This window comes from Cyprinodon tularosa, unplaced genomic scaffold (assembly GCF_016077235.1).
Source record: "Cyprinodon tularosa strain WSP-4 unplaced genomic scaffold, ASM1607723v1 ctg342, whole genome shotgun sequence".
NCBI lineage: Eukaryota > Metazoa > Chordata > Actinopteri > Cyprinodontiformes > Cyprinodontidae > Cyprinodon > Cyprinodon tularosa.
Window position 1 is genome coordinate 954084 of NW_024039055.1, and position 122591 is coordinate 1076674.

Sequence of the window (122591 nt, forward strand, 5' to 3'; positions counted from 1 at the left end):
GTATTTACTGTGCTTTTGAGTTATTACGATTCAGGGGCCTGAAACCTTAATAGTAAGTCACTGATTTACGCATAAAACCTTTTTAATGAGATGAAACCACACAGTCCACTCCCTGTCTTTCTTCTCGGGCCAGTGGCATCAGAATAATCAACAGAGCGTGTGGGTGTTGTGGGGTTGGTACTGTGGTGAGAGCGTCGGGTGTGGCTGTATGTGTGAGGACGAGGCACCTGGGCGGGGTACACTCATTCGTTCTAGACAAGTGCAAAAGCAGGAAGGAAGAGTTTTGTAATGAGAACAAAAAGAAAAGGATGGTCTAATAAAAGAAAATTGGAAAAGGAAAGGTCTGTTTAAAAATATGAGCCAATATACTTAAGAATGGGGCTAGATTTATGAGATGGGCAGAGAAGATTTCTACCATTATTTGTAGGTCTGAAGTTTCTTTAGGAAGGAAATCAAAATCCCTGACTTGGATGCAGAGCCAGGAATAGTACAAATATTTGTGGATTCATATGCTGGTAAAAATACAAAAGGCAAAATTGGTAAATATTACAGAAACTTAGCATCTATTAATAAGAACTCAAGTGATTATATATCAGACCACCACAGGAGAAGGAAGAAAATGTAATAACTTTACCTGAGGCCTGGATGCTAATCAGGAGGGACACTCTACCACAAATTCCTTAACTTGGCGCGATTTCTGCTGGAAGAATCTAATCAGATATTTTATTACGTTCGAAGCAGAGATGGAAGCTGGGTAGTTCATAATTCTTTTTACTGGAGGAAATGCGGTGTGGTCTCTGTGGGATGCTTTCATATCTTTTTGGACAGTTGAAGACCTTCTGGAAGGATGTTAATCGAGTAATCTATGAAATTCTGGGTATAACTTAAGTCTTTTCATTTCCTGCTATTTACCTCGGAATACTTCCTGAGGGACTCAGTAGCAGAGACGCAAACTTGTTGAAGATATTTATGAATGCAAGCAAGAAAGCGATTACTAAATGTTGGCTCCAACCTAGACCCCCCCCCACTCTGATGAAGCTTCTAGTAAACATTATAAACCTGAGCCACAATATGGAAATGTTGACATTAAAAATACGGCTTAGAGAACGACAAAGGAAAAGAACCTCTTGAGAAATGGGATCATTTTATTTCCAAAATTGTTTACATTTTGTGACTCCATACAGTAAAATGTCTATAAAACTGTAATGCTTATCAGTCTAACTGCCTGCTACCTGAAATGAATAAAAATAAAGTATAAATATATCTATATATATATATATATAGATATATATATTATTTATTTATATATTTTTTTCTCATATAGGCTATACCCACCCCGCGCGCACCCCCCCCCCCCCCCCCCCCCCCCCCCGGGTTTTAACCCTTTTGTGTTGACAGTTTATCAGTCATCAGAAAATTGCTTCTAAAACTAAGAGGGGATTTGTTTGTTTTTTTCCCATGATCCGAATGCACTATTGAGGACATGCGGCTCTAATCAGAGGATTTAACTTTTACTAATTCTGCTGTCATCCGAAGGAAGGGGAAAAATTGTCATGCAGCTTTTGATCAACCTAAGGCACTGAAAAACAGTGGGAGAAGTCATCATTTAAAACCAAAATGAATTTAATATATCTCAAGAACTACAGAGTTTATTTTAATTGTTTAGGTATCAAAATAAAGGCAAGACCCCAGAGAATATGTTACAGGTCTAAAAACCATCTTGGGGTGAGTGCTGAGGACCCAAATTTGGGTCCTCATGTTATGAAAAGGTTAACAAAAAACAACAATTTCACTAATTATTGTCCAGAAATAAACTGAGCCATGCTGGACAAATATAACTCGCGTGTATTTACAAATGTCTATAAATACAAACGTCTTTCTTTAGCTGAGGCCAACACACAGAGGGCTGTTTTGTGAGGCAGTAACCAGTTCAAACACACTGCAGGCCGCTGCTCTAATAGCATGTGGTCAGTGGAGTCAAGCACAATACACACACTCTGACAGAGGCAATGATCTGAAGGGAATAAAGTAATGAGAAACACAGAATAACGAATCATCAAATGATGGAGTTCTAACTGATTTTGAAGTTAATTTACTAACGGTAAAATCACAATTTTTTTGTTGTTTTGTTTTGCTTTTTTACTCACAGACCAGACAATGAAAAACAATAAAAAAGACCAAAAACCAAAAAGAGTTCAAAGACAAATTTCCCATATAATTTGACGAGGCTTTTAATGGATATCATGTGAATTTGTTCCATTGTACTTTTTTAGAGAGTACATTTTGTGGAGTTCTGATAACTTAGTTTACCTCAGGCCAAGTGAAACTCAGCAAACACATTATGCATGAAAAGCAACAAAATCACCACATTGACAACGTAATCATCTTATTACATTTGATAAATAATTAATACTCAAGATTAGGTATTGTTTAGAGATTAAGATTATATCAAGGGATCTGGTCAAGAAGGCAAAATGAATGCATCACAAGTAATTAAAGCTACAGTGTGTAATTTTCAGCGACATCTAACGTCCAGACTGCAGACCGCAGCAACATGAACATCTCCCCCCCACCGCTTCTCCCCCCCAACAGTACGGCGAGCGTTACGGGACAAAATGTCTTCCACGACGTCCGCATCACCTACCTTCTCAAGTGATGAGGTTTGTTTACTTAGATAATTTTACAGATAGTATTTCATTAGTCTGTGTGTTCAGTAACGTCTCAGTTCATCTCTCTCAACTTGCCGTAGTTACTTTCGAGCGTAATGGGCGATCTCGCAATCGCTAGTTTGTTGGCTCTGCGCTGCCGTAGCGAAAAGATGTCTGCCTCCATGGCTGCGAGACCCGCTCCTATGTAATTATAAATAACGAATTCTAAGGCAACGCAAATATTAAGGTTAAGAGGCTGAGCTCGTAGATGATGATAAATAACATAGTTATGTACAGTATAATATATTACATTTCTGACTGTATATCCCTGTAATTATTACACACTGTAGCTTTAAGAAGAGCGAGGGTGTTTTTTTTTTTCCAGAACAGGGTGGCATTTGAAAGCGGGGTCCATTAAAAGCACATTTTAAACGTAGAGAGCCTTTGCATCTGTTTTTTTTGTTGCTATCTTGTATTTGCAACTGGTAGGTGGCAGTCGTTCTCCTGTAGTGAGTGCTCACATATATATATTTTTAGTTTAATGTAATTTACTGCAAAATGTTTAATAGTTTTAATAACCTATAATGATTTTTTTTTGTATGTCACCAAATCAGAAGAACTTTTATAACAAACGTCTTGTAGAAACACAATCTTTTCCCAGCTATTGAATGTTTCTAGTTTCAGACATTGGATGCTCGCCTTACCTTTTCCTTTTAAATACTTAAATACACTATATTGCCAAAAGTATTTGCTCACCCATCCAAATTATTGGAATCAGGTGTTCCAATCACTTCCATGGCCACAGGTGTATAAATTCAAGCACCTAGGCATGCAGACTGTTTTTACAAACATTTGTGAAAGAATGGGTCGCTCTCAGGAGCTCAGTGAATTCCAGCGTGGAACTGTGATAGGATGCCACCTGTGCAACAAATCCAGTCGTGAAATTTCCTCGCTCCTAAATATTCCACAGTCAACTGTCAGCTGTATTATAAGAAAATGGAAGTGTTTGGGAACGACAGCAACTCAGCCACGAAGTGGTAGGCCACGTAAACTGACGGAGCGGGGTCAGCGGATGCTGACGCGCATAGTGCGAAGAGGTCGCCAACTTTCTGCAGAGTCAATCACTACAGACCTCCAAACTTCATGTGGCCTTCAGATTAGCTCAAGAACAGTGCGCAGAGAGCTTCATGGAATGGGTTTCCATGGTCGAGCAGCTGCATCCAAGCCATACATCACCAAGTGCAATGCAAAGCGTCGGATGCGGTGGTGTAAAGCACGCCGCCACTGGACTCTAGAGCAGTGGAGACGCGTTCTCTGGAGTGACGAATCGCGCTTCTCCATCTGGCAATCTGATGGACGGGTCTGGGTTTGGCGGTTGCCAGGAGAACGGTACTTGTCTGACTGCATTGTGCCAAGTGTAAAGTTTGGTGGAGGGGGGATTATGGTGTGAGGTTGTTTTTCAGGAGCTGGGCTTGGCCCCTTAGTTCCAGTGAAAGGAACTCTGAATGCTTCAGCATACCAAGACATTTTGGACAATTCCATGCTCCCAACTTTGTGGGAACAGTTTGGAGCTGGCCCCTTCCTCTTCCAACATGACTGTGCACCAGTGCACAAAGCAAGGTCCATAAAGACATGGATGACAGAGTCTGGTGTGGATGAACTTGACTGGCCTGCACAGAGTCCTGACCTCAACCCGATAGAACACCTTTGGGATGAATTAGAGCGGAGACTGAGAGCCAGGCCTTCTCGTCCAACATCAGTGTGCGACCTCACAAATGCGCTTCTGGAAGAATGGTCAAAAATTCCCATAAACACACTCCTAAACCTTGTGGACAGCCTTCCCAGAAGAGTTGAAGCTGTTCTAGCTGCAAAGGGTGGACCGACGTCATATTGAACCCTATGGATTAGGAACGGGATGTCACTTAAGCTCATATGTGAGTCAAGGCAGGTGAGCAAATACTTTTGGCAATATAGTGTATGTTGATGCTTTTTATTACTTAGCCCAATTTTTATTATTGTTGTTGATTTTTTTTTCACACAACAGAGGTTTAGCTATGGGCAAACAGTTTTGCTTCGTGAAAGTTGTCATCACGCATTTGTGGGTTTTCTTCACAATGCTTAGACTTTCTCTTTATGCTGTGGATTCCTAAATAGCAGGTGGATGTATGCATGTGTGCGTCCATCCTCCCATCCATCTATTCATCTGTCCATGCATCCATACCCGCTTAATCCTTTCAGGATTGTGAAGGGGCCCAGTGAGATCTCAGGTAGCAAACAGATCAAGAACGGGTACATCCTGGATGTTGTCAGTCCGGAGCAGCTACACTTAAAGACAATCAACCAAGTGCACACATCATGTTTTAAAGGAAAATTAAAGAGACTGAAAAACCTGAAACATATGTTTTTAACCAGAGTACCTATAGGGAACCCTGACATGAACAGCTACAACCTGCAAAACTTATACAGAAAGACCCAAGCCGAGATTTAACCCCAGAGCAACTAACAACTATGCTTTCCCTGTTTCACCTAGCTTGGGTTATCTAAATGTAGAAATCCTCTATTTTTTAGCTATTTTCTGGGAGCTTAATATATTTAACCATCAAAAAGTTTGTAAAGAATAATTACAGTACAGGTTCTAAGCATTTTTAAAAATCTAAAAATGAAATAAAATCAAACGTTTCCCTGCGCTTCATGTCAACATCAGCTTGTGCCTTTGATACGAGCAGTATGCAGAAACTTTTCCTTTCCTTGTTGCTTCTTTTTCTAACTATTCCCCACCTCTTTTATCTTTATTCCCTCCATCTTTTTTTCCCTATCCCTTTTCCTTGCTCTCTTGCCTACTGCGCCATCTTCCCGCTGCCCCCACCACCACCACCCCCGTCCAGCCCAAGCACCACCCTCGTCTGACCGTGAATGAATGCTATCTGACTAGTGGAACATATGCTGCTGGTTGCTCAATACCCTCCCTCTGAGAGGGGGCATATCTACGCATGTGTGTGTGTGTGTGGGAGACTGTCTGTTTGTGTGTAAATTCAAGTCAGTGTGTGTTGGTGTGTGTTCATTGAAACATACGCCTCCTGTTGCACATCGGCCATCTGTTCCTTGAATGGACTGATGGAGTGCTGCTGTAACCATGACTATAGGCCATTCAGTCAAACAGCCCATCAAACTACCCCTGCCTCCCCCTCCTCTCCCTCTGTTTCCCTCTGTGTTTGTATGTGTTTATGTTTTGGAATTGGCTGGCAGAGTGGAGGAATTCCCACATGTTGATGAAAGGATGCTGACCTTCCAAGATGACCTGCTCCTACTTTATCCCATTCTCCTTTGGTCTCCACATTCACAGAGATTTGTTTTTACTGTAGCTGAGGAAGCTGTGTCTAAAGCCCGGCTGGAGCACTTATAAACCAGGAGCAAAGGAAAGCACAAAGGATTCAGAGCGCAATACTGAAAAACAAGAGCTGAAGAGGAAGAAAACGTCACACTTCCTATACAGATAAACGAAAGTTATACCTTTACCTATACTGACTTACAATCATTACTTTAAATCGGTGAGAAACAAAGCCTGTAAGTATTTTTTTATTTGTGTGTTTGTGTGTCGGGGGGGGAGTGGGCATTGAAAACTCTGGGTCAACTCCTTCCTTTTGAACAAGTGAATTGACAATTTATCTTCCCATTTCAACAGTTTGGTACAAATGTACTTAAACCATTGAGTATTTGTGGTGAATCTGTTGCTGCTGCTGGGTCTGCAATGAGCTCTTTTATAATTGTATGTAAATGTATTTCATTACGTTGTTTTGTGTGAGCAAGCCAAAGGCAAATTTGTGCCATTGTTGTGTATGGTAGACAATAAAGTTTTTCCTTCCTATTCTATTCTAGTATGTGTGTTAAATTAAATCATTTAACAATATAAGTTACACTATTTTTGGGGTAAATGGCTCTAATATACTCTGTTCTAATGTGTAACTTAGTTTTACATTTTATTTCCATCGATTTTAATTGTGATTGTTGCAGGTGTTTAATAAAATTTGACATATTTTGACTCCTGGTCAGATGAAAATGATTATAAGTACTATCTCTGTGTTAAATTATATTTTGATTTAAAATTCATTGAAATCATTATTTGGAGACATACTTTTTTCACACAACCAAGCATTTTGTTTTCTGATCAAAAGTCTAAACAGATTCTTTATAAGATTGAAGTCTGGAGTCGGGCTGGGCTGCTTCAGAACTCTATTATCATTTCCAATCAATGGTACCAAGTTGGTAAAGTTAAAAACTGAAAACCTAAATTTGACAGATCTATGCATAGATTAAAGCTTAACTGTAGTAACTGAACAGAAACTTTACACCAGCATTCGTGCAAAACAACACAGAACACTCCGAGCTAATAGGAGAACCGTGTTAACTGTATCACTGCTGTAGAAGAGGACAACCTTAAAGAGAAAAATAGACACTAAATCTCTTATTATTATTAGTCTACTTTACATGTACAAACTGGCACTGTATTTACTTTATTATTGAACAGATCTCATATCTGGAGAACCAGTTAGAAAACCAGTGGGATTGCCTTATTAATGTGGTTAGTTTTTAGCTATTTCCTGCAGCAAAACAAGAAAGTTGCATGTCATAAAAACAAACACTTCAGACCTGACTTTGACTCAAACCCTTTAAAAGGATGGCTTTATGGTCAAAACAAAAACAGGGAACCGGTTCATCCTTGCTCCTCTTGATGTTTTCTGCATTGGCCATGTTGGCTTTTGAGGAACTGCCTGGTAATTAACCTCATATAAATTTTCCTGTATAAAACTGGATTTTTTTGACTTCAGGGGCCGCCATGATGTTTTTCTAAATTTGAAATTCCCAGCTCTACTAATACTACAACTAAGTTTCTAACCTAATAGGTTTTTCAAGAACAGCCTATTGTATATAAAGCTTATTTGTGGATTTGAATATCGATATTGTATATGTTTATTTTACCTAGAAAAGCATCTGCTATTTTATTGCAGATTTTACAAATCGACTCCCCTTCCAAAGAGGCTGAGCCGCTCGTCAGGTTTAATTTGCATGTTTCTAAGCCAAAACAAGGCTTTTCTATGGTCCACTCTATAAAGCCTTGAACTCAACGCTATTTCTGACATTTTGAAAAAGCTTCCTGGATGGGAAGCAAATGTTTTCAAACTTGGAAACAAAGTCCAGTGGATTTTTTTTTTATTACTTTTTTGGAATAAGAAAATACATATTTTTAAACTGCCATGAGCTATAAGTTCATTATTCCATTGATTGTTTTTATAATTCTTTTACTGATTTTATTCACTTCAAAAATCAACCGATTTATCGGATCGGTTGCTGCTGGTGAATGTGGAACCAGAGGGGCAGTGACGGAAGACTGTATCATCGCCCGGTGAAAAGCAGCCTTTGGTCAGGCTGTCTTCTCCGTAAGAGCATCTCAGCAATGGAACACAGTGCCAGAAACCATCAGAGACTCTTTGTCATTCTTTTCATTCAAAAAGAATGCAAAAAAATTGCTTGTAGAAGGCCAAATTTGTGGGCACTAAGGTTTTCTGTGTGTATTTAAATAATTTGTAATTATTTTACATGAATTGTATTTCTTAACCAGAATGTTTTTTTATGTAATTGGTATTGTAATTTTATCTTGTGATTTTATACTTGTGTTTATTTTTAAGGTTGCCTTTTTTATACCTGAACTACCGATGAAAATTAGCACTCCTTAGCTAACTCGGGTATATTTACATTGTTTTAATGTTGATTAATGTACACTGTCTCCTTTCAAATAAACAATAAAAAAAGAACATCTAAGATAGTGAAGATAATAAACACTGATCCATGTATAAAAAGTATTTCGTTTTTTTCAGTAGAACACCAGCTTTGTATTTCCCCTCAGCCCACCCTCACCCCTCCTGATAAGTGGCCTTCCCGCGTGCCTGAACTCACTCACTCACACACACACACACCAAACACACACACAGCAGTGGTGCAACAGTGAAAATGAATATTGAGTTTCAACTGTCTCTAACCACTGGTCTATTCATCTGCACCCTCATCAGCCCATTCAGCAGCCCCACCCTCATGCACACGCTCTGCCCCACCCAATGCAGTGGTCTGCTGGCCATATGTCAGCCCCATCTCCTCCGGGACATCTCTCCTGGGACCCCCACTTCTTTTGTATTTTGCGTGTGTGTCTCATGGCGTTTGCCATCTCATCTCACTATCTTCTATCTAAATGCCCCTTATTCAGTCAGAGATGAATAAAGTACGTTGGTTCAGCTGACCACATAAACAGAGTCTAAGTTCAATATTCATAAAATTTCTGGTTTGGTGGTAAAGGGGGAAAAAAACATGTGTTTTGATGGAAACTGAATGAAAACAGTGACAGGCCCCATGGTTTGCTGCAGGGCAATACTGACTTTGATATTTGGAGACCTAACTATAAAATCTACATTTGCATTTTAGTGAACTTGCTCTGTGTGTTTAGAAACATTAATGGCATTTTCCCATATGGTTTCTACTAACACTGCCTTGTATCCTACAATTATCAGTTTATCTATTCCCTAACATGACTTTTTTATTATTATTCCATTATTCTCTTTGATTCCCCGCCACTCCAGGTTATGCACATTAAAGTGGTCATATAATAATAATTATATAGGGTATTTGGTGCTGGCCCTTAAGGTCTCTGAAAAGGGTCTGTAACATTGGTTGGGCTGAAAATGGCATATTTGCTGTTCTCTGAGCCCTAATGCAAGCCTGGGTGAAAGCCCTAGAATGAAACGACAGGTTTTCTTCCTTTTATGGTATGCTCATGAATATTTATATGAGCTGTGTGCTGATTGGTTGGTTTACAACAAGCGAAGCTGCTAAGAAAAGACGCATCATAGTAACAAGCACTCACTCACTGAAATATCAAATTGTAGATATGGTAGGGTGACCAGACGTCCCCTATTTCCCGGACATGTCCGACTTTTCAAAGCTAAAAAAATGTCTGGAGGGAAATTTAAAAAATGGCCAAGATTTTGGTCGACTACAGTGCAGCAGAACCAGCTCAGGGGCTGGTCCTGGAACACAGGTGGATGGGGGCAGGAAGCCAGGGGATGGAGCGACCGAACCCGACCTGGCGATGGTAGCCTGGACACCGGCGGTCCCATGCTTCCCCTCGCCTGCCTTATCGGCCCCCAGACCCCCTCCTCCGGCTGACGACGGGCCGGTCCAGTCAGTGGCTCAGCAGTCAACACTTCATACATAACTATAAAGATGGTGTCAGCCAGCTAAAGAAATCCACGTAATTCAACTTCTAATTGTTTAGTTGTTTTTCTAAGATAAAAAATAGGTTGTTTTCCACCAATTGGCAAAAATCCTTTCTCAGTCATGCAGGCCAATGGTAAATCTTCAAAAAGATTTGAAAGCTTAAGTGCAAGTCTAATCTGAAAACTGTTTAAACAAGGAGATAAAAGTATTGTGATCATTTGCTTTCCAAGCAACAGCTGTGTAATGTTCTTGGTGCAAAAAAGTGCCTGAAAAGTTTCTCTAAGGTTAGTCAACATAATGAGAGTGTGGGATAACATTAAGGGGAAGAGGTTAACTCTGTGCTGCAGAGAGAATTTGAAAACATCATCAGAAGAAGCTCACTGACATGCACAGATAGCATAATGAGGATTTAGTGCTTTTAACACTTTTACTTGTTTCAAACAGCAGTTTTAGTTGTAACTGGACTGCTGTACAGCAGTGCTCTGGGTCAGACCCCCTCAACTTAGATAGTGAAGTTTTTAAAAAGGGCAGCTAACATGGAAAATCAATACGCGTCAAGTGCTTTATGTTGACAAAAAAATTATATCTCAAATTAAGCTAAGACATATTTCACAACTTACAAAATGTTGCTTTAAGGAATTCTGCATTTGTTTGCTCTTTGTTTGTTCTCTTCCTGATCCTCTTCCTTTTTAACTTCTTATCCAATCTAACCATAGTTATCCTACTTCTTTTATCCTTTCTTTTCCTGTTTCCAGCATGCTTTGGTTTTAATCTTTGAGTTGCCCTTCCTTGAAGCACTTTGTTTGTTTAGGTTTGGTTTCATTAAAGTGGTCTTTTTTCTTTTGCAGCCCTCCTCCTTCCAGCTGTCTGAGCTTAAGGCCTCTTCTAAAGCACAAGGATGACAAACACACAACATTAATAAACCATGTAGCATAATGTTTAATGCATTAAATCATAACCATGGGACAATGTGGTTCAGGAGTTTTTGTGTGGTCAGACTTTCAAAGTAAATGTTCTTGAGTGAGTTGATGTTAAATCATGAAGGGAATTTAGTGTAGCAATGTGTTTCTGTATAGTAGAAAACATTCAGGGGATCCCTCTAACACAACAGTGTGGTATTTATTTGCATGTCTTTGTTGTTTGGCATGCCAAGAATCATTTCAAGTTGCATTGTTTTTTTGTTTGTTTGTACACAAACCATAATCTATGTTTAATGCCAATCATGAATGATCTGTTACATGTAACTGGTTTGATTTACTGTATCCACAACTCAACTGGTTGTCTTAGTTTCCTACATCTTCCTCAGTTGCCAGGGTAACGTTAAGCGTAACACAAAATATAAGAAAACATGTGTTTGATCCATCAATTATTTTTTTATTACATTAGCTCTTGGTAATACATCTTTTTATGGCCCAAAAGGCAACTTATTTCCCCTCAAATGCTGCCATACTTTTAAGGAAAGATCATGGATGGGCTGCTCCAATGAAAACTTTCCAAATTTTCTTCAGCACTACCAGTTTTTGGTAGATGCAGTGTAATGGTGTTTCCCTCGCTGAGAAACAAGGCTTGCCATGGCTACCTTAATACAAAGATATATTAAGACATTGTTCTGAAATCAGTGAAAATACAATTTTATCAGGAACTAATCCCGGTCTCCAAGATGTCAATGTGTGCTCCTACAGTTTAGTTTAATACTAACCTAAACCCCACTTCAGACCTGAGCAGAGGTGGATAATCCAGGTCCAGAAAGTAAAAACCCTGCCTTGCTTTCCTTCATGCTGTTTACTTAACCAGATGATTAGACCCTAAGGTCTAAAGTCTGCATTGTGGAGCTAGAAATTGCAAATGGTTGGAACTGGTCTCCTAAAAAGCATTTAACTTGGATTAAATGGACCTGGATTATATGGACCTGAGGGATTGAGGGACCAAGCCTAAGTGTGCTGTTCAACTGTGCTCCATGAATAAAATATTGTGTCCTGAAACACATATGATGAAGTTCTTTAATTCATTTTATGTTGATTTCATTACTGATACTTTTTCCTCATACCACACGTGTAAATCAGTGATCTGATTCTTCATGAACTTTTTAAGCACCAGTGTTTCAGTTGGTTTTCTTGCTCTTTCTACCTTCTTACACTGTGTATTTTGAGTTAAAACTGTATTTAAAAATAATATTAATAATTTAATACTCTGAAGTTATTCTATGACTACTGGAGGATAGTCAGAACTTAAAACCGCCCTGCTCCTGCTGGCACCAGCAGCATCTAAGCAGTCTCAGAGGGTAAAGATAACACCATGTCCCACAGGCTTGATTATAAAGCTTCTGTTTTTTATTTCTTGCCTCTGTCTGGGAATTTGAAAAGATATCTTAGTTGACAGCTGCAGAGCAAAAACTTTCAAACACACATGATGAGGACAATGAATCTCTGTGTATAGGGAGGAAATTGGGGCGGTAATATTGTGTAACTACATTGAAAACATTCATCAAAACAAAAAATTGCTGACCGCAATGTTCTTATGCCCAACCGAATTATCTATCTTCCACAGTAAAGTGAAGCTAAAACAGGAGAAATATGAACTCTCCTTTTAATTTTCATCCGAACTCTGGTTCAGCTTTTTGGCATAGCTGAAAGGTTTTACCTACATTATGTGGACTTCCTGGTTGCAAAGAATTACAATAGTCCAGCCTTGAAATAATAAATGTATAGACTAGTTTCACCTAGTATCTAGTATCACCCCTGGACAAGATAATTTGATTTTTTTGCAATATTCCAGAGACAAAGGAAATAAAGTCTAGAAACATGTTTGACATAGGTTTTATATAGGAAGTCCTGATCAAAAATGACACCAAGTTTTTCATGTTATTTTCTGAGATTGATAAAATGACTAATAAAGCAACTTTTTTTTCATAGATTTTTGTCAAAAGAATATAACTCATATTTTGTCTGAATTCAAAAGCAGAATATTTAGAGCCATCAAGTTTTTTATGTCCTTGAGACACACCATAATGTAGACTTAGACTTAGACAGATTTTTTTGGTAATTTTGTATACACAAGTGTAAACAAAAAGAAATTTCATTAAAAACAGCTCTCTAGACAATTTTATTTTTTAAAGTGCAGCCTTGAAAACAGTTAAAAAAATACATAAAAACAGTAATATAAACTTATGACTGTATATTTACAGTTCTAACATTATTATTATTATTACAAATAAAAAGTCCATTATCTGAGACCATGACAATATTACAAGTGACTTTTGCCAATGTTTTTATGCGATGATAAACCTGACCAAAACTCATCATAAAAGGTAATTACTGTTTAAGTAATTTGAGTTGAGAGAAGATTCCTTAAGTAAAGCTTTAATTACAGCTACCTTAAAAGCCTGCTGTAATTATCCCTGTAATAGGGATAGATTAATAAATGTAAATTGGAGTTGGAAATAAATCATAATTTGGTTTTAACTAGATCTATACAAGGTGAAGGCTTAGATGCATCTGAATGTTTTGTTAATTAAGAAAGTCATCTGGATCAAAACGCGGTTCAGATTCTATAGTTACCTTTAATGCTGCCTTACTTTCTAGGGATGAATTAATCATATTTGGAACCGTGCCAATGATCTTATTTTTAATCTTATTTATACAGTTCCATGAAATCATTGCTACTCAAAGCAGGGGAAATGGTTCAACACAGCTACTGATCTGAATGAGTAAGGCAACTGTAGAAGAGTAATTTACTACCCAGGTTTTACAAAGGGTCATTTTATACAGCAGTGGAGTTTGTTGTTTTTTCCCCCCAGATGAATGTGTAGGGCGCCATTTTCTCTCCACTTTCTTTGTATAATGCTGCAGACTTAGAAACTTTTGGCTAAATTAAACCAGGAAGCCACCTTCCAATTAACAAATTCCTTCTTTTTCAAGGCAAAAGCTACATTATCTAAAGCAACACACAGAGAGGAAGTAATTCCATCAACAAAACTATCAATTTGGGAAGAGGAATAAATTAAATGGATGCCCTCTGAAATATTGTTCTGTGATACAGAGGAGATAGAAAAGGGAACAGATTCTATAAAACTTATAACTGCATTATCTGATGTTGGCTAAAGTGAAACGTTTTGGGCATTGCATTTTCACTTTATATAGACCAAAAAGGAATTAATAAAACAGTAAACAGGTGTGTATTGGAGCTTTAACCCTCTCATCCTTGTCTTTTTGGGGTATTTATGGAAGTAAACTAAGAGTTTTTTGAAGCTGGCATTATTAAAGAAAAGTCATTTCGGAGTTGTTGTTTTTTTGTTTTGTTTTGTTTTTTGGAGCACTACAAAATGTTTCAGACCACACATTAGATATTATTAGATAAGGACGACCAGAGCAAAACAAAAAGCCATTTTCAAAGGATTGTTTTATTTCTTAAAGGAATAAATAATAATAATAATAATAATTTAAGTTTATTGATCTGACATTGGAGAAATTTACCTCTGCATTTAACCCATCCTCTTGGGGAGCAGGGTGGTGTTAAGGGTCTTGCTCAGGGACCCAGAGTGGCAGTCTGTGGGATTGGAGCTCAAACTCAGAACCTCAGGATTCCAAGCTCCATCCTCTAACCACTAGGCCACCACTTCCCTTTGTAACTCACTTCCACCTGTGTTACAATATACATCCTTTGTTAAAGTCTGAATTAACTGCAATTTGATATGTTTATTTTGTTCAGCCTCAGCACCTCAACACTCAGATTTGTAGAAACACGAACAAAAAGAAGAACTCGTCCTTGCAGAGGTCTACAGGTTCTTCTCTCCACAGTCTTTTTTTGCCTGTAGTTAACATATTTCAAAAAGAAAAGAAAAAAACATTCAAATCTCTAAGTTAAATATGGCATTATGCATTAATTGTAACCTGCAACGTTGCAATTATGTAATAACTTTATCCGCATGTTTGGATTTCATTGAGCCTCCACAAAACCCTGCAGACAATATTTATTTTGAAAATAATGAAAACTCAATGGAAACATTTTTATGTAAAAAAAGAAAAAAAACTCAACAGCTGCTCTCAATGTGGACCTGGTTCTGCTTTAGACTCTTCTCTGAAATGGAATATTGCTATAAACCTCTATGCCTATTCCACTTCTTCTTGGCTTAAAAGTGTGATGATAAACTATGGCAATTTCCCTAGAGTTTTCTCTGCCTTCCTTAGCTCTCCTTTGCCTTTTTTTGTTCTCTGTTTCTATCTCTCAGTAACGCTTTAACCCTCCACAGATGAGTGTCAGTTGAGACTTCCTCTGAAGTGCAGATGGGTCACATGCATGAGGCCTAGGTTAACAGGCTGGCAGGTTGGGGAGATGGAGATCAGAGGGTTACGGTCAAAGGTCGGGATAACTGGGAAGTCCTCACACTCAATGGAGACCCACCAGAGAAATCTGCCTAGATTTTTAAGACACGTCATATTTTATTGCAAAGATTTCTACTTTTAAAAATTCTATTTTTTTGTCATTTTAATTGATATTAAATTATTAAATCATTGTCTGCAACGAAAAACAAGAGGTTAAGCATTCAGTGTGGGTCTGATTAGAAATGTCATGAGCACCCATTCCAGCTGCTCCAATTGCAGAAGAACAGGACTGAATCCAGATGTGGACGCATGCATGACACGTTCATTGTTGCTCCAAAGCACATTAACAGATGCGGACAAATTTTTTGGTACTTCTAGTAAAAATGCGTGAAATTCCCTAATAAATAAATAAAACTTTTATTGCATATTTTTGAGACACTTAACCCCAAGATGCCAACCAATTTTGTCTAATGATATATAAATGTGTGACTAGGTGAATATGGCCTAAATATGAAGCTCTTTGAGCTTTTAGCAATACGAGAAAACGCCTATATAGATTTATCATATTATGGACTTGGGAAATATTTAATGTATTGCTTATTACAGTGGATTTGTATTTTAGCTGTGCAGCTCTACTGGCATGTCCTATAAGAGTCATAACTGAGGCAACAACAATAGAATAAGGTGAGTACAAGCAGACAAGGTGTAGGAAGTATTTTGATTTATTATATTAGATGTAAAAATTAAAAAAAACTAACAGATTCACACCAGTTTAAACCTTAACAAGCTATAATCATTTTCATCACTCTTTCCCACCCACCATACTCTTTCATACAGGCTTTTTTAACCCTCCCTTTCTGCACTGATACAGAGCCATGCAGTTACATCAAAGCTGAACAATATGTCTAAGCGTATTAATGCACAATGAGTTCATGTTTTACTCAAACTAAAGGGGTGGGGCATGCCTCAAAAATACCACAATCCTCCCTTTGCTAAACTTTACACTTGCAGTCAGGCAGGGTTTATTGTCCTGTTAGCTGTCAATCTCAGATTTGCTCAATCTGATCAGATCTCTGGCAGATCTCTGCCCAGGTCTCCCTTGAACATGAGATGCAGATCTCAACGGGGTTTACCTGATTAAATAAAGGAAATAAAAATAAATAAATAAATAAATAAATAAATAAATAAATAAATAAATAAATAAATAAATAAAAGACAGAAACATGATTTGTTACAGAAAAAAACCCTCCTCTAGTCCATTAATACCAGGGTGGCCTGTTTTAAAACACTGTATCCAACACTTTATATTGCTTATGGTGATGTAAGGCCTGGATGTAACTTCTCAGCCATGGAAGCAAATTCATTGAAGCTCTCTACACAATTATCTGAAGCTGATATAAAGATTACATGAACTTTGGAGCTCTGCAAATCTCCCATATAAGTGTAATGAAATGTCACAACTGTGGTTAAGGCTCATGTAGTGTCCTATCCTTATAACAAAATGAAAATTCACTGAGTTTCTGAAAGGGACCTCTTCTTTGACCAATGTTTGCAGACACAGCCTACATGCCACTGGATTTGATCCATCCTTGGAAATGGAGCTAATTGGAACACCTGAAATCAAGAACGTCAGATAGAGTAAAACAGCTCAAGCTCCCACCAGCAAAAAAAAACTTCCTCTGGTGGGGATGTGTTCCTCAAGCAAAAAGTAAGTCAAAAGTCACTCAGCTATCGATGTTGAAATTGAACATTTTTGTATCTTGATCCATTTGCTTACAATAATTGCACAAATGTCTAAAGGAAAGTTGATTCTACAGTTTAATAATGCACTACAAGGAACCAAGTGAAAATACACCACATGACATGACAGCCGTTCTGCATATTTTACATTCAAACCATCAGGGAAGAAACTGGAAAACCATCTGTTAAAACCAACATTTCTGAGTTCATCACAAAGGCAGTAGGATCTTCCTGCACATAAATCTTGGCTTCGGCTGCCAATCCTTTACTGCAAAGTCTTTGACCTTAGGACAAATTTGATGGGTGTGTTATTGAGAGGCTGTTAGTGTCAGGTGACCTTTTTTCAGTTGAGCAGGGAATCTATGAATCAAAGCACCTGACCAACTTCTCCGCAGGGTTTAATCAGACGTATATGGGGAGAAAATTGGTAAGAAGTTCAACCTTATTTGGCCTTAACACACTAACTGCCACCACAGAAACACACATGATGTCTGTGTGTTAATGAAGGTATAACAGCTTGGTCTGAAAGCTGGAAGCCTCTCAGCAGGAACACGTCAGCTCATCCGGCTCTTTGATAAGCACAGACACTTCCCTTTAGCATGTGACTGGCAAAATGCATCCATTCACCTTCTTTGTGGCTTTGTAATGCAAAGCCTACACAAAACTTTCAAAATGTATTCATTTTAGGCATCAGCTTAAATTTTTATGCTCTGATCCATGGAAATATTCCACCTATTTCCCCCCCTTTATTATGTTTCTTTATTTTTTTTTATACAAACATTACCACAATATCCAGGCCAGTGCTGTTCTGACAACATTAGTGATAATTAGAAGGTTAGAGGAGAAAAGTCTCAAGTTAACAAAGGAGCTGGAATTTTCACACCTAGATGATGAGCAAGATGCAGAGCAGAGAAAGATAAAGTAACAAAGAGGCTTTAAATAGTACAAATGAGGCTCTTTAGCATGTATCTGCTGACAGGAACAGGATGTGTGAGGGAGAAAGTTTAAAGTAGCAGCATATGGACCGCATGAAGAGCATCACAGTATCCTGCTTGGTGAAGCCTTTAACTGTTAAACTGATTTATCATCTTGCTTGTTCTGAGCCCTCTTTGCTCTGGTTACTAAATGAGGCGACAATAAATTAGACAGTTTCTACTGAGGGTTTAGTTTTAACAGAAAAGCTTTGTTGAATGTGTTGCACACCCAGACAGAGAACTGTCTGTCTTCTGTATTTTTCATAAATTTTACCCCAAGTGAGAATATAAATAGCAAACAATGAGTGTACTGTACATCTTTGCTGTGAGACAGAAAGAGACGGGCTGTATTTATCATTTTTCATTGTTAGTTCTCTCTCCATTAAGATAAAGAGAAATATGTTTTCAACACTTGTGACTTGTTTTCCCTGGGCTTGTTGACTTATTGGCTTATGGATCAGACCTACCAGAGCTGAGATACAAAGTTTAATCTATACAAATGATGGAAATTTATGAATAGGTTAAAGAAAACATAACCATTATGCCCAAAAGTGACAAAAAGAAAGCTTCTTCTTTACTTCAGATAAAATTTCTAATCCAGCTCCAATTTTATCAATTTTATCATTTATAAAACAGGAGCTTATGAAGTTTTTTGGAATGTAGGCCTATGGATACAGCTAACCTGTCTGTTAATTTGAGTAAAATTAACGGTAAAATCCAGATTTTATCAAAACAATAAGTTGACTAATTATTTACTGAGCAGCCAACTGTATGCTGTCCACTCTTCCTAAATTAACTAGAATGGTCAAGTGTCTGTTTAACTGTGTTTCTCTATCATATGAAGCCACTCACTCCAAATCTGCATGCATAAAAAAAACAGGACTCCACATCACACACACCAAACCACATCATGTATCCTGTAGGTTGCTGGTTCAAGCTCTACTTCCATCCCAGTTGCTGTATCCCAAGAAAGGAAACTCCACCCGTCTCTCCTGCTGTTGGTTACCAGAGGGCTCGGTGGCAGCCTTGTCTCTGTCAGTCTGTCCAGTAGCAGTTCAATTGTGATAACAGTGTGGCTTACCGCCACCACTGTGTGAATTGGTAGATGTTTGATTGTATTGAACCACTTTGGAGACCTCAGCTTTGATAAAGAGCTGCAGATAGTTCCCACATAATGTCACGCTTCCTTCGCTCCCACCATTGTCATAGTATTATGGACCCGGAAGCAGTTTTCCACTTCAATGATCACATGTAGGAGAACCACAATGGCCGTATACTTCTTAAAACTTGAGGCTGTAGAACAAAAGCCTAAACTGGCAGACATACTGTACACAGTTCAATCTAAAAAAAAAAACTCACATGAAGAGAAAAGACAATTAGCATAAATTTATTGATTCAATTACATTGTCTTTGGCGCTCAGACCTCAGCAGAAAACATAGTGCTTACTTTGATAGATATGCATGGAAAGGAGCAAAGAATAGGGCTGTTTGGATAACACAGGTTGAGAGAACCTGTCCATGATGAGCAAGAATGGAGAGACAGTGGAGAGGAAAAACTCCCAGGTCGGAAGAAACCTCTGGCAGAACCAGGCTCAACATGGCGGGCTTCTGCCGGACCGGTTAAGATAAGACAGGGAACGCAGTAAGAGTCCGGGAGGAATGACACTCTGATGAAGCTTTAGCTAGGAAGGTGGAGGAGGTGCTGGAGGGGTTGTAATTGTGTCATCTGAATGAAGTCACAGCGTATCCGCCGCCTGTGCACAGGAGCAGACAGGTGTGTATTGGAGCCTTTTAAGATGAACTTTGGATGCCGGCTGGCTTTCGTGGAGGTCTGGTTCAAAGCTGATTGGCTGTGTCGCAAGTGGATGTAGGAGAGCAATAAGTTTCGTCAGCTGAACTTCCGCCTAGGCTCCATTTTTATCAAATTTGTGTAAAAACGTTAACACCAATTTAAAGCTATATCAATGTAAGTTATGAAGAGTAGAACAGAAATTCTAATTACATCTAAATGCACACATTTCTCTTACGTTCTTGTAAAAGTGTTCATATCATATCAAATTTACTTTCATTACACTTTGAGACTATAATGAAGACCATATCAGACTAATGTCAACAAATATATCAGCTGTTTCGACAGCAAATGACTTGTTTGTTTGCAAACATATAAACACTACTGAAAATGTCAACAACTAACCTTTAACAACAGTAAGACGCTAACTTTCTTGATCCATCCCTATAGGTGGCTTAAAGGGAGTTTGCAGCCACACACAGAGGAGGTACGTTTAGGAGCAACAATACAGCACTGCTCACAGCAGTAAAGTCCTGTGACAGTGGAAAAAAGAACCGTTTTTTGTTATATGTCCTAAGTAAAGCATCAGTATGCAGCTCATAATGCTTTTCATTACTGGTATACTATCAACAAGGCGTTCAGGAGTCACTTACAGTCCAGATTTTTGGAAACTATCTATACAGGTACTGATCATTCCCCATTTTGAACATGTTTGTTTTACCACCACAGAAGCTCCAGATTAACTTAGGGAAGGACTGATTTCTGAGAAATAGCTGTAAAACTGGACAATATTTCAAATATATTTTATGATAGCTGCTTTCCTTCTTTTTGAAAAATTATTACAATATGGATATTTCTCAGTAATAGATTATTTAACTTTCACTGTGATACATTTAATGCTTTAAGAGCTAAAATACTAAGAACCAGTAAATTCCTTATATATCTGAGCTCTGCAGACCTGTGCTACAGTGGTCCATTAAGTATTTGAGGGTTAGTTACTTACAGGATAATCTCCTATCGCCAGTGAGGTGTGAACCCCAGACTTCTCACGCCCCACCCCCTCTCCCACCCATTACAACAGCCCAGGTGTCAAAGCCCCCTGTGAGTTGACACTTATCACTAGTCTGGGAAAGCTGCTCTTCAACGACACACACAGATAACAGAAGGTGACTGTGTAGCCTCTCCTTTTTACCAGATGTTAAGTTTACTGGGTCTAGATCAGAATGATACAAACAAAACAAATATATATATATATATATATATATATATATATATATATATATATATATATATATATATATATATATATATATATATATATATATATATATATATATGTGTGTGTGTGTGTGTATCCCTGTGAAGCCCTTAGCCAGAAAGAAATCAGTGTTTATTACAGGTTTGTCCTATTAATGCTGCCCATAGAGAGATACTGGCCCCATAGGGATCTGTATCATCTGACTCATGCTGTTAACACTGACACTCACTTCCACATTTATCTGTACAGCTACCTGACTGGAGTCTGTTTTTAGGCCTAGTATCTTGCTCTGCACTGCCTCCTCCTTTCCTATAAAGATAAATACTTCACTCTCACTGCACAGGATGTGTGTGGATCTCACAGAAAGTGAACGTCCTCCAGATTTGGAAAGTTCACTAAATTAAAGTCATACATTTGCATCCAGTACTTTGTGGAAATCTTTGAGATCATGATGATACTCTGTAAAGATCCCATGGGCAAAAAGAGTGTTGAATCTAAACATTTGTGGAAGACAGTAGCCAAATGTTAGCAGAGGTGACCTAGTGGCCTGGGAGGCCCAAGGTTCAAATTCCTGAACTGACTGACATGCAGAGAGAACCACTTTAACTTCCTGGGAGGCGCTGCCAAAAACATTAAGGTCTTGTTCACAGCGCTGCATTGGTTCACTCAATATCAACAGTTAATTGTTGTCAGGTTTATTGTTTTGTACAGTGCCTTGAAAAAGTATTTGGTCTTTTGCCACATTTCAGGCTTCAGACAGAACACAATGATGAAGTGGAATAAGATTTATTGGATATTTTAAACTTTTTTAACAAATATAAAAAACTGAAAAATTTGGTGTGCAATATTAATAAGCCCTCTTGAGTTAATACTTTGTAGTTTCACCTTTTGCTGTGATTACAGACGCTCCATTGCATCTCTGTCTGTATGTTCTCCATCAGGAGAACATACAGACAGTGATGCTTTAAAAATGCAATATTTGCATAAGTTAAGAAACAGATATTTTAGTGTAGTACAAAATTTTGTAATTTTCTAACCTGTTTAGCAATGCCAGTGCAAGTCAGAACAGAAGTATCTATCTATCTATCTATCTATCTATCTATCTATCTATCTATCTATCTATCTATCTATCTATCTATCTATCTATCTATCTATCTATCTATCTATCTATCTATCTATAGTTTTCCTTGATCCTTTTAAAATAACAATTTGACTCAGTCTGCGTTGTGGAGCAGGAGGTACAAATGCTTGGAAACTATTCTCAATACAGGCTTTTTGCTTCCTGGACCGGAATGATCCATCTCTGGATAAATCTTTCAAAATCTAAACATTCATCTTCTTTAGTTTCTTTTGACTTCTGATTAAATGTCTTTGGTGCCCTCTATAGGTAAAAGTTCTGGATTGTGCTTCAGTAAGGCTGAAATTAGATCACCTTATCAAGACAACCTTTGATCCAGTGAGTTTGTTTACCTTAAATCAATAAAATATCTAACTCTTTTTTTTCAAGTGGTCACACTGAATGCTGAGTCTTGAACAGGAAATCTGTGGGATCTAATATATGGCGGGCATTGTTCTCTCATACTTATAAAAGTCCAAATCTGAACCTTTCTATATGCAACTTTTTTGCTGAAAATAATTTTAAAGATGCAGTTACGGTGTCTAAATTGTCCAAGTATCAGCAAGAGCATCAGCCCTCTATGTTTATTTGATAAATCTTTCTAAATCAGTAGTAGGTTATGTGTTCTTATTATTATCATTGTTATCATTTTAAATACCAGTGCTTGGGCTCTCTGGATCCCAATGATAACATGTTAGTGCCTGTTGTGGGACTTCGAAGGATAGACAAAATGGTTATTATTTAAAAGTCGCAGTGAGATGTTGTGCAGTCACACATGACATCCCTCGTGTAATTGGTGTTATTTGTAGTGCAGCCCCTGTCATTTGTATGCTTACATATACGCAAACTGGCCCCAGCGGAGACTGTGTTTAATATATTGCAGCTCTGCATGTTTGCGTTTACATGTAGGAGAAATCTACAACTCTGATGTTAGCACTGATCACAATTGCCCCGCAGGATTGATGTTAAAAACATGTTTAAGTGAGCCAATATTTCAGTTAAAAACATGTTTAAGTGAGCCAATATTTCAATTGCAGCCTTTGATAACATGGTATCTATAGCCCCAGTTGTACAAACAGGATAATCTCATATAGTTCTGTAAAATCCATTAACCAAAAACATAGATAATGGCGCCAGAATAGGCTGCTGTCTACCTAAACTGACTGGCAAGAATAGATTTATGAGGAGAAACAATCAAGAGGCCCATTGTACTTGACAAGCAAGATCGAGTCTGTGGATGGAACAACTATAGGTCATGGCAAGAAGAGAGCCATTTTTTTTATAAGCCATCGAGAGGAAACAGCAAACAGGTGGAGGAAGGTGGTCTGAAACAAAATATGCAAAAATTTGTGTTAAACTAAACCTCACCTCACCCTGAATCAGACCAAGACATGGAGGTGGCAGCATGATGCTCTGGAGATACTTTCTTTTGCAAAGGAAGAAAGCTTGACAGTTTGGATGTAAAAAATGGGATGAGGCTTAATGCATACAGAGACTGCAGACGACTGGTGCAGAGATTCGCCTTCCAGTTGGACAGGCCTGAACAACCAGCAAAAGCTGCTGTACCATGGTTCTAAACAAAGCACATTATTGTGCCCTAATCGCCTAGTGACATTGTAAACCTAAATCAAATTTAATATATGTTAAATAACTGATCATTTTAGTTCACAGATGCTGCTCTCCATCCAGCTCACTTGAACAGAAGCTGTTTTGGGAGGAAGAAAATACCAAATACAGCAGAATCTTCTCATAATAAATAAATAAATTAGGGCGCAGAAAGGTAAATAAAAAGAAAACATAAATGCAGCAAAATGTGATTTAACAAAGAACTTGTTAGAGGGGCTGAATGCACCTTTATTTTACTAATATACACAACTTTGTCTTATTTTATTATAAAAACACTATAAAATACAGATTTATTTATTGATAAAATGTTTAAAGTGAAAAAGTTCAGTGTGTTGGATATTTTGAAAGCCAGTGTGATTATGACTTAGACTAAGGGTTAAGGAATCGACAATAAATAGGATAATAGCACATCATACAGGGTCAGATAATAATAAAAGCCTAGTTTATGTGGTTTTATTTTGATAAATATCAACAATGTATCAACTGAAGACACAGAGCTTAAGGAACACGGGCGCCATCTAGTGTAAGCAAAATGAAAGCACAAGTTAACCTCAAGTTTTGACGTTTGTTGAAAAAAGCTTATATTAAAAAATCATATATCTGTCTCTGATTTGAATAATCAATTAAATTAAGAGACATTAAGAAGTGACACTGAGTTCTACAAAGAGGAAAAGAAAGCCACGGACAAACTAACTAATTAGGTGAACACAGATTTAAATCATTAGTGGAAAAACCCTTTGGTAAATAAACCATTTCAACCTTTGTCCACATTGAAATTCAAGTAGCTAAAAAGTTGAAGGTATTTGTTTACACGCAGTACAAACTTAGTATTACACCAAGTTTAAATGAAATCAAACCTGACAAGCTTAATCTGAGGTTAATCAACCAATATTATTTTCTTTCACCATACTCCAATTTATAGACGTGAGGGGAGATGTTTTTAATGCTGTAAATAATTTATTATAATAAGCAGATATTTAGTTTATGTCAGGATAAATGTTTTTTTGAATGCATGAAAGGAAATAATTTTTAACACATTAACTCACTAATTGTGGTTTATTAATATGTTTGTCCTTATCCCTTGTTTATCTCACTGTATCAAGCCTATTACATCATACCTTTCTTAAAGGTATGATAAACACTCTATAAACACAACAGTAAAGAAAAGGACAAATAACTGTAGCTTAGTTAAGATTTGCTTCAGAAACGTCAATGAGAGAATAAAGTGGGATTTTAAAAGGATTTTTTTTAAGCCAGAAAAGTAAAAAAAAAAAAAAAAAAAAAGTCAAAAGTCAAACAAAATGCCCTCTACAACCTAAATGAAAACTGTTTTTGACCAAGTGAACAGCATTTGCAAGTCCCGGTTAAAAAAAAGAAAATCTGAAATAACAAAAGCAATAATGATGACATGTGTTTTCTTTGCACTTAATATAAAGCAATTAATTTAACAACTGTATAAAGTATCAGTCTCTCCACTTATAAATTAATCTAAGAACATTTATGTATATTGACGTAGGATAAAGATGATGTGCAGCATTTGAGTAAAGGGATACATATCTGTTATCTGCTATAAAACATAAACAATCAAACCAGAGGGAAAAGTATCTTAGAATTTGAGTAATAAAAAAGAAAATTCTAATCAAGCTGATTTTATACATCAGCGGTATTCTACAAACTTGATAACTTTATTTTTACAAAGTTAAAAAGTTTAGATGTCCAGACACCTGTTTGCACTGATGATGTTGCTTTAAACATTTAACAACAGGTCTGCTTCACATCTTCGATTCGTAAAACACACTTTTTCAGGATCTTGCAGATCTGTTTTTATATTTATTTTATATAAGAGATATTTAAGAATTTGAACCGCTTCCCTGAGCTTCCACCTTTCCCAATGACCCTCATATCTCAGCTATACTGTCAGGGGCTTTATACCCCTAGTAAGAAAAACCCAAGGCAGACAGGTCCTAGGTGAGGGACCAGACAAAGAGCAGTCGACAGACCCCTTATGATGAACTCAACAAATGGATGTAGTGTTTTCTGACCCAGGTGTGGGTCACCAGGGCCCAACTCTGGAGCCAGGCCTGGAGGTGGGGCACACTGGTGAACATTTGGTGGCCAGGCTTTTACCCATTGGGCCCGGCCGGGCACAGCCTGAAGAGGAAACATGGGTCCCCCCTCTAATGGGCTCACCACCTGTCGGAAGGGCCAAAGGGGTCGGCCACATTGCAAATGGTAGGCAGTCGAAGGTGGGGACCTTGCCGTTCTGATTCTCGGCTGAAGAAGTCAGCTTTTGGTTCATAGAATGTCACCTCTTTAATGGGGAAGGAGCCTGAGCTAGAGATAAACAGACTTACTTCAAAGCCTCGCTCTGGCACCAATCTTCTTGAGAGAGGCTGGTCATTCTTCCAATCTGGAGTTGCCCCTGGTGTGAGGCCCCGAGCAGGAGTGGGCATACTTGTTACCCCTCATCTTGGTGCCTGTATGTTGGGGTTTACCATGTGAATGAGAGGGCGGCCTCCCTCTGCATACATGTGGGTGCTGACTGTTTGTGCTTATGTGTCAAAAACAGCAGTTGAATTGTCCAACTGCATTGTCCATAAAGAACACCATGTTTTGAGAATAAGGGTGTCCATATGTGCTCTTGGCACCAGGAAACCCAAGGCTGTAGTTCAATGATCAACTTCGTTGTTTCATCTGACCTGTGGCCGCACGTCTTGGACACTCAGGTGAGGAGAGGAATGGAGCTCTCCACCGACCACTACCTGGTGGTCAGTTTATTCTGATGGTGGAGGAGGAAGCCAGTCAGAACTGGTAGGCCCAAATTTTTTGTTGGGGTTTGCTGGGAACATCTGGCAGAGTCCCCTGTGAGATGGAACTTTAACTCAACAATCTTGAAAAGGTCTGAACACATTCCGAGGGAGGTGGGGGACATTGAGCCATGTTTGGTGCCTCTATTGTTGAGCTAGCTAGTGGTGGCTGTGGCTGAAAGATTGTCAGTGCATGTTGTGGCTGCAACCCTCGAACACGCTGGTGGATACTGGCTGTGAGGGAAGCTGTCAAGCTGATGAAGTCTTACCAGGCTTTATTGGTCTGTGGGACTCCAGACCAATGCTGATGTGTATCAGCAGTCAAAGCGGCAGGGGGCTCGGCAGGTCACTGAGGCAAACACTCGAGCGTGGGAAGAGTTCAGAGAGGCCATGGAGAAAGACTTCCATACAGCTTCGGAGTGATTCTGGTCCACTATCTGGCATCTCAGGAGTGGGAAGCAGTGCAGTACCAACACTGTTTATAGTGGGGGTGGTGTGCTGCTGACCTCGTCTCAGGATGTTGTGTGTCGGTGGTCTTCTTCAAAGACCTTAATCCCACCAACACATTGGGGAAGCAGAGACAGGGGACTCAAGTTCGGGTATCCCCATCTCTGGTATTGAGGTCAGAAATGGGGTTAAAAAATTCATTGTGGCGGCTTGGGGCTGCATGAGATTCGTCCTGGGTATCTTAAGGCTCTGGATGTTGTGGGGATGTATTGGTTAACGCGACTGTAACATTGAGTGGACATTAGGGGCAGTTCCCCTGGATTGGCAGACTGGGGTGGTGGTCCCCCTATTTAAAAACGGGGACCAGAGGGTGTGTTCCAAGTACAGAGGAATCAAACTCTTAAAGGTATAGTGGAGGATGTTATTTTTCCAGGTGGATCATCAAAATAAGTAGTTCTAATAACTGTCAATCATTAGGGCTGCTGCTCCTCCACGATGAGGAGAGCCAGTTCTGGTGGTCAGGAAGGAACCTGGTTAGGACGCCCCCTGGATACTTCCCTGTGGGAGTTGTTCCTGGCACATTCCACCAGGAGGAAACCCAGCAAACCTAGGAGGAACTATTTTTTTTAAGCTGCTCCCCCCACAACCCGACCGGGTTTCAGTGGAAGAGGATGGATGGAAATAGATAGCATTTCAGGGACCCTATAATCATCTTACTGAAAAGAATAACCTCTTCTTTTATGACCAATTTAGAAAAGAAAAAAAATTGACTTAGCCAAAGAGCTCACTATATAGAGATCAGTCAGCCTGAAACAACTAAACTGAACAGAATACAAAAACACAGATGCTTTTGAATAATCACTTTATAAACTCCAAAACAAAAGCCCCCCCAAGACAATCCGAAGTTATCCTGAGATAAATAAAAGAAATCTCTATTGCAGAAGGCAGCCTCTATTGGCTTCCATACTGTAATACACAACTCAAAAAAAAAAACAAAAAAAATATATATATATATATATATATATATATATAAAATTAGGGGTTTTAAACTTTCCTTGTAAACCATGGAGCAGTGCTGAAATGTCCTTAGCAGCTGACTTCAAATTAACAGGGATTGTTTGGACAAATCAATGTGCAGAATTCACAAAAATCAAACATAAATACAAAATGTCTATGATTTATAAACTCTATGATTGGCAAATACCTGTGTGTGCAGTTAGTGGTTCATCAACACAAACCACTGTATAAGTGCACCTTCAATCTCAACAGACTGGCTAGTGTTGCTACTGTGAAATATCATAAAACATCACTTTTTCTAACAGAAATATCTTTGCAACAGATAGGAATGTTTTTCAGCAACATTGGAAACAGAGACGAGTGGCATAAACTGTATTTACATTGGCTCAAATGGCACTGTTGAATTAGTCTCGTCTAGTGTCCTAACTGACACTAAGTTTTTACGCAGCAGCTCTGCTATACATTTATCTCAACCTGATCAAGATTACCTTCTTAAACTTTGATCAAACAAAATCCAGAAGATCTGTGTTTGCAGCCAAATAATCCTTGCAAAAAGTATCTGTAGTCTTTATTTGCATTCAACCTGCCAGTTAGGCTTAGCGTTGAGAATTTCCGTAAACGTTGCTGTAAGACAGCTTGTTCTCATCACACAGAGAAGGCCTTCCAAAGTCAGACTTTGTGGCAGAACAACAGCAAAAAGGCACATGTCCTTCAGACTGTTATAGATATATAATCTCAATAGATTGGGTTTCGGGTTTGTCACATGCAGTGTAACGGTGGAGTAGTGGGTTTGGTTCTGAAAACCACTTAGCAGAACCAGTCAGTGCAATTTCAGTTTCAGTTCTTTATAAAGTAGCTTTATGTTCAAACTCACTGATCCACAGAAAAAAACATGAACAGCAGACCTGCTGTTCATACCGATGAATTACATCCTGTTTTTTTTCTTTTGCAGTCTTTTAAATAATGTACAACTTTTGTCCCCATATGACTGATTTTCTTTGCTACACATAAAAGTTGTTTTTAACTTAGAACAAGGCAAGAATAATATAGCCAAAAAGAGCACAGTCACTGCTTCCTCTTTACAAGAAACTGCACCAGACGATGTGAAAGGAACATGCAGAATGTGCCAAAATAGCCTGTGAAATGTACAAAGAAAAAAGAAGACTACATAAAACCAGGATCTGTTGATGTGGTCCACCCTTAACAGCAAACCATAGAGGACACATGGGTCTGATGAAAGCCTTGAGAGTAGATAGTTGTAAGTCCAACAGGATGTGGCGGCTGTGGCTGAGGTTTGTCTCATGTTGCGTTGGAGGAACATCTCTGGAGGAGGAGGGCGTGGCACGTGTCGCAGACTCTGACTGGTTTGGGAGATGCAGGCAGAGGAAGCTCATTGTCAGAGCAGCTGTTGCAGAAAATCTCCCCGCAGTTCCTGCAGTGGTGCTGTCAACAGATGTCCAATTTAATCTTAAATGCCTTGTTTCTATTTCATTTTTCGATGGAGGCTTAATCTAAAATAGCTAGCACGAAAAGGTCAGCCCCTGGTTTTTACTTAAAAATAAACTCCAATGAGTACCAACCTTTCGTCTTGAAATGGAAAACTCCTTCTCACACAGCTTGCAGTGAGTGGCGTCTTTATCCTTCAACCATACCTGCCCCCCCTAAAAGCAAAAACCAGTCTGTTTGTTTCACATACAATTCAGCAGGAACATCTCTATAAACCAAAGTATTATCAAAAGAACAATTTATCCCTTATATCTCAAGAGATATAATGAATCTCATCGATGCATTACACCCAGATTTATGCATTTTAGGTGTTTATTATTATTGATTATGATATTTAAGGCTAACAACTACTGACAAATCAGCTTTAAGTTCCTCAAATAAAGGATTTAGCATAAAACCATCAAAAACTGTTTTAACAGAAAGGTTTCAGTTTTTGTCCTCAGCCCAGGTTTGATGCTCCTAACATGTTCTGTGATAAAGAAGTCTCTTGACAAAAGGAGTGGGACAACTGAAGGAATCTGGGCATGGCTTCTTCCTCCTCCTATGGATGTATTTAAGCTAGTAATTTTTTTTCCTACCACACTTTTTTCTTCCACTTAGCTTTCTTTTAGTTTGTTTGGATACAGCACTCTTAAAAGCCAGCTTCTTTCTAATCTTTTCTAGTTTACCATCCTTATGGAAGTTGTCAATGATTGTCTGTAGGACAGAAAGTCAGGGGTCAATGACCATGAACATTTTGTTTCAAAAATTCCTTTTTGTTGGTCTTATGTAATTAAGTGATTCTCCGAGAAACTACATCTTTCATTTTCATTTACTATAAGTAAAAATCAGTCAGTAGTTTTAAATCAGATATGAATGTTCTAAATACATAACTGCAGGAACTGTTCAATGGATCTATTTGCTGTGAGTTTATTTTTTTTTTTAACTAAATAATATAATATAATTTAGCAAACTTTAACTTTTTGATTAACTGAAATACTACAGCTTTCATTGCATTTAAATCAGTGAGTCACTAAACCTGACTTCAAAGCTCTGTGGTTTCACCTGCAGGGCCTTGTTGGCTTCTTTGATGTCCTCAATCTTCAGTTTAGATCTGATGCACAAAAAGATTTAAGGGAAAAGACAGAAATAAAAGTTTTTTCCTGAACAGTCAGAACCATACTTTGCCATGAGTCGCCTTTGAATAGACTAACACATAACCTGGTTGAAGTTTAGACAAATTTCACTGAAGGAAACCTTAGGTAGAGTAGACATACTCGCTAAGTTTGGACCCAAGTTCCTCCAGGGCCCTTTCTTGGTCTTCACAGATCGTCTTCAGCTGAATGTTTTCATCCTGGAGGCGATGAAACTCCTGGAAAACACAGAAAAGGTGAACAGATTAGATCAAAGCAGTCAATGTGTCTTTGTAGCATTCAAATGATAATTAGCCTTGCAAAGGAATAATTAACATCAGTGCGGTTTACTGAGATTTTTGTGATGGAACAATGAACTTTAAGCTTAATAACCTGAAGTAAAATTATAGTTTTTTAAATATTTATCAGCAAAAATGTTGAAGCTTCTTTCACAAGCAACTGCCCTCAAAAATCATCACCCTAGCCAACTGGACTCATCCCATCGGTCTTCTGAAAGTAAAGAGTTTAGCTGGACTGCAAACCTACTGTAGGGCGACTGTCTGCCTGAACTGAGAGGATGATGAACCACAGATGCAGCTTAAGGCAACTGTTGAAGAGCTGCAGAAATCAAAAGCCAAGGTTGTAATATCTGAAGGCGGGAATAATATGAGATGTGCACTCCCCATCTCTGGCTTTTATGAAAGAGAGACGAGAAGAAGCTTCTTCTGCAACCAATACAAAGGATAGAGCAACATTTCGAAGACTGCATGTTAACTCCGTGTGATGGAAAAGGACAAACCTGAACACAACATTCACCATGGCAAAGCATGGCAGTGGAAGCATCATGTTTTTATTTTAAATGGGGGACAGGTGTTCTGAATGAATTATTGGAGCTCAATACAGGATGTTCCTGAAAGAAAACCTGTCAAAAGCTGAAAAACACAATGAGATCAGATGTTCACCTTTCATCAGGAGAACATACAGACAGGGATGCAATAGAGTGGTTTAAGTCATACATCATTTGTTTGAATGGCCCAATCAAAGTCCAGATATAGACCCCAATGAGGATCTCTGGCCAGAGTTTAAATTGTTGTCAATAGGTAATCTCCATCCAGTCTGACTGAAGTCAAGTCAATTAGAAAAGGACAGTTTCCAGAAGCTGCAGGCAGAGACAGCACAGTTAAATGTTGCTCCTTAAAGACATCTTTTTAAAATGAATAAATTTTCGTACGTTTCACATTCAATCCATAACATGTAAAACCTTATGTTACTTTTTCTTAAAATAACTCAAAACCAGATTGAGGTTTGGATTATTTGGTGAGGTCTACGTTTTCTCACCTTCTTCAGTCCGTTGATCTGTAAGGCCTCTGTGCTGAGCTGAGACACCATGTCTCTCTCTCTTTCCAGATCATTCTGTAACATGTGTCTCCACTCCCTCTCGATCTTCAGGTCTGTCTCCAGCTGCTGCCTGAACGTTAAAGATGACCATAAAAGGAACACATAAAAGGATACATTTCAAACTCAATCAAAAAGAAGTTCATCTTATTTTTTTTTATTATGAATAATTTAATAAACTCCAGATTACAATGTTCTGTGAGATGAAGATGCCATGAACATGTGCAGGTCTAACTCTGAGTCAGTGAAGTTTGCTTACAGCTGCTTCTCTCTTTGATCGATCTGCCGCTGCAGGATGTCGGCCTTGTTGGCAAAGTCCAGCTTGAAGCGCCTGGACCCCTCCTCGGCGGAGCTGCGGTGCCTCTCTGCCTCCTGTAATCTGCACCATTATAACCAGGGGACAAACTCAGGACCGTGGAGAGAAAAATCTGGGAGGTGTGTGCGCGCAGGGAGAAAATAAACAAAACGGGAAAGAAAAACAATGGATGGGAGGATGGGTTGAAGACTCAACGCTTGTGCTGAGGTGAAAGATGAAGAAAGTAAAATGGTGTGGTGCAAGCTGCTGTTTAAATCTACAAAACAAAATGAAAAGGGAAAGATAAGAGTATTTTTTTTTGTTTGTTTTAAAGTCACGTGCAGCTTTAGCAGCATAATTTTCTTTTAATATTAAGATGCCTTTCAAAACCTTTTTTGTTGATCCATTTCAGTTTAATTTCAGGATGAGTGGTTGTACATCCCTACAAACTAAAATAAGCAAACACCTTACTTTTAAACAGGGTAAATAAACTAACAGAAAACCAAATAAATACTCTAGCCACAATCAGCACTTTCAAAACATTTTGATTTATTGATCACTGTGATAAAATACAATAGTGAACTTCAACTAGCATGACTGGCTCCATTTCTGTCCAAAAATTCAAGTTTTTATAAACATGGTAATTAGAACAGTCAGGAAGATTATTTTCTATTTTAGTGTATATCACAGAAGTCAGTAAGAACGCCAAAAATGAGAGCAATGCAGATTTTTACAGCTTTGTAACCAGTTTGTTTCTGCAGATATTAATCAACCTTTAGGAAGGCAACTCTGCAGTTTTAACATGACTTTAAATTATATTCACTAATGCAGGAATGGGCAATTCCAGTTCCCAGGGGCCGGTATCGTACAACTTTTACATCCATCCTTGGTCCAACACACGTGAATCAAATGGCTGAGTTATCTCTTCAGTATGCACTCAGTTCGTCCAGAGTCCTCTCAATCATCTAATAACTTGATAAGGTGTGTTGAACCAAAGGCACATCTAAAGGTTGCAGGATACCGACCCTCTGGAACTGGAATTGCTCATTCCTGATCTAAAACTTAATTCACTTGTTAAAAAAAGTTTTACTAGACATTTTGAGCAGGAGCAGAAGGGACTAACTGCAGGTGCAGACAGGGTTTTGACAGCCACTGTGAAGCAGGTCAGGAGGTGCAACACATGCAACACAAACCAGCAACAGATTTGAAGCAGTGCGCTGCACAAACAGTCCCATCTGCTCTAAATTCCTCACAGACTGACTTGGCAAAATAACTAAAACAACAAGAAAATGACTGCAAGAGGAAAACTGATTTGACAAATTGACTTTCACACTAGAGCCAGTTGTTTTTTTGTTGATTTTTTTTTTTATTTTTTTTATAGTCGCCATATTCATTTTAATTTACTGGGATTTCCTGTAAAGGACTATCGCATAATGGTGCATTTATGAAGTGGAAAGAAAATGATGCACGGTTTTCAAAAACTTCTACATATGAGAAGTATGGAGTTCAACACAGCTGAGTTCACTTAGTGGGTAGAAGCCACTTTTAGGCATTACAGCAGCAATCATTTAGGGACTTCAGGGCTCCACTGTAATCAGCTCCATCCATCTTTATCTCCATCGATCATCTTTTCTAAAAATAAATGATGAAGCCATCATCATCTCCACATATCACCATTGAGATGGCCGTTTTAATTTAATAGAAAATGAAAACCAGCTTTCAAATGATAGATTCAACAAGTGAGGGGTTTATTATGCATGTATTACCTAATCCTGCTTTAAAATCTACAGAACTTTATCTTTCACCATTTTCCTTAAACTCCATTATGCTTTTTTTCCTCACTAATGTTGGCTAACGAACACAGCTGCCTTTATCCTGACGTTAAATCTCACACAGCTGGACTCAATTCACTAGTTACCTGATGTCTCAATTGGATCGTTCCCACTCTATTTTCAGAGGTGGCAGATTAAAGGGGACAGAGTTCAATTGCATGCCACACTTTTAAGATTTTGAAAATTGTATTTAAAAAAAAAATGTGAAAACTATACATCAGTTTCCTTCCACTTCGTATTTATACAACTTATGACTTTATTTCTCCCCTAGAACTTTTACGGTAACAGAATGTAAGGGACACACTTTAAATGCAGCTATGGGACAACATGAACACTCCTATCCTCTGGACAGATTTTGATCCTAGAACAAGGAATCACCCTGATGTTTGTGTTCACTTTCCACTTTATATCAACCATAAAAGAAGACCCAATGGTTACATATCAGAGTCAGACTACCTTACTGCATAGAAACTGAGCGTTGTTGGAACGAAAGGTGATACACACGTGACTGAATATATAAGTAGTGTATAGTTCATTGAAAAGCATTAGAGCGACAATCCAGCAGCTCTCGGCAAAGCTTCTCAGGAAGCTTGTTTGCTCTAATGCTGATCAGTTCTCTGGATCTAACTTGGTGAAAACCGTCTCAAATATCCACAGGAGCTGAATCTGACATACAGTGGGTTTTATACCCGATTCTATGCCGCCTCTCTGGCCTGTAAAACCATTTCACTATTTTGAGTTAAATAACAGGAATGTTGTTCAGAGTTTAGTGAATTATTGGTGTAAACATGTCCTCAAAAGGAGATGTCTTTGACCAGCTTGTACTGGTGCTCTGTGTCTGTGCTGGCACACTTAACAAATGACATAGCAAGTGTTCTGGTCTGGCTGAGCAGATCTTTATCGCTGCACAAGGAGAGCGGTAGCAGAAACCAGGAGGGGGAAATAATCAGACGGCGAGGGTTCAAAGGAAGCAGAATGAATGGGATAAATGAGATGAACAGAAGGGCAGGGAAGAGGGAGGAAAGAAAGGAAGAAAGGATGTCAATACATCAGTACTCTAATGCAGCCCCAGTTACACCGACCAGTTATGTAAGTTTTCCAAGACAAACACAGCAGGAAGTGTTAGTGAGACATTGTTTCCTTAAAGTCAGGACTTAAACTGCATACATGTTTTTTTTTCTGACTGGAAATACTGGAGCAGAGGCTGGGAGGTGAAGGGGGGAAATGTGATGTAGAGAAACAGATGAACATAAATACATCAATAGCTGGTATACATTAAAATACTGGAAAACCACACACTCTATAACTAAATGTAAGATATATCCCACATTAGCTGGTAAATTATTTTATTCTTTTTAGCTTTATTTATTGGTAAGTTGAAAGTCTAAACAGAGTCTGCATCCTGCAGCACCAGCCTGCATAAAGCTTTGGAGCAGCATACTCAGAGCCAATCACAGATAAGATGGAGACTTAACCAATGAAGAGAAGGAGGGAGAGGGAAGGAGAGGGGAAGGGAGGGGAGGGATGGACTGATTGGACTCTGAGACAGCAAGACGAGGAGGGAGTGGGTGAATCATCAACAAACCAGCAGGCAGCGTCCTAATAAGTATAAAGTACTTCATTTTAACATGCATGAAAATATCTTCACAGAAATGATCAATGAAAGAGGATAGAGTTTCCACAAGGACGATATAAGGTTATCCATTACCTAAAAGGAACAATTTTACTCACATAAATGGTTAAATCACCTAGTTTTTTGTATGTTTGTTTTTACATGTAATGTGCCTTAACCATGTCATTGCCTGCAGCTGAGGTGACATAAAAGCAACATATGACATGATGTATGTGTGAACAGCATCCTGGTTCCTTGGGGAAACCCTGAACAATGATGAGTCTTAATTAACTGCCTACAGATTCTTCCCTGCTTCTCCTCAGCATTAATACAGCCAAGAAAATTAGTGTGTTTATGATGTCATCACATTTTACTCAGCACTCCTAGTAAAGAAGAAAGGTTCATTTTTATTGGAGCAGGCCAATCTCACTTCTAATTGTAGAAAGCTTTAAGGACTGGATTTCTTGATGTCAGCTTACATGTATCTTTGGCTAAATCACTAACAGCAGCCATGTTTTCTCCTACAATACAAAGAGATCTCTTTGCATAAGACCAATAAAAGCATCTGCATCAAAAACTGCTGTGTATGAAGTTAACAACCATCGGCAAAATGCAAAAAAATGTATTTATGAAAAGAGGCTAAAAAACGTATTTTCCATTAAAAGCAAGTTAAAAACATAAGCTGGAGCTTTCCTGATGTACAGGGACAGTCCCAAAGGCCTGATCACCTCAGTGATCTCTGCTGAAAGAGGAGCCATTCAGTTTTCTGTCAGAGGCCAGCAGATTTATGAAGCCAATTTTTTGCACTGCATCGAGAAAAACAGGCCCACATCATCACAGATTCTCAGCTGTACTTAACAAAGGGCATGAGGTGAATTTAGGAAACACGTTTACGTTAGTGACGACCTGCAAAGTAGCTCTATTTGACATGCAGATAGAACACAAAGGCTGTTAAAGCCACTTGGTGACATAAAAAGACCACTCATTGCTCCTCAGCTCCTTGTATGTTTCAGTAAGATGAAAAGCTGGAAGACAGCTGCTCATAGAAACAGCGCTCAGTGAAACCTAATTAATCCCAGAGGATTAATTTCCTTGATGTTCTGGAATAATATTATAAGAGTTGAATGTATAAGAGTCATTATGGGGAAAAAAAAATCAGCATCATTGCCTGCTTAATGACATAAAGCCCCATTTCACATCTTTGCTAGAAGTGCTAATAAATGAACTTATGTAGCATCATTTTTTACGTCATGAGTGTCAAACCAGACCCCATAAGGTTTAGGGCAGGGGTCTGCAACCTTTCATATTCAAAGAGCCGTTTTGACCAGAGTTCGACCAAGTAAAAGTTGTTTAGAGCCGCAAAATATAACATGACTTTTACTAGAAAACCTTTTTTTCTTTTAATCTTATATAGGAAATTAGTTGTTGCCATCATTTTAATGTTAAAAAATATAATTCACAAGCTAATTAGTGATGCAGGATATTGGGATTTTGGCCGATATCCGATATGCCGATATTTTAAAACTCATGTAGCCGATAACCGATATCGATACCGATGTTAAAGCTGGACAAAAATAAGTAGTCATTGAAAATAGCAGTTTTGTTATCCATTTCTGACACTTTGAAAAATAATATACTCAAATATATTTTCATATGCTGATATCAAATTAATTTTTATTTATTTATTTATTTATTTATTTTTTATTTATTATAAAAAAAATAAGTAAATAAAAAAAAAATAAATAAATAAAAAAAAATATATATATATATATATAAAATTAATCAATTAAAAAAAATAAATAAATAAAATAAATTTTTAAAAACACGGTATCGATCTATTTTACTTTCAAAATCTGGTGAAATTTCATCGTTCTGTTACAAACTCTCGTGATATTTTGCAAATTCTTGTGAGATTTTGTTAGTAAAATAGATCGATACCGCGTCAATATATCAACATATAAAAATATGGCAACATTTGGTGAATTTTCGGGGGATTTCGTAGCATAACGATGACATATAGCAGTATTTCATTAGTAAAAGAGACTGATATGGTGTTTTTAAATGGCAATATATCAGCATATGAAGATATTGGGATATTTTAATGAATCAATATTTTTCCCTCGTCTTTACACTGGAAAAATGATCTAGAAATAAGTAAAACTTTCTTAAATTAAGTGTATTTACCCTTGATTTGAGTAGGTAAATGAGATAGTTTGCCAATGGAATGATTATTTTTAATCTTAAAATAAGATAATTAGATAATATTCACTTGAAATAAGAGAATGCAAATGTGTTTTCTTATTTTAAATCTAAATTGTCTTGTTCCATTGGCAAGATGTCTCTTTTATCTCCTCAATTCAAGAACAAATGCACTTATTTTAAGAAAAAAATGACTTATCAAGATTTAGTTTTTTGCAGTGTAGAAGTTATTAAGTCTGTAAAAAAGAAGTTTTTGAGGAAGAAGAAGAAGTAGCATTTTATTTTTTATTTTTTTAGACTTTTTTAAACTCAGAAGCTGATCAAATATCGGTGGGGTGGCCGATGTCCGATATTCAGTTTTAAGGCCAATACCGATAGGGGGCCCATTATATCGTGCATCCTTACTTAAAACATATTTCTGGTTCTTTTAATCTCATTCTTTTCCATCTTATAAAAAACACTAAAGCTATTGATACCGGTATATATTAAAGTAAATTATTTAGCTCTTTATATACATTTTAGCCACTATTAAGAGCCGCTGGAGAGGGTCCAAAGAGCCATATGTGGCTCTGGAGCCGCAGGTTGCAGACCCCTGGTTTAGGGTTACAAATCCTTCAACAACACATCCTGACTCAGAGTTGAAGGATGTGACACAATCTAGCCATTTCATTAATGTTTTTCAAACCAGAGACACTCTTCAAAGCAGCAGGACAAAAGCGATGAAGGCTCAAGTTTGACACCCATGTAAAAAGTGAAAAAATAAACCCACATTGAGGTGGAGAGGGTCTGGTTCTGCCACTGATCCGTTTAATACAGGGTTGTGATGTGCGTCTACAGGCATGGCAAAATATCTCACCTTTGCTCGAGTTGTTTCATAGTGGCATTGATTTGATTGGTCTTCTCCTCCAGGCGGCTGATCACGTCATTCTTCTTCTTCATCTCTTCGTCTGACGACTACATGGGAGAGAGAGGGGGAATTTACAGCAGGAGGAATCGTCTACTTTTAAAAAATAAGTAGCAGGTTTGTGCCATTACCTGCATCTTCTGGTACATTTCTACATTGATGGCCTTTACTTCATCCAGTTGATGCCTCAGTCCGATCAGAGTGTCCTGCTCATTATAAAAATAGTTGTCAACACATTTCTTCTCCCTGTGCATCAATATTTCATATGAGCAGGGAATCTGTGTTAACCTGTTTCTCATGGATGTCTTTCTCCAGAAGCTTCATGGCCAGCTCCATTTCCTGTTTCATAGACACCTGTGCAACCAGCTCGTTCTCCACATCCTGAGTACAGACAGGAAACACACCCAGTCTGCTGTTTAATCGTCTCCATGCATATTTTAAGAGTCCATTACACACATCCTAGGTCTGACCTGTCTGAGCTGGCACTCCTCTTTCAGCTGCCTCCTGGCTTCATTGTACATCTCATCCAAACCCTGACGGGACTGTTTGTAGGTGTCCCGCTCCACTGATGCGTCGCCTTGAGTCACCTGAATAAGTAACAAATGCATATTTTTAGACTTGTTCAATATTAAAGTCAGCATGTGGACTTTTTTCACATATGATATCTTGACTCAAGAATTGCATTCTGATGTTAGATTAATCTGTAATAATGGTGTATTCGGAGATCTGTAAAGCTAAATAAGCTACGCTAATGAAGAAATAATGTTAGTGTCATCCAGTCAAATGCATTCTGTTTTATTTTGCTTAAAATTATCACATGCCGATAACCTTGAATAAGTACGACGTTTTGTTTTCTGAAAAATAAAATAACAAACACGTTGTATTTTGGCCTTGCTTGTGTACTGGGCTTTGAACACACATCTCTAAATTCCTCTGACAGCAACACAGGAGACAACTTCTAGACTTTTTTAATCTTTAGGAGTGTGAAGATGAATATGAAACACAGTACCGCCCGACTTTATAGATTGTGTTTAATTTATGAGCTCAGAACATTTTTTAAAGAGCTGTTTTTCCCTCTTTCTTTCATGTATAATTTGACTTCACACTGATTGAAGGTGGAAAACCAACCAAAAATCCTAGTGAGAGAACACAGGGGTGAACCTTCCACAGAACGACAATCAGCCCAGGTGCAACAGCTGCTGTGCAAAGATCATCTTGGGATACCAGATAGTAAGAACCACAGGTCAAGACTTTAACCCAGGTTTTATCAAACAACACCCTCCAAGTCAAAGTAAGGTGTCTGATTTTTCTGTTAAAGCTCTGCACTGGGAACCTAATCTGGTCTCCCTACCTAGAATACCTCTTTGTTATTTTTTTCTTCCAAACTCTAATTACTTTTAGGTCAGAACAAAACATTTAATTTGAAACGTATTCACATAAATGATGACAGAGGAATTCATGGAGTTAGATCGTGAATCAGTGAAAAGGGACTTCATCCTTAGTTCCCCTAAGAATTTCATTTGAAGCAGCAGCTAAATGTTACGTAACATTTGTGTTCACCTAATAAATAACATAATGTCAATGTGATTATTGAATAATGAATGAGGGATGGACTTCAACTTTGAATCACAAGGTTTTGTTGAATTTATTGTACAGTTAACTTTTATCACAGAGACAAACACTAAATATTTCACCTAGTTATAATTTCAAATGTGATTATTTATAATTTATTAATCCCTTTATGAAACAGCAGGAGGGGGAAAAAATAGTAAAACCCCAACATTGCTAAGAGCTTTTAGAGTTAAAAACATTGTCTGGAGGAAATTATTTTCAAGAGAAAAATATACAAATCATATAATAATTTCTACCTTCAAATGTAATAACCCACTATTCCTAACATAAATAAAACTCCTGTCTGTGTGATATGGAGGACAATCATTGGAATAATAGACAGATAGGAAATGAATAAAAATGACCTGATTAGATATTTGAAAAAAACCCCAAAAACATTAAGTTGGGCAATAATTTGCTTCACTAGTGCAACTTTTCTATTTAATCTGCATTAAAAAGGACATTTTTCATTGTTGTTTATTTCATTTTTTGTTTTGTGTTACCTCCAAATGTTGTTGTGCCTTCATCAGAATCAGTTTGTTTTCACCTCTGAGCTGCTGGTTTTCTTCCTGCAGCTTGATGATGTTGTTTTTGGCTATAGCTAGCTGCAAACACACACAGTACAACAATTAACAGAGCTCACACCAACTCTTTGTTTTCAGGGTCAAACATTATGTCTTTTGTTTTTTTTGACTCTCACCTCTTCAATGAGTTTGGAGTTGGACTTTTCAAGTGAATCGACTCTGCTCTGAAGGCCATGAACCGTGGAGCTGCAGCAAAAAACACAAGTTTTTCCCCCCTATATTCATAAATAGTCAGTTATCTTTGATAAAAGAACCAAAGCCCTACTTGAGTTGCCGGTTCAGCTCTTCTACATAATTCTTCTGGTCCAAGATGGATGAGATCTGGCTATTCCTGTTGTCACGGAAACACAAAAAACATGCTGTGCATCCCATTCAGAGGCATAGACCAGCTGCATGAAATAATGAACAGATGTTTAAAGGCAATACCTCTCCTCGCTTCTGTAATCGTCCATGTCATTTTTCAGATACATGGAGAAGTCAATCACTCCGACCTGAGAGGGAAAGACGAGGAAGCAAATCATTGCTGCAGATTAAAGCTCTTAAAAAAAGCAGAGGGCCCATCGTGCCTTGAAATACATGAGTCATTGTATTAGTATTGTTCAAATCAGCTTTTCTGTTCTTTAGAGAGAAAAAGGCGAGCTAGTCTTATGCGAAGATGAACTGAGGGGAAAAGTCTTCCCCGATATTCTGACCCCCTAATATCCACACAACCTCCCACTCTGCTGAATGCCAAAATAAAGCCACTTCACAGGCAGGTGAAGTGGCTAAGCAGTAACCCATTTTTTGATAACTGGATGAGGGAATGCTTAGTATAAAAACACAGCTGCACTGTCCGAAACACTTTGATTGATGACATAAAGGGATCTATTTCTCTGTGCGATGGGGTTTAAAAAGCCTAAATTACCTGAGAGTCCAAGTCTTCCCCTTTCACACAGAGGTTAGCGTCGATGACGTTCAGGCCCACCAGCAGGCCCACAATCACTGCCCCTTCCTCCTCCAGCATCAGCGCTGAATCCTCATAGAAATCACTGAAAAAGATTCAATAGGTTCTCTCAAGGTTAACATGCAAAACCTCTGCTATCAAAGTACAATTAGCAGAGTCAGGTGATCTCTTTCTCTAAAGTGTACCTGAGGAGGTCTTTTCGAGTGATGAGAAGTCGCAGGTAGTCGGCCAGCCGTTTCTGCATGAGAGCCAGACGAATCCATGCCCTGGCTCTGCCCAGAGGCGTCCTGCAGGACACAAAAGTATCATAATGTCAGCGAGCTGAAACTTTACTCAACAGCTGTGCTGCGTAAGGCTGGGCCCACGATATGGCCTTAAAATCTAATGACAGTATTTTGTGGGACCATCGTAATTACAATAAAATTGACGATAAAAACAGATCTTCATTCATTCTCACAGGCTGTTCTTAGGTAACTGTAGAGCTCTGACAACCAGAGCAATCACAGCTAGGCTGGAAAAATATAAACATTTAAAATAGGCTTCTTCAGGATACCAGTTACATAAAGAAGTGTGATTTATATCACTAAACATCCCATAGTAACCACATTTAATCATATTCTGTGAATTTGCCAACACCAAAATGGAAAAAAATGAAAGAGAAATGTTTAAAATTCATTTTACCCATCCTTTGAGTTTTTTTTAAACAACACTAATTCAAGTTTATTGTTTAGACGAATCAACAATAGTATCACGATAATGATAAATCATACAACAAAATGCGCAGCGCTAATTCTGAGTGGAAATGTTTGAACACTGATGTGAGACTCCAAAAGCAAAACTGAGACACTATGTATTTGAGTATATGTTATTATTGTCTCCTTATAAATACATTTTAAAACTGTTTGTTTGGTTTTCATAATTTCAATCAGGGAAAGAAAATCTACCTTTGATATTATGTAAATTAATTTTAACAGGCGTCACCAAAGAAAAAAGAAAAAAAAAATCTGACAGCTTATCTCATAATTGGTATCTCGTAATTATGAGCTCTTTTCTCATAATTATAAAATAAGATCTCATAATTATGATATTGATCTCGTAATTGTGAGATCCTGATCTCAATATAATGAGATCTCATCTCCAAATTACGAGATAAGATCTCATAATTAGATGTTATATTTAGGAGATCACGAAAGACATTCATAGCTATGCTGCATGAAACGTGAACAATGAGTGGGTTCTCGGATTTACTATGCTTTTATATCCTTTTAGGTATGTGACACTGGGTAATAAAAATGCGTTTGGAATTAGTTTTAGTTTGTCAGCATTGCACAGTAAGTCCTTAGAATTGTTTAGGCTAAAAAGCCCACTCTATTCTGACTTGCTGGAAGTCGCACTGTTCCTGCAGGAGCAATTAAATGCTTTATGGCTATAAATTAATGCATCTGAAATGCATTCCAGCTGGCTTAGGCTAGGTTCAAACTGCAGGCCTTGATGCTCAATTCAGGTTTTTTTGTGAAATCCGTTTTTTTTGCGTTGCTGTTCATATTTCCAAACATATGCGACCTGTATGTGATCTCCTGTGTGAACTGCAGTCATACAACGCAAGTGTCCTGCATGCGCAGTAGAGGACGCAAAGACATCACAGGCCAGTGTGCTCTGTGTTTACGGAAGTAAACATGGATGGTAGTGCTTGAGCTCACCTAGCGATCTTTCCCAACCATAAAAACACAATCTTTTCAAGATGGTTAAACATAAATATTGCTCTCAGGATTGTTGTCCACCATGGTTGCTGTATTTATTGCTGCTTCTTCATACCAAGACCCAGAATAGTGACCTTTGTCGGGTATTAATGGCATTCAGGTCGGATAAATGCAACCTGGCTGTTCAGAGACGAATCGGATACAGGACCACATAGCCAAGTGGCCTGGGTCGCATTGGAAAAAAATCGGATCTGTGCGTTCAGACTGTCATGAAAAGATCAGATATATGTTGCATATGGGCCAAAAAAAAAAAATCGGATTTGGGTCACTTCAGGCTGCTGTGTCAACGTAGCCTTAGTGGTATCCCAAAGAACTGTCCATGGTACCTTCTCAAAATCCTAGATCCGCAAGGAGTACAGCTGAGGCTTCAGAATCATTTAAAACGATTTAAAAAGATCAGATACTGATCTCTTAATTATGAGATTTAGCTGTCTGTTTTTTTTTCTTTGGTGAATGCAACACACTTCCGTAAAATCATACATGGTTGCAATATAGTATAAAACTAGAAAACATAATTGTTTTAATTTACTATACTACTTTGTATGCACTGATTTCATAAAACAGAGGCAAAGTCTTTATCTAAAAACAAATCTTAAAATAGAACTCTGTATTGTACTTTTCACAAACTTTCGCTGGAATTGTAAGACATCAAAGGCTGTAGATTTGCAGGACTAAAGATGGAGTCAAACAATGATCCAGAAGATGAGCTGCAACCGTTTGATTCCTGGAGTTAAGCTCCACCTAAACCAAAACAACTCCACAAGCAGTGCTGAGAAGAAACAAGTCTTATCAACTTATTATCATAGTGCAAAAACATATATATTGTACAGTGATTGGAAATACATTTTACATTAAGAATCTTTGTTTTTCCATTGATTGGTGTATTATTGAAACAGAGACTGATTTGTGGGTCTTTTATTACCCGTAAGCCATAATAATAAATATTACTGTGTTTAACAATTCTTTTAAATATTGTTTTTTTACCTCTTTAGTTGAAATACTGAAATAAATCAACTTTTTATTTATACTTTACTTCAGGGGTCTTCAACGTTTTCGAGGCCAAGGACCCCCAAACTGATAGCGAGATGGAGCGGGGACCCCCCTAATTATATATAATGTATGAAATTGTGTTATATCAAACTGGTCCTATAGTCACTCTATTACATATGGAGTCATGTAACGAAAGTAATTTCTCCCTGGGATTATTAAAGTATTTCTGATTCTGATTCCTGTTTGATGGGACAGGTGTTGTGAATGAAATGGTGCCCAGGATTGAAAGAGCTCTTGTGTGTCGCTAAATGTGTGCATTGATGACTGAAGGACATCTTCTGCTTCCATTTATATGTTTCCTACAGTGCGTTGAATTCATGTTAATGTGTATTTAAAGACATTTTACTTAGTGCAAAAAATTGCAGGAGGGAATATAAAAAAAAGTAATCAACCAAGACTTTCGCGACCCCCATGCAGTACCTCTGCGGACCCCCTAGGGGTCGCGGACCCCCTGTTGAAGACCTCTGCTTTATTTTAATTGTTGTATGCATGCCTGTCTCTGCACAGATGCTCTGTATTATGCTAACTCTACTTTGTACTTTGGGTTATTTTTGCAGCCTCTGGTACAGACTAAGGTTTCATCAGCCTGTTCTTAACGTTAGGCATCTGAGCAACTCTGCTACACGTCTTTCTGTCTGACTCAGCGTCACCAAAGGAAACAGACAACACAAATGTTCCTCATTTTGCTAGAAGAGAGAAACAATGAATATTTCACACTTGGTTTCCCGTCTGGAGAATCACCGTCAAAGATCAACAAAAACAAAAAATGCCTAACTCCTTCAAAGAACAATAAGTTTAATGTACTTAGTTAAACTCTGCATTGGCAATGCTTGAAAATGCAAATGATAGAAGTGGAGGGTTTTTCGCTGCGTGTATAAAATGGTAACAAACAAATAAAGAAGTGAAGCCGAAAGGTGAAGTGAAAGTAAAGAACACACAGGTACTTCCCTGAGCCGGCTCAGGTCACAAACTCCTGCTGCTCCTGTTTGTGTGTGTTTAACTGCTGCAGATCAGTAGAGCATGGCAATGTGTTTAAACAAGCGGCTGCAGAATTGAATCCTTACTTGAGGCCGGGAAGGTCCCGTACAGAGGCAGAGATCTCTGACGCTTCTGGACACAGCTTCTCTACCAGCTCTAGAGGGCCCCACAGAGACTTGTTGAAGCCCAGGAAGGACTTCTTTACTGGAGACATAGGGAGAGACTTCTCAGATACACATGTGTGAAACTAAATGAGTGAGAACTCCATTAGAGAGGGGAGATGAGACAATATCCTACTACTTCTTACTCACCTCTGAGGCCGTGTTTCAGACAGTGCTCCATAACCACAAAGAACTGTTGGAGAGGCGGGTAGTCTGAGTCCAGCGTCCGACCGAAGCTCAGTGCCGACTCAATCAGGCCTTTGATGCTAAGTTTTGCCATGTTCAGTAGGTTGGCTCGCTCCATGGCCATGGGGTCGCGCATAGCTGTGGGAGAAGAAATGAAAAAATATTGGGTTACCTTTGACAGCTCAGAACTGATGGCATGAATACCATAACAATCTGGTTACCAGCCCTTTATCTAAATAAAAAAAAAACAAAGCAAATTGTTTTTTTGGTTAAAAACCTTCTAATAAGATACCAGAATACCCAGAGTCTTCCCTGGCTGCATGGACCACAACGCTGCCCTTACCCAACACGCTTCTACCCACTACATGCAAACACCTTTAACTACAAACCACAATGGCAGTTATTTATGATTCTCACAATTTTCTTCACTACTATATACATGTTTAAACACCAACTAACTCCCTTTGCTCAATCACACTCATCTGTTTAAATATCCAACTAATAGAAAAGTTCTAATTCAATATAGAATGTTTTCATTGGAAAATTGGAAAGTAATTTTTCAATAATTTTCTTTTTCCTGCACACAAAACCTCCCAGGCTTGACAATGTGATTGCCTAAGGATGGAAAGCCTTTGAATACTCATGGAATTTGGAGTTAATGTGTAGCCAGACACCACCTGAGCAAATTGCAGAGGAAAATAAAATGTTGCAGCAACAGGTCAGGCTGGAGGCAGGGATTTCTCAGCATGTTCTTTGACACAGTGAAACAAACTATAAATATGGATTCCACTGTTTGTCTTGTTCATTTGATCAGTTAATGTCCGTTAATATACAAAAGCAGCTTGAGGTTTAGTGAGGCTGCAGAGATTTTTAAAAAATTATTTTCTGCAGTTTGCTTTGCAAAATTATTACTGACTATAAGCAAAATTTAACAGTTTTAATCGTGTTACATAAAAATCACACACCTTTGTGGATTTTGGGGGAAAAAAATTAACGTGGTAGATGAGGTAGAAAATAACTATGAAGCAGCAGCAACATGATTTACAAATTAAAAAGTCTTTTAATAAAAAAATGGACAGTTGCCTAAACAGTGAAGAGAGTATATCTAAAGGTTAAGGATATCCTATTCAAAGTCTATACCTAAATAAAACAAACAAAAAGATAGGAGTAGAGTTGAAAATTGATGTTCACACTCTGACTGAGCTGGTGAAATAAGAACTATTAAAAATGTACTGTTTTAATTAGAAATCAGATTTAAGTATCGACTCAGACACATTCTTCTGATTTCCATTTGTGAAACAGTTCAAATCCATGTAGATTCATATTACACACAACTTTGATACTCTATCAAAAAAAAAAAAAATCTTTAAAACACTTTGAGGTTTAAGGTTGGAAAAAGGAGCATTGGTTGAAACTATTTATGCTAGGAACTGTCAGCAAGAAGTTAATATTAAAGGTATAGTGGAGGATGTTCTTTTTCCAGGTGGATCATCTAAATAAGTGGCCCTCCTAATTGCCAATCATTCTGGTGATATGTTTACATAAGACCGTCCTACGTGCTCGTCCCCATTTTCACTTACCAGTGGTGAGTCTGACACTGGAAAAATCTCAAATCTTCTTTTGGAGTAAGATTGCATGGGCAATGCAAACAGAAAATTTTTAAACATAGTGTGCAGGAGGAGATATGGGCTGGTGAATGCATTTGCACGAATAAGTGTTCCCTATACGGAGCAGGTACAGGGTTGTTCATGTGCATTTCTTTTATAAGTTGAGCGGGCGGGTCTTTTCAAAAATTCGCAAAAATCCTCCACTATACTTTAAAGTTAAAATGTCAAAAAGAAGAAAGTTAAAAAATAATGAATATTTTCTTTATATGATGAATATCTACATTTATCTCAGACCATCCAGTAAAATTTCAATGTATCACACTCAAATATTATTTTTAATTAGTGATATAATATATATGTATGTTTTTAATTAAATTCTTCATATAATTATGGGCTTATGTCTAAAAAGGGTATGAAGAAGCACAGAGTATTTAATCATACCACCAACAATCATCACAAATTCATATTTTACTTAAGAATCCATGCAACCCAGATGTCCATTAAGTAAGCAAATTAATTAATGAATTAATGTACATATAAACATACATGCACATAGGCATGTGACCTGATTTGGTTTGTTTCTAAAAAAAAAAAAAAAAAAACAGTTTCAGATGAAAAAGGTGACAACCACCCTAAGCTTAAATTTAGCTGAGAGTGGGAGGGTAAGCGATGCTGCTGCTGAGGAAATATAATCATCGACAGCCGAGTAGACTGAGTCAGGAGGGGTTTATATTTTAAACTGAACGACGTAGCGAGATGTATGGAAGAAGATTAGGGCCACTGGAAAGAGGAAAAAAAAACATTTAAATGATTTTTAAATATTATTTCAGTGTAATATGGGAAAATGTCAGAATTCTGACTTTAATCTCTCTAGATGGGCACCATGAAGGAAGATATGTGGGAGCACTCAGCTTCAGTAACAAAGATGTGAGTTGTTTTGGAGGGCCAGTAACACAATGGTGGAAAATTTTGAAATTAGGCAACTTTTTACGTGCCAGAGAGGTCCCCGGTGATGCTATTTCATTAATGGAGGAGCAGAAGGTGATTAAAACGAGAGAGCTAGTTTTCTCTCTAAAACAGACATGGATACGGCTTGATGCTAACATGTTAGCTCTCAGAGTTCTGTGAGAATTCTGAGATTAAAGTCAGAATTCTGAGATTAAAGTCAGAATTCTTAGGAAAAAGTCTGAAGTCTGAGAGAAAACTCAGAATTCTGAGAAAAAATTCAGAATTCTGAGATTAAAGTCAGAATTCGGATAAAAAAAAGGAGTCAGAATTAAAATCAGAAATAACAATAGTAGTAGTAGTAGTAATAATAGTTCTGTGAGAATTCTGAGATTAAAGTCAGAATTCTGAGATTAAAGTCAGAATTATGATTTTAAAAAGTCAGAATTCTGAGATTACAGTCAGAATTGTGAGATTAAAGTCAGAACTTTGACTTTTTTCTCATATTATTCTGAAATAAAATTTAAAAATCAGTTAACTTTTTTTATTTTTTCAGTGGCTCTAATCCTCTTCCGTAGGAAAGTGTTATAACCCCAAAGCCTTTTTTTCCCTTATGCATCATGTGAGACCCGGCTTAGAAAGCTGTGTGGGAGATGCATGACTGAAACATCGATTGATTGCACTACGACGATAAAAAGTGAAGACAGCAGAGAGAGCAGAGGGTCTGTCACATCGTTTCATTTATTATCAACCAGCATGAGGCATACTGTACCTTGGACAGTCCAGTCCCCGGGAAGAGAATTCCTTTGTTCCGACACTTTGGGATGGACGTGAATGCTTCCTGAAATGGTCTCTGATGCTTTCCTTGCTAAAGCGAAGATAGGAGCCTGCCATCGCCCGTCTCCAACACCTCCTCCTCCTCTAACAGTGCTGCTCGTCTTCTCCCCTGCACCTAATTTCTCCTCCTGGAGCCTCAGAATGCCGAACACCTGGCCTTTCTCTTTACTGCTGTCCGCCTCAGACAGAGCCAGGTCGTGCTCGGCAGCAGCAGATGCCATGTTCAATATTTTTAATGCTAACCGAGCTCCTCGATGCAGCTAAAGCACCAATTATCCAGCTTACTTCCCGTTAGTTAGCAACAGATTTTGGCAGACGTCACCGATTACATGTGTGGCATCCCATCGGTTAAATGATGGCATTAGTTTAACAACAACAACAGCAGCAGAAAAAAAATCCAGCTGTCCATAAAAGTTACACCGCCCCCGGGCATAAAAGCGTCATATTTTCTACATTGTGTGTGCTAACGGCTGTGATTACAGCGCAGCAAACAGCGTCTCACAAAGCGTTTCTATGGCGTACATCTCGGAGGTGTACAGATTTGTTTACAGCCAGCTAACCTAAACGACAGTTGGTGTCCACAGTCCCGCTGCTGCACCCTGTGAAGAGGCGGCGTCAGGAGGCCCACGAAGATCACAAAAGGCAGCGAGCTGCACTACGTCATGATTTTACAGCCTGCTACCCCCTGCTGGTAGAACCTGGAACTTCAGGTGGCTGCTCACTGAAGATGGTTCATCAAACTTTAGAAAATCTCATTCAGAATTGGTTGTTTTTCAGTCAACCTCAGATATGACAAATAGATTCCTTGGTTTGAAATATTAAGTTTATCAAAGTATTTTGACATATTTAGATTTTAGGCCATGGGTCACCAACCTTCTCAAGGCAGAGGGTTACTTCATAGGTACTGAGTCATAGTTAGGGCTACCAATACTGACATATGAACTGGAGGGATGGGCGTTCATCTTAACTTCATACATAATAAGCATATTCTTAATTGAAGGAAGGAAGGAAGGAAGGAAGGAAGGAAGGAAGGAAGGAAGGAAGGAAGGAAGGAAGGAAGGAAGGAAGGAAGGAAGGAAGGAAGGAAGGAAGGAAGGAAGGAAGGAAGGAAGGAAGGAAGGAAGAATAAGCGTTTACCATAACTTCATACTTAAACTTATTTTTATTGGAAGGAAGGAAGGAAGGAAGGAAGGAAGGAAGGAAGGAAGGAAGGAAGGAAGGAAGGAAGGAAGGAAGGAAGGAAGGAAGGAAGGAAGGAAGGAAGGAAGGAAGGAAGGAAGGAAGGATCAGTGTTCACTTTAACTTTATACTTAATTAAACTTATTTCTAATTTTCTTTATGATATTGTTATTTTTAAATCTCTATAAATGCTTAAAAAAGAAGGGCAACAGAATAAAGTAAAAATGTCAATCTGTGCTGTGTTCAGAAGATGCTGTGGGTACCCCATGGTGCCCACATCATGTAGGTGACTCCTGCCTTAGACCTTAACGCAACAGTTTGTTTGCATTTACTTTATTATATTCAGTTACATTAACACAATTGTTTCATGTTAGCAGAGTAGGACATTAAACAATTGTGTTGAAGTAACTTAGTATGATTAAGTAAATGCCAGAAGTGGTTGCATTATTTTTTTTAAGTGCAACCAGATGTTTTCATACACTGGAGATTAATGTTTTCCGATAAAATCCCCAGAAATGATTCATTTTTGTACTTTTGCCAGAAAAATGTATGAGATAGCTTTAAACAGAATGTTCTATTTTTGTTTAAACTGAAATCTACACTCCAATATGGGTTTTTTTGTTGTTGTTTTTTTTTCTTGTATTTTTTCCAAGTTATCAAAGTCAAACAGCTGAGGTCAGTCATTTAGATTTTAAACCAGAGGCCTACCTTGACTGTAAGCCAGACGCTCTATGCTCTCACTGTGAGTGATGCCCCAGCGATGCAGGCTCTGGGGGGAGTACATGCTGAGTGGGAAACTCCTCTGCCCCCTGTGTCACTTAAAGGTGTTCCTGAGTCTTTGAAGGGTTTTGTTGTAGAATGGATCCTGCAGAACTAAAGCTGGGCAGTGAGGTCCAGTTGTGTTTTGGACATCCCAAATGACCCTTCCTTCTTCACAGTGGTGGGCTGAATCATTGCAGTCCAGTTTGATCAGTTTTTTCTTATACTCTGGATGTTCTCAATGGGGAGTGATCTGTGCAATAAACAGAAGATGCTTCAGACTGATCTACAAAGCACATACTGGAACAAAACTAGGCACATTTGTGATTTTGAATATTTTTTGCTTGTCTAATTTTAAAAAAAGAGAGAAAAAACTATTGATACTGATTAATCTTATGCAACGGATATGAAACGAAACATGCTGTTTGTGAATGTCGTGTCTGAGCAGAGAAATACTTCATTAATAAATTCATTTGGTTTCATTTTTATGAATGAATAAAATATGACAGAATGACAGAATTTCTCTGTCAAGCTGCTACTGTTCAAAGTGACAGAAACCCCTGTATTTAGTCTATATTCTCCTATCCTTAAAATCCATAATAATATACTTGACAACCATTGTCCTACTACAGATACATTCAGTATTTAAAAATAAGTCACAAAAAAAATGTCCAGATTAAACATACGACTTACTTTTTCTTTTCATAATTAATAATCCAGAGGCTTCAGCTTCGCCAAATAATGACAGAAACCCTTTAAACCCTAAAATCATACAATCAGAGAGTCCTCTGTAAACGGTGACAAAGCCCTGTTTCATTTCCTCCTCTGTGGTTTTCCTGCTCTTTCCTCCCTTTCTAATCACTAAAGGCTGACCAGGGATCATATGACCAGTTCAGAACACATCTGTGGCTTTTTGGCTGCTTCTGTACCTCCTGTGTTAATTTCCTGAGAATCAGCCTTTTAGAGAGGATTGCATTGCAGTTTAACTAATCTTAAGAGATGATATAAATTTTATTTGTGATGAGTTTGGAAGGTACAGTTTTTAAACCTTCAGGAAAACTAACGTTTTTTTTTTTACAGCTGTCTGTCAGTGTTAAAAATATCTTGAGGAGCTAGATAAGACAGTTGACTTGAGGCAGAAACAAGGCTTACACAAAAAGAAGATTTTCTTACAAAGCATCGTTATGGCAACAAGAGGGTCCCATTAGCACCTCTAAGCTGATAACAAACAGTATATAATAAACTACTACTCTCTCAGTTAATAACCCCACCATACAACAGAAATAATAACATCTTATGGTTCTCCATTCCATAAACAAATACTCCAATGCACGTGAAAAAAATATTCAGCAACATATATCAGAGGTATAAGTGATAGAAGCATTAAAGCTATAAAATGCTACAAACTCACCTTAGATGTATCTGTGACCAACAATATCAACATATCAGGGTGAAGGTCTTTGTTTGTTTAGCTGTTTAGTTTTTTGCAGCATTAATTATTCAACAAGTTCCCACTAACAGATGCTCCTTTGGAAACATTAAACGAGATACTAATCAAAGTTCCTGCAGCATTTTTCTTAATTTTTTTGTCACTTCTTTTCCCTCTGTATTATAATTTCGGTTTTGCTTTTTATTAGATTACCTAAAACCTCTTTTTGGTTATGTTAATGTAGGTACATATCTAAAAAGCTCAGCTCCGGGAAAATTAATCACAACAAGATGATAAGGAAAAAAAAATATATTAGTGTAAAGCTAATACTGCCTGAAAACTGAAAATGTTTAATAATCAAAGTTTCTAACATGTAATCATCTTATTTGTTCACTGTTTTAAGTCATGATAATTGGTTGTTTCTGAAGCTTCTCTGAACTTCTATTATCAGAAATGTACCCCATTCATGAGGAACTTCAACAGATATTAAGACAAATGTTTGTACATAAGGCTTTACTGATAATGATCTTGTTAGTGAGAGAAAGAGTATTTGTTTAGTGAATTTTTTAGGATGCATCATGTGAGATTTTTGAAGGAAAAAGCAGTTCTTATGTCAAAAAAGTCACATCGGATGTGTGTGATCCTGTGAACACTCCAACCAGACTGTACTCTAAATGCGTTTGTTAACACATCTTTATAAATGATCTATTTCCAAATTAAGGTAATATTGTTCAATTTTTTTGCAGATATCAGACCACTGAATTAATCCCTAAATAATGATTTAATTATTTTATTCTCATTGGGACTCATTCCATTCATGTCTGAGCCACACCTATGCAGCCCACCACCCAGTGTCTATATGAAAATCTAACTTTATAGCTAAATCAGGAAATCACAAGCTGTCAGGAGGGTTTTTTTCACCATTGGATGTGAGGTGCTGTTTCATTGTAGTAACAAGCTTGTCACTGTGCAGCAATCCTGGACACAGCGCTGCAATAATAAATACTCTGATACAGCTCACAGGTTTATGAATAATCATTATATAAACAGAAAAAATTAGTTTTTCTAAATTTAGTTTACAGATCACTTTCAACATGGCATAAATATAAAACAATATATGTGCATTTGAATGTAGCAATTTTGTCAACTTCTCTTATTATTCTAGGTTACCCTAACCTGCTGTTGCTGAATGCATGTGCATGCTGTTATGCAGTTACTATTGCCTCACCTTAAAAGCAAGAAGCAGAGATATTATCCTCACTCATTCATTAGTGCAGAAACTGGCCACTGCAGGCTTGGTTGCAAAAGATAAAAGCAGTAATCAGCATCTCCCAGATGTCCCACTCTAAACATGTCTGTCTCTGTAAATAAAAAAAACGCCATCCAACCATCTATGGCTACTTTCTCAGCTTAGAGGCAGTGAGCTGGTACATGCTCTGGAGATATCGCCGACAGAAACCACAACCATCACCCCACACATCACCCAATGACAAGAAAGCAGACAGGATGGGAGGGGGGAGGGCTTCTGGAATAATATAGGAGGAGGAGGAGGAGGGCTTGCAGGGAGACAACTACAGCAAAGAGATGATGGGAGTGATAGTGACTTAAAGAAAAAAAGCAGGAAATACAGCAAAATATGCATTAATATCTTCTTAAAAGCTAAATATATCAGGTTAGCAGAATGTTTGAATGACATGTATAAAGGGATGAATGAAAACAGCAAATATATTACCAGCCAATCATGATGGGAAGGAGGGCCTTGTGTTTGCGGTCAGGTGATTGGCTTATTTTGAAGTGAATGACGGTGCAGATAACAGTGCAGCTGGAAAATAATCTCAATTACAGTACAGGCATGCCCACTGAGAAAATGATGCAGAGACTTTTCTGCACATGCAGGAACAATGAAAGTATGAATAATTTTGAACCAAACTGATATTACAAATGTCCATTATTGCACAATGTATTTGTTGTATTACACATTTCAGAAACAGCAAAAAAGAGAACAGTTATTTTAGACACAGCAATCCCAAATAATGTCAATATAAAGATGGAGGAACGTCAGGAAGATAATGCCAAAAATATGGAAAGGAGACTATTTCAAGGCCTTGGTGGCGACAATTGGTGATGTATGTGACTGAGGCTGCCAATCCTTAGATCCTAAGCGGTACCTATACCTGTAACACACAGCAATCTTTTGAACAGATATACTCTAAAACCAGGTTTTATGACATTATTTTCCTTAATTCAGTTCCTTTCATCTTCACATCAGCTCTGACCAGCTTGTCTGTTCCTGTTAAAGAAATGCATCCACACATCATGATGCAGCCAGTACCAGGTCTCAGCAGAGATCAGGTTTTGGAGCCATGTGATCAATTAGTTTTCCTTCAAACAAGGGCTATATTTTAGTAAATTATATTTTAGTAAATATCTGCTGCCTCCTCTGTATGGCTTTTGAAAAAACAAGACTTGTTATAATTTCTTCTAACAATGACCGTTCTTGACACTTCTATAATGGCAATAATGGGGGAGCAAATGAAATAACTCTTAAGTGGTCAACAGATATACCTGAGCAGTTTCATGTCTGTAAATCCCCCAGTTTTTCACTTGAACCTCTTGACTGTTTCTCTTTCACTAACTCCTTTTGATAGGCGTGATTATTCTAGTTAGTGGCTGCATCTTGAGAAGTTTGTATCACACTTCTTTAATTTTAGGTAAAGGGGTTAAACAATCCTCTGTGGATGCTTAAAGCTTGTAACCTGTAAATGTTTTAAATTTCCCTACATTTTCACCAAATATATCCAAAGTGTCTGTTGGTCTTTGTGATGCTGTTGTTTCAATGATGACTTCATGATGATCACAATTTTTATTTACTATACAGGTGATTTCTAAAATCAACTGGTTACAATGGACTTTATCTGCTGGATGAGTATCTAAGTGAATGAGACTCAAATTATGTATCCAAAGCTTTTTAGACAATTGACAAATCATTTAGCACAGATGTATACATCTGGGGGTGAGAATGAATCCGTTTTCCAACCTGTGTAGGTGTACTGTGAAATTACCACATTCAACGTGACGTGCTATTGGAGCCTCTTAAGAATTAGATTAGTGTCATTTTTGCTAAATTACTAATGTTACATATTCTGAGGTTATGGTAATGGTAAGTCTACTGTTGTTTATTTATGTATTTATTTATTTTATTTGAGCCTCCTCCTGCTGGGATTAACAAACAGAAGCCGCTGCTGTGGTTGATCTGATTGTTTGGTGAAGGAGTAAAACAAATTTTCTACCACATTAATTAACGTTTATATTTAATTTTTTTTTTTTTTTTAAGATTATTTCTGTTATTTTTATAAGTGAAGAAAAGACCTTCTGAAACTAGAAAACTCTCAGTGAGTGCTTTTTATATTTGAGTGAGGCGAAAAGCTCCTCCTAAAAACTACTCTGGCTTTTTTTTTTTTTTTTTTGGGAACATATTTGGTTGCAAGATGAGCCGTTACAAGTAGAAAAACTTTAGGGATGAGTTGAAGAAAAGCACAAGGTAGGGGGATCCAGCCGATCACTCACAGACGAACAAAGAAAGCAGCCAGCGGGCCATGAGTAAAATCATCTGATTGAGTTTATCAGTGAACAACTGATGAATACAGGAAGCAAAGTTGTTGATTGTGGCAAATAAGGATGTTTAGCTTTTTCGAAAGTGAAGGGATCTGTGAGATCATTAATGATGTCTGATCCTGAAACCCCGCCTGAATCCCAGAACATGGATGCAGCTATAAAGCAACAGGATTGCATCAGGGAAAATGTAACACATAATATATATGTGCATTTATTTATTGCATAAAACATAAAAGAATTGTAGTAGAAATGTGATAGAAGGGTGGAAAACTTCTTGCAAGGCACTGTATACGTCAGAGTAAAAAGGAAATTTAGATTTTTTATATTAGATTAAAAAAAAAAAAACATAGGCACAAAACTTCATAATGAGAAGGCATAACTAGTGCTTCATTGGAGTATTTATGCTTGACTGTTCAATTCTAACATGTTTAATAAAAATCCTGTTTGCCGTAAGCTATGCAGAACTGGCGCGGAAGAACCAGTGTGACCCTTTATCACATAGAGATTACATCTAAAGTAAATCAAATCAAAATTACTATTTTTATTCATGAGAGATAAGGCAGTCCAACAAAAATCAAGGTTTTATCTTTTTTCTCTGTCCCTTTGCCCAGGCTGTAAACATTAGAAATACTAATAATACTACAAAAATAATTATAAACAACTTGGAACAGCTATAAATAAGTTAATTGTCTGTGGGGGACTGTATAGTTAGAATATTGATCCAGAACCAGAGTTCAGTCCTCAAACTCTGCTGCATAAAGCACCTGCTGGAACTTCATCCGGACCTCCATCCTTTTTTTAATGGTGAGCCTCTTCAACGAGGGTAGCAGACTGAGCAAAAACAGTTCATCCTCATCTCTGAAACTGCTGAACATGTCTGCAGAGCTTATTTCAGTTTCTGTGGCTATTTGTCTTCTGCGTTTAGGAGATGGTTCAATGATCTTTAGGGAGCTTGGAGTGGGCTCTGCAACAGCAAAACTGGTAGTGACAACTGGAAGGGCATCCAGCAGCCTCTTCTTGTCTTCCTCTTGTTCTTTTTCCAGGTCGTCCCCTCTTACAGTTGTCTGTATGCCACAAAAAACAGAATAATCAGTGTAAAAAGGCAAAATAAAACATATGAGATACAGTAAATGCTGCAAAACAGATGTGGCATTAAAATATTGATACAAACTTGAACCGGTTTGAATAACTTGGTTGTACTGGATCGACTCGATCATATCTTACACCTTGCCTTGACCATTGAGATTTGGTGTAGGTTGGGACTTTACTTCTGGACTACGTTAACTATCATACAGGAAAATAATTTCCAGTCCATCAATCAGATGAAGGCTCTAAACACAGATTTGCAGATTTTGTAATTGGAGTTTACAATTAGTACCCCCAGCAGCATTTTTATCTGTTGAAAGGTGAAATAGACCTCAGATAGTGTAATTGTAGAAAGAGGTAGTCCAGAAAATGTGGATAAGTTGTAATTGATATTATCATAGCATTATGGGCTCTATGCACAACCTAACTACTTCATGACAGCTCTTTTGTTTCCTGTCATTTTTTACTGCATGAACTGACCTCAATAACCATGGTCACACACCTGGATTAATCAGTTCATCCAGTAAAAAGGAGACAAATGAGCCAAATGTGCATGAAGCCAAATAATAAAGTTATTTTATTTAGATCCAATTCATGCTTTCAGTTCATTTAACAATCAGCATTTCACTATAGTGTGCAAAGCAACAAAAGATATCTTAATTGTTGCTTTTATTTTTTTCAATGTTGATCTAAATACAATCATTATCAGTATCAGACACAAATATTTTTTTTGTAATGTTCATTGTTTTTTTATATCAACTATTTTCTAGCTTAGCATCAACAACTATTAGTTTTTCAATGCTTTTTGTTCTAGTCATTAATTTTTATGGTTTATCATTTGATTTTCCACTTCTTAAATTTAAAATGCAGTTGTTTTGAAAAATATATTGAGCTTAAAAATCAATGCAAAACAAACAAACAAAATCCTGTTACAACAGCTAGTCTTTTGTTTTGAAGGGACACAAATGGATGTTGTTAGATTTAACCGCCAGTGATGAAAAATCACAATTAACTAGGCTTTGTTAATGGTAGTGGTGATCAGGTGTTTTCACCTTTTTTATTATTATTACTTTTGTTCAAACAAAAGAAGGTGGAAACTGAATGGGGCGCATTATTGGGTCAAATATCAGCAGCTGTTTGTCTTAGAAGCGTAAATGGCTCTTTAAACCACCTCTTCTAGCTCCCCCATGCCTTCTGCGACCTCCGCCCGCAGTTTAACATGTGAGGTGAGCCAGGCCATCTGGCTAAACAGCCCCGGGACCTGCATCTCCCACGGGATGTCGCCTTCTTCCTGCTGGGGGAACTGTCTCCTGACCAGTCGCTTTCTTGCTTTACAGAACTTGTCACGCAAATTTTTCCACAACAGCTTCGCCTCTTCTTCGGACTTGCCCATGGCGGCCCCGATTTCTTTCCACGCTAAGTGTCCTTTCACACTGTTCCTGTAGTCCCGCCGCGACTGGTCGTAAAGGTTCGGGTGTTCGCGCACCAGCTCCGCCAGCTTCTGTTCGGTCGCGTTCATCGCTGGACTCAGACCGCTACACGGCGACGTCCTTTCGCCCAAGGAATACGAACCTCAGATTGACTTTCAGACGGAAGTACGAAGCTGGCAGAATTCAAAATAAAAGTGTTTTATTTTAACGCCACCTTTCTCGAGAATGCAATTCATCTGTTGAGGTGAACAAAGGGTTCAAAACATATGATATTGTGTTTTAAGAGGTTTTCTAAGGACTTTTGGTCTTCTTTAAACTGCTAATTTCTTTACTCTGACCCACTCTGACAATAGGCCAAATCACAGAGGTTTTTATAAGGGTGGCCAGGCAATAACCAATGTACAGGGAGGGGTGGCCGAAAGTAGATGGGCACCAGAACCTCAGGGTCGATCTATAATTCAATTCAATTCAGTTTATTGATTTATATAGCACCAATTCACAACACGTCATCTCAAGGCACTTTACAGTTCACTTGATCATACAGTCAAATTGATTCAAAGTTTTCTATCTAAGGAAAATCTGTTGTTTGCATCGACTCGTTGACTCCAATGCAAGCCCTCACACTAAACATGCTTGTAGCGACAGTGGAGAGGAAACCTCCAGCACAACCAGGCTCAGTGTGAGCGACCGTCTGCCGAGGCCGACTGGGGTTCAAGGAGACAGAAGCAGAGATACAAAAAGCAACTATAAAAGGCGGCCCCATCCACGAAACACACAGCCAGGCAGACGAGCTCCAAGCCTCCAAGCTATACTGTTCCAACAGGAAAATTAATGAGCAAAACATCAATATTTTCTAAATAAAGACAAACTATACTTTCCCACAGCCTTTGCTAACAAATAGAGGAATATATTCAAATATTCGTACTTTCTACATAAAAGGTATAGTGGATAAAATTCTTTCAGGTTTGAGATTTGGGCAAACATCTTTTTCTTAGTCATTACTTACCTACTTTTATCAATAATAATAAGTTTTTATTAACATTTGTATTTATCTATGATGTCACTGAAGACTCTTAGATGACTTGCAGAGACACATAATTTTCTCTTTACCCCATAAAACCCAAAATCTAGTTCTGAAAAGAGCATGAATTCTGTATTTATCATCTTTAATGTTAGTATATTGATGTGCATAATTAACCACAGTGTTTTTGTTGAAAAATGAAAATGTTTTGCCACCATCTGTATTAGAGGGAAATAAATGGTAGGGGTGGTCAAATGGGTGACCAATGATTGACTAAGGGTGGCCATGGCCACCCCTGGCCCCCCATATAGCTCCTCCCCTGCCAAATCACTCCAACGACTGTAAAAGACATGCAGTATTATTGCACTGAACTGGCTGGCTCTTTTGGCAATTATCACACTGCAGAACCTTAAAGAAATCATTAACATGTTAAGAGGACGATCCAGGACAGTGTGCCTAAATGCCACTTATGAATTCCTGCTAAACTTAATTTAGGAAATTACTGTTATAAACTAATTTCACCATTATCTTGCTAAGAAGGACTATGATGAATATCTCTTATATAATCCTATCTAATGAGAACCTATTGCAGGTTTGACATGCAGTATTATCACACTCACTTTGTCGCACTGGAGTGGCTGACTCTTTTGGCATTCCAAAGAGTTCAAAAACAATCCACTGGACTTTGTTTTCAAGTTTGAAGACGTTTTGTTTACCATCCAGGAAGATTTTTCAATTGAAAATGGCAGAAATGGCGTTGAGTTCGAGGCTTTATAGAGTGAACCAAAAACAAAGTCTTGTTTTGGCTTAGAAAACATGCCAATTGAACTGGTCCATCCCTTAGGAATGGACCAGAGGACAGGTTATATATATATATATATATATATATATATATATATATATATATATATATATCCATCTCTCTCCAGATGTTCAATGGGAAATATGTCTGCACTCATTGCTGGTCCTTTTAGAAGTCTCCAGTGCTTTCTCTCAAACCACTTTCTAGTGTTTTATGAAGTATGTTTTGGGCGTTAATGTCCTGCTGGAAGACCCATGACCTCTGAGGGAGACCTAGCTTTCGCTAACTGGGCCTTACACTGCCATGCAAAATTCCTTGGTCATCTTCAGACCTTATGCCAAGCACACGGTCAAGCAGTGCAGTGCCAGATGCAACAAGTCAACCCCAAAACTTCCACCATGTTTGACTGTAGGGCAGTGTCCTTTCCTTTGAGGGCCTCGTTTTGTTTTCGTGTAAACTCTATGTTGATGCCTTGGTTTCATCCGACCAGATAACATTTTTACAAAATGTTTTTCTTTCTCAGCTAATAATAGGCAAACTCCAGCCTGGCTTTTTTATGTCTTTGGCTCAGAACTGGGGTCCTTCTTGGTATCTTACTAGAGTCCCTTTTAATTTACATGCTGATGGATAGTATGGGGTGTCCCATCCAAGTTGCAGGAAAGCTTGGATGTTAGTCGAGGTTTTTCATTCCACCATTTGCACATCTGTCCACACATAATGGAGGTCAGCCACAGTGCCATGGGCTTTAAACTTCTTGATGACAGTTCAGTTGACACAGGAACATTCCCGTCTTCAGAGAAGGAAATTGTAGCCTTGAGATTGCCCATGCTTCTTCACAATTTTGCTTTTCTAGTTCTCAGATAATTCATTTGGTCTACTTTTCTCTATGCTCAGTGTCGTACACACAAGGATGAGGTTCATTCAATTTTTAATTCATTTAAACTGGCTGCAAGTATGTTTTACTTATTTCCACCACCTGTTATGTGCCACAGATAAGTAAAAGGGGATTTTTCAAAGGGTGTGAATACTTTTGTCCTCTCCGTTTCGTTTGGTGTGGAATTATATCCTATTAGGATTTTTTACAATTGTTTTTTCATAGCAAGCAAAATTAAGATTCTAATGCCAAAACATTTGTAATTGCAATTGTTTTCTGGGAGGAATTTAGATTATCTGACAGAATAAGTTTCCAAAACTTTTGGCCAGCTTTCTACATCATGTTATTAAGAATTATTTGTATTTTTTTTTTTTTTTTTTTAAGTTTTCAGTCTAAGGAGCAGGAACCGTTGAACAAATATTGCACTCATCATTCCCCTTTATTCACAGGGATCTGTAAATTGCATATTGTAAGAGCTTTAGCTTCCTGATTCTTGCTTTTTTGTAACACATTTGTTTCACCCTCTGCTGCAGCTTCTGATGGGACCATTTAAAAAATGTTTTTGGCACCTTAAGGATTCATTTTTATTCACAACTGAACTTGGTTTTCACATTACATCAAAAACTCTTCACACAAAGTCAAACTCAGGAAAACAATTAAATACAAAATTTATTAAGCAAATATACAACAGCTTAATAGGCTATCTTACAGCTCAAATATAAAGATCTTCTTTTATTTCCACTCATTAGGAGTGGAGTTCATATTCAACTTAGACTTTAAACTCTGAAGAATTGTGAAAACATTGAATAAAAAGCAAGAAAAAAAAAAATACACATAAAACCTTTCAAACCAGGAAAGCTGATCTGAAATCTGTTTGTCTGGATGGTCTAACAAATTCATCTTGAATAAAAAAAGAAATCCTTTACAAAACATCAAATATAAAGAACATTTTTACAGCAGTTTTTTTTTTTTTTTAAGTTTTCAGTTGATCACATCTGACCTGACTATGTTCTGTCCTGCAACTTCAGAGTGTTATTTCATTTTTGTATACAAAAAAACAAAAACAATAATCTTTGGGATGAAATTGTGTTTTTTTTTTCCACAGCACCAAAACAATGTAAATGTTCCTACTCAAATCCAAACATTTCTTTCTTTGCTCTATGCAAGAACCTCTTTTATATTTGTGATAATTGTATTACAATACCCAAATATACAAAATGTAAGAACAAACAGTCAAAATACAAATATGTTCCCAAGATACTAAGGGACTAGGATTTTGTTTTCTTACCAAAGGAAGCAAGTGTTTTCTTCTATATTAAATCTTCAGGTATGGTGTCGAAACAGAGCTGCAGGCTAAATTCTATGTGGGGTGAAATTGTCACAGCTCTGCACTAAATGATGTCAATTGTAACACAATAAGTGACTACCATCAGCTTTCCTGATAAGAAATGCTATAATATTAAAACAGGTGTTCCAAGACGCAGACAAACTCCAGGATTTATCAGAGGACAATTGGGGGACATCAGTACACCCCTCGTAGTCCTCCACTTCTTGAGCCTCCTCCTCCTCCGCTGCTGTAGTAACCGCCTCCCCCACGGCCTGAGAATGTAAAGGAAAAGCGTTAAAAGCTTTGCAATTCGAAATATATATATATATTATTCTCTGGACTACAACATTTATTTAGTATTGAGGTGATTTATGATAGAGAACTCACTCATTTCAGGTGCTCCACTAGATGTTGAGTTAAGGAACAGCTCGATATAGCGATGTTCTGTGGAGAAAACAAACATTTATACTCCTGCTGTTTAATGTTGCCCTCCATCCACTCCTTCGACCAGTACTGCACATATTAAGGTGCTTTAATTGAGGTGAGGTTTTGAATGCTGTTCTTTTAGCCAAAATTAAGTCTGACTAATGTAACATACCGGCACTAAAGTCTTAGTTAAGTAACATGCTGCTGTTTTTTTTTTTTTTTTTTCTCCTCTGGTGTTGCCACCAGAAAATGTCGACCACTGTTTATTGATCATCTATTCTCCAGATGCAGTATTTATATTGTAAAAACTCAGTACAGCGCAGTATTTTATTTGTTTATTTTCTTAACTCTGTCACTTATTCTGTTATTTTTATACACTTTCTAAGGTCCACATTGTGTGAACACTTCTGCAATAATCTTTTGCTGCTGCCGTTAACCTGTAATTTCCCCGTTGTTGGACAATAAAGGGACATTCTATTCTAAAACTAATCAGCAAGTCTCATGATCATTAGTGAAAGGACAAAAGAGAGTCACATACGCATGTGATTCTTGTCTTTGGACATGGCCGCCACCGCATCTTCATGGCAGCGAAACTCCACATCCGCCTCTCCAGTTGGCTTCCCATTAGGCGCCATATCAATGTGGATCCTCAGTGGATTCAGTGGAGCAAAGAACTTAAAAAAAAAAAACACAAAGCAAAAAAAAACTGTTGAGACTCTGAAATTGTGCAGCAGTATTTTCTATTATTAATGGCCAGGGAAAGATTACTAACAACAGAGTCTAACTTTAAATCATACTACTACTGCTCTACTAATTCTATAAAAAAAACAAAACAAAACAAAAAACATACATTTACCCTTTAAAATGGCTTAAAGGCTAGATTAAAATGATTAACTTGTTCCCGGAGACAATGCAATGGCTCGATAGCCTTTTTAGCTCATATTTCACCCCTGTTTAAGAGAGATTGCTAACATTTTCAGGTAATACCCTAATACAATCATTAAATATCCGTAGGAAGTCATAAATCATTAACTAGTTATTTTACTTTTGCAATGTCGCCCTCTGTGGCCCGAAAAGGTAAACCCCTCATGTGCACGAAATGGCCACTGTGGAAACCTGAGCCACCATCAGACGGTCCACCATAACCGTGGCCTCCAATTCCTGGAAATAAAAAAACAGAATGAACCTCAGAAATTTACCAATCAGGATATATTATTTAATTAAATAATAACATCTTCAGACAAGTTTTAAAAACATACTTTGGATGCATTTTAAAATATAAGACTAACTGTAAAATTATGTTAGATCTTTAAAATGCAAATATATTACTAAAACAATGTTTCCTTTTAGCTATTTGTATTTATGTTATCCTTTGATCTTTACCTCTTCCTCCTCTCTCTCCTCTCATTCGGTCATTAAACATCCCATCACTAAAACCATAGTCATTGAGACCATTGTAGTTGTCAAAACTACTGTAACCTGGACATATAGCAAAAAGAAAAACAAAAAACAAAACATTAGATTGTACAGTAGGACTAAGAAATGATACAGATGACACTTCACAGGAAGAAGAGAAGGACGATATATCAGGATGATAAGTCCATTTTTTTCCCCCCAAACAAACTTATTCTGGGTTCGTAAAACCGTTAGTAATGGTTTCTCTTTCTAAAGGTGAATGTAAATACAGGAGTTTACCTCCTCCATAACCGCCTCCACTCCTCATGTTGTCTATCAGACCCACAGTGCGTCCAGGCCCATAAAGGCTTCCCCTTGGGGCTGCTACTACAGGTCTGTCATAGGGCCCAGGCCTCTGGGTTGTTCCCCCCCGCCGGGGAAGGTCATAGTGGGCTTTGATCTCCCAACGGCTGCTTTTAAAGATTTCTATGTACCTGCAACATGAGAGGCCCAAGGAACAATGGTGAAGTAGATTAGAAGCTTTAAGTGCAGAAAAAGCTAACATCTGTAACTAGCAGACATCACAGAGACAAGATAAACATCCTTACACAGCTATAAAAAATATTAAAAAGGAAAAAAAAGCAAAAATATAAAACCAAATAAATTAAATAAATAAAAGCTGGGTTATTTGCTCACAGTTAAAGATGTCTGTAACAACTTCACCACTGAAGCTTATGGCCTAATCCTAACTGGGTGTTTAGGGCTGCTTTGAACTTTCTACTGAGCATCCATGAGATGCTTTGATGGCCGCAAGCCACTGCATCTATAGAGGTGGCAAAATTATTTAAACCCTTTGAACTATTTTATTACATAACCTCAGACCTCAAAGTATTAAATTATGTTTTTTGTATTACAACAACCCATAAATGGGCACATTGTTAAGTTAAAATAAAGTTTTAGCTGTCTGTACAAAATAAATGTTTAATTTAGACCAGATGGAAATTATATATAAATATTAGTTTGAAAATTTGACAAAGGGTACTTACTGGGTTTAAGACTGGAATTTGCCCAGGCAATTCTAACAATTATTAAGAATATAGTAGAATTCAGCTTCCATCCATCTGAACTTCTGGGTTATAAGGTTGCGGTTTGTTCACTAATGTTCTATAACTAAACTGCTGGTGTCTTAGATCTACTTAATACCTAAATAGGGACTTCTTGAAAGCAAGAGGATGCTGCAGGTTGTATAGAGTAAAGGGGGAGAAAACCAATATAGAAATGTTATTTATAAAATATTAATTATAAAGCATTTATTTTCTATTTACATCTATTTTCAGTCACTTGGTTAAAGATTTGTTTTGGTCCATCCTATTAAATCTCCCAATTACACATCCAGATTATAAACTCACACATTAATAAAAAAAAAAAAAGTTCAGAGGTGTAAATACGTCTGCGCTGCTCAGGATAAACAGTCTAAACCCTTCAAACGTCACTGTCTTTAATAATTAGTATGAACTGTGCCCAATATAAACACCTTTACGAGCCCCAAAATTCTGTTCATCACAGGAAACCCAATTAAAGCCACTTTTATTAAAAACCCCAACCAGTTTTCCTTTTCCCCCTCCAGAAATGGTACAGCCCACAGACCCATACATATCATTCATCCACCCCTCAACCCATCTAAGTAAAACCACAATTATTCTAAAATGATCATCCATAAAATGCCATAGAAAAACCCAACCCAGTCCAGCCCATCCCTCTCCCATCCGTCCCACCTGTGCCCTATTCTTTCCTTGTGTTTCCCCAGAGCCTTTTCTGCTATCTCCTTTGAGGCAAACTGCACGAAGGCTTCCCCTGTGCTCCTCCCCTGGTAGTCCACTGGCAGAGTTATCCCATTTGGCACGATTCTGAACCCTTCAACCCAAGCACACATAAATACATAGGTCGGTAGGTAGACTGGTAGGAGAATTGAGAACAACACCCACTGCATCAGTGGAGCTTTGAGGATTAGTGTCATCAATGATCATTGTCAGCAGTACTCTGTAAAACTTCACAAACATTGTAATATAAGAGTAACAATTAAATAATGTCCCCAGCAGTAAAACGAAACAAATGTGGTTCTGGAGTCAGTATAAAAAGTTACAGTGCAACAACCGTTACCTAAGTACAGATGTTTAAATTCTGCTTACTACCCCTAATCATTTCAATATGTTTATGTGAGAGTTAAGTTTTAGGTGTGATTGTTTGGTCTTCGCTCTTAATAGTTCAGGACTGATAGAAGACAGTCGATATTAGAATAATACTGACTCCAGATCCATTTTATGGGTAATGAAAAATTTGTAAAGCCAACCCAGCTCATACAATTTAACATTTAATAAGGCATAATCAGCATCTTTGTAATATAAGTATCTAATGAGAATACAACTGTAGTTTATAGAACTATTTTAGAGACTCAATTTTCCTAATTTGACATTTTTATGTACTGATACCCAAGTTTTGTTCTAAACTTTACTTCAGACCTGAAAATCTAAGTTATGGTAGAAATACTAATAGTCAACTGAGGGAGCATTCTAGTTACGTGCAATTTCCAAAAAAACAACAACATATAAATATATTATATGCACCACTAATAAGTAATTGAATTTAAAACTAACTCTTTAACAATAATATTCTGACTGTACTAATAAGGTTTTAAACTATGATGGAGATAAAATGTAGTAAATCAAGTACTTGTTTTTGCATTATTTTCAAACTTTGACGTTTTTGAATGAAGTGGAATTTTGGATAGAAAAACTGAACTATAATGGAAAGAATTTAGCAAATTATGATTTCTTTCTTAATGCTTCTGGATACTGCAGTTACAAATTTTTAATGAACTGAAATGATCTGAGTTTAGACCAAATTGGACTTTTAAGTTGTATAAGGATCATACCCATTTGTTATACAAATTACCTTTAGAGTACATTGGTACATTCTAATACATTAGTACATTAGAATTAGCTCCCTAGAAATGAAAAATCTCCCATTAACCAACATACTGTACATTTTACCTGTTTTTCCCTGTCTTTATGCACTTAACCAACAATATCATAATTTAAACACAGTGACTATAAACATGAACAAATTTTCTCCACCCAAGACGCATTGCTCTAAAATAAATGATAAAAGCTACATAAACATTTCAACATTAGTGTACCTGAAAAGAACTGGACAATCTCCTCCTTGCTACAGCCAAAGGGGAGTCCTCTTAATTTTAGCATGCAGCCATTGCAGCTGTCAGGAGGAGGGCCGCTACGTCTCAGCACCCATTCCATTTCACTAAGTTTTGACTTAAACACTGTTTTAAACACATGAACATAGGAAAATATTAACACAGCAACAACTATGCAAGAAAGATAGTTTAAGAAGAAACACTGTCATATTTCTTCCAAAGAAAAATATCAAACAAAGAAAGCATATTCCTCGTATTTACATATTGACAACTAAAGCTCTGCAGGAAACTGGAGGAATTTGAAACAGAAAAGCAACACAGGAACCGTAAATAATTTTATAAATAAACAACAATGCTTTAGAGACAAAACTGTCCAAAAAAAATAAAAAATTTTAAATCATACATTTCAAAGGTTTATTACAGTTTTACCTTCTACGTATCTGTGTCCCATGTATTTACGATCCTTGGCAAGTGCATTCTTGTAATCATCAGCTGTTTGTAGCTCAACAAATGCCTCGCCGGTGGAACGACCCTCTTTAGTGTAGGTCAGACATACTCCGTCTGCGCCTCCCACAATGTCACAGTCTGCAGAAACATACGATCATTTCAATATTCTACTTACAAAAAGCCACAGCAGCTGATCAGATTTCAACAGAGCTATTAATAACACGCAACAAGTGTTTCTAACACCAACTAAACAGAAAGGTCTGGATGCAATGGCCTCAAAGAAAACAGTCAATTATGTACATTGATGAAAATTAATTTAGCCATTTAACACTACAACTGAGGAATCAAAACAATTCCCCGAAGGTGCTTGTCATTTCATCAAGTCATCATCCAGGGTGAAGGAATTGGACCTATACTAACAAACCAACAACTTGATATTGCAAGCTATTAATACTATTAAATTGTTATGTCAATTACAAAAATTATATCTGTATTCGGTTTTAGTTTTAGGGTCTTAATCGTCAGATTATATACATTTCAACTGATCCAAATGCAGATCAGAACATAAACAAATACAAACAAGAGGAAAAAAACAAGGCAAATAATACAGGTATGGTGTGGGAATTTTAGTGATTAATTTTCTCCATAATTCACAAAAACACTTAACTATGAAGAGAAATAAACTCATATGCAATGTGAATGTAAAAAAAAAATAGTTTTTTTTGCTTTCTGAAAGAAAAAGAAGCTACAAAAGGGACAAAAAAGCAACATACTGGTAGAAGATATGGATACACATTGACCTGGGGTCTTTTTAGTAAACCAAATTTCCTGAAACAAACACCTGTTTATCGTGATTAGCAGAACTCATAGTAGTAGTCTAGTTCAGTTGATATGCGTGTTTATTCTCACCAGAGAAGAAGCTAGCCACTTCGTCCCTTGAGCAGTTCCAAGGAAGTCCTCTGATACGGACCACATACCCATCATCATTTGAAGACATCCTTTCTGTCAGATAATAAAAGCCAAGAATTTTTTTTTAATCATAGAGTTCTTACACTGAATGTTATGATCATAAACATTACCATTAATTGTTGGGGTCAACTAAATGGTGATTGTGCTACTTAGCTTTTTGTACCCTTAAACAGCATTTTTAACAAAGAAGTAATTTTCATGTGGCCAAATATCATTCAAATATTATTTAAAATACCCCCCCCCCCACACACACACACACACACACACACACACCCACCAAATATAACCAAATTTTACAATTAACTGTGAAAGTTTTCAAAAATGAGCAGAAACATTGATTTGACGATTTTATGTTATCATTACATAATTTATGTAAACAATATCACTATATCATAGAAATATGGTTTACTGTCACAGTATACCTGGAAAATTCAGGTATAAAAAAAAGCAGGGGGAAACGGGAAGCCGTACAACATACATTTTAAAGAGATTTTGAAACAAGCGAAAAGTAAATAAGTATTAAATTGAAATAATGGCAACGGATCAAACACACTTTGAATAATTCAGATTGAGAAGAAAACAAGATCTGACATCGATTTCACATAAATCCAGGAAACATTAAATTTAATTATAAAAGTGAACCTCTTATACGGAAGTACATAGTGTTCGATTTTAGATGACAGGAGAAACTGCTTTACATTACCACGCTATTAGCAGCCGTAGATCTAACGTCAGGTGTCATTAAGATAACAACGCTCACCTTTAAACTCATTCAGAACGCTGTCGTATCTGCACCCATAAATAGTGGTTATTACTTATTAACAGGACACAATTTTATCATTTGAATGCATATACGCCGAGTTATACAGCATTTAAGCAAACGCATTTCCTCTTTCGAGCTAACGAGATGTTAGCTTCATCGGTGTAGCACTTAGCAGGCCAACTGCAAAGCAACGATTACAGCTATAGCAACGATTCTAACTAATTTGTAAGCAAAAAACAGATAAACTAAACCCGATAATACTTTTAAACGGATTACCAATCAAGTGAAAATCATTTTCAGACAGAAATAATAGTAGAGTTGTTCTATTTACCCCGGTGTTTTCCAGCTCCTAGAATTTCACTATCAGGAAACGCGCTCAGGTAGCCTCTTCCTCGTTGGGTGTTATGTGACGCAAGGCAGGCAAACCAACTGTAAAGCGCAATACTGCCACCTACTGGCCTGGGAAGCTGACAGATCACAACATGTGTTCTCTAAAAATAAATATATTTGTTCTATTTAAACTACAATACAATAACTCAATGCTTAATATAGTTGCTATGTTCAAAAGCTATTATATACTGTATTTACTTCTCAATTTAAATTTACCAAAAAGGTTGTTGCTATAAATTTTGAGTAGAATAGACACCTATCTCTAGTTCTGTACCCAGGTGTAATGTGGACTTTAATGCAATATATGTCTTCTTTTGACCAAGGTTCAAGGACAAATAAAATCTCTACAACTGACAGCTTTCTGCTGAAATTTGTTTTGCCAAATATTTAGCTGTAATTTTTGGGCTTTTCATCGTGACCCATGTTATTTTCATTCACCATTCCCCTTTTCAGTTGTGCAGAGGTCTGCCGACGAGTCATTCTTTTAGTTCAAGTGTACTATAGAAATGATGCATGATGGTAACTCTTATGGACTGGACTAGGGCAGCTTTGTCTTAGAAGTTCCTTGCTCTAGTTGGGTCAATAATGAGGGTTGTCTATTTGCTGTAGCAGATGTTTATACTGTAAAACTAAAATAATCTAAACTGAATACAATTTACACACATACATACAGCAAAATATTTGAAATGCTTTTTTTGCCATTGTTGTTTTACTTTTTCAGGGCCAAACTTTAACATCAAATGTCTTTAATTTATATTTTTGTAGGCTGAAAAAAGCTTTTTCTGGTGCCAGTTTAGCTCCATATACTTACAACACCACTAACTGCTTCTGATATGCCGAACCAATGGAAGTTGGAAGAAGTGAGGGGGGAGTCGCTGAAGCTTCCAGTGTGCAAACCAAACAGAGAAGGTTGAAAGTCCAAGGACAGCAGCTCTGCAACAGACACCAACACTGTCCGCGTTGTTTCAGTTTAAGACGTATTATTGATTTAAAAAAATGGAGATTCCTGTTTATATGCTGGATGCCTTCACAAATTTACCATTCAAAGGAAATCCTGCGGCTGTCTGTCCACTTCTGCATGTGAGTTTGCATGTTTGTGTTGCATTATCAGTCAAAGTGTTTTAAAATTTATGACTTATAAACCATGTGACAAGAGATAAAATCTGATCCTATGAAGGATTAAATTGTTAATATCTCTGATTGGGATTAAATCAAACATAGATGCTTTATTGATTCAGCTACAGTTGTTGCAAAGTAAACAGTTTCAGGTTAAAGGCGTTACACTATCACACCACTAGTCTTAGAATGTGCAGCTAAACACACTAACCTTTGCCTGAGCCATTACTCAGTTGCATCATACCTGAGTTTATGTTATCCTGTGTTTTTTGTTTTGCTTTGTTTTTTAACAGGAGCTGAATGATGATTTGTATCATAAGATAGCAGCAGAGATGAACCTGTCAGAAACAGCTTTTATTACCTTGATCAACGCTGCGGATACATTTACTTCTGGTAGTTATTTACATATAATTCTTAATAATTACATATAATTCCAAATTACTGGTGACATATACCTGCTGAGATTTGAATTGCTAAGAGTTTGGCAGTAAATTATTACTTCTAACTTGGTAAAAACTTTTCTTGTAGACTGTCTATGACAGTGAGTCATAGATAGGACTACATGGATTTACTTAATAAGACATCTTTTTTTTAAATCATATAAACAACAGGAAAAAGATTTCGCCTTAGATGGTTCACACCGACAACTGAAGTGGATCTGTGCGGCCATGCCACACTGGCTTCTGCAGCCGTACTGTTCCAGCATCAAAGTAAGACTCGTCTAATACACACATATATACACAATAGGCAGAGTGTCATTCACTGGAGATCACTAAAATAAGTGCAAATGTGAAGTAGGTATGTAAAAATCTAAACAAACTGAAGTGTATCATATATGCTTCCTTAGATAATGTTAACCCAACACTGGTGTTTGAGACCAGAAGTGGAGCTCTAGCTGTGACCAAGAAAAAAGAAGGATATGTCATGGACTTTCCTCTGAACCCACCCACCAAGGAGGTACATAACACTGTCAAGAACACATCAAGACAAAGCTACAGAAAATTAGAAGATATCTAGGTTCTGTCTGGTAGGTAAATTAATTAAGTATATCTTTATCATATATACCACACCCATCACTGATATGAATACAGAGTGCTTACAAAGTTAAAGCATTAAAAAAAGAGAGAAAAAAAAGAAAAATCAACAATTTGAGCAAAAATAAAAAAATCTGCATGCTTTCTGCAGCAGCAGGACACTAGCAAACCCAATGTTGCATATATATATGAAAAAGGCTCTATGAAGGGATAACTATACTTTAAACTGTGTTGGTGTTTACATTTAGATGACGTATATAATATACACTTAGAGCACATGTCATATTAGCATAGACTTAATGTTATTGTAAAGCAAGATACTTTTTAGGTGAAGAATACACAGTAACAGCATGACTCCTGTAAAATTAATGGGAAATTAATTAAAGCAGGTTATAGCAGGAATGCCAGCCCTGGTCAGATAACTATTACAGTGAAAATCCCAATTTATCAAATTCTTCAAAGTTTAACTCTGGATATAACATATTATTATAATATCTGACAATAAGAAGATGTTAACAAATGTTGAGAACCTAAAAAACACTAAATCAAAGGGAAAAGCTTCCCATAGTTATGCTAAATTACCGGTAAGTAAATGTAGCAGCACCAAAAACCTTTGTCTTCCTCTCTGATACAGTAAGATGCTTTTGTAATTTTCAATTATGATTTAATAATGTGTATATGAAAATATTTTTCCTCAATAAAAAGGAAAATGTTTTCAAAGATCACAACCTATTCTAGTTTTTATTCTCCTTTTGTAAAGCTGATGAGTATAAATTTGCAGGGATTCTTTGTGAATGAAGAAAAAGGGACAGTAGTGGGAACAAGTGAATTTTGAAACTCTGAAGATATCAGCAGTGACAGGGCAATGATCCTATAAGAGAGCCCTATGTTTCTTTTTTAATCACATCTTTAACGCATACTTTTTCTGGTAGGTTTTATATACATGAGGTTTAAATATTGAAATGCTTTTATGTTATGTTATATTTTATATATATATAAAATGTGTTATTTTCTATATCAAATGTTATTTAACATGTTTTGTTTGCAGTAGCTGTGAAACATCCATGACAATGGATAAAAAATAAATCAAATAAACCTTTATTAAGATTACATGTGTTTTATATTTCACAGGATCTCACTGACTTTAAACATATTGTAAAGGTCAGTAATCAAACATGCATCGTTCACAAGCTTATCTGTTTAAAAATATCTCAATGGGCTGATTATATGTTTGTGTACATCTGCATTTAATGCAGGTGACAGTGGGGAACCATCCAGTTCAGGAGGTCTACTTGAGCCAGGAAACAAAGAAGCTGTTGATTCGACTGTCGGACAGCTGTGAAAGGTCACCTTTTAAAATCATTTATTTTGAGGAAGCATGCCAAGAAAATTATCCCAACTCCAGTCAGAATTTCAAGACACTCCCATCTCTGACCTCCTGCTCTTCTTTCAAAAAGCACTGAACAAAGTATTTGGTGTGTATGTGTGTAATGTCTCCAGGTCAGTGCTAACCAGCCTGAAAGTCGACCATGCTGCTCTTCTGAACAGTGACTGTAGTGGTAGAGTCCATGGCGTGATTGTTACAATGAAAGGTAATCAAAAGCCATTTCCATCTCTCATGCCCTGTCAGATGAGTTGCACCTGTAAACATTAACTCTCTGACTTAGAAAAAAATTTAAATTAAAAAAAAACTTGCCCTCAGTCGCTTATAAATATAACCAATACAGAGTTATTTAAACTCTTTAGGATCTCAAATGAAGTTAATAACTACATCTACTCCTTAACTTATTTTTATTTTGACATCAGGGTCCCCAGACTGTAAGCCAGGATTTGACTTCTACTCCAGGTACTTTGCACCGTGGGTTGGAATCCCAGAAGATCCTGTGTGTGGTAAGATGAGCCCTGCTACAGACATGGGAGGTTCTGTTTTAGGTTCTGTAGAACTGGGGCCAATGTTATGGCCCCTGTACTGAAGACACAATATACTCTAATGATGAAATGTGCTGGAACAGATACAGTGACTGATAGCTCCTTTGGACCCATTTCATTTCTTTCTTTACAATTTAGTTTCAATTAATATTTAAAGATTAAGGTGAGGGATTTAGTCCCATTTTCATGAGCTAAATATTATTTTGAACCAAACAGAAAACAAATGCTAAATTGTTACAGCTGAATGTATCAGTTGTACTACAGTTCTAATTATAATTTGTTAAAACTGGTAATTGTCAATTAAGATAAGTGAAAATATAAAATAGTCCTGATTATAATTGTGCATTGACCTAATATTGCAAAGAATAGCTTCATTTTTATCTTTAGTAGATATTTATTTAGCATCTGAGTATTTATATTGCTTTTTTTCCATGGTAATTCATTTTTGTAAACTTTAGGTAACTAAAAAAAAAAAAAAAAAAAAAAAAAAAAAATTTCCAATTGGAACAACATAAACTCTGAATTGAATTAAATGAAGTGAGGATATATTTGGTTCTTCCACAGTCTTTTTAGTTTACTTTTTTTTTTTTGTTCCGTGATGTTCTGTGCTCCCATTAAAACATGCTGGCCCCCCTAGGAAATATGATCTAGAACCGCCACTGCCTACAGATAACCCTGATTCTGTTGTAGTGTGCATCCTAATCAAGTTCTATTGTAAGTGCTTAAAGCTTAAAAAAACATTTCTTGAGTAAGGCTGACACATATTTTATGTTTCATCTGAAATACGTACCTTCTGCTTTTTTAGGGTCAGCCCACACTGTACTGGGGAGCTACTGGTCAAAAATACTTGGAAAAAAGAAAATGCTTGGTGAGTTCTTATAAACAGCAGGTTCTGTTTTTTGTTTTGGGGGTTTTTCTGTCAAGGCTCTGGGTTGTCCTTTACTGGGACTCTCATATGACAATTTAAGTTTGACTGTGAAGTCAGATATTGACACATGGGAAAAAAATATACATATAAACTGTTGTCCTTAATCAAACACAAATGCTTACCACATTTGTGTTGATCCCTCTTCATTCTGATACCTGTAAGTAAAAGCCAGTACAGCTTGTTAACTTAAGAAATCACTTTATCAGTAAAAAAGGGTCTGTGTCAAATTTAATCTCAATAAAAATATGTCTGTTCTCAGATATTTGTAAGAGTAAACAGACAGCATCGTCTACAAAAAGTAACACGTTAAGCAGGAAAGAGGGAAAGTTCTAGGGAAGTTTAAAGCAGGATTAGGTGCAGGAATCTGTTGAGAAGAAGAGTAGCAAGAAGATAACGATGAGAGTTTATGTTTAAAGTTTGACCCAAAACATTTAGAGAGATGATAAGGAGATACATTCATGGGAACCCTGAGAGGAAAACTGTTAAATTCCACAGAAGAAGATGGGAATGGATTCCCTTTAAAGCAGAACAATCTTGACCATACAGCCAGAGCTACAATGAAAGGGTTTAGATGGTCCAGTTCAACTTCAAATATTTCTTAACTCAATTGAAAAATCAGTGTCAATGTTTGAAAATTGAGTTTCATTATTTATTTATTTCAACTTATTTCAATTCAGTTCACTTTATTTATATAACACCTATTCACAATACGTCACCTGAAGGCACTTTCTACAAACAATACAGTCAGATTAGCTAAGAGTTTATTTCCAGGAAAACCAGTTGACTGCCAAGTCAAGTCAAGAACTTGTTTTCTTAGAATCATTTTTAATTTTTGCAATATTCGGGAGATGAAAGAAGGAAATTCAAGAAGCCCCTTATATATGGAATTTACATGAGAAGTCCTGATTGGAAATTACACCAAGATTTTTTTACTTTATAATCTGAGATCAATTTAATCCCATCCAAATGAAGTGACTGACTGATCAGCTTCTTTTCAGAGACTGTAACTTCTGCTTTATGTGCATTTAGAAGCAGAAGGTTGCCACACTGAGATCTAACAGGACAAGTACAGATACAAGTCAATTATCTGATGCAATGAGAATATCATTAGTGACTTTCACCAGACCTGTCTCAGTGCAATGATGAGCTCTAAAACCTGATTGAAAGCCTTCAAAAAGTTCATTATGTTTTTAATCTTTCCATTTCCGTAGCTTACCAGTGCTCGAGTCGTGGTGGGGAGCTGGATCTTGAAGTGAGAGATGATGGACGAATCAACATAGCTGGAGAGGTTACCAGTGTACTGCAGGGAGTCATCAGACTGTAGAGACAATCTGATGAACAGGAATTCAATGTGAACATCCAGAACTAATACTAATTTGATGGTTTTAAAGATAAACAAGAGATTTAATCACAACTGATTGTAGTAGTGGACAAAGTTCATTAACGTGAGTAAATCAGTCTCATGTATGATGATTGAATTACAATTTCTTGTAATTAATGGTTTGATGTAGTAGAAAAAAAGGACACAAAATCAGGATAAAACAAAGACCCTGAACATTAATGCTTTTTATCTTTATGGAATAAAGGGGCAGGTTTACACAAAGACGTTTTTAAATTCTTGTTCAAACTGGTTAAAGTTTAAGGATTAGTTCCTTTCAAATAATTTAAGGAAATTATTTGAAAGGTCTTTAAAGGTCTATTATCCTGAACTAATATAAAGTTGGAGAGATAAAAAAATGCCTTTAAAAGCTGATAAGATATGTGATTACCTCAGAAGGAATGGTTGGTTTGGACTTAAACAAGTTCTGCTTTTAAGAAAACCTCGCTGGGTGGAAGAAAATTCATTTGGGTTGGATTGTTGCATCATTTACCCGAAGCCAGGTCCAACCTGGTTCTGTTGTTCTGTTTGATTTTCAAAACTCAGCTTTTCTGTAAAGAGTCGTCACATTGCCCCCTGCCCTCAAATAAAAATAAACTCTTGGACAATAATGAACAATCTTTGACTACTTGGCTCAAAACACCGTGTTGCAGCAAACAAAGCAATTTCACGAGGTCAAATGTTGTTTACAGAGTCTGTTTACGGTCCACCTGTCTTATAGCTGGATGAATACCACAAGTAATCTAATGTTACCTGTTGTTAAAAAAAACTGAAAGAAAATGGTTATAGCAGACGAAGAACCACTAATCTGTTTGATCAACAAATTCAATTTCTTTTGAATGTCAAGTTTATTTATTATATGGGGATTTACAACAAAAGTTGTGTTTTGGTACTTCAAAAGAAACCAATCAAATTTAGATTAATATTATAACTAGATTAATCCAATTAGGGACATATTTTAAGTCAATTATATTTAATTTAGTTCAATCCTTATTATAATTAATTTATAAGCTAACTAAAATAAACTAATTTATGCTTTTCTACAGACTGCTGAAAAGTTTTCAAAGGGAATTTAATTTAATGCATCAGCTCACTGAATTTGCTGTTTTTTCTTTTAAACAAGAATATGACTGGACAGTATATACCACTACTGTTAACTTTGCAATAAGTTGCAAATTGGCTAAATACTTTAAGAAATATTGAGAAAGTCCTGCACAGTAATTACTCTACACAAACTGAAAAATGTGTTCCATTCCAAACTAGTGTGTTCTTGTTGATTAGTTATAAGGTTTTGTCAAGAAAACACACATCTATTCACTTCCGCTTTTAAGCCCTTAGAGGACTTTACAGGGGTTCTGCACATATTTGGGATCAGATAACTGATCTTTTTGAGCATGTAAGGTCCCGCAGAGCATTCTGAGGTTAAAATACAAATAAAAAAACATACAAATAAACACAGAGTTAAGTCATTAAATATATTTTTAGAAGGTGGCCAGTCTGTTGCATTTCTATTTTTTTTTATTGGTTAAGGGCTGAACTGTTTTTGAACAAATGCACAAACATTTTAGCGAAAGGATTATCAAATAAATAATGTGCACAAATAAGGAATAGTTGTATTAACTATACATGTAAATAACTGCCTAATGCTGCCTAATGGTAAATCCGCCCGTGTGTGGATGTGGTGCTGCACACAGCTGAAGGGTGTGTGATGTGTTCATGAACACAACTCATACAAAATGCAACAAAAGGAACAAACCACTTTATGTTTAAGAAACATTATTTATTCACATTAGACAAAAAGATAACATTAAGAAGACAAAAGTTTAACAAAAAGTAAAAAAAGACCAGTCAAGTGAGGTCACCCTAAAAATAAAAGAGGTAAAAAGTCAGGAATCCTCCTTAGCAATCTAAATTCATAAATCTGAAACAACGAATGCATGGTTGGACAGCTAGAACCAACAGTTCAACTCACCTATGGTAAACAAAATTTTTAAATCTAAAATACACTACTGGTACCTCTGGATAAGCGTTTCTGTGCAGTTGGACAAAATTGTATACAAATGAAAAATCTGTTGCTAAGCTGAGAAATCAGAGAACAGTTTGGTGTTAGCTCTCACTAGTAAGGAACCAGGTTCCATACTAAAAAGCCTGGGGTCCCATTACTGACAGTTAAAAATCCAGTTACAGCATCAGGTTTTAACATTAAAGGCCTGCATACACAACACAACAAAGTAACAAAACTGATTTTTCAGTTAACAGAACTTAAATTAAACTGAGGCTTATAAATAATGAGCTTATATTTGCTGTGGAAGCATAAAATGATGGATTTAGTACCAGTAATTGCACCTAAACTATCATTAGTCCATTAGCAAGAAACCCCAAAGCAAATTGTTTAAAGTATCACAGTGTAATTATTCACATATACCATCAGTAAAAGCTGCACAACTGTTATAGTTCTTCAATATCTTAGAATTTTTGTTTCACATTAGAAGTTTAAGACTTCAAAATGATACAAAATTGACTAAAATCAGCTAATTGGACTGAATTAAAGATTTGAGATATTTTCAGATCAGGAAAACAAAATCACCATTAAATGTTAGTTCTAATGCAACCCAACTAATATTTTATTATATATTTTAGTTTAAAGTAAAACCAAGTTTGCAAATCATTAACAATTTGTGTTTATTATTTAATAAAGAGGCTCTGTGGCCTTCTGATGAACATCCAACCATCAGGGAGGAAAGGCCTTCAGCCATTTCCCCAGAAGCCAGTGAGCTGAAACCAATGTGCGGTCCTCCCTCAGAGGTTCATGCTGGGTAAAGCCTTGTGAGCAGCTGGTGGGAGCTGGATGATGTGAAAAATGGTTAAGGAGAATAACACAAAAAAAAGAAACTGCTGAGCACCAGTTAAAAATAGAAAAAAAAGACAACCTATACGGAAAATCTAAAATATGTGGACTAAGAATGGACATTATGACTGTCTAGCAGTGGTCCTGTAACCTGACAACAGCCAGATGCATGTCTCGCTCCGCCCAGCTCCACTTACATGTGAGTGGAGCTGGGCGGAGCGAGACATGCATCTGGCTGTTGTCAGGTTAGTGGTCCTGCACCCCTGAGGGTATGATCAGATGCAGGTGTGATCACACCCAGCTCGTTTAGCACAAGGGTTTACAAAATGGTGTCAGGAGACGGTTTTCACAACCATCGTGATGTGATCGCTGCGGTGGATGGAGGGCCGAAAGGGACAAAATTAAATGAATTAAATATATTAGACTTTATGTAATAAACAAAATGTCCCATTAATGTACCATTTTATGAAATGCACAAAAAACAACCCAATTAGACAATAAAATATAAAAAATAATGAAACTAAATGTCAATTAAACAGATATAAATATATTATTATTTATTTGCATTTTTAGGAGGTCACCAGTCCCTGGCATTGTTATTTCTTGGTACCACAGTCCAAAATGTTTGAGAACTCCCAATCTAGCATATTCAATCCTTAAACCTGCACTAGTGCTGCGTAAATCATTCCTGGAGCATGACCTATTTGTACCCAGCTTCATAATGCTGCTGAAGAGGCCATCAGAACATATGGCTACCATTAAGATATTTACACTTTGTGTGCACAATAGAAAATGATGAGATGGGAACAATACTGCAAAATGCCACCTGGAGGAAGGAATTAGTTTGATGAATCCACTTACATCAACTTAAACCCTGTTTCCACTGAACAGAGAAATCATCCAAAAGTCTGAATATTCTTTTGACTTGCAAAGTTTGTAGCAATATATATCTACCAGTACTATCAATATTACACAGAATTACATGGCCACAATCTGTTTTGCAACTTTACCGCTTCAGAATGACAATCGCTGCTTTTTAAACACACCATTGTACGGGCGCAACAATGGAGAAATAATGCTTAGTCAGTAGCCATAATGTTATGCCTGTTCACTGGGAGAAGTAAATATTCACCAAAAGGATATCATGTTTTCCTGATGAAGATGTTGGAGCAGTTTTTCCACCGGTGAGTAGCGTCTCAGCGTCGTAGCAGAGCCCACCATCAGCAGCTTGTGTTTAGCTCGGGTAACAGCCACATTCAGGCGCCTCCAGTCTTTTAACAGCTCCCCCAGCTGAGAAAAGCAGGACACAATTAGGACAGACTTCCAATCTATGCAATTTTCTTTAAAAAGTCAAAAAAAAAAAAAAAATCATTGGTAGAAATCAGGAGCTGGAAAGAGAAACACCCACACTTCCTTCCTCAGCTGTGCTTCTGACAAACGACAAAACAATCAGACTTTTGTCTCGTCCCTGGTATCTGTCCACCGTATTGACCTCCACCCCACTGAAAGCAGAGGACTGCAGCAGAGCTGAGATGCTCTTTAGCTGCTGCCTGTAGGGGGCGATCACGCCGATATCTGCAGGTTTACACCCAGCCTGGTAGACAGAGACAGTTTAAGGCCAGAAATAGAAACACTGATTTCTTTATATTACTTATATATTTATTTAACTCTGAACAGAATTAAGAAGCAAACTAACCCTGATTAGAAGAGACAGAAGCATATGTATGAGAGCAGCTTCAGTGTGGTTGCTCACTCCTCCTTGTTCCACTGACTCCAAGGCAGGAACCTGCAGGAACCAACACTTTTACATGTAATACAACTTAAACCCAAGCTGCATGTATAGCATCTAAAAACATCTGCATTGTTTAATGCATCATCTGCATATTTTTCATGAAGTATGAGTCGCTTGATGTTTTTTTCTTAATAAATCCAATCTGGGTTTTTTTTTTCTACAAACCACTGAGCAGTCCAAGAAGCAGACAGGATTGCTGGGCAGCAGTGTGGCCTGTAGCCAGGACAAGTCCAACTGGGGACAAGTCTCGGAGTAAGAAGTGAGCTCCGATTGGACGGAAGGCAGAAGGGGAAGCGTGAGCAGAGCTGAAGCCGTCCTGTCCGATCCACACTCCAGTCGCCCATCATACATCAGAGAATTACTCAGAGACATGATCTGTCTAAATACAAACAACAAAAGAACAATGGAGAAAAAAAACTGTTTTGTAGTTATTGATGATAAAATGTGTTCAGAAGAGTCTAACAGCAAGTTAGAAGATCCATGGAGCTTAAAAATAAACAGTTTTCCAGCCCATTACGCTTCATCACTTTGTTTGAAAATGAAATTATTTAAAACATAAATTAATGAGCTGTAGTTGCTTTCCAGAGACAATGTGAGGAAGCATTTTGAAGACCTTACATGAAATGTTTTACAATTTAAAAAAATGCCCTGAAAAATCTGTTTTCAGAAATGTTTTCTGCAAGTTCAGAAACTGAAAAATACCGGATAAAAGACAACATATACCGGTATTTTGAAAGCAGCGTCTCTGTGTGTTAGCAGCAAAATAGTATAAGTGCTCCTGCTAAAATATGAGGCTTTTCTTAGATATCTAGATCACATTAAACTTTAGACCTTGATCAATTTTAACACAACCTAATAAATAATAAGGAGAAAAAATATTATACCAATTGTTTTTATATATATATATAAAACTCTGAAAAGTGTTATTTGCATATGAATCAACCTCTGTACTCCTGTTTCAATGAATCAGGGCAATCAACACCTTTTAGAATTGACCTAATAAGTAAGTAAAAAACATCTCAGCATAATTTATCCATTGGATGAGATGTCCTTTTTATTAACAGGCAATAAACATAAAAGCAATTCAAAGGTACAAGCGGAAAAGATTCAGAGCTCTAGTGGGAGAAACTACTGTGTGTGCACCGTGTAACAATGGCCTTTAGAAAAGAGTGACAAGATTCAAATTATTGTTGGAATGATCCCATCTGGAGTCAGTTTTGCAGTTAAAAAGCAGCCATAAAATGTCCGGCCTACTATCAACGATTGTTTGGAAAGCCAAAAACTTCCTTATGAACTTGCCATCCCCATAATAAAAATATGGTGGTGGCAGCATCATGCTGTGGGGCTTCCTCACCTAAAAGTGACGGCAAAAATGGATGGAGCTAAATATAAAGAAATCTGCGGGGTACGATACATTTCAATAAAACATACCCACATGTCTGAACTTGTTAATGTAAGTCAATACGGTCAATAAAAGAAAGGTTAGTCTTTGTTCCTTGTTAACGTATAAATGTTACATATCTTCTATAAGTCTGTTGTGGAGACTGTTCTGTCACTCGATCATCTGCTGGGATGACAGCATCAGATCATATGGACTTTTAAAAGCTCAACAAGCTAATTAAGAAGGCTGTCTATGTTCTAGGAACTCCTCTAGAACCTCTGGAGATGATTTCAAAAAGAGAAATTCTTCATAAAGTGAAGATGGTCATGGACAGCAGTGAGCATCCTCTTTAAAAGAGAGGCTTCCCCAGACAGACCACTACAGAAGAACAACAACTCCATAAAACAAAGAGCTGTCCAAATAGTGCTGATAGGAAGGAGATAGCCGGTGGAATAAGGATATTTCAGTCAACATAGGGACCTAAATAATAGTAAATAATAAAGGGTAAATAATTATGTGACCTGTATGGTATGTGACACAGGCAAAAGTATGCACCTTCATGTTTCGGGTTTTATTTTATTTTATTTTACTTTTTTAAACATACTTTAATAATCACGGAGGGAAATTACTTCTCTGCATTTACCCATCCCCTGGAGAGCAGTGGGCTGCCATTGTGCGGCGGCCAGGGAGCAGTGTGGGGTTAAGGGTTTTGCTCTGGGATCCAGAGTGGCAGTCTGTGGGAGTGGGGGACCGAACTCACAACCTCAGGATTCAAAGCCCTATGGCCTATTCATATATCATATAACCATATAATGAGAGTTTAAGCTATTTGCTAAATGTGTGTAACTTTTGTAGTTATTTTTTCCCCCAGACGGCTGTAGTCTTAATTTGACATTTGTCAACCATGAGCATGTCCTTCGCTTAATTACATCTATAAGGCTGGCCGGATTCTTACTGTTGATCCTGCAACAGGTGAAAAGATAGGATCTAGGAAAATGAGGTAGGAGCTACCTCAACATGTTCTTCATTAAAAGGCAGTTGTACATTCGGGTGCATCACTGCCACCAACTGGCAAGGAGTAAAATAGTTCACCAGGGTTTGTAATTTTATACTCATAAATCTGTGATTAGGATTAGTAAAGTTGTAACTTGCATTCGTTACTTCTAAACTTGTATTTTCACAGAAGAAACATCTGACAAACATATGTATGATCAACAAGAAACAAATAAAAAAACCTATGTTAACATATACTGACTTTTACAATTTTAGACAGCTATGGATGTTTTGATTGACATTTATCTTACCTCATAGAACCCCCCCTCCCAAAAAAAATGTGTTTACCTGTTCATCCGATACTGAACGTTGAGCTGCACCACGGCCTCACTGTGGAGCTCTAGACGTTTAAACAGACTCTCATCCATCCCAAGAGACCTTAAGGAGCAGAAAAGAATTGCAGCATTAGCATCAGATTATTAAGGTGCAGGCGGATATTTTTTAGGTCAAATCAAAGTACATCTAATTAACAATGATATATTCAGTACCTTGCTTCCTGGTTCTGTACGATGGGAGGCAGCTGCTGATGGTCTCCAACCAGAACAAACCTCTTGGCATAGAAAAGCGGCCCCAGACAGATCGGCTGGCTGATCTGTGACGCCTCATCTACGATGCAGAAGTCAAAGCGCCGCCGGGTGAAGATTGGATGCTTGATGCCCATACATGTCGTTGCTACTACGAGCTGAAACGATGACAGATGAAAAGTTTACTGCCTTAAAAAAAGCCTGCAATCTACTCTGGAACCAAACCAGCTGTGGCTCCTCACTTCTTTACTGTACAGCTGCTCCAGTTCTGCAAGCGTGTGGACGTCCCTCTTCCTTGCACTCTCCTCTGTGTAAGGCAGAATCTCCAGATGAACCTGGAACAAGTTCACGTCCACCATTAATTATCGTACTGGTTGTAAGGCATACCAAATACCAGCCGCTGACGATGCTGCACCTTTTGTCCCTGGCCCAGACGCAAAAACCCGACCCGGAAACGTTTGAGCTTCAGCAGGATATTGTCTACAGCAGAGTGTGTGTAGCTGGTGAGCAGTACACTAAATCCACAGGCATGTAGGATACGGACCTGGGTTGCAGAAATGATAATGAGGGGAAATCAGGATGTTCTGATATTGAACAGAGTTATGGTTCAGGTTTGATGGAGAGTTACCAGAGTGCAGATGGTCGTAGTTTTGCCGGTGCCAGGCATACCGACAATAAGCGTATAGTCTTTGGACAGCAAAACCTTTTTCATGGCCTGTTTCTGTGGTTTGTTGAGCCCTAAAAACAGAAGTGAGCAGATATAAATGCAGAAAACATTTTGATAAATGCAAAATTGTATATATGGAAGAACAATGTTTGTGAACATTTAATGGTGGAGGTAGAATCATGCTATAGGGATTCAGAAAGGGGTGGGAAATATGGTCCAGCCTGAAAGATGGCCTGTCTAAAGATAGAAAATGGGGTGCAGGTTTACCCTAAACATGCGGCCAGAGAATGGCTAAATCAAAGTCAAGCCTTTTAACCAACTTTTACCCAGTGGCAAGACATGAAAACTGACATTTTGATACATTAAAATCCTAATAATGTCTATTGAAGGCAGAGGCTGTAATGCAAGTAAATGAAATGGAGTTCTAGGAACGTGAATATATTTGAAAGGCAGAGGATTAATTGAAGATGTCACTCAGACTTGTCCGTATAGGAAAACCTGTCAAGGAGCAACAGCGAAGAAGGTTTATAAGTTTTCTATTTGAACTGAATGTTTCATAAGCGATGGATCCACCTGAGCATTGGATACTATACAAAAGCAGAGCTGAAGCACCTTTGAGGATGTTTGCCACTGTGTCCTTGGCCTCTCTGGGCAGAACAGAGCTGAGGTTGGTGATAAACTCTGGAGGTCGAAGGTCAACAATCAGCTCCCTAAGACGCAGGCTGCTTACAAAAAAAGTAAAGGTTTGAGGACATGTATAAAAAATTCTGACCATATCTGAAGATGTTATGATCACATTCCCCTGGTCTCACCTGTCCTGGGAGTTTTCCATCAGCCTGGACAGATTGCTGAGGTGAGTGCTGAGACCCACCACTCCTTCGTCACTATCCAGTCGGAAAATCACACCTCTGAACTTTGAAAGGTCTCTGTTTAATACGAGGACAAGAAAACCCTGGTAAAAAAGCGTCTTTTGAGCACAGCCAGATAACCCTTAAATATGGAGCCCACCTGTCCAGAGTGCAGCTAACCGACGCCCTGCTGAGCTCTCTGAGGTATCCCGTTGCTAAGCCAATAAGACGACCTTCCTGGTCGCTGACAACAATGCGATCTCCACTGGTCAGACCGCAGTGGGTTACACCCTGCTGCGGGGCAGCACTGCTGCGTAGGAAGCGGTGGAGGAAGACCCCTTCAGACTGAGCGGTCACTGAGCCACTGAGCTGCACATTCCCCACACAGCTGCCGTTCTTCTCACTGTGCAGAAATAAGGCAGAAACATGCAGTGTGAAATATATAAATGTGAAATGTGAAAAGATTAGAGCTGAATATTATCAGGCTGCCCTTGTTGCTTTATGGTCTATTCTATAACACAGAAACCTACAAGAGGTCATCCTCTAAAGATCACAGTGTGGGAAACAAACCATCCTATGTTTAGATTTCTAAATCGTTGATTTGTCTTTAAAGAGGTTTGTAGGAGCTTAGCTGAGAAGTAAAGCAAGTCATGTCCGTGGTTTACACAAAACAATTTCACAAAGTTTAAACTGCGATTTCAGAGTTTTCTAAACAGATTTTAAAAATGTAAAACCACTTAATACAGATCATGTGTCCTTTCAACTGTTTAAATTGTGTTATTAGGTGGAAGAACACGCACACACACCCTACCCTAGAAAATTCTTCCTGATGCATAACTACGTCCAAACTTGCAGACAATTTCCTCTCTGTTGATTCAATTCTGATGTTATTTCTGTCAGCCCAAATATGTTCAGATTAAAAGATTCTCTCCTTATCGTCCATTATTGTAACCATCCCTTCTTTGTGGCCATAATGGCTGCAGTGATTGTGTGGCGACTTCGTGTCCGACTTTCTAAATATGGGCAGAAACCTAAGCCCCTGGATATTGAATTTGTATTGCCTTGAATGAATCTTTATTGGTGTAATTGAAAACTAAATTAATTGGTATTAAAATGAAATGCACTTAACTGAAACTGGATGTTATGCTTTGAAATAATTAGCTTTGTTTTTGTACAGAAAATTATTTTTTTTGTAGGACAACTGGGTAAAGTAATAAACAGATTTACAGATCGATATTTCACATCAGGTTCAGTTTATTTTTAACCACATTTTGAGCTGAAGCTCTGGAGCATATATGAGCTTAGTGATGCAATAACCATGGCTTTCCTCATGACAAACAGAACATGGCACAGGCACATGATACTTTGCTAATTTAGCGACTGTAGCTAACAGCTCAATGTAGCTGTCAAGTTAGCCCCAAGCCCATTTTATTTTTTTATGCACAGTAATTTAACGTTAATAATGTGCTCATGTGCCCTTCTCTGCTGGATCCTAAACCCCCGAAATGTAACTTGTTATAAAATAATCAGTTTTTTTTAACAACTTTGGCTTAAAGACCCAATTGTCTGACGGAAGAAATCAAATATAGGAGTGGAAATTAAAATAGACATTTCAAAGCCAATTAATTCATTTTAAATTTAGTGTATTTCATCATGTATTCTCAAATTATATAACCAGATTCCTGCACCCATAGACTGCTGGAGATGTGGAGATTGCACAGGCCCACCATGACCCTGATGGAGAAGATGGATGAACAAATTCAGTCACAGAAATTTATAATTCTGTTTCTGATGGTCAAGGTTTCTAACTATAAAAGGTGTAGAAATCTTTAGCAGGATCTGAAACCTTTATAGTATTTAATAAAGACATCAGACTTTAACACAAAGGTTTCTAAAACCAAAGTGTCACATAAACTGTGGTGTTTTGCACAGTTTAAAAAAATATAACTCAGTAGCAAAGGCTCCCATTAATGAAAGCTCAGGCTTATACACTACCTTTCCTGAACTGACTGCAGCCAAACGCGCTTTCGGCCATTTTTGGCCTCCATGGTGGACGCCTCCAGGCTGCAGAGCAGCAGCCAGTGAGCGAAGTAGTCCAGATGTGGCAGAGTCAGGTGGGTGGTCTCCTGCTCCAGAAAGGCCCGCACAGAATCCTCATGGACGTTTGTAGAGGTGGGGTCCACCACTCTAAAGAAAGGATGAAGACATGATGAGATATAGGAGGAAAAACAACAGCTAGAAAAATGGGTTTTACAAAAGCTTACCTCTCATATAAAGCACAGTTTAGCTTTTGAGGGCAATACTGGCAGCTCTTTCTGTCAGTCAGGATCTCAGGAAGACTGGACAGGCGACTCCGATCAGATCCTCGCTCCACGCTGTGACTAATGTGATGGACCAGGCTGTTCCTCAGCTTCAGCAGCTCTGAGGAAAAAGCCCCCCCGACAGAAAGCATGACTGTCACAGTCTGGGCTCCTTTCTTAATAGAGTGAATACTAATCAAAAAAGTAAACCTGTTCTTATTGACATTTCAACATGACACAACTACAAACAAACATTTTATTGGCCGTTTATGAGCTACTGATATTAAGTAGTGCATAATTATGAAACCAGAAGGAAAATTATATTAGATTCAATGAGATTTTAAAACCAAAAATCTGTTCTCTGCCAAAAAGAGTAAAGAACATCTTCCACTTCAAATACAGTTGCACGTTTTATGAGAATGTATCCATCAGCTCTGGACATCTAGAGAGGGAAATATTTACTGACTGGTTAATGAAAACTGTCAGACTGAATGGAGAGCATCACGAATCCTCTGTTAAATTAACATCCAAAGTTTGACCAGGCCATGTTATTTCTAATAGGTAGTGCTGTTGTTGCACCCCAGTCACGTGACCGCTGCCAGCGAGATCTCGTTACGTCACACTTGGTGTCGAGCTTCAAAATAAATTCGAATCATCTGGGTGTTTCAATACTACTGAAAAATTTACAGTAAATGCAGCAGAATTGCAGCTCAAACCAGGGTTTTTTTCTTCATGTTTTTAGTTTTATTTAAAGACAGGAAACGAAATATTATATTTAAGTCAAGTTTAGAATTGATTCTGAATAGTTTGCTTCATGCAGATAGATCTAAAAGAGATAGAGGCACACACATCTCTACCAACCAGTCATCCACAGATTAATTAATAAGAGATATTTATTCACGTGGCGCATCTAAGAAATTATTGATGCTTCTCCTTTAATACGATCATCCTCTGTCAGAACCACAGCAGGAGCGTGGAGAACCGGTGGAACCTACTGGGCGCAGAGTTGGTTCCAATCATTTAAACTATCAGTACTATTTAAAGGATGATGTATTGATGCAGTTATATGGTCATAGGTGCAGCACAGTCAAATTACGCTGCACAGTCTGAGAAGTGTCCTAATTAACATAAATTAGCACAAAAAAATAAATAAATAAACAGATAAGAAATAGAGATGGGATTCAAACTCAAAATCTGTCAATTGAGAGGCATAGCTTGGAAACCGGGATTGATAGGACCACACCGTCACATAGCTGTTATGCATCAGAAGAGCTGTTTATCATGTTGCATTTCACAGGTCAGATATTAGTTTATTATTATTTATGTATATAATCATTGCAACACTATTCTTATTGAACAAACAAGTTCAGCCCGGAAATAATGCAGACATTAGGGTATTCACTTAATTGTAGTTCTGACTGCTATCCAGCAGATGCCGCCATTCTAAACTGTTTTAAATGAGTCTGGTAAGGTGTGTTTTGGCAAATTGTTTCAAATTGGTTCATGGGGCTTTGAAATTTCCATCACATGTTCTATTCTTGTATGTTAAGAGTTGTTTTCCTGATGAAAGGCAAAACTCTGCCATCGTTTCAAGACATTTGCAGCCTGCAAGAAGTTCTCATCAAGTCTCAGGATCAGAAGAACAACAAGAGGAAACGGATGATGCTACCACCATGCTTTACATTTCATAATCATGTCAATAATCACTGTTTTGGTCTAAAATCCATCTAGATTCTGTGGTTGTAGGAGGATGAAATGCATAAAAGCTGTAGTGAATAAGATCTTCTGCAGACTTGTGGGCCCACTGTACCTCGGTGGTCCATGTGGCTGGCAGCTACAGGGTGCATGTTACCCGTCTTCAGGTAAAGCAGAAGCCCGATATCAGGACTGTATCTCTCCATGCTCATCAGAGTATACAGAATCACCTGCACACATAAAGCATCCCACATTTACATGATAAATAAAACCACAGTTTTCCACATGACTTGAAAATCCAAGCAGCTCCACCAACCTGACTGCGATGTTCTATCGAGTTCGACTCCCTCCCAGTCTTCAGCTCCAAAGGGACTGTCTTTTCCTCAGGATTTCTGTGGCTTTCGTTTCGCGGCCTTTGGATTCGAACCCTCGCCGTCACGTCTATTTTCCCCTTGAGGCCAAATCTTGGGGACCAGATATTCTCCTCTATGTCTGCCAGTTCGGACAGAGTGAAAGCAGCAGCTGGGGCAAGGGACCTTCTTGAACCTCTGCTGCTGTTGGGACTGGAATCAAGCCAGCAAACATGACAATCAGCCAATTACCAAATGCTTGTAATTGTTGTCTTTTAAAGAGAGTCTTACATTTTAGGGCTGATTGGTTTTGGCGTAGAAGAACAGAGGTATTCATTGGCCCAGTGCTCCAATGATGGCAAATATTCATGAAGTTCCTGCTTCATCTCCTCCTGACTTACTCCTAGTGTATACCTGTGAACACATAGATGAAAACAAATGGAAAAACATGAAGAAAATCAGTGAGGTGATTTATTTCAACCACATACGTGGTCCTCAGTGCTATTTTTCCAGTTAAGATATTTCACATTACCAGATGTCAAACATGTATCAGCCTCTTCAAATACTCTGATTGCGGTTTTAATTAGTATAACGTTACACAGCCTGCAGCTGTTATAGAACAATCCCTCCACATACATGTCTCCAAGGTAACGAGGACTGCACAGCGCCTCATCAGCCAGCCGGGAAAGGTTGTGCAGAGAGAAGTCTTTGGTTGTAGCTGCTCTCTGGAAAACTTCATGCACCATGGTCCCATTAAGCATCTGCTTAGAGCCGCCGTCGAAACTCTGCATTAAAGTAAAGAGAATTAAAGGATGTTTTAAAACCTTAAAAGCCTATTGAATGTGACCTGGTGGACAAAACACAAATTGATTAATGTCATTAAGTCTCTAAAGTAAAGATTTATTGTAGGAATCACTGACAAACAAGTCCAAGACACTTACTTTGAACACTTCTCCAAGCACCGCTCGCCTCATGCAGCGGATAGAGTTGGAGATGGTGGTACCTGAGATGAGGCTGTCGGGCTGTAGAACCAGGAAACCCTGCTCTCTGTCCACCAACCAGTCCCCTCCATTGGGGCAGCCCTCCAGATGAATCACATCACCACGACAAACAGGGGTCAACTCCCTGCAGAGAGCCAATAAGAGAGGACAATTTGGAATTGCTGCACAATGCTGAAACACACGAGAACCAGTGATGTTGGCAGTAGATGGAAAAATCAGCATCTTTTCAATGGTTAATTATCGACCTCTTGGAAAAATATAATCAGATTTTTTACAACACCCAAAACTATCAGTAAAGTTAAATTTATTGTTTAACCGTGTTGGAGAAATTGTGGAGCATTTTAATGTTAACCATGCACATATTTTCTCTGTCTCTGTTCTAAAATTACACAGTTCTGGAACAAAATACGCAACAAATTTTAACAAAATTGGGTTACACAACACCTAATACCTCTGGTTTTATATCTTGGCCTTTTGGAGAATGTTGTTCTTAATAATTACTGTTATTTGTCTAAAATTCTAGTAGGAAGGTGGACGGGGTGTCAATCTGATCCTCCCACCACAAAGGAATGGATACAGACTGAACACATTATATGAGATGGAGATTCTAACACATAGACTGAAGACACAAGAAGAACAATGTCAAGACAAATGGGAAAAATGGATAAACATCACATCAACGTTACAGGACTAATTTGGGTTAGGATGGGTGCCCTTGATCTTTGTGATACTGGAATAAGAGTCTCCCTCTAGATTGTTATATTTGTTTGTTCTGTATGTTCTTCTCTTTTGTAACTTCTAAATATTGTTTGATTTTTCTTATTGACTGTATTCTACAAAGTTCAATAAAACAAACCCGAAAGAAACACTGTGGAACAAAACCAAAATTTTTTGGAGGGGTTATGGCAGACATGGGCATACTACGGCCCCCGGGCCGTATACGGCCCGTTAGGCTTTTTAATCCGGCCCGCCGAACTTGTCCAAATTACCCTATTTTCACTTTTACTGTAAGGCGCACATAAACGTCTTTTTTTTTTTTTCCTCAAAATGTGCGGTGCGCCCTATGTGTGTTGTAACTGCGACTTTTGAGACCACCATGCACCATGCAGAACTCATCATCTCCTCATTGAGGAGATGATGAAAGCGTGGCTGAGGGAGGTGAATGTAAGGAGACCAGGTGTTTTTTTCCCACTCATCACCATCTCTGGTAATCTGTGACTCCATGCGTGCCCATCTCACAGCTGATGTGAAAAACATGGTGAAACAAATTAACGCTGTGCTCGCTGTTATTCAACCGCTCGACATCAGTGCGCTTTGGGAGCGCGCCGCCAACGCGCTGCTGCTGCTCGAGATGGAAAAATTGAAGTTTTGCTGCTGGAAGCGCCGCATCAACCAATCAGAGAAGCTGATCTGGGAGCTGACAGCGAGGCAGGTGTCTGAGGAGACCAGGTGGTTTTTTCCACGCATCACCATCGCTGTTAATCTGTGACTGAATGAACGCTGTGCTCGCCGTTATCCTGGGAGGTCTGACAAAGGAACTTCAACCGCTCGACATCGGTGTGAAGAGGTCTTTTGCGAAATTCTGTTTCCCCGTGAAAATCTGTTCCCCCTGTGTCGGGAGCGCGCATTGCAGCCAGAGAGGCGGATCTGCCCATTCTTAAGGCGCTCCTGATCATTTTTCGGTAAAAACAGCTCATATAATCATCTCAACTTTGTAACATCCATTTTAATCGGTTGCTCTTTTTAAGAAATTGTAAAATAAATACATTAACGAGGTCCTCACGCTGTTTTGTGTTTTTTTTTAACGCCAAGAGAATCGGTATTTCTCCAACTTTTGTCCCTTCAGCCTGACAGAAATAAACGTCAGTCACCGAACACAACAACACGTAGTGTATTTGTAATTTTTCATTGCTGATATAAGAGGATGGAAACTGGCTGATAGCAGGGCACACAAATTAAGACGTCCTGCGAAGATGAGAGTAGAATTTCTGGTTAATCACCTTCTAATGTAAAATATGACAGATTACTGGATTAAGGACATTAATAGTATACCACATCACACATATCAATTTTAGAGAAATTGGAAACAGTTGCTCTTTATTTCCCAAAGATATTGGAGGAGGAGAGGAGATAATGGATGTTTCAGTTTACTGAAATATTCTGTTCCCCCTCCATAACAGGGGAAGAAATTGATTTACCTGCAAGTCTTTAACTGTGCTTATTCCTCTCACCACCGAGAACAAATCCTGTGGATTTGGTCATATTTACTCTTTATTTGCAAAAATTAAAGGGGGGGAAACATATATTTCAGCTGCCTGAAATAATCTGTTCCCCCTCCATAGGGGGCCTCTGGGCCGGGTCTCCTCCTCTTCACCGCGGCGGCTGGCAGGTGTTTTTTCATCTAAATAATCTAAATCTTGCAGCTATATTTGCTGTGATCAGTGGGAATAAAGTAGTTTTAATATGTTTTTAAGTGAGAAAGGCCACCTGAAAACTTAATAATTGCAGTCAGTTCATCCAGATTTCTACTGTCGGTGCACCACATACCAGCGGTACACTGACAGTAGGAACCCCTTCAACAGCAGCCTCTAGGCCGGGCAGCCTCCGGGTTCACCTCGGTGGCTGGCAGGTGTTTTTCATCTAAATAATTTAAACTGCAGGCACCAGGATACCGGTAATAAAAGCGAACATATTCCGTCGGCAGGTTTCAGGATTTTAAGTTAATTTAGGAGTCATCACAGCGCTCTGTGTCATCAGCGACGTGTCTGTCTCAAGGCCAGCACGTAGGTTTGATTAATACTTTGTAATAAATAAATGAATAAAGCACAATCATACTCAGTTTTGCCCCTGCTCTATTTTTAAATACGCAGTAGAGGTATCTAAAGGTAGTAGAGGACATGTACCTGTATATAAGAAAACCCTATAGTCCGGTGCGCCTTATGTCTGTTAAATACAGAAATGGCACACATAACTGAGACTGCGCCTTTTAGTACGGTGCGCCTTATGGTCGTGAAAATTGTCTGTTTTTTTATACATTTCAATCCCCAGGTTTAATTAATGACATTGCTTGTCCAAATGCTCCTGGCCCGGCCCTTCTGTCAAATTTTAGAACCCATTCTGGCCCGCAAGTCAAAAAGTTTGCCCACCCCTGGGTTATGGGCTAACATAATGCGGTGTGATGGTCACAGGGACAGTATGTTTTAACACATGGCAGGATAAATATATTGGTTTTGACAATATAAGAAAACATCAGTTCCAATTATAGTGCGCATATTTGGTTAACTTTTGTATATTTAATTTTGTCAAATGCTTAATATTGTTTGTTTTCTTTTCTGCTGTTGAGGAGAGTACCTTCAACTGGGAGAATGCAAAGGACTCTGTAAGGCACCTTTGACTGATTGGGTCGTACCATCTGGAGTTCCACTATGGGGGAAGACCATGGATTTCACATTTTAATATGCTGCATAATCTTTTTGTTCTTTTGCTTTTGTGATTTGCTTTGATTTTGTTTAATTATGATCAATCTAAGTTTAATCCTTAAACTAAAGGTTTAGTATTTTTTTGTTAAATGTGTGTAGATGTTCTCCCTACCTCTTCCTCAGTCAGTCCATCTGATCAGACAGTATTTAGGTCCCCTTTGTTTGCTGTGTGTCAGGTTTGTTTGTGCAGTTAGTTTGAGATATTTCTTGCCTTAAGTTAGTCTCTTCGTTTACCTCTTTTAAGGGCCCTGTCATTATTGTTTTAATTCTTGTTAAAACCCATTTTCTTGATAATCCCCACTGTGTCTTCATGCTCGGTCCTTCACATGTACAAAATCACCTTTTGCATTCATGCTTTTGAGTGCAAAAGTGTGTAAGAGATGAAAGGATGATTGCTGTCTGAACAGTTCTGGTATTAAGGAAGGAGATAGGAAAAGGAAGCAGATTGCTTCCTATGATGATTAAGCACAGTAGATTTAGCATGAAATGACAATATTTTATGTTTTGGAAAACCAAAGGCAGCCGTTTTTTGCAAGTGAACAAAAAAGATTAACACCATACAAAATATGTTATTATAAAGCTGCCCTGAGAGCTACATAACACCAAATGGAATAAATATTACGTGTAAGGGTAAAGAGAGCATTACCATCCATCTTTAAGCAGGCAGGTCTCAGTTGGACGAAGAGATTTGCAGCATGAGATGATCAGCGTTTTGTTGCCAGGTCTCTCCTGAACATCCAAAACCATAAAGCGGTTATTTAGTCCCCCAGAAAGGATCACATGGTCCGGTACCTTGCTGGAAAAACAGAAAAGTTGCTTTTTAAATAGGCTAAAAAAAAAAAAAGGGAATATATTAATGCACTGGTGAAGGGTCTCAGTCATCCAGGTCATAGTCAATCCAGAAGTTTGAAGACGTTTCGCTTCCCATCCAGGAAGCTTTTTCAATTCAGAATGTCAGAAATAGTGTTGAGTTTGAGGCTTTATAGAGTGGACCAAGTTTCTAAGCCAAAACAAGGCTTTGGGTTTTGGTTCACTCTATAAAGCCTTGAACTCAACGCTATTTCTGACATTCTGAATTAAGAAAAGCTTCCTGGATGGGAAGCGAAACGTCTTCAAACTTGGAAACAAAGTCCAGAGGTTTATTTTTTTAATCTTTTTTGGAAAGAAATATATTCATGTAACTTTTAGTCAAACTTAACAGGCCTCTTTGGCTGCTACAATGAGGTAAGACGTTTCTTACAGTGGCTTCTTGGCTTTATCCTTTTTGGCTCCATCATCATCCATTAGGTCATCAAACCAGCTCTCTTCAAAGGCCTCCTCAGTGGGACAGACGGGTTCTGGTCCCGATTCATCTGGTTGATGTATAGGAGAGCAACAGTAACATTAGCAAACATGCCTGAGAGCTTAGAGTTACAGTTATTAATATGACAGTCCATGTTTACTTTATGTGAAGGTATATTTGCACAGCTAATGCCTTTAAAGGCAATGTTATATGGATATATTAAATATCTTTAAAAGAAATTTTTATAATAAAAGAATATTTTCCTCCATAAGCAACAGCTGCCATTATCATGCTACTTTAAAAAAACCAATGAAAATCTACAGATCATTGCCAAAGAAACATGATATTCTCTAAATCTCATTGGACGGGTGTATCAGGTGGACGCCAATGAACAGAGCATATTTGTACCTCTGCCTTGCTCCTGATCTGTGGAGCTCTTTTTGTTCCCATCTCCAAGCGTTACCAGCGTAGCCTTCCTCTCTTCTCTGTCCACCTCCAATTCTACGGCGAGTCTGTCTGCCTGTGGGCTTCTTTTATGTGGAAGACTAGCAGAGGTGCAAGTCTGCTTATTTAGGAAACTCTGCACATTTCTGTCGGTTTGTGGCTCTGCTATCAGAGTAAAACACGAATCGGCCTCACTTTGTCGTTGCTCCTTATGTTTTGTGTCTCCTGTTTGGTCAGCAGACAGAGGAAGTGTCTTCAGAGGACCAGCCAATAGCCTTTCTTCTTTCAGGCTGACGCCTGGACAATCTAACAAAGTCTTTGTTGGTGACGTTCTTGCCTTCTTGGCATGGTGGGTTTCTTCACTGGGGCTGAAGAGTCTCTTCAAAGAGCCAGATAATGTGCTTCCACTCTTAATCATTTCTCCTTTCTCTGTCATCTTTTTCCCCACTCTTATACCTTTGGAGCTGGGACTGGGACAGATCGGAGAACGCTGGCATTGCTTTGGCTCGGAGCTTGATGGACCGCCCGCTCTGGAGGGAGAAGGAAGGGAAAGTCTGATCTGACTACTGGGGGTCTCTGGCACAGAGAGAAGGCCAGGGGAGGGGGGAAGGAGGTTTTCCAGGTCCCCGAGAATACTCCTCTTTGGAGGGGTGTTTAGTCTGAAATTAACATCGTCTTCCACATCTTTTATCCGAGGCTCAGCCTTGCAGCGTGGACTACCTCTGAGGGAGACCTCATCCTGTAATGAGAAAGGCTGGAAAACAAAATTAGTGGATCATTCTAAAGGCAAAATAATAGTCATCTGTAGTTTTACAAACAGGGAGACAAACTCCCAAACTTTCATGCAAACACACAATAGAATATGGTTGTCTAACACTAAAATACAGTTCTATCCACAAATATTCATTATATCCCTAATTATTCTAATCACAAACCAGAATTAGTTTATGTGATAAGCTAACAAAGAATAACTGTAGAGGAAGGAAAATGTATAAACCTAACAAATATACAAAAAAAGTGTTTTATTTCTATTATATTCTGAACTTATTACTCTGACATTACTAAATAAAATAAAAATAAGGCCTTTTAAAATTTAAAAAGTCATCACATAGAGTTTGTCATTTAAAGGTACACTATGCAACCGGTGTTGATTTTCCAGTGAGGCTCCCTCCAGAGGGCGAAAGTAAAAGTGCACTGTCGTAAATATGCTCAGCTGTTCTCCTGGTTTCTCCGTCAAGCCAGGCGCGGTTGTTTTGAGCTTAGCAGCGAATGACTAACGCTGCGTTCACACTGGATGTAGCTGGCGCGACAGAAGCAGCGAGTTTACATGCAAAGGTCCCGCAGCGCGTTTTGAGCTGCAGGCGCTGCACGTCTGAGCGGCTGCAGCAGCGCATCGGTGCGTTTAATGCAGGGAGAGAGACACAGCGCTGATGATCACTGCTCTTAAACAGTTTATTGACGCCTAAATTAACTTAAAAGGCAGAAATCTGCCGGCAGAATATGCAGTTTGGATTATTTAGATGAAAAACACCTACCAGCTGCGGCGGTGAACCGCTGCTGATGAAGGGATCCATACTGTCGGCGCCCCGCTGGTAGGTGGGGGGTCTGAGCGGCTCCGACAGAAAAAATATTGAAGGCAGGATAATAATCTGGATGAACTGACTGCACTGATTACGTTTTCAGGTGTATTTTCTCACTTAAAAACATATTAAAACTACTTTATTCCCACTGATCACAGCAAATATAGCTGCAAGGCAGAGAAAGGATAGTGAAGCTCCGCCCAACGCGCCTCAGACACACTTTTGCAGCCAGAGCAGCAAAACTGCTTCAGCCGCGCGTCAGTACTAACTGGTACAAGCAGCAAAAATGAAGCAGCAGATGCGATTTTGCTGCTTTTGCTGCGTGAACGTAGCATAACTGCACAAAGATTGCCACTGTGCTAGCAACGAGCATGCTTTTAACTGGGGGGTGTAGCAGTTCTCGCCGTAAAGCAAGACTGACTCTCACGAGACTTCTGAGCCTGTGGGTGCGGGTCGGTGCTCCTGCAATTGCAAGTGCAGTATTTCCCCCACAGACCACCAGGGCGGCCGAGAATACCTTTGTTCAACCTGAAATGACTCATTTAGTCATCCATAACGTTATGGACCACATTAATTAACTGAAAAATGTTGCATAGTGTCCCTTTAACCTCAGCCTAAAGGGGTGATAGAATGATTCTATAAGGTTTATGGTGCTGGCCATTTAGGTCTCTGAATAGGGTGTGTAACATTGGTTGGGCAGAAAATTGCACATAGTTGCTGTTCTATGAGCCCTAATGCAAGTCTGGTTATAATGAATTGACAGGTTTCCTTCTTTTTATAGTATGCTCATAAATATTTAGATGAGCTGTGCGCTGATTGGTTGGTTTGCAACGATCGAAGTTGCCAAGCAAAGATGCATCATTGCAACAAGCACTCACTCACTGAAACATCAAATTGTTGATATGGTAGGGTGACCAGACGTCCTCTTTTTCCCAGACATGTCCTACTTCTCATACCTAAAAAAAATGTCCAGGGGGAATTTCAAAATCGTCCGGGATTTTGGTAGACTACAGTGCAGCAGAACCGAGCCGTCAGCTCCGGGGCTGGTCTGGGAACCCCAGCGGAAAGGGGTAAGGGAGCCAGCGGGGGATGGGGCGACCAAACCCGACCGGGACAGCCTGGACACAGGCGGCACCATGCTTCCCCCTCGCCTGCCTTACCGGCCTCCAACTTGAACTGTCCAGTATTTTGAAAGCTGTCTTCAGTGAAATGCTTAGAGCAAATGAACAGCTGAGCATCAAACTTTGCAGGGATCTTCTGATAGACAGAAATAATCCATGCCTGTCGAGTCTTCAGATCCTTGGGAAGACTGTGAAAATTTTCCCCTTTCTCCGTGCAGCCTGGAATACTGCATTTACGCCCGTTGTGGCTCATTTTCAATAGAGGAACTGCCTGCTTTGTAATTCATGTAGACGTAAACCCAACTGTAGGCTAAACTGATGTCTTACATCTACCTCTATTCATGTTATTGGGCCGTGAACGAGTGGGCTGGTCTGTATGTTAATTTCAGGGAATGACAAAAGTACAGGCCAGAACCAAATAAGACAGCATCCCCAAGTTTACGTCAACTTGGTGCTTCGTTTGTATTCACCCGTTTTATGGAGGAAGTTTAGAATTGTGAGATTTGCAGAGAAAGGAGGTGTCGATGGGGTTGGAACTTCTCTGTACGTCCATTTCACCCACTGAACTATCCTTATTCATCTATGACGATGTAAACTCAGTTTTGCATTCAATGACCCCTTTAAATAAACTTGGGAGGTATTCCATTAAACCAGCTCAGAGAAGTCAGACTTAGACGTCGACATATCGAGCCACGATTACTGGGTTTCACTAAAAGGATGTCTGCTTTGCTTAATGTCCCTCATTCCGGTTTATTTGTTCCCAACATTTAATCAGTTGTAGCAACTTTGATCCACCAACAGAGCCGCTCCTGGCTGATAGCATATAGTATACTAGAAATTTCCATAATCCAGTAATCTGTCATATTTTACATTAGAACGGGATTTTCCAGAAAGTCTAAACTCTCATCTTCACCCTCAGGGCTAAGCCCCTGATCTCCTAGACCCTCCCCTGCTGAGGAATGACTTGAATTTTGATAATCAGACACCTCAAACAGTCCAAATCAGATGGGTCAGGTTTGCTGATGTCTGCACAAACATCTCTGTGTTTATGTCATCTTACCAAAAACACAAAGTAAAAGTTTCTATATAAAGCGCATCTAAGCAGATCTTACCGTTTGGGTTTTGGAGCAAAAGAATGAAGAGATGTTCTTCTGCCCTGCAGCAACCTGAGACAAAACAATAAAACCAGGAACAAGTTAAACGAGGAAATCAAGCCAAATCAAGAAAACAGCAGGATTTATATCCATGAAATAAAAAGATGTTTTGTTTACATGTAGTCTTAAAACTAGGAAAGTCTACTTGGTTGTAAAGAATATAATAAAATTAAGAGGCAAATAAGAACAAGTATTCAACTCGCAAATAAGTTGCACTCTATATTCATTAGAAAAACAGTGACCCACCTTGTTCTTCTTTAATTTGTTTCTGTTCATAGTGAAGGTAAATATCAGCTCTGTATCTGCTTAGTAGAGAATATCCCAGCAGACACTAACGGCTCCATAAACACAAACAGCTGTTCCGCATCACTAACCGGTCCACCTTAAAACACCGCCGGAAAATTACTATGATTTAATGCTGAAACCATAATAATAAGAGGGCATATAGCGATTTCTAAGTTTAATTATCCGCCAGGTGCTCCTGTGTTCGGTTAAAAGTCAGTGGCGCGAAATGTTCAGTTTCGCGCAACGGAAGTGACGTCCAAGGAAATTGGCGGCTCCATTCAAAGCAGCCGGCGCAGGGTCTGGTCAAATATGAGGATGAGCGGCAAGGGAGGAGATAGAGGCTACGGTACCGTCTACGATAAACTAGAAATCAAACTTTTAGTTTTTTTTTTTTTCCAAATAGAGGTGAGGGTTTTTATAAATAGTCTCTCCTTTAGAGTTCTAATCAAACTTGACCAGTCAAGTTATAAAAGTCGATGGTCAAAGTTGTAGTAAGGGTAACAAACACCATGCGCCAAATATGCTGCTAAAGAGATATTAGTTTCACTGAAAAACATTTGTTTATGCCAACAATCTAGTTCTATAAGACAGTCTGCCACTCAGCGTTTGTAGCCATGAGGTGTCCCAACTGTGGAAAGCTATTTCTGTATTTCATTGTGCACTTACCAGCATCACCTGACATATTATAAACACTAGGCCTATCAGGTTTTTAAGAAATTTAACACTGTGCATAATTAAAAAAGATATATATTTTACAGTTAATTAGCATATCTATTTTGTATCTGATCAAAGTACAGGTTTTTGAGTCTAATTTGATGAAAAACAGTTCATGGTGGGGGGGGGGGGGGGGTGAAAGACTTTTTAATATATATATATATTACTATTGAGCTGATGTAATGAGTAAATTTCAGTAAATTTCTCCACTGTGAAATCAATGACATTAATCAATCAACCAATCAAATCAGCAGCACCAAGAGGAACCCTAAACTTTCCATGTAGCAAACTCCTTCCACAGTTTACAGACTAATGTGATCTTTGCTGCCACCTAGTGGCTATAAACATTGAAACCAGAAAGACTGTGGTGTGTATCCAGTTGGATACGAAATCGCGTCTAAAATCACTGAATAATCAGTATTTATGTAGTTGATTTTTTTTAATTTGCTGTTAATTTTTTAAGTAATTTATTTAATGCTTTTACATTACATTCCCACTCCATCTGTTTGGCTGGATTTGGTTTGGCTTTTATAGAATGTGACAGATGTCATTAAAAATCAGGGGGAAATTAAAAAGTAGTTTAGTGTTTAGAAGTTGTTCAAATGTTTAAAAACGTTTAAAAAACAATAAACAAACAATCCAACATAAATAATCTCTACTGAGGTCAAAGCTGCAACAAAAATTTAAGCTCAGTTTATATTATAAACAAAGCAAAAAATCAACCTGCATTTTAATTGACTGACTTTCTAAAGGTTTTTCATTTCTACATTTAGTTTGTACTTCTACATTTATGTTCCATTTTAATTTCCTGTACTTCAGTTACTCCTTGTAACTGTCTTCTTGTCAGTGTTTTAAGATGAGCAGACATACAGCACATGGATGGTATGTTTTGACATGAGGTTTAGGTTCCACTTTTTCTACAGGGTCAGAGAATAACATACTTGTGGGGGCCCCAACACACAGCAGGACAAAGACCAGGACATCCACCATGTAAACTTTAAATGCCATCATGTCCTTACACACCAAATCAGAATATACAGACCCAGCTTTGTCTTAAAAAGCCTCTTCCCAAATAAAGCTGAAGGGCAGTAATTCAAATCAGCTCTAAGGCAAATGTAAATAAAGTGTTAGGAGAGGGCATTTTAAAAATGTTGATAATTTTTTTCACCGTTATTGAATAGAAATCACAAGAAAACCACAGCTTAAAGCAGTGATAAACATTTGCACCTTGGTGATGCTCTGCTCTTTGAGCACAGCCACCTCTGTGTTTTCAGTACATGGCTGTTATGTAGCATTTTATCACTGCACAAAAGCTGCCTTCCAAAAGAAAAAAAAAAGCTTATGTACATTTTTTTTCTCTCTTCGTTTTTTGCAGTGGTTAGTGCAGGGGAGAAAACTTTTGTTTCGTTTTATTATCAAGAGTGAGTCACCTTTCCTGCTCACACTAGAGAGGGAGAAAATGTATGTGAGGTTTGTGGTCAGAGTTGCAGATAAGATATGAAAGCCAGAAACAAAAGAGACTGTTGTCTCATAGAGGGTCAATGTCCAGGTTGGTCCCAGTTCCCTTTGAGATAGAGATGAGAGCTGTCTACCTGAGGTCCTCTATAAATGCTCTATCATTTAATATTTGTGTTTAATATTTTGCTTTTCCCCAACCAAAGCAGAACATGTGAAGCTGTGTTTGATATGCTTAATCTCAATTGAATGTTTTTTATTAAGGTGGGGGCGTTGAACTAGTGGTTAGAGCAGTGCGCTTGTGCTCTGAGAAGGTTACAAGTACATGGTTCAATCCCTACAGCTGCACTCTGGGTCCCTTAGCAAAAGACCTTAACCCACATTGCTCCCTGGGTTCCGCACAGTGGCGGCCCCCTGCTCCCTAAGGAGATGGAATAAATGCAGAGCTGAATTTCTCCAGTGTGAGATCAATAAAGTTCAATTAAAGATTAATCAAAATTAAGACTGCAGATTGTAGAGCTGAGCCCCGTGTAACACCCTGGTTCACTGAGGTTGTTTCTAAATATCCAAGAGAAACAAACTTTGACTTTACCCAACTTGACAAGCAGCCTTCAGTAAACAGGATCAGCAAAGGTTGACAAGCGGAGACAGTCTGTGAATCGGAGCTGCCACTGTTGATAAGCTGTTACACCTAAGAAACATCCACAGCTGCCTGCAGTCTGAACTATGACTCTCAGCCAGAAATGCATGACCAGGAAAACTAGATCACCAGATGGATTCTCCCCCCACTAAGATCATTTGTTTGTTTTTGATATACAACTAAGAGACCTTTGAAATATGCTGTTTTTTAACCTTTGGAATGGTAATAAATTATAATAATCTAACAATACAGCCGACAGATCCATTCATTGCCTTTCTCCACTCCTTTCTTTCCTTGGACACAGAATTTTGACTGTTTCTTCTGAGCTTTTACTAAATTGCTGTTAACAGGGACTGTGACTCATTCAAAGATCTGTCTTTTTTTTTTTTTTTTCAAGGGAGATTTAATTCACTGTCTCCAAACTGTGATGCTTATTTGAAATTACCATAACCTCCTAACACTGTCACTGATTTATAAAGCTATTCCCTTGACGGGTTCAACCTTTGCTGCTGTCTCCAGTTAAAGGTCACTGTCAAATAAGAGATTTAGGGAAAGAAAAAAAAAAACTGCAGCGACAGGTAGGTAATTGCTCCTTTGTAGACTAATTTGCGCCACATCTTCAACAAAGCATCTGCATGACCTTTTGATCTTCTCCTGCATGATGATGATGGAGCTCTTAAATGCACCCTGGTGTGTTTAGGGCACATTAAAGAGCTGATGAAGCCTTGATGGTTTAAATCAGGGGTCTTCAACGTTTTGCAGGCCAAGGACCCCCTAACTGATGGAGAGATGGTGCGGGGACCCCCTAATTATATAAATTGTATGAAAAATTTGTTATATCAAACTGGTCCTATAGTCCCTCTATTACATATAGAGTAATGTAATGAAAGTAATTTCTCCCTGGGATTAATAAAGTATTTCTGATTCTGATTCCTGGTTGATGGGACAGGTGTTGTGAATGAAACGGTGTCCAGCTTGAAAGAGCTCCTGTGTGTCGCTGAATGTGTGCATTGATGACTGAAAGACATCTTCTGCCTCCATTTATCTGTTTACTACAGTGTGTTGAATTCATGTTAATGTGTATTTAAAGACATTTCAATTAGTGGAAAAAATTGCAAGGGGAAATATAAAAAAAAAGTCTAATCAATCAAAACTTTCGCGACCCCCATGCAGTACCTCTGCGGACCCACTAGGGGCACGGACCCCCTGTTGAAGACCTCCGGTTTAAATTCTAGATGTTCAAATATAGGTCTCTTCAAATGACACATTTGCTTTTTTTCAATTTAAAACATCCAGCAAAAAAAGAAGAACATAATAAAACAGAAATACCCTTTATTGTGTCACAGTGAGGAAATTCAAACAAACCAGCAGTAAAAAAAAAGAAAGAAAAAAAAGCTTGAAATCCTAGTCCCCTTCTGGACCAACATTCTCACATATCATGAAGGAGCTGGACATCAGTGCCTCGAAGGATGTTGTGTTCTTTTTTCTTGCAAACTTCCTCCTTTTTCATCAAAATGTGATGAATCATTAAACCATATGTCTGAAAATATTCATCTCTTTGTTCCTGATTAATTTTGCAGAACAAGTTTCCATGTGGGTAATGACAATCATTAGCCAATGACTGCAAATATTTTTACAAGGTTTTGTCTGCTTCAGTTCTGGTGCAGTAACACATTTTGCACGTACATTTTTTAATCTTTGGGTTAAATAACTTATCTGCTTCCAGAAGGGCATGATGGCTGGGTGTTCTCACTTGCATTTGGTTGTTTATATTAAAGAGTGTATAATCTTTATCAATCTGAAAACGACTCCCATTAAACCTTTGTCTGATAAAGGGCTTTGACTACCTCTCTTGGTAATCCAGGATGGTTATCAGACCTCTTGCTGCATCGTACTTGTACAAGTACATTATCGGGCATCAAATGCTGCTGAACGTTTAACTTTTAGCCCTTTAATTGTTCATCTCATTTCTATTCTAAATAACGCATTTTTTGCACAAATGCCTATTTGCACTGAACCACTGCAACTTGCACACTGTCTCTGATCCCCTGCACTGTTCACACTTTGACCACTGCTGCACTTTTTGTATAACTCGTGCCATTTGAAATATCAATGCAACGTTCATAAGCTGTATGTAACGCAATTTCGTTCTGTATGCACTCTGTGCATACAAAATGACAAATAAAGAAGTCTAAGTCTAAGTACATGGAAATAACTAAAACATGCCTTAATCATTTGAAGTATTTTGTGAAAAGGGCTAAAGTTATGAACTGAAAATAATTCAGATTCTATCACAAAACACCTACAGTCTACTTTCTAGAGTCTAGATAGTAGCATCTGTTCTTATTCTTTCTAGAATCTAGACGAATAAAGCGAGACACACTGAAAAACAATTAACAAAAATGGCGACAATAAAACCAAATCACAGAAATTGTAATGTTTTTAGATTTTATTCAGGTTCAATTGTGAATTTTTCTAAGCCATAACAAGGCTTTGCTCTTGGTCCACTCTATAAAGCCTCAAACTCAATGCTAATTCTGACATTTTTAATTGAAAATTGAAAAGCAAGCGAAATGTCTTCAAATTTGGCAACAAAATCCAGTGGATTTTTTTTTTCAAATGTTTTTGAATTTTCTTATTTTCATCCTAACATAATGCACTGTTTTCTTGTACCAAATAATAATACCTTTGTTCATAACCCCATTTTTAAGGTCCCTATATATATCTATGTATGGGTATGTTACCTCTAGACATAATCTGGAAACACAGAAATGATTCCTGAATGGACAGATTTAAAAAAAACACCTAACATTTGGTAGGCTATGTTCAAAATATTTATCTAACATAAGTTATAGTGATGTAACATACTGTAAATCTCCATTCCTAGAAGTAATCAGAAATGTATTTTGTTTTAACATAAACTCTTGTTATTTAGTATCAGGCTAAATAATGCCATTAAGAATGACTCAAATCTTTGCTGCAGTATTACTCATCACCAGAGTGCAAGAAGCTACTGTGACAGACAGCGAGCTTCAGGTTTGCTCATTACTTTTTTACAAACTGACAGTTATATTAACTTATCTGCTCCAGGCTGCCTGTTCACAACCCTCAGGGTGTCAGTTCTTGCAGGTCTAACATTGTTGTATGTAAATCACAATTTTAGAGTAATCAATGACTTAAAATGAGAGTGTGGGTAATGCTTTAGCTGGCATTTCAAGCATTGCTGCTGTATGATAAATTATATTTAACGTGACATTTAACAAGAAATATCTGAGACTTTGACAACTTTTTTGTATACACAGGGTGTATACAAAATGAAATTTTGTTTTGTACAGCTTTCAGAGAGCGAATGAGCAGCAGCTTGGCAGTAAAATTAACATTTCTATTCCATAAAGTGCAGCAGTGATCAAATGTAAACACTGTGGGAGGGAAAAAAACATGGTGCAAAAGGCATTGATTTGGAAGTTTAGAGCTTTAATATATATGTTGCAAACATACTGTATTTTTGGTTTGGTGTTATGAATCTGATGCAGAGTCTCTGACATGATTTAGTTCTCAAGTTCAGCAGTCTAAAGACAGTGGGGAAGAAACTGAAAAGGAATCTGCTTGTCCTGCATTGAATGCTGCGAAGCCTCTTCCCAGAGGGCAGCAGGGAGAATAGTCCATGGTGGGGTGTGGGGAGTCATTGATGATGTTACGGGCTCGGGATGAAATATCTTTAATCGAGGGAAGAGGAGCCCCGATGATCTTCTCTGCTTTTCTCACCACTCTTCTTACTTTCTTCCAATCTGAGGGACTGCAGCCTCCACACCACACAGTGAGACAGCTGGACAGAACATGTGTAACCTATATGTTGTTTTTATCCTTTTTATCTATAAGAGAGATGATTTATGTAGTAATTATGTAAGATTTGTGTCCAGTTGAATTTAAAATGAGTCTGTGTTCAATTCAGTGTGCCCAATCAAATGCCGTTTAATGTGATCAGAAAAATTTAATAAAATCCACCAGCGATCAGTTATAACGCAATGTGGCCAAGCTTCTGTCTAAAAGCCAAATAACCTCCTGAATTGTTACCATGTGTTAAATATCATCTGGTTATTGTTATATAAACACATCAAGTCCAGAAATGACTGAATCCCGCTGTTAGTTTTTATATTGAATTAGCTAATGTTCAAATATCCAGCTAAACATGGTTGGGTTTACCAACAGTGGCAAAGCTTTTGCTATCAGTTAGACTCCGCAAGTTTTTTCTTGGCAGGCATTGAATTCTCCTTAAAAGCAGATCCAGGAACAGAATCAGCAAAGTTCGCCTCTTCCAGCTGGCAAATTTGGGATCTGCTAAGTAGACAAGTAGAGAATACATCAGGATGGGGTTTCAGTACCTCATCCTGCTCAGCACAGTCATGGTTTCCCATCACTATATGATTAGGTAATATTTCCTCTCCAGCAATATAATTTCCCATGATGAATGAATGCCTTAACATGCACACAGTGCAGAGGTGCTCTCATATACTGTAAGCCATTCCGATACATCTTATAAATGGATGTGGATCACTGAAGCTTTAATGTGGCAAACAATGAGTTGATTGTGATTTAAGCTGTGCATCAGGGATATGGGACGTGCAAAACATAACAGAAAAGACAACTATCCTGGAAAGAGAGCCCCAAGAGTTGAGTAAAAGTAACAACCTGATTTTTCTTGTGAGTAGGCTCATGCAACAGAGATATATGGTCTCTATTTTCCTGCCCTCTCCTTCCACTTTACAAATGTGGTGCTCATATGTGTGAAGGTACATTCAAAGAGAACCAGAACGTGGCAGATTTGCAGCATAAATCATACACTGGTCATAATGCATGATGTCAGAGTATCTGGTGTAACACCAGTTGCTTTGGTCCGTTCTAATGACGTCACATTAGGATAACTCAATCCTCTAGCGATGCTTTCATCAGTCCAGGACCCAATAATAGGAGCTTCTGTACAGTGGCAGTGGCATTGAGTTTTAACTTGAAAAGCACGGTTTCCTGGCAAGATCCATCCCAGAAAGTTAGTTCTAGCATGCTAAATAGTGTTCCCAAGGTTTGGTGTGAAACAATTGAATCAGGCTGTGTTTGAAGAGCTTTATTTAGAGATAAAAGCAATGTAAAGGTATGTTTGTAGTTTTAATAAATTCACAATAATTTGCCACTAGTTGGTTTTTGTGTGTGAAATACCAACAGAAATCATTAACATCTATGGTTTTCATTTGTAAATATGTGGAAGAGTTCAAGGTGATGGAGTCTTTTCATCAAAACCACGCAATACATTTTTGAGCATAAAAGTTATACAACTTGGAAACATTCAAAATATTGCTTTTTTATCACTGCATGCTTGACTTCATAGCAAAATGCCATGCTTTTGGAAACATTCTGGTGGCTGTTAGTGGCAATGAAGGCACAGCAGAGGAGAGAGTTGGCAGGAGACAGAATAGGGAGAAGACAGGTGCACACTGAAGCTGGCAGGAGTTAAAGGACGATCAGACAACTACTGGTAAGTCTGCTTAGATATGCTGCAGGAGAGAAGGTGATGAACAACAGGTGGGCATTCCTGATTGAGGTGGAACAGGGGGAGAGATGGACAGGACTCAGATAAACACACAACATGAGACAGAAAGGAGATGAAAGCAACAGATGGGAAGTGGGGATGAGGGAGGAAAATAGAGCAAATGTGGTCTTCATATTTTCAAAAGGTGTCAGGTTTCCATGAAAGGAAGACACAGAAAGGCTCATGGAAATAAAACATATGAGAAAATGCATGACTGCAAAGAGGATGAAACCATAGAACAAAAACGAATAGGTTTGAACGTTTGGCAAAAGCCTCCTACAACCATTTTGTAGCCATAACGATAGGCAAAAACTTTAAGCTGTTTGGAGCAGCAGCTTATGAAAATCAAACCTACACTTTCTGCAAGAAAGTTTATATAAAAAAATGTATTTCTGATTTAATTTTGTTTAATAAGTTAAACTATTTTCTTCAATGAAACAGAAAAAAAGGCCAAAGTCTTTGTGACTGCTGTGTCAGGACATGTGAAATAAAAATCTGTATGCCTTTAGGTCATGTTTGAAGAAGCACTGATAGTAAAACAAATCAAATCTGGGAGTTTTGCTGAACTCTAAAAACATTTAGATGTGAAAGCATCAGATTAATTGAGTGACTTTGACTTGGAGGGGAAAAGTATGTCTCATTACAGAGACAGAGGTGAGGTGTATTCAGCCTTCAGACAGCTACAGAGCAAGCTGTGTGCACAATCAAATGTTATCAGCTGTGGTAAACAAATTCATTTGTTAAATATACAGAGGCAAGAAAAAGCATTTTAACTTTATTTTTTCATTTTGTTCGCCTTTCATTTCTCAATATTCAAACAAACTGAGGCAAATTGTGCCTTTAATAATAATGGGGAGAAAAAACCGGCATGGCTCTCATAATCTTTTACAGAGAGAAATCTGAAAAGTGCGGCAGGTCATTGTTGGTCATGGTCCTTAATGTGCCCTAAGGTTGTGGAAATGTTTAAAGTTATGAAACAAAATCCAGTTATTTATCGTTTTACAGCACAGCTACAAGACATGGCTGTGTAAAGCGTAAAACTAGAGGCTCCGTAGACAGAACTCAAACTGAGGGGGGATGAGTGCAGATATCATCCCCCTTCTTAAAAAATCTTAAAAATCATGCCCCTTCTTAAATGACCATCCCCCATACCATCCCCTGTGACATATTATCACTGAATGTGTACATGTCTACTATATATTAGCAGTAATGGCAATAATATTGCCCTTTCAACATTTGGCAGGCTGTGCGCTTATGAGAAGCCTGACCAAATTATGGTGGCCCAGAGGGCACATGCGATTTCATTTACAACCACAGTGGCGCAACCAGAGGAGCAGGTGATGGTGTTCTGAACAGCATCACGGCCAAGCGGTAAAGACAATTTTGAGTTAATGTGAAAATAAGGAGGGGAGGGAATCTTTGGCAGGTTCCAAGTTGCCGAGATCTCCCTCCCCTGTTTAGTTTGAGAAATGTGTTTACAATTATGCATGTTTCTCCACATAATCATACTTGTTCTCTGTGATTGTGGTATGAATTTCTTATGTCTAGGACAATAAATGTGAAAATAAGGGGGGAGGGAATCTTTTGCAGGTTCCAGGTTCTAAGTTTAACAAATAAAGTGTGAGAAATTACCTAGAACGGTGTTGATAGCACAATCGGGATTTGCCATCCACTGAGCAGAGAATTTATTCATCACACACTGACTGCAGTACATCGACTAAAACGTGTCTCCATACAAGCATGCATAACAGTGAGTACGGATGATTTATCTTCCTTCTGTAGGCAGTGTGTTTTCCTCAGAGATGAGCTCGATGAGGGTGGTAACATCTGCAAAGCTCAATTTGATGAACTGGTGACTGGAGGTGCTGGTGTACAGGGAGATGAGCAGAAGGAAAAGAACACAGCCTGGAGGAGCATTAGTGCTAATGGTCCTGGAACTAGAGACCTGTTTTGTCAGCTTTACATAATGCTTCCTGTCTACCAGAAAGTCAGTAATCAAACCTCAGGTTGAGTCAGGCAGGTTAATGATGTGTTATAAATTGATTAACATGCCATCATTTGCTCTTGTAAGTATATAATCTCTGTTGTAGAGACTATTGCATTCATGTAAATTTATTTCATGTACATTTACCAGCAGTAAGCAGTAAAAAAAACAACATCTTTACCTTTTGCATCTTCCTGTCAGGACTAGAAACGTAGGACCCAGAATACAGTGATTTCTAAAAAAGCATTTTTATTAACTGCTCTGGGATCTGCTCGTGGTCACTAACCTGAGTTAGTGACCATGAAACTCTGACGGGGAATGATAGCTAGCATGTGAGTCACTGGTTTATAAGTTCAGTCTGAGTCTAGAGGAAGGAGTGGAATCCAGCAGGATGATTTCTCCACAGCAAGTGGCCGGAGCTGCCCAAAGAGTTCCACACGTAAAGCAGAGCAGACTGATTAGTAGAAGCCAGCAGACGAGGAAAAGCAGAAGTATCCGGAGGGAAAATCCCTAGTTGGTGTCGATGTGGCAGCAGATGTCCAGGCCAGAAGGTCAGAGATACGAAGACGTACAGAAGGGAAATCCAAGCCAGGGTCGGGATGCTTCTGTTCGCAGGCAGAATCCAAATAGCAGTCCGAAGACGGGTTAGGCGAACCGGATCAGAACAGGCAGGAAAACTCAGAAGTCCAGGAGCAGAAACTAGTCAGGATCAGGTAACTAGAAACACACTGGGTACACTAGAGAACTGTCACCTACTGTACAGCTTGAATGATCTGGCACTGATGGCTGGAAACAAGCAGTTTAAATAGGAACTGAAACAGGTGGATCTGCTGAATGAGAATGAAAACTGGGTGGAGGCAGGCAGGTGGAAGAAATGAACCAATAATCCAGTCATCAGTGCCAAGATCATGACACTTCCCAAACAGATTTCTCATCAGACTGCATTCTACTTTTCTGTGAATCCTCCTACATGCCAATAAATCTAAATTTGTTCGCTGTGATAACATGAGTAAAACATTCAGGCAAACTAAAACTTTTATCAGCAGAGCGACTGCTTAAAAAACACAAAAAGGGATCATTCTATTATTTCATAATACAGAGAAACATCCCTTGTTTTGTCTTTATAATTCATGTTATGTCATGCTCTATTTGCACTCCTTGTAAGATGCTATTTTACTTTTTATATTTTATATCCATATTTTTATCTTAAGTGTATATATTAGTCTATTTTATTGCTTGCCTTATACCCACAGTTTTTAGATATTTTTATAATTTTATTTACCTATTCCATATTATATGTTTCATGTTGCACGATTGTACCACAAAAAATTCCTAGTTTGTGAAGTCCTTCACTAACAATGGCAATAAACCTGATTCTGATTCTGATGTTATTATGTTTTCTGAGTGGGAGGAGTATGTGCTCATATTCTGTCCCTCAGTCACAGACTTAAAAAAAAAAAGCTCTTATAAACCATGTTTTCTAAGTTCTTAAAACAAAAAGATATCATAAAGCACAGGTTCCTTATTATAATTTCTGCCAATGCTGTGTTAATGAAAGCTCGTTGTGCACCAATTCCTTTGTAATCATTTTTATGTATTATCTCTCAGCCACCAATGATCCTATTCCTTAGATCACAAATAAATAAGTTGCAGAAGATGTAAGGCAAAGACTGCATGCTCCATATTTTCCTTGAGTTCCTTCACAAGCTTAGGTGAACAATCACACTCAACAACTCGGAGCAATTTCAGTGTTTTTAGGTTGCAACAAAATAGGGCTGCTTTTGATTGCTAGTGGCGTGCAAAGGGAGGCCTGCAGCATGAAGATAAAATGAACTAAAGTGGTTGTCACAATGTTTTAGAGTAATCATTTGGGCAAACCATTTGCTGTGTCTTCCCAGATACTCATTTAATCCTTACACTCTCAGCAGAGCAATGCTTTACTGCAAGAACCTCACTGAAGTCGGATGCTGTTAGAGAGATTTTTAGAGCGACCAGAAGACATGATACCCTGTTCTCATGAAATAGATTGCACAGAAACTAAATACATTGAGAAAGCATAATTTTCTGGGATAAATTAAACTGAAAAACACCACCAATCACCAGCAATTATTTGCTATAAGCGATTACGGGTTGTTTTGATTGTAAAAAGCCTTTTTGTTGCATGTATATTCATATATATTTTTGTCAGTAAATAAAAACAGTAAAGGAAAACAAAAAGGCTTCTACTTCATTGCTATCAATCCAACGTATTGTTTGTGCTTTAAACAAACTGCAAAAATAGTGTGTTGCAGAGGCTCTTTACAACATTAGGAAACAGACCATACTGTAACACTTTGCAGTCAGGACTCAGATCAGGTCACATGCTAATGTTAAAATGTTGATTTATAAGTTTCAGAGCCAGTTTTCAGGTTTTTAGAAACCATAAAAGCAAAATAAATCTGTTTGTCTACATGGTTGCTTTTTGATCTGAGAGACTTTTAACATTTCAGAGTTGAAGTGTGAATTAAAATATATAAAATGGTGCTTATTTAACCTGAAGGGTTGTTTGAAACTTATTTTCACAAGTTCTGGGAATATTAAAACTGAACATTTTATTATGATATATATATATATATATATATATATATATATATATATATATATATATATATATATATATATATATATATATATATATATATATATATATATATATATATATATATATATATATATATATATTTTTTTTTTTTATTAATAAAGGTTGGGTATCATGTCAGAACGGATGCAGATTTTCATACATTCATTGTCTTCGCCTGTTTATCCCTATTTAGTGTTGTCAACTCTTATGAAGAAAAGCTGTTTATCTGCTTTTCATTTGCATTACTGTCCACTTAAATGCAATGTTATGTGTACCTTGGGTGAAAATACCTTTTTATTCATAAATGATTTAAATGAATCTCTCCCAAACTGCCCTATGCAATTATTAGCTGATTGCCTAATATCGTTACATGATGTTGCCAAGCTAATCAGATGACATTATAACAGGTAGTAGAGCGGCGTGTTTGATCTGTCACTGCTGGCTGAAGAACAGGACCATAGAGCAACCGACTGATTCTTTGATTGTGATTTTATTGTGCAATTGTCCCAGTTTTTTTATTGTGAACTATAAACCCCTGAACTGTACTAACAGCCTGTATCTCTCCTGGACTTCCACATGAATTTAACTTCCTCCACCTTGTTGGTCTGGTAAGAGGCTCCTTTGGGCAGCCATTTTTGTTTATACCAGTTCCAAGAACATTTAGCTTCTGAATATTCATGGGCAATCTTCCCTCTCTGGATGTCACTAAGCTTATTGTGCCCTGTCATGTGAGAACAACTCTGAACTCTGCACTACATTTAGAAGGAAAAGATTATCTTTAATGTCTATTTGTTGTTTTTCACAACGTATGGTAAATTTTGCCAATGAAACCACTATGTCCTTGTACCTTTCTCCTCTCCTGGAGCCGATTCTAGATCCTTTATCATAAATGTGTTTGTCAACAGAATTCAACAATAGAAACTGAGTAAAACAGGTTAAATATGGATGTTGCACAATTACATTGCATCCTTACCTAAAACTATTGGTAAGTGCTTTGGGAGGGGCGTAGCACATGGCACACAAAGAGGAGTAAATATGACAAAACCTACAAAGAAAAAGTCACCAATGACAACAACATTTGTTGATTTTCCCTTTTTCTGCAAGAGGGGCTTGAGTCCTTAAAGGGGATTTCTGGAAAATATTATCATGTTAAAAAATACCTTAAGCCAGGAGTTTTCAACGTTTCCCAGGCCAAGGACCCCCAAACTTATGGCGAGATGGAGCGGGGACCCCCTAATTTTATATATATATATATATATATATATATATATATATATATATATATATATATATATATATATATATATATATATATATATATATATATATATCCCCAGTGTATCTGCCTGCTGCTCACCTGATGACCTGGTTTCCCACTACAATCAAAATCTCCATACTCTACTGGACATCCATGCTCCTCTGAAATCTAGATCAGTCTCCTTCACTCACTCCGCTGCCTGGTTCACTCCTGCTCTCCGTCACCTCAAATCTCACGGTCGTCAGCTGGAACGCCTTGCCAATAAAACTGGACTCACCATTCACAAAAATATGTACAAGGATCACATTGCACTGTACAAGACTTCCCTCTCCTCTGCCAAATCTGCATATTACTCTAACTTAATCCACTCCAACCGTCACAACTCCAAAACTCTCTTTTCCCTTCTCACCTCCATCACCAAACCTCCTGACTCCCTTCCCCATCATATGCAATCCGAGGACTTCTGCAATAAACTCATGTTCTTTTTCGTCTCCAAAAGATATCCATAAACACCTGATCTTATCTGGAGCTGCAGTTTCTAGAGGCAACCTTGCTACCCCCCTACCCATCCTTTTAACCACCCTCTCCAGTTTTGACCTTCCATCTGTTCAAGCCATTTCTGACTTCATTCATAAATCCAAACCTTCCACATGTCAGCTCGATCCTCTCCCGTCCACTCTGGTTAAATCCTGCTGTTCTTCACTTGCTCCTCTCATCACCAAAATCATCCACTCTTCCTTAAGCTCTGGTTCAGTCCCCTCTGCACTCAAAACCACTACAGTCACCCTAGTTCTGAAAAAACCTGGCCTGGACCCCACCGACTTCAATAACTTAGGTCCCATATCCAATCTACCCTTCATATCCAAAATTCTGGAAAAATCTGTTGCCTCCCAACTCCACAACCACCTGATGTTCAACAATATTTACGAACAGTTTCAATCTGGCTTCCGTCCTCTGCACAGTACTGAAACCGCACCCCTCTAACCTGGTTCACTTCATACCTCTCAGATAGGACACAGTTCATACAACTCAAATCTCATAAATCCATCTACTTCCCCGTTGCTGCTGGTGTGCCCCAAGGTTCTGTCCTGGGGCCCCTCCTGTTTATTATCTACATCCTCCCTCTTGGCTACATCCTTCGTAGGCATCATATCAAATTCCACTGCTACGCGGAACGACACCCAGCTCTACCTTTCTACTCAACCATCTCCCTCACCCTCTGTCTCCAAGAAATCCATTCTTGGTTCTCATCCAACTTCCTCAAACTGAGCAGCTCTAAAACCGAAGTCCTCCTAGTAGGCACACCTCACACTCTCTCCAAAGCTAATAACTTCTCGATTACCATCAATGATTCAACTGTCCACCCGGTCTGCCTACTTCCATCTGCGTAACATCTCTCGTCTCCGTCCCTCCCTCACTCACTCCCCAAACTACCGCCATTCTTGTTCACAGTCTCATCACTTCATGCATTGATTACTGTACAGTAATTCACTTCTTTTTGGCCTTGCAAACAAGTACCTCCAGAAACTAAAGCTCCTCCAAAACTCTGCAGCACGCCTGCACCCCCATTTCTCATCATATCACTCCCATCCTGCAACAACTCCACTGGCTCCCCATCAAACAAAGAATCATCTTCAAACTCCTCCTAACTACATTCAAGGCCCTCCACAGCTTGGCTCCATCTTACATCTCAGATCTCCTTCACGTTAAAACCCCCACCCGCTCCCTACGATCCTCCCACACCTTCCAGCTCTCCGTTCCCTTGGCCCATCTTGTCACAATGGGGAACCGGGCATTTAGTCGCTCTGCTCCGCACCTCTGGAACTCCCTCCCTCCGGATCTCCGTACTCTGGACTCCTTCCCTCTTTTCAAATCCATACTCGAAACTTTCCTGTTCAGACAGTCTTATCCCATCTAGTCCATATGCATCACTCCAATGTTGTTTTCTTCCTTTTCTTCCTTTGGCTTTATTTTACTTCCTGCTGTTTTGTTTTCTGTGGCATCTTTATGCTTGTACTTTGTGCTTGTATTTTTTTTTTACTTTTTAGCTTCCTGTTTTTAATGTTTTATCTGCTTGTACAGTGTCCTTGGGTGTTTTGATAGGGCGCTTTCAAATAAAATGTATTATTATTATTATTATTATTATATGGTATGAAATATTTTTATATCAAACTGGTCCTATAGTTACTCTATTACATATGGAGTAATGTAATGAAAGTAATTCATCCCTGGGATCATTAAAACAATTCTGATTCCTGGTTGATGGGACAGGTGTTGTGAATAAAACGGTGCCCAGCTTGAAAGAGCTCCTGTGTGTCGCTGAATATGTGCATTGATGACTGAAAGACATATTCTGCCTCCATTTATCTGTTTACTGCAGTGTGTTGAATTCATGTAAATGTGTATTTAAAGACATTTCAATTAGTGGGAAAAAAAAGTCAAATAAACCAAAACATTTGCGACCCCCAATCAGTACCTCCGTGGACCCCCTAAGGGTCGCGGACCCCCTGTTGAAACCCTACGCCTTTGGCAGTCCGCCCCATCTCATGTAGCCCATGCTTTAAAATGACTGTATGAGAAACATTGAGAAAACACAAGGAGAGTCTCTCCAGCAAAAAACCAATGTGGAGCTAACTGCTGCAGTGCTATCAGTAGCTATGTGTTAAACTGAAACTTTAATAGTTTAGTGTCAGAAATAGATTACTTATACTTTACACAACTTTAAATTTAATTGCTCTTTCCTGTGCCATGTACATGGCTGGTAATACTTCAGCACCCGTGAAGCAGAGCTGAAATCATCAACCTCACATAGAAAGGCACTAATTGGCTAAAGCCAAACTAAAAAGGATGTTCAATCAATAATTTCTTTAATGCTCCATCTTGTAGCTTTCGCTGAAGATTGTTCATTGTTTTTCAGGCTTCATTTATTCCTGCTGTTTGCTTATTGAGTGCTGATGTCTGAGTTAAATGTCAGCATCGGATCACGAACGAGACTGATAAATGAGATTTACATGAAGCTGTTGTCTGTGTATGTGTTGCTACTCAAGTCTCAAACAGAGTAGAGTATTTCATGTGGGTTATACAGAAAGATGTAGCTCTAAATCTGCAGTTGCCACAAAAGGTGATTATGTTGGTTAGTTATGTTTAAAATGTCAGAGTCAGACACATTGGTCCACCCTAGACTAATAAATGAAGAGCAATGACCCACGCTTTACTGGACAGTGATTTAAATGTCAATATCTAAATGTTTATATCTACAGTATGTTAATGTGGGAACACGCAAACTGAGGTGGTGTTCTTTTATGGTCTAAACTAAATAGGATTGCAGCTAATTAGGATTTTCTACCATTTTTCTTTCTAGAAAATTACAGCCTTGATAGCAACCATTCTTCTTTGACAAATTAAATTATATTGATGTGAAGAAATCTAAAGCCATAAGCCAAAATGTTATTTTGAGCTCTCATCAGCTCTTGATTTATTCAGACATGAGCTAATGGCTCAAAGCATATTAATTTACACATTCCCTTCAGTATCCCATTATGAAGCTGGACAGATCCAAGCTATGTTTTTTCACTGCTTCTTTCAGATGCCCTCTCCAGCCACAGCTTCATTTTATCTCGTACTTGCAAAGGTGTTCTCTCCCAGCTCTCTAACTGTAATCTGAATTTTATTAATGGATGCTCTAAGTCAGAGAACATTTTGGATTTCAAGATTTCGGACCATTTGCTTCATGCAGCACACTTTATGCAAAGAAGTTGAGAAGGTGGGTGGAGATGAACTCTGTGTGCATCTGTGTTTGCTTTTGCTGACGTAAGTGTCCTGCTTTATGTCTGCTAAGTGTGACAAGGGAAATGTGTGAATAATACGGAGGCTGAGCCAATGTGTCCCTGGTATGACCAGCACACACCCTCACGCTGTCACTTTCTGTATAAACTGTGGAAGTTTCTTTGCATTCTTTTATTTGACATACACAGTCTTCAAAAATGTTCTGTGTTTCTGAGTTTGTGTTATCACTGAATGTTAGTGTATATTATATAGAGTGAAATAATATGCTAAAACAATAAATATTTAAACTTAATAGATAATCAGTCTCAGATGGCTAATAATTAATCTAAAGTAAGCTCTAATGATGGACTCACACATTTACAGAAGCAAAGAGGTATTGGTTCTTCTTCTTTTGGCTTGTCTTGTTTTAGGGGTTGTCACAGCGAGTTATTTGGCTCCATCTAACCCATTCTTCTACATCTTTTCTGTCACACAGCTACCTTCATGTCCTCTTCAATTTCATCCATAAATCTCCTCCCTGGTCTTCCTGCAGGCCTCCTGTCTGGCAGCTCCAGCCTCCACATCCTTCTACTCATATACTCACTATCCCTCCTTTGTTGAGATCCAAACCATCTAAGACGGGCCATATGTAAAATATAAATAGAAGCTGCCACAATAATAATAAAGCCACAATAATAATAAAGTAATTCAAGTATTTGACTGTATAACATTTCTATCAGCTTTCCAACAAAATTAAAAAAGGTAAAAAAACAAAAACAAAAAAAAAACACTGGACTTTGCTTTCCAAGTTTGAAGATGTTTCACTTCCCATCCAGGAAGCTTTCTCAATTCAAAATGTCTGGAGTAGGGTTTGAGTTCCAGGCTTATAGGGTGGCATAAACAAAGTCTTTTTATGGCTTAGAAAACATGAAAATTTAACCAAAAAAACAGGTCTTTAGGATGCACTAGTCTCTGTTTAAGGGTTGTTTGGTTTGAAATGTACTGGGACTTTGTGTTTGGAGAAAATCCTCTTGAGTTTTCAGAGACTCCAGCAACATATGGGATGGTGATGCTTTTGTGCTTGGAGGTTTGGAGAATTTCTGTTCTTTGCGCTTACCTTCGGGTTTAATAGGGACATGCTCGGCCCGGTTTTGTAAGGTTCTGATGACAGAAAGTTTGTTTTCTAGTGGGTGGTGTGATTCAAAAAGAAGATTTTGGTCTGTGTGAGTGGATTTCCTATACAAATGTACCAGCTGTTTCTAATGTAGGCTGAAAAAAGTACGAAAACATGCATATAAGAGAACAGACTTGGTGATTAAAACCAATTTATTTCTGAGTGACGCTAACTGAACACAAGACTGATAAGAAGCATGCCAGCTGGAAAAATTAAATCACCATGGTAACTGTTACATTACTGCTTCTGTGAAACTGAGTCAAGGCTTAGTTAAGCCAGGATATGTGGAAATTCCTAGCTCACCCAAAATAAAAAAACAAAAAATAAATGAGGAAGTGGTGTAGTTAAAGTCTGAATACTGTGGCTTCATCTAAAACACACCCTTCATTCCCAAAAGAACAAAACCTCCAGTCTGTGTTAAATGAAATACTTTTAAGAAGTCTAGAGCGTTTGATCATAAACGGTGTATAAACTATGTGATAAAAGATATGCTAACAAAAAACTATTTCGGACAAGTTGGTGTCCTAGGTTAATAGATGGACTGGCCCACACAAAGCCACATAAACATTGTTGATTAACAAGGAGGCAGAAGCTGGAGAAGTGATCCACACAGTGTATATCCAGAGGGGAACCCTAAACAAACTGTAAAACTAAACGAGCAGTGAAAAGTCTGATTTAAAACAAAGCCTGTGTGTTTTTGTAAAAGGGAAATATAGTCATATAAGGATGTGTTAAAATCACAAAGCTTACTTTAGTTTGTTCATCCCCCTCCTTGTGTATTTTACAGAGAAGAGCTGAGAAAAAGAAGTGAAAGTGGGACAAAAGACTGAATACCAGACTGAAGAACTGAAATTACATCGATACACATCAGCTAAGAGAAATGAAATGAGCAAATCAGTTGGACCACAGCAATTATCATAAAGAAAAACTCAAATAAACACAGTTCCTTTCCCTTCTGTTTGATAAGGAAGGACATTTAAAATAAAACATTTTACAATAAATATCTTCAGTACCACTTTGGTTATGTGAATTTTGTTTCACAACTCAAGTAAAGGAAATCAAATAGAAACATATTCCACAAACGTTAGCATTGATAATTGATATAACCGCTTTTGTTTTCATCTGCTTGCAGTAATACTGCATGTATAATTGGACCAAAATGTTCCTCCACAGCGCTTGGAGTCTGAGGTTTTGGTTTAAATGAAGCAGTAGGTTGCATAAATAGCAACAAGTCTATTTCATTTAAAAGCATTCCTGCCTCATATTATATCGTTTAAAGTGATTAACCTGGTGGTCTTCTACCAGCATATATTTTTACATGATTAAAATACGATTGTATTTTAATCCCGTAAAGCACTTTGCATTGTCTTTGTACTAAATTGTGCTATACAAATAAATTTGCCTTGCCCCAATCTATGATTTTTGGGAAATAAACCAGCCTTAAAGGGCTGAATATATTCTTTTCTCCTCTCTCATAAGCTTACACTTAGATATTGGTTTGCAGTTTCTTTTTTCCATATTTGCAGAGGAAGAAGAAAAATGACCAGACTTTTATTTTGAAAATTCCAAATTATATATGTTATAGTTTGGAAGTAAAAACTTCACGTTTTTGCTTTGAACTAGAACAATATTAATACACAGCAAATGGCCCTCTGTGCTTTGCAGCCTTATTTCCAACCTAACAGGGGCATGGCTTGGACTGGATTGGCAGGGTCTGGTCTGGTTTTGGTTGCAAAGGGAAGCACATGGATGCATTCTGTCAGTTTCACCTTGGGGTGGGACTCAGATGCTGCCCTGCGACCTAACTTGGCAGCATGGGCCTTTTCAGGGGACTGTTCTTGGTGGGGATATTTTGGAGGGGGAGGGAGTTATGCTGCCACATAGATACTGCAGATAGTTATTGAGACTCCACCAATGACAAATACCAGAGGATATCTTGGGTTTGACGAATGGATGACTGGGGTGGACACATTAGCAAGCCTAGTAATCTGTAAGAAACTTGTTTGATGTTAGCTTGTCGCCATTTATAAAACACAGAATAAAAAGTGATAATCATCTGATCTGACATCACAGCCTAAAGCTGTCTTGTATGAAAGCTGTATTACTCTGTTGTAACAGAGAACCACAAACTCAAATCCCAGCAGTTTGCCTCTTTCTTACTGGTGATGCAGGAAGATAATTATTTTTATGGTGTATATATATATATATATATATATATATATATATATATATATATATATATATATATATATATATATATATATATATATGTGTGTGTGTGTGTGTGTAGTAAAATATTAATGAGTTTCATTGAGCAGGAAGTCCAGAGAGCTGCAGGAGTGAAAGGAAGGAAGAGAAAGACGGATAAATGGCAAACTACTCTGGACACTCCTCACTTATCACACATGCTGCTCTTATGTGGAAAGCAGCTGAAGAAGTATGTTTATTCAGAACCACTTCTGAGAGGAAGAGCAGATGGTCCCTTGTGTTGCTTGTAATATGAACTCTAATGTGGAAACTTGAAATGGTATCAAACATAAGGACTCCTGAAGTGTTCATTTCTC

The 122591-nt window shown here is 38.0% G+C and overlaps 5 protein-coding genes across 9 annotated transcripts; 1 reads left to right on the forward strand and 4 right to left on the reverse strand.

Moving 5' to 3' along the window:
• Window positions 1-27835: 27835 nt before the first annotated feature.
• Window positions 27836-54197, reverse strand: rufy2 (RUN and FYVE domain containing 2). 4 transcript variants are annotated; one of them, XM_038294589.1, is made up of 20 exons: window positions 54120-54197; window positions 51412-51715; window positions 46100-46273; window positions 45875-45992; window positions 42186-42287; window positions 41962-42085; window positions 41484-41548; window positions 41323-41388; window positions 41174-41243; window positions 40977-41078; window positions 39333-39449; window positions 39151-39243; window positions 38994-39068; window positions 38815-38912; window positions 32280-32399; window positions 31964-32093; window positions 30770-30864; window positions 30558-30606; window positions 29588-29668; window positions 29307-29450 (listed from the first exon to the last, which is right to left on the reverse strand). In XM_038294589.1, the coding sequence occupies exons 2-20, from the start codon at window positions 51485-51487 to the stop codon at window positions 29307-29309; spliced, it is 1899 nt and encodes a 632-aa protein (XP_038150517.1). In that variant the 5' UTR covers window positions 51488-51715; window positions 54120-54197. The 4 variants fall into 4 exon arrangements, with proteins under 4 accessions (XP_038150516.1, XP_038150517.1, XP_038150518.1 ...); XM_038294590.1 differs by lacking the exon at window positions 54120-54197 and adding an exon at window positions 52156-52173; XM_038294588.1 differs by lacking the exons at window positions 51412-51715; window positions 54120-54197 and adding an exon at window positions 49460-49745 and having other exon boundaries at window positions 27836-29450.
• Window positions 54198-56704: 2507 nt separating this feature from the next.
• On the reverse strand, window positions 56705-59194 carry LOC119789610. Its single transcript, XM_038294582.1, has 2 exons — window positions 58764-59194; window positions 56705-57570 (listed from the first exon to the last, which is right to left on the reverse strand). The coding sequence occupies exons 1-2, from the start codon at window positions 59109-59111 to the stop codon at window positions 57241-57243; spliced, it is 678 nt and encodes a 225-aa protein (XP_038150510.1). The 5' UTR covers window positions 59112-59194; the 3' UTR covers window positions 56705-57240.
• A 3176-nt stretch (window positions 59195-62370) lies between these two features.
• Window positions 62371-70699, reverse strand: hnrnph3 (heterogeneous nuclear ribonucleoprotein H3 (2H9)). Of its 2 annotated transcripts, none has more exons than XM_038294641.1 (11): window positions 70589-70699; window positions 69435-69527; window positions 68508-68663; window positions 68064-68204; window positions 66643-66781; window positions 65168-65361; window positions 64856-64951; window positions 64518-64633; window positions 64011-64146; window positions 63434-63490; window positions 62371-63318 (listed from the first exon to the last, which is right to left on the reverse strand). In XM_038294641.1, exons 2-11 carry the CDS (start codon window positions 69520-69522, stop codon window positions 63242-63244), a joined length of 1200 nt encoding a protein of 399 aa, XP_038150569.1. In that variant the 5' UTR covers window positions 69523-69527; window positions 70589-70699; the 3' UTR covers window positions 62371-63241. The 2 variants fall into 2 exon arrangements, with proteins under 2 accessions (XP_038150569.1, XP_038150570.1); XM_038294642.1 differs by having other exon boundaries at window positions 69435-69523; window positions 70589-70645.
• An 841-nt stretch (window positions 70700-71540) lies between these two features.
• On the forward strand, window positions 71541-77647 carry LOC119789655 (phenazine biosynthesis-like domain-containing protein 1). The gene is made up of 10 exons (XM_038294643.1): window positions 71541-71727; window positions 72057-72156; window positions 72375-72473; window positions 72611-72720; window positions 73929-73958; window positions 74054-74142; window positions 74298-74389; window positions 74604-74687; window positions 75532-75594; window positions 76866-77647. Exons 1-10 carry the CDS (start codon window positions 71644-71646, stop codon window positions 76976-76978), a joined length of 864 nt encoding a protein of 287 aa, XP_038150571.1. The 5' UTR covers window positions 71541-71643; the 3' UTR covers window positions 76979-77647.
• Window positions 77648-78791: 1144 nt separating this feature from the next.
• On the reverse strand, window positions 78792-101071 carry dna2 (DNA replication helicase/nuclease 2). Its single transcript, XM_038294640.1, has 25 exons — window positions 100798-101071; window positions 100510-100563; window positions 96661-97450; window positions 96211-96322; window positions 95617-95766; window positions 91432-91615; window positions 91127-91275; window positions 90782-90904; window positions 90457-90703; window positions 90256-90370; window positions 88410-88566; window positions 88141-88332; window positions 86306-86548; window positions 86110-86223; window positions 85910-86019; window positions 85259-85368; window positions 85046-85174; window positions 84873-84965; window positions 84595-84788; window positions 84395-84484; window positions 81838-82051; window positions 81577-81666; window positions 81289-81474; window positions 81024-81170; window positions 78792-79885 (listed from the first exon to the last, which is right to left on the reverse strand). Exons 1-25 carry the CDS (start codon window positions 100825-100827, stop codon window positions 79832-79834), a joined length of 4077 nt encoding a protein of 1358 aa, XP_038150568.1. The 5' UTR covers window positions 100828-101071; the 3' UTR covers window positions 78792-79831.
• Window positions 101072-122591: the final 21520 nt, after the last annotated feature.

What these genes read in the sequence shown, in the direction of transcription:
- hnrnph3 (XM_038294641.1), bottom strand. Translation starts at nt 69,522, where the DNA reads ATGTCTTCAAATGATGATGGGTATGTGGTCCGTATCAGAGGACTTCCT. An exon ending in GGGACACAGATACGTAGAAG is followed by an intron (nt 68,205 to 68,507) that starts GTAAAACTGTAA and finishes TGTTTAAAACAG; the next exon opens with TGTTTAAGTCAAAACTTAGT. An exon ending in CAAAGACAAGAATCACATGC is followed by an intron (nt 63,491 to 64,010) that starts GTATGTGACTCT and finishes TTTTCTCCACAG; the next exon opens with AACATCGCTATATCGAGCTG.
- rufy2 (XM_038294588.1), bottom strand. Translation starts at nt 49,745, where the DNA reads ATGGCATCTGCTGCTGCCGAGCACGACCTGGCTCTGTCTGAGGCGGAC. An exon ending in AGGCACAACAACATTTGGAG is followed by an intron (nt 39,450 to 40,976) that starts GTAACACAAAAC and finishes TTACTTATTCAG; the next exon opens with GTGACTCAAGGCGACGCATC. An exon ending in AAGACATCCATGAGAAACAG is followed by an intron (nt 39,069 to 39,150) that starts GTTAACACAGAT and finishes TATAATGAGCAG; the next exon opens with GACACTCTGATCGGACTGAG.
- dna2 (XM_038294640.1), bottom strand. Translation starts at nt 100,827, where the DNA reads ATGAACAGAAACAAATTAAAGAAGAACAAG. An exon ending in GATAAAGCCAAGAAGCCACT is followed by an intron (nt 95,767 to 96,210) that starts GTAAGAAACGTC and finishes CTGTTTTTCCAG; the next exon opens with CAAGGTACCGGACCATGTGA. An exon ending in AGTGGCAAACATCCTCAAAG is followed by an intron (nt 85,369 to 85,909) that starts GTGCTTCAGCTC and finishes TTCTGTTTTTAG; the next exon opens with GGCTCAACAAACCACAGAAA.
- LOC119789655 (XM_038294643.1), top strand. Translation starts at nt 71,644, where the DNA reads ATGGAGATTCCTGTTTATATGCTGGATGCCTTCACAAATTTACCATTC. An exon ending in CGTACTGTTCCAGCATCAAA is followed by an intron (nt 72,474 to 72,610) that starts GTAAGACTCGTC and finishes ATGCTTCCTTAG; the next exon opens with ATAATGTTAACCCAACACTG. An exon ending in TGAACCCACCCACCAAGGAG is followed by an intron (nt 72,721 to 73,928) that starts GTACATAACACT and finishes TATATTTCACAG; the next exon opens with GATCTCACTGACTTTAAACA.
- LOC119789610 (XM_038294582.1), bottom strand. Translation starts at nt 59,111, where the DNA reads ATGAACGCGACCGAACAGAAGCTGGCGGAGCTGGTGCGCGAACACCCG. An exon ending in GCATGGGGGAGCTAGAAGAG is followed by an intron (nt 57,571 to 58,763) that starts GTGGTTTAAAGA and finishes TGTGGCATACAG; the next exon opens with ACAACTGTAAGAGGGGACGA.